This window comes from Numida meleagris, chromosome 1 (assembly GCF_002078875.1).
Source record: "Numida meleagris isolate 19003 breed g44 Domestic line chromosome 1, NumMel1.0, whole genome shotgun sequence".
NCBI classification, from domain to species: domain Eukaryota; kingdom Metazoa; phylum Chordata; class Aves; order Galliformes; family Numididae; genus Numida; species Numida meleagris.
Window position 1 is genome coordinate 126,897,083 of NC_034409.1, and position 143,449 is coordinate 127,040,531.

Here is a 143,449-nt window from a genome sequence, read left to right on the forward strand (position 1 = left end):
TCCTAGAGGTGTTCAAGAAACATGTAGATGAACTAAGGGAAGTGGCTTAGTTGGGAAACAGTGGTGGTAGGTGGACGTTTGGACTGGATGATCTTGGAGGTTTTTTCCAACCTTGGTGATTCTCTGATTCTATGATTTTATGATTCCAATATGAGATCTGGATGACACGGTTACTTGATTGCCTCTGTGGCAGTAATTTTACTGAGAAGATATGGATATATATGAGCTCCTGTTCTGTTTGTCTTTATTGTTGAGTTTGTTTTTTATTGTTTAACAATTTAACCTCTGAATGTGCTTGAACTTTTTTGTATATAATAATGAATGCATAAATAAACAAACCATGAAAAGGACATGATTTAAGATGTGTTTTCACCTATCATGTGCAAGTTATTTCCCTGCTTAGGACAGAACATGGAGATCAAGTTATTAAATAAAATGAATGGTTTTCCATTGCTGTTGTGCCTTTTTTTTTACGTATCTATAACTTTTTAAGTTTCTAACTTTTCCAAGCATTCTGAAGACTGATTTTTTTTTCTTTTCTCTGTATACCTGTTCATTTATTCTTCTACAAAAAAGCTTATATATAAATACTAGAAGCTGGCAATGGGATGCTCACTTCCCATGGCTAAATCTGAAAAGCAGCAATACTAGAATATGGAAAAGTTGGCCAACTTGGAATTCTTCTCCTTACCCAGTAATTGCACCAAAAACATATATATCCTATTTTCAAGGCATTTATCCAGGGGGCCAGAAGGGCAGGTCCTGTCACACCACCCCAACCATGGAGAAGGCAACTGAGGGGGTTGGTTGCAGCCCCAGCCCTTTTGCTGGGGAGGGGGATGGGAGGAAGCTGGGCCAGAACGTTGGCTGCAGCCCAGCCTGGCTGAGTTGTGGCCATGGCTGGGCAGAGCTGTGGGAGCTGGAGCCCAGCTCTGCTGCGGTCTCACTGGGGCAGCGGCTGGTGGCCCTGGGTCTCATGTGCAGCCTTGAGCCTTGGTGAGGGAGACCAGAGACTGCTACTGGGCCCTGCTCCTGGGTAGGGTGGGTCAGGCCGATATGATCAAGCTGTGGGGATGCTCAGGAAATGGCACCTTGATATAAACCTTCCCCGGACTGTGCTCCATCTGGAGTTCAATGTCTGTTTGGTTGCGTCTATGCTGTTAAATGAAAGAGGAACAGAGATTGTCCTAAACTCTGTTAGTAATTTTTTTACCTGTTTTCTCAGTTCAAGGTATGTGAAATAAGATGAGGCCTACCTTGCTGCCCACCAAATTGGTGATTCTATAGAGTTACATTTAAGGTGTATGTGCTACATGCCCAAATGTATGTGTGAAAGCATGAATGCCTGAGGGTGAAATTCAGTGTTGGTAAGCATGAAGTGATGCATACGGGTAAAGCCAGTCACAGCTTTGCATACAAAGTAATGTGCCTAGCAGGGACGACTTCATATCACACTAGGTAATTTGAAGCATTAGCTCAGTGAAAATGGAAAGCAAGCAAGTCAAAAATCACAAATTATTAGGAGTTGGGAAAACAATCTAAAAAAGCTATTATGCTTGCCAGATAGCTGAAAGAGTGGGCAAAAATCTTTAGACACTGCTTTTAAGTGCCCAGAATGAAAAATTCTAATATACAGTGAATCTCACAAGAGTAATGAGGATATAAGCCTTGGTTATTGTACTCTAGTAATTAAATCCATCCTGAAAAAAATGAATAACTCATTATGGAAATAAATCTTGTACTATCTTTCCTCAATTATGATGAAGTTCATAGTCTTAAAAGGAGTTGCTGAGAGCAAGATTTCAATCATGCTACTCATACGTGATATATTCTTCTGGATTACAATCATTTTTGATTACATCTTTGTGCATAAGTGTTACCTTGTCAAACTCATAATTATGGAGAACATAATAGAGTAGAGGATAACACTAAGCAGAAATATCTTTTTAAAAGCCTTCTGATGTCATTTGACAAAAAAATCTGTCTGAAGTCTGGACTTCTACTGAACTCTCAGTCTTTCATTATTTGCTTGTAAGGTGTATGATTTTTAATATTTTCCTTTAAGTCTAAACAGCTGGAGATATGTTAACAGATGATGAGACTCTCAGGACTCTTTAAAGAAGTTTGAAGATGTCAACTAGGATACCTTTCTAGATTTTAGCACAAATAAAATGTCTCCTATTTGACTATCTTGACTCATTACAATGTCCTGCAGACGGTCTTTCAAGATGCTTTTTCTTCTGTAGAATTTTCAGCCATGAGACTGTGGTGGTTCTCTTTCCCCAGCTCCTGCATCAGTGTCCACATAACCTGGCTCTGTCATACCAGAACTGTTCTGGAAAATCTGCACATTATCCTTCAAGGGAGCTGCCAAGGCTAATTCTCCCTTGAAGCTTTTCCCAGTATCTTCCACATCCTCAACTGTTGTTGCTGGAATACAGGTGAGGTACTAGAAAAATGGGAAAGTGTTTGATTGAGTGCTTCAAATTCAAAGAAACTCAAAGGTTTGACTCCTCTGCTGTATATCTTAAAGGCCTTGTCAAAGGAGAAAAGGCAGTAGGCTTTGAGGACGTATAAACAGATTCAAGTAAGAGATGGGAGAGGGGCTGAAGAAGTAACCTCTGTGGAAGCTGAGGGAAGTAATACCATAAGTGAGAGTCTGGAAAAAGATGCAGGAAGTTTGTTTCCAATGGAAACCATCCTCAGTTTGAGAATGTCTGTAAATAATTTTCTTCATAAACAGCCAATTTTGTATTAATAACATGGAGCCCTTTTAGTATTAAAGCTGGAAGCAGCAGCAACTCACCATATTCTTACTGCAAGGAAAGGAATGTAATTAACAGATAAATAAACCACTACCTAGATACAGAGCAAACACCTTGCACAGGAACTCAGATATCTGGAAATGTGGGCTTGCCAGGCACAAAAGGCACAGTTCATCTGATCAGAAGTAGATATTAAGTGCTGCTCTGAGTGTCTTAGTGCATGGCAGTATTCAGCTTGACTGCCTGCTCTGTTTCTGGAATCTACATGATAGCTGTATTTGCTGTTGGTTGTATTCAGACATCCAGATGTTAATAAACTTTCACATTACCATGGAGCCATGCCACAAAAGCAATGTTACTATGCTGGGCCTGTTATTTTCTGCTTCTTGACAGCTTTCTTGTAATTCTGCCATCTTCACGCTTCTAACAGGAGCTTGCTCATCTGATGGAAATCCATGTAGGCTCATGAGCTGGGAAAAAATATTCTTGGGGACCTCAGCAAATGCATAAATAGACTGCAAGTCTCTCTCGCTTCCTCAAACCTTTATGTCTCCACAAAATTCAAGACAAATATATCCTGTTGGATGACTGGAAGCCTCATCCCACTGTTTTCTTCTGTAAAGACTCTGCACAAACTTCTCACTTTGTAACTCTCCAGGGATGTGCAATGAATTTTTCTTCTTCAAAAGGATTCAGCAGTGCAACACTAATGGTACTATTTTCCCAGCTCCTGCTTACTGACCACAGGCTGACATTTTTCCTTTCCCTATATCACATTGCTTTCCATAGTCCGTGCAGAATGCATCAGCGTCTCACCACATTGTGATGAATAATGCAAATCACTCTGTACACTTCTACCTAAAATGTCAATGTATTTGTAGCAAGACAACTATTTCCACATATTGCTGCTAAAACCAAGCCTTTAAAGTGGTAAAAAATAAGATACAGTAGTGCAGATAACTTTTCTTTAATTGATAAATCTGACCAGATCAAGAAGGTAGAAGACAAAAATAAACTCAGTAAACTATTTACTCTAGGTTTTGTTATAATACACTTGAATTTTCTTATTCAATAAAGGTATTTGAGTCCCCATTACTGCTGTCATGCAGTCATGCAAATGTGTCCGTGGGGCCTTAAATCCTGTTACAAACGGGGTATCTTTATGATGTCTCTTTATAGTTCCCATCTCGTTTATACATTAACTTTCAAGACTATCTGACATTAACTTTAGTTCTGAGTATCCCTATATGCACACACACACACACACACACAACTATATTAGTAATCCTTAGCTAAGTCTACCAGATGGCACTTCGAGTGTTTGCGGTGTTGGGTTTTTGTCCTTACCAGTTACAGCTGTGCATATCTATGTAAATATAGTACCAGAGCAAAGCCATAGAAAAATGATGGAATGTACTGCCCTCATGTGGAGATTGGCATACTAAACATATTAAGAACAAAAAACTTTCTTAAACTTGGGGACTCAGTTAAGAAATCATTTTCTAGAAGAGCTGAAATTTCAGTTGAAACAAACAAAAATATTTCCTGCATTTTATCTTCATTTTTTTCTGCCTTGTCAGCATTGTCTTTCCAGTACTTTCCATCATTACACTATACAAACAGAAGAGAAGGAAGACCTAAGAGAAATAACCTATTTGTTTGTCGTACTTAGACAAATGTAGATTTGTATGTTATGATATATATGTGTATGTGTTTTACATAAATACACTAACATATATAGTGTGCACATTTTGTATATAATACAGACATTATATACACATACATTTTCTGAAAACACTTTATTAGCTTGTTTGTATGTCTTTTTGAATATAAACAGTCCAGAGAGAGTGGTCTTCACAGTCTGATATTTATTTTTCTCTGGAGCCTATGTAAGCATTAACAGGAATGAGACAGGGGCTGCACTGAGATTAGATGTGGAACCACCAGTGCAGCACAAGCAGGCCATGTGCTTTAAGAGAGACCGAGGAACTGGAAATAGCCCACTGCCCTACAAGCACACAAAAAACTAGGAGTGTTGTCAGCAAGCTCTTACCCCTCTGTCTCAGTGTCTGTAGGGTTATTCATCACTGCCCCATCTTCTCCTCTGAGGCCATTTGTTGGCCTCAAGACATCAGCAGAGAGAAAGTAAGCTGCAGTTCAGAGAAGTTGCACTCACTGGCAGATGTCGGGCTGTGGCAACAGCTGGGAAACAGCACTGCTTCTGTATCATGTAAACTGGCGCATGTTGTTGTCAGGTGGAAATGAGCTGGAAGAAAACACTCCTTTTGTACTTCCACACTGTGCTGCTGCTGTGGACCTGGCAGTTCATCCTCTCGGACAGTGAAGGGACACAGCTTGTCATTCTGTGTTCCCTTCATTGGGGTGTAGCTGTGTTCCCAGTGGGACTTTTTCAAGGCTCTAGATTTTTCCACCTTGCAACACTTCTGTGGCAGAGGCACAGCAGTTAGTTTGAAGCACTGGCATCCCTTTTTTAATTCTTGAAGGAATTTCCTTACACTATCTAAGTATTCTAGTCAAAGATGCTTCACCAAGGCTTGGATGACAATTTCTGTGTTAAAAGGTGCCTTGTGAGTGGCAACATGGTCCCCTGGGCACTGCTACATCCGTGTTTGATTTGGCGATACTTGTCCCATGAGATGTGCATAGAGCTGCCAGAGAGATGGGTTGATGTTTCTTTGGTACAAGATAGATTGCACTCCCTCAGATGTGAAGTTTCTTCATAGGTAAGGTGTAATATTATTTGATAACTATGTGGGATAAACATCATCAAATGATGTATATGTAAAAACATCTACAGGGACATTGTATAATACACAGACTCCGTATTTAACTGAAAATAATCCTTAATGACTTCCTGTGGTCTCCCCGAAATCTCCATATGTGCTTGTAAAACTGCTTAAGATTAGGATCCCCTTAAGAAGGGAATTATGTGAAGTGACTGTGCAGGCACACTGAGCTATTGCAGGCCTTCAAAGTTTTATAGAAGAGAACAAAGTCTTTAGACTTGAGCTGAAGAAATTATGTACTGCTTCATGAATTGTGTAGACACACTGGACTACACCAAGAATTTCAGTGCCAGAAAGAGGCTCCTGACAAATGCACATCTGCACTTTCAGAATGAATGAAACTGTCTTAAAAGTCAAACTGTTTTGTGGAAGATTAAATGTTTCATTCCCTTCATAGCAACATCTGTAGGATTCTCTACCTTCTGTGCAATGGAAATGTATTGCTCCCTAGAAAAGTTGATCTGCTGGTACAGATGACTCAGCTAAATAATGCATTCATGTTGAAATACAAACACTTTCAGGGATATATAAAAATGCTGGCACAAGAATTTGATTAACAGTGTTCTTTAGTTCTTTACACGCAGCAAGTTATTACTGTGATGGCCATAGTGTAAATGCATAGGCAAAGAAGCGTAGAAGTTCACAAGAAAATTATCGAGGAAAGGTCTTTACAGTTCAGAGCTCTGTCACTTTGCTTTTGTTCAAAACACACCAGGTATTTGAAAAAGTCAACAGTTTCATAACCAACCTTGGACAAGCTAATCTTTGACTAGTACAGTCAGCCAAGGCAGAAACTTTTCTGATAACTGCTGGTGTCATCAGTTTTCACCTTGGCCAACTCACTGCAGCCTCACACTTGCTTTGTCCAGCTCTTGCAAGGCTACTGTAGAGAAATTACTTATAAAATCTCTCTAAACTGTGGTATCTTACTTGATGATGTTTAGCACACTCAAAAAGGGTTTTTTAAACTTTACTGCATTTAGACAAGCGTAAGTAACACGCATGCAAATGAATGCAAGTATTTTAACAGCTCCATTTGCCTTTTAAATAAACTAGTTCACTCCTTCTCATGTAAGCTTGCCAGAATGACAAATGTAATCATAGCCATTCTTTAAAGTAATTATCCAAAAGTCACGTCTAATTGTTTTCACACTTAAAGAAATTATTGTAGCCACCTCCATTTTTGGACATTATCTGAACTTTCTTGGAAAGGACTCTATAGAAACTTCTCATGTTTCCTTTTATTTACTTATTTATTTGAACTTTCGAAGTTTCTTTGTGCAACTCAGAGAAGCAGAGAAGAATTTAAGTAGAATTCAGCCAAAAGAGGCAAGCCGTAGCTGACTTACACTTGAGTTAATGGGGCTCCACGAGTAGCAGAGATCATAGAATGGCTGGGATTAGAAGGGACCTCAATGCCCAGCCAGCCCCAGCCCCGTGCCGCGGACAGAGCTGCCCCTCACCCGCTCGGCCTGCCCAAGGCCCAACCCCTCCCGGAGGGAGACGCGTCCACACCGCACAGCCAGCTAACCGTGCCGCGCCGCGGCCTGCTGGCACTGCCCGGCGCCGGCCCCGCCCCGCCGCCCTCATAAGGCCTCCCCTCCTCCCCCCCCAAGGCTGCGCCGAGCGGGAGGCCGGAGTGTTGTGGCCGCGGCCATGGTGCTGAGCCCGGTGCTGGGGAAGCTGGTCAGCAAGCGGGTGGTGCTGGCCAGCGCCTCGCCGCGCCGCCAGGAGATCCTCACCAACGTGGTGAGTGCTGCCGGGCCGCTTCCCTCGGCGGGGCCGGCGCGGGAGGAGGCCCGGCACGGCCCGTGGGTCGGAAGCGCGGGGCGGGCGGAGGCCGGCGCTCCTGAGGCAGCTGCCCGTGTTCTGTCCCTGGGGTGAGCGCGGCGGGCGGCTGTCTGCTTGTCTGAGCGGCCTGGAGAGCGCCCTGCGGGCGGCTGGGTCGGCCTGCTCGGCGTGCTTCTGGTCTCAGAGCTGTCAGCTCGTTACACGTGTATGCATGAGATAACATGGCCTTCTCGATCCCGGTTCTCTTCTGTCTTAGGTTTTCTCTAGTCAAGCGTATTTGTCTTAAGTGTTCTTGGGTGATGAGTGTATTAAAGTACTCTGCTGAAAGGGAGCACCATTAATTCTGTCTCGTTAAAGAAAAGCTCAGAAAACATTGGCACTGGCTGGAGTAATTGAAAGGGTCATCTGTTGCCTGGTCTTTATGGGATGGGTGTTACCCCGTGTGGTGTTGTGGGGGGGGTAAGGTAGTTACCCTTCTTCTTCTTGCAAAGTACAAAGGAAGCTTTAATCCTTCTAGAGCATTTGGTCTCTGGAGGCACGTGCAAGCTGAGACAGTGATCTGGCTGTAGGAAGTGTTTTAATGAATATTATACCTTACTAGCGGAGCTGTACCTCAAGTACTGTACTCAGTTTTGGGCCCCTCACTACGAGGAAGACATTGAGGCCCTGGGGCATGTTCAGAGAAGGGCAATGAAGCTGGCGAGGGGTCTGTAACACCGTTCTTATGGGGAATGGCTGAGGAAACGAGTCATTCAGTTAGGAGAAGAGGAAGCTCAGGGGAGATGTGGTTCCCTACAGTGACCTGAAGGGAGGCTGTGATGATGTGGGGCTTGGCTTCTTCTCCCAGGTAACTGCGATAGAACTAAAGGGTACGGCCTCAGGTTGTGCCAGGGGAGGTTCATGTTGGATATTAAGAAAATTTTTTCACCAAAAAAATGGTGAGACACTGGAATGGGCTGCCTAGGGAGGTGGTGGAGTCACTGTCTGTCGAGATGTTCAAGAAATCTGGCACTGAGGGACATGGTTAGTGGGCGTGGTGGTGATGGGTTGATGCTTGGACGAGGTGATCTTAGTGGTCTTTTCCAACCTTTATGATTCAGTGATTACAAAATGTCTAAAGTAGTTACACAGAGTTCTTCACAGGAAAAGTCAGAAGTTAAAGAAAATACATGGAGATTCAGAGAAGCATAGATGTTCACATGTGCTGAATTAATAGAAATGTCTGCTGGGTATAGTAAATTTACATGTGTCATCTGGAGGTGGAAGTAACTACAGTGTTTTTTTATGAAACCATTGATGCTGGCTCTTAATTTCTACTTATTACATTTTTAATAGCACATAACTACAGGCGGTAAAGCTCTTGTAAGAACATGCAGTACTGCAGCACAAGTGCTGTGGATGGATTCAGTAAAAACTCCAGTTATGGGAATAGTTTAGTCCCAAGGTACATAAATTTGATACTGAAGAGAACCCTATAATATTAGAAGCATATTTCCCCCCTATAAGTGTAAAGGTAGGATGTTTTAAAGTGGGTAGAGCAGAAATTGAATTTGTCACTTACCTGATGTATCTTGGAGCAACCTCTAATAATGTGATTACACTGACTGTGTTGCTTTCCTTCCTTTGTTACAGGGCCTACGGTTTGAGGTAGTTCCATCCTGGTTTAAAGAGACACTTGAAAAGTCATCTTTTGCAGCCCCTTATGAATATGCCATAGAAACAGCAAAACAGAAAGCTCTTGAAGTAGCAAATAGAATGCACGTGGTAAGTGTGGAATGCATGTGGTAAAGGAGGGCAATGAGAAAGAAGGGGACAGACTCTTCAGCAGGGTCTGTTGGGATAGGATAAGGGGAACAGGTTTCAAACTACAAGAGGGGAAATTTAGGTTGGATATAAGTTAACTTGTTTATGAAAAGAGTGGTAAAACCCTGGAACAAGTTGCCCAGAGAGGGGGTGGGTACCCCATCCCTGGAGACTTTCAAGGTTGGGCTGAACCAGGCTCTGAGCAACCTGATGTAGTGTTGGTGTCCCTGTTCATTGCAGAGGGGTTTGAATGGATGACCTTTGAAGGCCCCTTCCAATGCAAACGATTCTATGATTTGAAGTTGCCAGCTATTTCAGCAATGAGAATTTTGTCTTTAAATTTTGTGTGTTAGGGTAACCTAACTTGCATGTACTTCTTAAGTGGTCTGTGAATGCATCTTCCTTGTTAAAAGGAAATGAATATTTTGTCCTTTGTGATAGATAGCATCCTAAAATTTAGTCCTATAAACAGAAGAAGGCCTAATGCCTTCAAATAAAGCTTTTTTTCAGGTAGACATGTCTTGCATCATTTGTCAGCAGTGCACCTGTTCTAGCTTGGGATGAATAACTGGTAGTTCCTTATAGCGTCAGGTTTGTGTCTAGCTCTTTTCCTGACAGTTGCTCACTCCAGGAATTTGTTGACTGTGAATCCAGTGTTTTGCTGTAGCTTTCATTAAAAAATAATTTAATTGAACAGTTGTGACAAGAGAATTCAGAATTCATAAGAATGAAGATGCTTGGAAAGCAGAAAAAGGAGACAGTCTGCTCTAAAACACTGTGGAGAAAGAGGCTGACACACTCTTAAGAGTGAGAATCTAACACAGTTTCATGTTTGTGATTCTAAAACATTATAAAATCTGTGATCAAATATGCAGTGTCAGTTGGATTTTTGCCCTCGTCTGCAGCTGTTGTTTGAGTGCATAAGGCTGTTCTTTACCAGAACCTATTCAGGAGTCTGGCAGATGAGATCCTGCAAAGTATATTATAATAATGTCTTATTACAACTTTGAAAGGGGAGTATTTTTGTTCAGCCTATAATGATGTCAGAAAAGGAATCTTAAACATGGTAAACCAGCGGTGTTGCCAGATGTTAACATTCTTCAAAGCAATTATTGCATGATGTAAATTGTTATCCAAGTTTCTGTCAACTTTTTTTAGAGAATAGTGTGACACTAGGCAAGTATATTTTAAACCCAGATTTGCAAACTGCCTTACACTGGGCTTTCATTGTAAAGCAGTATCCTGGTGATAATGTTAATTCAGTGGATTGCTAAATGTGTCTTTACAAAGGATTCTTTTTTAGTGTCGATGGAACTAATTCCAGCTATTTAAAGCACATCAAGAACATTTCTGTAGAAGAATCTCCTCCCTACAAACTTTTTTTGTGTAATGGTCAGACAGATTTCCTCTCTTGCGTTAAACAGTAGCTATGTACCTCATGAACATGCAAGTAAATAAAAATAAATAAATAAAAATTTATCTGTAAGGACAGGTTACAGCTTAAAACCAAGGAAGAAAGGGCTATAAGGATTCTCTATATACCTCTTCTCAGTTTTCCAAAATACTCTGCATGTGTTCCCTTGAGAGAAAGAATTGTAGCTAAAGAGAAATTATTCAGCATACTTGACTATAAAAGGTGGTTCTAGAAAGCTTCAGCTCTGTACTCCTCTCCCCACTGCATAGGGTGCTTCCTGTAAAGGAATTCTGCCTGCCCTTTGAAGATCAAATTGACCTCTGGGAGTGCAGGCAGTTTTCTCCTGGATGCATTTGTTTATCAGTAATGTATTTGGGCCAGGTTGTAACCTGAGAAGAGTCTGCTCAGGTCTCCTGTTTTGTTCACTTTCCTAGTGTTATAAATGATAGCTATTTTATGATACTCTCTCCTTTTGCACTGCTTATGTTTCTCAGTTCCCTGTAAAGCCCTACCTGTAAACTGGTGAACTAAAGTTTTCTTCCCTCAGTTGTTTTTTTTTTAAAGCATTTTATTCTTTCTACATTTTTTTTAACTTATATTCTTTCTTTATGCCTTTGCAGAAACACCTGAGAACACCTGATATTGTTATAGGAGCAGACACTATTGTGGTAAGAGGTCCTATGTGCTTTAACATTGTTTTAAACCATGACAAGTGTAGAAAATACAAGCATTTTTTGGCTTAAATTTGAGGTTGGAAAATGACTTTTCATTGACAAGTTACACCTGAGAAGAGATGTGTTTTGAGGATTTGTACATGTGGTTTTAAGTCTTTTCTGCCACACAAGGCAATTTTTGCTATCTTGAGTGCTAGAAGCCTCAGTACTATTCTTCCAGAGATAATAGTATCTGTATCCCTGCTTCTTGCTCTGCTCAGTAGTCTCATTTTGAAGATGTTGCTGAAAAATTACTTTAAATCCTTATTTTAAATCCTCAGTTTCAGGAAAACTAAGAACACAGCTCATTATCTCTATCTTTCCGCTTTAGTCTGTGGATGAGCAGATCTTGGAGAAACCAGTTGATAAGCAAGATGCATATAGGATGTTATCAAGGTTTGTAATTCTACATAAGATTCAAAATGCATACATCTAAGTTGTTTTAATGGGAGCTGTATAGATGTATATCAAGAAATCTGTGGCCACATTTTTTCTGACATTTTTAAATATCGTAAGCCAGTTTTGTCACTGAAAGTTAGACCTGCTTTTCTGTTAGCCAAAGCTGCTTGTTCTTGCCCTTTCGCTGCAGGGAGATGAGGGACTTAACAAACCAGTTTGTTTTCACTTTTATTTCTGGAGTGAATTGTTGCAAGACTTTCTGTATGCTTCTGTTAGTACTGGAGGGGAAGACAGGGAGAGAATTATGTTGGGGAAGAGGACGGAAGTAGTTTGAGGCTTGAAATTTAATGAAGATAATTGCATATATGAGAGAGCGATGCTTGCTCACTGACAACTGCTTTAAATTCCTTCTGTTTCCTTTCAAAGGAAATGTCCAATGTCTTCAGTTAAATTTAGTATTAGATAAACATTTTTCTAATTTACTTTTTAGTAAGTAAGATCTAATACGGTCAGTAGTGAAATTGACTGGTTGAGTGATTGAAGCTGGAATGAACGTCTGGTAGGTCATCTTCTCCAGCCTGTCTGCTCAAGTAGGCACATGTTGAAATTATAAGAAAATGTGTTAGTGTCTTGAACTGAGGTTACGCTTGCAGTTTTGCTCCAACCCAGATTCTGCTTTATGGATTTATAGTTTAATGGAGGAAAACCTTTTTTCTTTCATCGTTGCTATCATTGGTTAGGCTGTCAGACTTCTAGGCTTCTGCTTTTTTTTTTCGTGATGGGTACCTTTCCTTTCAAATTTAATGGGTTTTTTTTTTGTTCATTATTTTTTAAAGAAATATTAACTGAATAAAATAAAACCAATTGCCTCCTTTCTCAGGGATGAGATGTGATGAGTCTGCTAGTCAGTCAGTCTTGTGTTGTATGGGAAGGGAAACGAGGCGTGCACTACTTGATTCAGCAGTTTACATTCTAACTCAGGAGTCTGCGAGACAGAGAATACAAGGGGCTTGGCTGGGTTTGCAGTTTAGCTGAAGGTCTAACCTTATGTCTGTATTTTTTAAAGTCTATTTTAGATTATTTTTTTTGCACTGATGAGTTAAGCTGAGTTTTTAATCCTTTGGGGCATGTTGCTAATTTAATAGTAGTAGGGGTTTTTGTTTTCGTTCTTTACTGTGTGACAGTGGCATATGTTACTAGTAGGAGATTCCCAAAGGAGTCTGGCAAGGGATTTCTTACTACTTTTTTTGCTTAAAATCATACCAAGCTTGGTTTAATAAAAAAAGTCCTATTATGTACTGATGTTAATTGTGTTCTGAATGAACTGGGCAAAAAAATAGACAAGATAAGTCCTCATATCCACAGTATCAGACTAAAACTTTTCACTCAAGGTTTCATTCTGCAATTAATCACACTGAATCCCGTATGAGATTTTAAGTGAGATACTTCCGATCACATCACGTGGTAGCCTGGCTAATCTCTAGTCTCTTCAAAAATCGAACTTTTCATGATACTTAGTATACTTCAATTGCTTAGGTATTGCACAAACTTAATGCCTTTACAATTATTCAGCCACAGTGTGGCACTCTGGAGCCACTACAAGAGTGGCTACCACCTCAGGCTTTCCATGCCAGCAGCCTGCTGAGCTGGCAGTTCTGTGCATGTGTTTGAGGAAGAGTGAGTGTAAACTGTCTTCTTGTACACTCTGCTTCTGTTACTGTAGCTTGCTGCGGGATCGCTGGAGCTCAGTTGTTTTGATGAAATGCAGACAAGCTGCAGTTACCTGTCACTTGTTTGTGATAAGTTATGACCTAACTACTTACTGGCAGTTTTGAGTGAAGGTACCTGTAATGGTGGTGTCAGTATCGATTGGTTTTTTCTTATGCTTTTGAAACAGTTGCTTCTCCTGTATGGTGAATAGTCTGACACCACTAATTGCTTTCCCAAATTGTGAACATTGGTATTAGTGAGATTTTAGAGACTTAACAAAAAAATGTTAAGATTTATTTAGGTTTTGTTAATATCTTTTTCACTTATATTGAACTAAGAAAGAATATGTTTGTTTATGACGTTTATATGATGTTGCTGTTTTTCTATGATGATCAGTTTCAGAGTGTGGCAATATAATTATGAAGAATACTTTTGCTTGTGACAGGTTTCATAAAACCATTGCTTAATACATGATTTTTCCCTGATAGGTTGAGTGGGAAGGAGCACAGTGTTTTCACAGGAGTGGTTATTATACACTGCAGCAGTAAAGGTAAATCAGGTTTTTTTTCCTCAGTGTTTTCACGAGCAATTATTTGCATAAGGACTTTGCCTTCTACAGGCAAATAAATAGGGTGGAATTCCTCATACATGGTCTGAATTGGCTTCTAACTCAACATGGAAATTACCTAATCAATATTTAAACTAAAAAATCCTCACAAAAGCTACCCTTCTTACTGCATTCTTTCGTCATAAAGGAAGGAAGATGACAAAATACCCTGGTCATACTTTGGTCTATAAAAGTGCTCTCCTGAGAGCTATGGGACAAACTAAAAGGTCAGTGTAAACTGGTGGAAATATTATAAGTGAAATTCAGGTAAGGTATGGCAAACAATATTAACTATTTTTGTGCTCTGTTCACACTAGCTGGTGAATACAAGAAGTGTTCTATCCGTAGCCACTTAGCTTTTCAGTAAATAAGGGAAATGAAATTTAAAGCGAATTTTTAGGACTGAAGTCAAATATTAATGCTTCAGCCTTTTATTGAGCTGTAGGGAGCAATACATCTGTGTTATTTATCAGACAATTTTTTTCAGTATACAGTTGTTTTTTGAACACTCTAATGTCAAAACTTGCATGTTTAAGGGATTTGCTCTGATAGTTATGTCAATACTTCATTAGTGGAACTTGTATCAGGATCCTTTCTCTGAAATTTTAGTGAATATAGGTTTATGTAGACAAATTCTTTACAGCTTTACATTTTTATTGGAATGGTTGTTCTTAAGTCTTGTAACAGAAATAAGGTCAGTGATCCACTACTCTTACTGATGGTTGTACAGTAGAAAGAGTAGCTGCTGGAAAAGAAAGGAAATGTTGTCAGATGGTCTGTGAGCAATTTAGGAAGAGTAATAATGCCTTTTGTTCTTAAAGAAGAAAACAAAATTGGATCCACTGTCAGTAGCGATGCTAATGACAGCTTGTCTCATCTGGATTTTAGAAGTTAAAGCCATGTTATATTCAGATGAAAAAAAATATCTGAAGTCAGCATATTCATCAAGTGATTCAATAGAAGAGGTTTTTTTTTTTTTTTTTTTAGAGTACATTTTTGTTTTAGTTGGTAATTACAATGTGTTGCTAAGTTCTGCATTTATGTTCCAGACAGAATTTTCAGCAACACATAGCACAGGAAGACTGATTACTGACACTTCTTAATTTCATCTGAATCACTGTGTTCTTCCAATGCTAACACCATTTGCAGTTAGTGTACTGCAGATCTTCCTTATACCTCCTGGAGAATTTCAGCTGCTGCAAGAATACAGACTAATAATTGACACAGCAGTAGCAGGAGATGCTGACTTCGATTTTATAGGAAAGAGTCAATAACATGTAATGTGCTAGTGCACGCTCATTCTTGGAAGGCTGCTTTCTTTTGAGTATATTTTGGGGCAGCCTTGCTCTGTAATTTTACCGGGTTCAGTGTACCCATGCATTATGCTGTTAGAGCCCACACCCAGGTGTGCAGTGCTTCATAGCACACTTTAGAGCACCTTTGGCATTCTTACAAACACTTCTATATAAAGAAGGCTGAAATGTTTCGCAAGAAATGAGAAGAGTTATGAAAGATGGCACTGATTGCAGATGGCACTGCTGGATGTCGGCAGTACAGATGCAGCTGCACATTCAGGCATATATAATAGCTATAATGTTAACTACGTTGTGTTATGGGTTGTTTGTCAACAGTCCTAAGTTAGAAGGATGTTTGCAACCTTCCTTATACTTGTTGCTGGATGTGTATTCTGGCAATTAATTAATTGTGCTAACTTGAGCATATTCTACACAGGGAGAGTAAGCTGTTAGCTTGAAGAGGGGAACACAGTGGTAGAAAACATAAGCTTTCACAGCTTTCAGCTTTTACTGAAGGTGATGAGTATGTGCAGAGGGAAATAAACAGAAGAGTTCGCTGCCTCTCAAGACTATTATTAGCTGCTTCATGATTTATGTATCATTATTTTTTTCCAAGTAAAAAAACGATATTAATATGAGGTGTAATTAAACAGATACTGCTCTCTGAACTATTTTTTTCATGTTACAATTTCTGTTTCTAATGAGATTTCCTCTCTGTAGATAATCAGCTAGAGACAGAAATCACTGATTTCTATGAAGAGACTAAAGTAAAATTCTCCGACCTTTCGGAAGAGCTCCTATGGGAGTACATTCATAGTGGAGAGCCCATGTAAGTAAGACCCTGAAGCTATCAGATGGTACTTCAGAAGAGATCTTGGGTTATGTTACTATCCTGCAGGATAAAATATTTTACCCTGGAAATTTTGTAATACAGTAAGAAGTCTTTTGGTGTTTGTTTTCTGTTGTTCCACCATCGCCACCCATACAGATTTTTTTAAACACTATTACAATTCAAGTAAATTTTTTTTTTAATGAAGACTTAGTCTTGTGTAATTTCTTAGAATTAAATAATGGCATGAGAAATTAAGAAATTGACTAATTTTTTGCTGTTGTGGATTGGATTGAGTCATCCTTCTTATCAAGAATATAAGTGGCATGTAGTATTTTAAAATTTGGTCACTGGTGACAGGCTAATCCTAAAAGTATATAGCTAGGTTAAAATAATGAGCGAGGAAGGAGAGAAAAGCACTGTCTCAAAGTGGACTGTGAGCCCAACATCCTTCTGATGGCTGCAGAAATTCAGCCATTCACTTTCTGTTTTATTTTCCTGTTCCTTTCTTCAACCAAGGATTTTTGTTTTCCAACTGAAAGATCTCTTCTTACTACTTATCTCTGTAGGAATAAGGCTGGTCTATAGTAATTCTAACTACCTTGTGGTTCTCTAATGAGTAGACTGGGTTTCTGTTAGCCTCTTTGAACCAGCGTTTTGTTTTGTAAGTTCCAAAACTTCAGAACTTGTTCTCATCACATCTAAGCTAAAATCAGCTATCCTGTAGCAGTGTTCTTTTGAAAGCAGTTAATAGATCTGAGACTGACTGACCTTTGGTTTCAAAGGCTGCTTACTTAGGCTTTCAGGTTCAGATGCTGGTAAGTATACTTCTAACTACCTTGTTCCTTAGGCGTGAACACTAAAAATGTTGGTTTACTGCACTTCATCTGGCTGTGTACATAACATTACACAGTGAAATTTACGTAATTAACTTAAAGACAAATTCCCAAGGTTACTTTCTGTGAAATACATATGTGTACTAGTATTACCGTGATGTCTAAGAGCACCTTGTTTTGTACAGCTCTACTTACATTTCCAAAAAATTACATAGAAATTAGATAGGGCTGAGTGAGATAGCCCTGGATTTTGTATTTGAATAGGACTTTGAAAAAGAGCAACTTCTCTTCCTGATCTTCATTTTAGATATTCCTCTGACTGAGAGCTGCAAGACACATACTGCAATGATTTGAGTTCTAAGATGTCCTCTTAAGTTTGAGCTCCTTTTCAAGCTAATGTATACCTAAAGGCCCTTCAGCTTCTAGTGGAATAGGGCTAGGGTCAAAATGTAACTGGGTGACTGAGTGGCAGTGTTGGTCTCAGGAACACTTGCTGTTACTATCCTTGCCAGACAGGAAATGGAGAAAGCTGAGTAACCTATGGTAGTGCAATTTGCCTGCAGTCAGATGATACACCTCCATCTAGGTGACTATGTCACTTGGACTGGCAGAAACTTAGGCTGGCAAGGATAGAAACTTAGAGTGGCAGAAACTTAGGAGCTTAGGCTACTCGCTCGTAGTAGAAATATTGATCCTTATATTTAGTTATGACTTAAAAATTGCAATTTTGAGCCTAACTGGAATCCAACTTGAGTAGACTAGTCTTTATTCCAGTCTCTGCAGTACTAGTGATTACATGTTCTGTGCTACCTTTACTCTCAACCACACTCTTAGCCTTAATTAGATAAGTCTCAGCTTTTATTTTCTCTCCCCCAGGGACAAGGCCGGTGGATATGGAATCCAGGCCCTTGGTGGAATGTTAGTTGAATATGTCCATGGAGACTTCTTGAATGTGGTGGGATTTCCTCTGAATCGCTTCTGCAAAAAACTAGCGGAGTTGTACTATCCGCCCCTTAAACATACTGTTCAGCATATAAAACATGACTCTATCCCTTCTGTGGACACTTTTGAGAGCCTAAGTGATGGAGAAAGTGAATCCTCAAGTTTCAAGGAACATAAAGGTGCTAATAATTTGGACAGCACTGGGATATGTTCCTCAGGAGTTATTTGCAACTCTGAAAACAGCTCTGGTGTCAGAACTGGTTCTGTGGTACCTTCGGAAAATCAGAATGGAGTGTCAGAAAGCGCAGCAAAAGTTCCAACTAAAATTCTAGACCTGATGGATGGTTTTAGAGCCTCAAAGGTAAGGCGTGGAAAAAGTAAAACTAATTACTTTGACTGATACAATTGCTTTGTTGGAGGTAATGTGAAGTACTTGAGCTGGGATAAAAGTAATAATTAGTATAAAAGAACACTGTGGAGTACCAGAGAATCTAAGATATCTGCATTGTGTCAGAAATTTCAGCTGTTTTTTTCTGTATGAATTTTATCTGCTCTCTGAAACTTTTACCACATAGATAGTTAAAGATCTTTCCTTTAATTTGAAAGCAAAGAAGTCTGCAGGACTTTATTTTTTTCCTTTTGCCCTTGTGTGTTGATTCTTGGGTATAAAAGGGCTAAACTGTGCTGCTAGGGTATCTGGAAACAGTACCTATCCCCTTACTTCCCGTATGTTTCTTTTGTTGTGTTGTCTAAATGCAGCTTATGGAAGATTAACTTATCTTTCATTAGCTTCATCAGTGATTCTGACTCTGGTGCATGTTGTAATTAGGAGACTCCAGAATAACAGTGATTTCAGAAATGTATCACGCATATCACGCAAAAATGCATTCCACAGTTAAAGCAGAATGTTACTGGGAATTCTCAAAATGCTTTTAAGTGTGAATTTATCAGTGCAGTTTTTTGTGCTAAGTGCAATCAGATAGAAAACTACCTTTATCTACACTGCAGAGAAGGCTTTTTATGTGGTTTAATTACCAAACCTATTTAAAATATATGCAGTGCTTGTCATGGTTTATTTCCTTTTGAGCTTGTAATGCTTAATATTAGAATTCTGTGGGAGATCTTAACTTTTTTTATTCCCTGTTAAGGAAGTAACTTTTTATACCCTGTTTCATGTGCCAGTTGTTTATCAGATATTGCCTGGAGATTATCAGCTGGAGAGATGTACACGTAACACAGGCTACAAACTGAAGGTCGCATGCTCTGTGGAGCAGCCAAGTGTAATGAGGAATGAGTAACTGGATGTTAGAAGTGCTACCAAGTTTTCTACTCGGAGCTCCAGTGTAGTGAAGAAGGTGAAGGAGAAATTAAACACTAGTCATTTTAAATGGATTACTGATACTAAGTTAGTGGTGTTTCAGGAAGAGATGGAAAAACTGCTCAAGTGGCAGTGAAATGACAAACTTAAAGGTATTTAAAAATAGTGGAGGAAAATATACAAAACAGTGAACAGTGGTTCTGTTGAAACAGCAGAAAGTCACAGTTAAGCCTGTAAATTGGTGGCTGCCTTTGTTGTAGTTCTGGGCACAATGCAGTTAAGTTATGAAGTGATAATTAATAAAATGAGGTGTTCTTATAAAGCTGGGCAGTAGCAGTAGGTTGTTCCAACAGTATAGCAAGGGCTAATGGTAGGCTCATCAAGCAAGTTGTATCTGCAGAGAGCAAGTTTGATGTACCTGAATGGATGAGACGAAGCTTAGCACATCTTCAAGTGCAAAATATGGGGAATCACCAGCATTTTGTAATTGCACATTATGTATACTGATTGCTGTGATCTGATGGCAAACTGAGTTTTGCACAATGAAAGTTGGTGGCAACTGTAAATAGAAACAGGAACTTTCCTAATAATTGGTGTGAAATGCTGAGTTTCACGTTGAGCTCGTGGGAATTTCTTTTCCTGAGGCCTGAAGATATTTGTAAAATTCACTCCTGGTTGTAGTGGATTCCTTCTGTAATTTGACGAATGTTACCTTCTCTCTTGGTACTTCTGGAATAGGGATAAGAGCACAAAAGCATTTAGCTTCGTAAAAGCTCTCAAGATCTATTTAATTTTGTTTCTTGAGTGTTGTTCCAAGGACTTCATAAAGCAGGCTGAAATCTCCTGCAGAGGAAGGAGACATTGCCACCTACTTTGCTCTGAACAGCTGCTGTTGCAGAGCAGGAGATCAGGTTTAAATCGTACGTTCTCCAATTCTCCAACATGTTCTGAAATTGCATATTCTAGTCTTCATTCACTGTTAGGATATTCGTTTGCTTTATCTGTTTTTGAACTGGGCATTACAAAATGATAGAATGATTTATATTGCTAAATTTTTTTTTTGCTCTTCATTTTCTCTTGTAATTTCTAGGTGACATTAATTAGTTCAAAGATTGGGCAGGTTTTGGAAGACAAATGGCTGTAGTATAGATGCAGTCGGATCAGTCCTGTGAAAGCCTTGGATTCTAATAAATCCCAACTGTATGGTCTTATTAGAACAGAGGAGGAAATTATAGAAAGGGGATGAAGAAGATAATGAAGTGCTAACACACTAGCATACCTTTCTGTCAAAGTTACTTTCTGTAGGTACAGGAATTTTAACATGCTTCTGAGCACTGAAACTGCACTGTTCTAATTTCTGTTCCATATGTACGTATCTTATTAAGGTGTGTGTGTGTAGTAGAGTTGTGCTTTGAAGTCTTATTCCTTTTTTTGCCCGTAGTTTTTACTAAACAAAGACCAATCTTTCTGTAACTGAAGCTCATACATTGCCGTAGTGGAAGTTTACAGTTCCTTGCATTTTGGGTAAATCAAATTTAAATTGATCTCTTATACATTTCTTAGGCATTAGTTCAGATGTTGCATTAAGCCAAATATGTTTAAACATACATATAGCTAGGTATATGCTAAATATTTGAAATAAAGAGTTCTTTACACAAACTCTGTAGGCTGCATGCCAGAATATTTTGTGTTCACTTCTCTCTCATATACCTCTGTCCCAATTAATGTTACTTAGTGAAGTTATTAAAACACTTAGAGGAAAAGAAACCTGTTTAACAGTTGTTACTATGTTGCGCTTAAATAACAGTAATTACATAGAATAATGCTTCTGGAATGTCTGTGGTAAAAGGTGTAGTTCCTTTGTTTCTTGATTACAGTCTTTTAAATGCAACTGTTTTTTTTTTTTTTTTCTCTACACATAGGCTCTGTTTGTAGCCTCTAAGCTGAAGTTGTTTGATCATTTGAAAAAGAAAAGTCCTCTGAAGGCTGTGGATGTTGCAAATGAGGTTGGAACTTCTGTGTGTGGAACTGAAAGACTCCTTGATGCCTGTGCTGCTCTTGGATTGCTGGAGAAAACACCACAAGGTGACTTCTCCCATCCCTCCCACCTCCTTTCTTCTTATTTTTTTTTTTTTTTTTTAAGGAGTGAGTGAGCAATCGAGGGTGAGAAGAATCAAAATTATTAAACTCTGTTTCTTAGTTTTTAGTTCGTGGAGAATGGTTCCACTCTATTCCTGTGCGCACCCCCCCCCACACACACAACTGCATATAGCACTGAAATCTGTACAGCACTGGAAGAGATGCTTTCACAGTTACAGGAACTGAGCTCATATTGTCAATAACTTGGATTTGAGGTGGGGAGATTGTTGCTCTTTTGCATTCATCATTAATAGCCACAATTTTTCTGTTCGGGAGCAGGCATTATTCAGGTATCCTTTGAGGAAACTTTAGATTGCTTTTCTTCTCTGAACACAACACCAATCATCTCCAAATTCTAATAACTTTCATGGATAAGTCCCAGGGAGCAGCGTAAAAGCTTTGATGTATCATCTAAAATAAGGACAACTCCGTTCTCCTCTGCAGCTATGCAGAGTCACAAACTTGAGTGGAGAACTGGGGTTTTAACGAGGAAGGCTCTGGAATGTGTCCTTCATAAGCACCAGCTTAAATGTTAGTGCACCTAACTTGCACTGTACTTAGAAGTATTGGAAGGTGACATTCAGTAATAGGATTAACTTTTTCAGTCTGCGCAACATAATTATAGATTTTCATATGCATCATTTACATGGTAATACTTGAGAAGGTTAAATGCCAAGAAAAAGAAATAAAGGATGCTTTCAACTCTGTTAAAGGACGAGATGAAGGAGAAAGCCCTAAAAGCAGAATATGCTGGGGAATGTTTGAATTTAAGGGAAAGAACAGGCATCATCTAAAACAGAAAAACGTGGTCAAGATTGAGGAACTTCTAATGGTCTTGCTTGAATGTCAGGTGCATAGTTGAGATTCTCTGGATTATAAATAAACAATGAAAAGCTTCTCTACATCCTTCAGGACCTACATTCATTTTAAAAAGAAAATCTCAAAGTGATTTTTCATTCTTGAAGAATGAGAAAACCTTTAGAAGTATTTCATAGAAATCTTCGTACAGTAAAATGCCTTTTGATGCCAAGAGCAGGATTTAGTGGCTCTTTAAGGGCAGTACAAGGTAATATGCCGTCAAATATTAGCTGACAACTCTGAAGTGCTGGAACAAAACTGCTTACAATTGTTCTCTTCCCTTAAGGTTATAGTAATACAGATTTGGCGAACACTTACCTGGCATCTGATGGTGAATATTCACTTCATGGCTACATTATCCACTGTAATGACCATCTTTGGCCTCTCTTTACACACCTGGAGTCTGCTGTTAAAGAAGGAAGCAGGCAGAACCATCGAGCCTTTGGAAAGAAAACGGAGGATTTATTTAATGTAATGTATTATTTGTTTTGAAACTTATGAGCCCAGAACTGATCTAGAGGGAAAAGGAAACTGGGCTGTTGAAGGGAGTTCATGAATCTTAAATGCTAGAAATACAGTATAACTTACTAGTCATAGATTTCTGTTCCCTTGAACTTTGACAGTGCATGCAGTCTTAAGGCTCTAGAAGTTCTGGGGCAATCACAGAATGTACTAGAAAACTTCAGTGCTGATAAAAATTCAGATGGAAGTTCTACCCATCCAGTTAAAATGCCCTAGAACAACCTCTCAATCTGTATAATTGGCTACAATGTGGCCTTTTTATTGTACCAGGCATATGTTATACATGCATTCCTTCAATTCTGGGTGCCAATTGCATGTTACTGATCTGCGTCTAGTGCAGTCTGTTGTGGCTGTATATTCAAAGTTGTTTCTGAAGTCTCATTGTGTTAATTCAGGAGAAGAGAGATCCAGTCTAAACAGGTCACGAGAAAAGTAATGCCTCCTATTTATTTCTATGGAAGCCACAACAGATACGAAGAGCACAATAACGCTGATAGAGCAAATTCTCAGCAACAAAGCACTATTTTTAAACTGTCACCATCGTTAGCTATGTATTTTTGCCAGTGATGAACAAAAGCCTGCATGCTACACTCATAACGGTTTGCATGGCTGCCTAGAACATGGCTTGTCTTTCACATCACTGTCATCACTGCTGAAATGCACTGCCTCACTGTGCTCATATCTGCTGCTTGGTCTCAATAAACATTCAGCAAGTGTTGATGATGCCGTTGGTGTCAAGATGCCATTTTGTCGGACTGCCTGTCTGCTGACATCTGTCACAGGGCAACAGCATTTAACAGAATATTGGTGGGAAAATTCAGCCTCTAGTACCTTACCACCAACATCCACCTCTGATGTCATGGGCCAACAGAATAAAGTAGGAGGTGTTACTTCTGGTGCAGGCCAGTAAAGTTTGTAGTTTTGTATATGTTTCAAGCTGGCATGTGCCATTAAGAATTGTAATCCTTTATCTATTTCCATCTTTATAGCATTCCTTTCCTAGCACTAGCTCAGGTGGGTCTCTTCTGACTGGGGTATCATTCAAGGTGATTCTAACTCATCAGCTATACACCTGGTGAAGCAGATTGCGGGCATAAATATTTGTGCCTGTTTAAGGAGAGTGTGGAAGAGAATATGTAAGGATTTCATCTTTGACTGTAGTACTTCAGGCTACATCTTGAGGTTCTTGATTTGTATTTAACTTACAAGTGTTGAGGAAGCCAGTTTTCTAAAGAAAATGTCTATACCCTTCCAGTATACTTAATGAATGAAGTAAGGGCCTTTGGAGATTTTAGGAAGTCCTTTTAGCCTAATATTGTGTCTAAATTACTGATGGACAGAAGCTCCTTTAGGAATCCTTTAGAGACTGTTCTAAAGGGAACGTAGATTCTTTGGGGTAACTGCTGTAGTAGATGTTTAAATCTGTGTGAATTACCTACTTTAGTGTAGGTGAACTGGATATCATTTTGTGTTAATCTGGATTATCAACTGCATGATGCTAGTGTCAGGAGTCACTACTAGTTCAGATCTGCACTTTCATATCTGCACAGTACTGTATGCATCCAGGCAGGATAGATGCACTGCTTGTGGTACTATATATACCATAGCCTGTAGATCCTTCCTCTTAATGGTAGCTTTAAAGCAACCTTATAACCAATGAGGTTAGTATGAAAGTGAGACACGCTTCATGCATCACTTCGAAGCTTGAGGCACAAGGTTCTAGTTCCTCATACTTTCTTAACTAATCTAAAACAAACAGTATGATCTTTAACATTGCTGTTTTAAATTGTGGCCCAATAATCTAATTATTTTCCATCACAGGAGAATAAATGTCAGAATTACATGAAATCAATTTGTGAGTATATCAGGAAGAAGGATAATAAATGAAAATTCAGTCTGTTCAAGCATTTTGAAGTTTGAAGACATACTGCTGTGGAGCAAATTCCTTTCATATATATCTAAAGCACAGAATTGCTGTAAAAAAAAAAAAAAACACTTCAGATGACCTCTTCCTCCTGCTATGCTGCCTCAGCTCAAATAGACAGATACAGGCATTGAATTTAATAGCCCTTGGGCTGACCAAGACTGGGTCCAAGCTAGCTAAGTCTGTGTTCCTTAAGACATACTACGAAAGATGTCTATATGACAGTTAGAGGGTGCAGAAATCTGCTTATCAATACACTGAAGCAGTTTGCAACCAGCAAAGAACTTGGATGAGCAACTAGGCAATGATAATTTGATCTATTTTAATTTCAGACTTCTCATATTAATATACTAGTGCACCAACTGCCTTGATTGGACATAATTTTAGTTATAATAATTGAAATTTGTTACTTGTTGTTTTTAATTTTTTTTTCCTTTTTAGGACTATTATCAGAGCCAGGAGGTGAAACAGCGTTTTATGGCTGCCATGCACAGTATTGCCCACCTTACAGCAAGAGACGTGGCTACAGCATTTGATCTCTCAGAGTTTAAGACTGCTTGTGATTTAGGAGGTATGGCCTGTAATTGAGCCTGTGTGCAAATTAAATGGAAAAAGCTTGCTTTCAGATCCTTATTACTTAAAACATGGGAATTTTTCCACTAGAATTGAGTAAAAATGGCTACTGTTACTTTTCTGGTGTTGAAATGTCAAAATAAATGGACTGAGTGCAGTTAACTGAAAGCACAGTTACTTAAATGGTAGTTGAGTGACTTCGTGGTACTTTAATAATTTGAAGTAAGTGAATGTCACAAGGAGTTACTTAGTGACGCACAGCTCAACACAGAAAACAGTTTGTGGCAAAGTTTGTAGATCATCCCTATTCTTCATTGTGCTGGAGAGTATCTGTCAAATTTCTGGTATTGGTGCTCTGTATATAGTAAATAATTTGTGGATGAAGAACACAAACTATAAGTCCACTGATGTTCCAAAAAAAGAAAAAGGCAAACACAAAAATAAGAAAGCAAATAAAAAGCCCTGAAGTGGTGCTATCAAAGGCTAGACTAACGAGTCTATGATAGAGAATAATAACTGCATTGCCAAAACTTTGAGGCGTTGTTCTATCCACTGGAAAGTGCTCTTGATCATACTAACTGTGGATATTAATACTGACATACTAACTAATGGCTACCTCTACTTCTGAATTGATGTTTATCTCTTAATGTTACATACAGCGTTGTCCTTAAAAATTTATGCAAATGCTGGGAGTGGAGATTTGAGTTTCTTTAAACTTCCAACAGGTTGTACTGGAGCTCTGGCTCATGAATTAATACAAACATACCCAAATATGAAGGTCACGGTGTTTGACCTTCCAGAAGTCATTGCAAACGCCTCTTACTTTCAACCTTCAGAACAATGCACAGCTCCAGTGACGTTTGTATCAGGTAAATGCAACATTACCATTTATCTTATATCTCTAATCCTTGAGCACAGAGCAGTCTCTTTTGCTGTAGGAATGGTGTACTGCCCTGCTCCAACCCCAAATCTGCCTTGGTACAACGCAGAATGGGCTTACCCATGCTAAACAGGGGCAGTGTACTTCTCAAGCCTGTAGGGTTAAAACCAAACAATGGTTGAAGAGTGGCGATAAATAAAGTGTGAATGGAAGTAGAAGCTTACTGTCCTTGTCTTTTGCTTTTCCTGTCTAGGCAATATCAATATGGTGATTACAAAAGACTTCAATCTCTTCTTGCTTGTTTTAGGCTTTCTCTCCATTTCCACATAGTACAGAATTCTTACCTGTGATCTGCTCTGCTCTTACACTATGCTTTCCTTAACTAGAAATCAGTGTATCACTACTCCTATGTATTCATGCTTCTTACTTTACCTCTGCTGAAGCTCCTTGTTCCAATCTTTTTATTTCCTTCTGTGGGACCGTACTAACTAAAATGAAACATACTAACTCTGCCTTTCAACAGGTGACTTCTTCAAGGATGACCTTCCAGAAGCAGATCTTTACATACTTTCACGTGTTCTTCATGACTGGCCTGATGAAAAGATTCATGTACTGTTAAACAAAATATCAACTGTTTGCAGACCAGGTAGGTTTTTAATCTCTTATGATTACAGGTGCATATTAATGCACAATCATAATCATAAGTTCATATTAAAAAATGCATATTTTTGTCTAATTATAGCAGCCTTGGCTTATATGCCTATGCTTGCATTATGGTAATACCTCCAAAAAAAAAAAAAAAAAAAAAAGCAAACCTATAATAAAATGCTATGAAATAAGTCCTTACTGTAGTTGCAGATTTTGCAAGCAACTACTTCATCTCCTCTGTCTCTACTATGTTTAGCCTTTCTTGCAAAGACCTGTCTCATCAAATACCAAAGCATGTGCTTCTACCTCTACATACAAGCAAGCCAGTTAAAGTTGCTGCAGGTTAATCAAGGAGAAGCAGTTCTTGCTATGTCAGTAGCGCCTACAGTAGTGGAGTTCAGCACTACTTTTCATTATGAAGAGATTTCTTGAGAAATATGTAGTGTTGTACTTTCAATTACATTTTGATTGTATAAATGATCAAAGGGGAAGCCCTTTGATCAAAAAGCAAGAGAAGAGCCTTCCTGCTTTACTCAACTGATTCCTTAATCCAAGAGGATTAACAGTAACTTTGAAGTTTGTTTCATAGAGAGCTTTCAAAATTAGATCTAGGCTACAAAGCATAATTCTGTTACACAGAATCATATGGGTTGGAAGGGACCTCTGGAGATCAAGTCTAGTCCCCCTGCTAAAGAAGGTTCCCTACAGTAAGTCACACAAAAAGGTGTCCAGATGGGTGTTGAAAATCTCTAGAGAAAGACTTCACAACCTCTCTGGGCAGCCTGTTTATAAACTACAAAAGAAAACTGGATGGCTGTCTTTCCTTATTCCAAGACTGAGATATGACAGGAGGGAGTTGCTTGGTTCAAACCGTAGCAAAACTGAGTTTAAAAATTGTGTTCAGGAAGTGGTCTGAACTTCACTGAAGTGGAAACAGTGCTCAGAGCTCCCCCTTCCCCCTATCAACTAACGGTTTCTTCCAGGAAGAGATGATTGAAAGTAAACTTTAGTTACTGATTACCAGTGAAGCCCATTAAAACACTGTTCTGATGGGGGACCTATATGTAAATGTCTCTGAACAAAACACTAAAAATGTGAAGCTAGAAATACTTTACTAAGTGAAGTGCTTCTGGTTGTTCTGGAAATGCAGGAAGTGCCTTGCTAGTGGCAGAAACTGTCCTTGATGAGCAGAAGACACACCCTCCTAGAGTAGTACTGCAGTCTCTGAGTATGACTGAAGGCAAGCAGAGAAGTGGCTCAGAATATAAGCAGCTGCTGGAGAAATATGGATTCACAAGTACACAAATTAAGGTCACAGGCAACTTATTAGATGCTGTTTTGTGCTTCAAGAAGAGTCAATCATGTTAGCGTGCACAGAAATAGCATGGGATGCTGTGTTGTTTTAATGTGTGCAATATACCTATCATTGCCCAGCATTGTCAGTTTAGGACCATTTTGACCCTTTACATGAAACATGGATGTTACAAGCTTTGAATAAAAAGTTGAACTCAATCCTGCACAAGCTGTAATCTTTGGGATGGTAGTCCTCTTTTTCACTTTTCTATGGGGTTTTACGTAGAAGCACTTCAAGGATGCCATTTTATGCTTTTTTAATTTGGTCCAAAGTAAGAAGACTAAGCTCTAACCAAGTTCCGAGAGTAGTTGTAATATCCTAGGAACTTCAGTAGCTTCTAATTTCCAGGCACAGTATATAACCACACTTGAGTTGTTTCCATTGGTTCCTGTCAGATTTGTTCTTTTTCTGAATATTTTTTGAGTATTGTTAAATGGCTATTTAAACTTTGCCTCATTTGAGATGAATTTAGATGAATTGTAGGTTTTATACATAAATTCTCAAAGAAACTTCTATTCATAGATCTTTATGTTCCAGCTTTTAATTAGAGAAATACACACTCCATCCCCTCTCCTCAAGTACTTTGTCGCTAATGTCACCACTCTTAATTGTTTTCTTTCTGATACTATATTAGTATTTACTATTTCTATTTCAAATGTCCTTTGTAGTAGAAGCATTCCTGGAGATTAAAGTTGTACTTTCAAACTAGCTTTCACTTCTATCAGTTATTACTGGAGCAGTAATCCTAAGGAGCCAACCTCAGCAAATAAAGAGTCTGAGCAAGGTCAGGAGTTGCATCTGCCTGCTAGACTCTGTCTTGTTATTTAATCAGAAGTTACTTTGCTCTTTGAACGCTGAGTAAAGCAAATGTACCACAGTGATTCATTGAGTTCATCTAAGAGACATATAGTACAGAGTATTTTAGCTGTAGAAAACTAGGGAAATGTCAGATTTCATCCAGAGAGGGTTTTGTAAGTCTTAGCAGAAGCTTTTTATGTATGAAATTTTGCTGATTTCATCTGTACAGATGTATGGAGAGATGAGATGTTGGACTTCTGAACTTATTTAAAACAAGTTTATTTTCTGTATTGATAAGAAGTTTGCCATTATGCTTAAAGGGTTTATATTTTAAAAGACTTATTCCGGCAATGAATTTTTGTTTCAGTTATTCATCGAGTTTATGCTGTGCTTCAGGCTGTTAGAAGCTGTTTGAGTCAGAACACTGCACTCCTAAAGCTGGCACGCTTATTACTGTGAGACTTAAATTTGTAGCTCTGAGTACTGTGTTCTTAACGACTATAAAACTTGACTAGCATATGTGGTTACCACATCACTTCAGTGTATTCTGTTATTTAAGTGCAGTGCTTTATACAAAATGAGACCTAGTTCCTTGAGCATGGTGCCTGTGGTAATGTACTAACACAGCTCTGTGTTCTTCATCATTTCTTTTTTCTGAAGTCAGTTTTAAGATATGAATGTGAAATAGTTTTTTTGTTTTAAAAAAACCCAACAAGTTATTACAATAAATTACTGCTGTGTGGTGGTGTTAGAAGGTTCGTGATCATTTTGCTAGCTACCCTTGTCTGCCTTACAAAGGAGGCTAGTACAAACTTACATGAATCTGCTTTGCTGAACAGCGGGTGCCTCCAGTCTATGCTCCTGGATGATCACAGACAGAATAGACTGCTCTCTTTTAGAAACTGCTCTTAGAGTGAGAGGAAAAAATGCAAGCTGCATTTTTACCTTCCCAAGTGGCTTGCATCATTCGGACCCTCAACTTTGACTGAAGTTGTGAGATTGTGGAGAGAGAAGATTGACCAAAATCATGACTCTCTAGAGAGAGGGAGGGAATTCAGGAGTAGCTGTTCTAAAAGTATTTAGGAGGAGGTGCCTGTGAGACCTTAATATTGAGCACGTCCAGTGGAAGCAACTAGGATGGCCCAGGTGCCACATTATGTGGCTTGCGGCTTTGATGGAAATGTGCTTCAGTCTAGAAGAGGTGGTTTTAGAGGAATCTTGCCTTTCACTGCCAAGGAAACAGGTACCAACAAGACAGAGCCAGGCTCTTTCCTATGATACACAGTCATGGAATGAGGGATGATGGACACAACTGGGAGACACCAGCTGGATAACAAGTTGGGGGAAAAATCATTTGTTAAGTATTGGAGCAGGTTGTCCAGAGAGGATGTGGAATCTCTGTCCTTGGAGGTTTTAAGATCTGAGGGCAACGCTCTGAACAAGCTGATGTGACTGTAGAGCCTGCTCCACTTCAAGCAGGAAGATGGAGTAGAGTTTGCCTGTTGTCCATTTCAACCTAAGTTATTCTATATTTGATATATTCCATTCATCTGAGCAATGGTGAACTCATCATTTCTCACTAATGTTCAAACATTAATGTTCCAGTTTTTCTGGAAAAGGCTGGTATTGTTTCTGACTGAAAGGGATAGATTTAATGGTGTTATACTGAAACGATTTCCTGAGCAGTGGGGATAACAGGAGAGTTTGGGCATAAGAATCAAGACATAAAGAATGTGGGGACAAGTTTTAGAATGCAAATGAATTTCTGCCAATAAAGCCTGTAGGTTTTTTGTTTCTGTTTGGGAAGTGACATTCAGCTATGCCTTCTTGAGGATGCTGTCTTACCCACATTCTGTGTTAACAAATAGTTCAGATGAAATCTGATGCACAGTAATCAGGTTTTTGAGGTGGAGAATCACAGGGATTAAAAGAATACTAGGTGAATGAGAAGAGATTCAGAAGTTGCTCACTGAGCAATGAGGTGAGCAAGAATCCTCGAGGAGGACAGAAGGTGTAAGCTCATAAAAGGAAAAGAGACAAAACTTGATTGACTGTCATAGTTCAGTCACTGTTATATTAAAATATTGACCATGTTACAGCTATTAACCAGTATTTGTGGCTGGAAAATGAATGACTAATCCTTTTTGTTTGTGAAGCACCTGTTCGCCGCAGGATACATGGCTTGAGCCTGCATTTACTGAGGTTCCTAATGATATGGCAGTGAAGCAGGATATTTATTAATAAGCTTTCAGAAGGATTTTTATGACACCTGATAGTAACACAGAGGTCTCAGCTAGCAATATGATCCTCAAGTCTTAATCTTTTCTCTAAGAAGCTGTAGTCTTACCACAGAATCACTGAACATCCTGAGTTGGAAGTGATTTGCAAGGCTCTTCCAAGTTCAACTTCTGGCTTCACATAGGACCACCCAAAATTCAAACTCTGTGTCTGAGAGTGTCCATACATTCCCTGAACTCTGGCACTTGGGGCAGTCTGTTCCATGCCCACCGCCATCTGGTGCAGAACCTTTCCCTAGGGAGCAGAGGGGCACCCCCAGCTGCCCCTCCCCTGACAGCTCCATGCCATTCCCCTGAGCCCTGTCGCTGTCCCAGAGAGCAGAGCTCAGTGCTGCCCCTCTGCTCCCTGTGAGGAGCTGCAGCCGCCATGAGGCCTCCTCTCAGCTCCTCTGCTCTGGGCTGAACACGCCAAGGGACCTCAGCCTTCCCTCATATATCTTGCCCCCTGGACCCTTCACATCTTTGTAGTCCTCCTTTGGATGCTCTCTGATAGTTTGAGGTCCTTGTATTGTGGTCCCCAAAATCACATACGGTGCTCGAGGTGAGGTTACGTTTAATTTTATTCTCTATTGTTTGCTAAATGTCTGATGCATACTAGTTGGAATGACAGAAGGGATTGTCGTCAGGGTCAGAACAAAGATACTAATGTTCTGCAGCACTTAGTAGTAAGATCAATGTAAAATGCTGCCATTTTGATCTGAGTTGGTCGTCTTTACCTCTACTGTGCAAAGAGAAGCTACTACCACATAAGATGCCAGTCTCAAAGACAGTGAGTAGAACAGTGCTTGTTTTGTCAGTAGCCCCCTTACTCATGTCTTCCTTGTCCCATTCATGGGTCTGAAGATGGAGGAAGAGGCTGTGCGTGAACAAACTATTCAAGTTCTGCCCTCAACCCTTGGTCACTCCCACCAGAAACACCAGTTTCTACAGAAACAGTGTAAAAAAACTGGCCGCTTTGTGGCTTGTGTGATGCTTGCCATCCACTGTTTTGTCCCCTTGCTGCAATTTAGCAGAAATTATCTCGTTGATAATGGATTGGTATTGTTATATGCATTTGTTTTTAAATTAGGCTGTGGGATTTTACTGGCTGAAATGGTATTGGATGATGAGAAGAAGAACAGGAGCACAGCTTTGCTTCAGTCTTTGAACATGCTTGTGCAGACAGAGGGAAAGGAAAGAAGTGGCTCTGAATATCAAGGCTTACTGGAACAACATGGATTCTCTAACGTCAAAATCAAACTGACAGGAAATTTGTTAGATGTTGTTCTCTGCATTAAGATTTAGAAAAAAAAGATTTAGTAGTAAAATCTGGATTATATTTGATGTTTTGTAATTATACAGATACATTCTGTTTCCCATTAATATAAGCAATAAATGCTTTGTTTTTTGAAGTTACATTTAAAAAGGGGAAGCAATTGATGGCATTTATTTTGAACTTGAGAATCTTTCAAAGTTCAAAATAACAATTCTTCTGGCATCATTTGATGGCACTGATATTTTAGTTGCACAATACCTGTAATACGCTCAGAAACAAACACTGTCAGCAGCCCCACACATTGAAATTGCTGAGAAATCACAGTTTTTCCATAGTGGATGCAGTTTGAATAGTCAAACTTTTAGATGAGCACTCGTCACTTTGTCCCTGTTTCATGAGGTTAATGCAGGTACAATTTCAATACTCCAACCACACCACACCCATTTTAATACCATTTTTATTTTACACTTTCTACTCTAAAAAAACAAACAAAAAAACATTACCTTTCTCCCTCTCCTACTTGCCTATAGCTTTGCATTTTGCTTTCTTTTATATTTTTTCTTTTTTATATACTTTGCATCTTTTTTTCTTTTTTCAGTGTATATCCTCTGCTATTCACTGTATCCCATTTCACAGTCTACATCTTGACAAAAAGGAAATATTTCAAATACAATTTGCAGTAGTTCCTCATTTTTTGCTCACCTCTTTTCCTTGTTGTCCCACAGCTGTCTCTGCTATTTACACAACTGGAAATGATCTGGGCTCAGCAGAATTTCAAACAGCTGGGCTTATTGCCTCTATAGAGACAAGGTTTAGCTTGAGATGGTAGAGGTGCCACCCCTCTGCCTACTATGAACTCTTCAGCCCTTTTACACATCTGTAATTATTTTCCAGACTTTCTTCTCTTGTCCTTTCTCCTTGATTGCAGTGCTCCTTGACTGTAGGGCCTTGACTGGCATCATATCTAATAGTGCTGAGAAGTATTCAGAATAGCCACAAGAACGCTGCACTGAAGCGGAACCCAGTTATTTTGTCTTCTCTGTTTTCACTTGCTTAGGTGTCTCTACTAAAGAGGCCGAAGAAGCCCTCTTGCTTTCAGTGACTTCCCTTGGCTTTTTGCTTCTGGGGGCCATGGATTATGTACAGATAATTTGTAGGCATAATTACCAAGGATATTTGGAATTATCTCAAAACATTTGTGCTAGAAGATGGGATCTTGCTCTAGTCCTGTCAGTTGCTATGTAACCAGTCAAATAGTCCAAAGTATCTGCACCAAATGATTCTTGTAATGCTAAATGTCACAGATAAGTTGTTTGAAGTTACCTGGGATGTATGTGACTGCTGCTTATCTCACTGCTATTCTATAGAACTCATTAGGCATGTACCTTGTTAGCATGTAAGCGTTAACTATTTAACAAAGTCAGGAAACAGCACTGTTGTGATGGTGAAGTCAAGCTTGGAAGAACTAAAGCAGAAGCTTCTCAAGAGCATCAGAAAAGACTCATTTGTGTTCTGTGGGGTTTCTGGAAAAGGTATTTATGTAAAAGCACAAGTTTCACCTGTTGTTTTTTTTTGGGAGGGAGTTCATCTAATCTATAATTGGAAGTGAGATATGGGGGTACTTTGTTTAGTTTAAGAACATCCTCCTCCTTCATGACAGCCAATTTGCGAACTCTAAAAAACGTAGATAGACCATAACGTCAGATAAAAAAACAGAAAAATGAAAGTAAAGCAGTGCAGAGGCAGGGGGAAATGAATGGTGCTAAGGAGAAAATGCGATCCACCCCAGTCAGATGCATCTGAGGTCCCAAGGTGAACAGGACAGCACAAGACAACTACTGACTGAATGGTTTCATATCAAATGCATTTTACTTTCATTTTGCAATCCAACACCACCCAAAGCACAAGGTTCTTTTTTAATCAATAGAAAGCTTCATAGGGAAGAAAGTCTCAGCCTAGAGAACTGCACACAGGGCGTCGTGCTATGAGAGAATTAACATTTACTTTGAGGTATTTTTTTCCTCAAAGAAAAAATAGCTTTTTTAAGCCACATGCGTCTCTGAGAACACGCACCATGGCCTTTCATTATGTATATCCAAACTATGGTCCTGTCACACAGCATGTGTGTGACCTTCTGTCGGTCAGCATGGGAGTCACTTCACTACCTCCCCATCCTGGGTCAGAACATAAAACAGCATACAATTACTTCCTATCTTTCAATGTGCAATAAAAGGTGTGGTGACGTGTGACAGCGTCTGTGAAGTGGAACTACACCAGGCACGTCCTGTTCTCGCAACACCCGGCCTGAGTTGCTCCTGCTGACCTCCTGCACAATGCACGTGTGTGTGAGCTGGTTTCTGACCTCCACTGCTGCACTCTGTGGTTCACCAGTCGAGCAGTCATCTGTTTAAAAGAAAGTCTGGCTTTATTTACAGTTGCAGGAAGCATCCATTAAAAGCGAAAGCAATTACATGAGGCTCATGGGAACTCACACCCTGCAGCTAGCACCATTTCAGACAGAAGCGTGGCTATGAAACATACAATTTTACTTTCAGTACACGGTAAAATTGGCAGAAATTGCCGGTGGACGGTGGGCCCGCAGGGCCGAGGCCGCGCTGACAGCTGTCAGCCCGCAGAAGGGCTTCGCACACAGCCTGAGGTCGAGCACTGAACCGAGAACAGCATGTTCCCATTCTCCGCGCCGGAAGGCACGGCTGAAGCTCTTTGACTTCAGGGAACGACAAACCCGGTGCGCGCGCCGGTCCCGCAGTGCCCCTCCCGAGGACGGCACCGTGCCGCTCCCCGGGCCGGGAGGAGGCGCGGCCTCTCGCCCTTCACAAAGGCTCCGGCGGCGCCTTCCGGCCACGGCTGCCGCGCGACGCGGGCGCTGCGACGCGGCGCTGCGGTACTGGTGCCGGAGGGGCACGGCTAGGGGCGGGAGCGCGGCAACGGCCGTAACCACCGCCCCGAGGCGGCTCGGCCCCGCCCTCGCGGCGGCGCGGCCAATAGGAAGCCGGGGGGCGGGGCCGGCGGGGCCCGGCATTTAGCTGTTGCGCGGCGGCGTGCCCTCCCTTTCTGCCCGAGCAGTGGCGGTGTCTCTTCCCCGGCGGCTGCGGCTTGAACATGGCGGACCAGGCCATCTCCTTCCTCAAGGACTTCCTGGCGGGCGGCGTCGCCGCCGCCATCAGCAAGACGGCGGTAGCGCCCATCGAGCGGGTCAAGCTCCTGCTGCAGGTGAGCGGCGCGGCCGGGCCCGGCGGCAGCGAGGGCGGCCGTGACCTTCCCCGACGGCGCCCGTCCTGAGGGCCTGAGGAGACGCGGAGGGTACGAGGAGGGGGACGGCGGGCGGCCGCCGCCCGCGAGAACAAAGGCCGCGCGCGAGGGGGCGGTTGGTGAGGTCACGTGGGCGGGGGGCGCGCGGCGCGGCAGGGAAGCCGGTTCCGCTATGCGGGGCGCGGCGGGGGCGGGGCGCGGCGGGGGGGCGGCTCCCGGTGTCACTTCCTCGCGCGGGGCGGGAGCGCGCCTGCGCGCCGCCATTTTGGTGACCTTCACGTGGAGCCGGTGGCAGGGCGGGGCCTGCGAGAGCGGCCCGGGCTGACCCCGCGCCCCAAGGTGACCTTCGCAGCGGGCCTGGTCCTGAGCTGCGGGAAAGCTGGGAAGGGATTTCGGGCCTTTCTCTGGTTCTTAGGGTTGCCTGGTTCTCTCTTGGCTGTAGATTCTGTATGTGTCCCCAGTTGTGTCTGCGTAAGAGAGGGTTTTAATTTCTGAGTTTGTTTCGCCTTTGGTCTTTACCAAACTATACACAAGCAACAATTCATAGTCTTAAGGCTCAGGCTGACCTCGAATATTGAGCTTTCTTGGAAGCTGGCTATTACAGCAGGCTTAGTGCTGCGACGGGCTTATCTCCGTAGGCCATCAGGCCTGTAGGCTGAGCAGCTCTCTGCGTTATGCTGTGAGCAGACTCAGGCCCAGCTGCAGTGCGGGCCAGCTGAGGCATAGAGCCAAAAACATATTGAGGAGCGATGCTGCCCGTTGCTGAGGGCTTGGAACCAGAGGATCTTTAAGATCATTTCTAACCCAAGCCATTCTGTGATTCTATGACATGGCATGTTTTTATTCGCAGGTGCAACATGCAAGTAAGCAAATTGCTGCTGACAAGCAGTACAAGGGTATCATTGATTGTGTAGTGCGTATCCCAAAGGAGCAAGGAGTGCTGTCCTTCTGGCGAGGAAATTTGGCGAATGTCATCAGATACTTCCCGACTCAAGCTCTCAACTTTGCCTTCAAGGATAAGTATAAGCAAGTGTTCTTAGGAGGAGTAGACAAGCACACTCAATTCTGGAGGTATTTTGCTGGCAACCTGGCCTCTGGTGGTGCAGCTGGAGCCACTTCCCTCTGCTTTGTCTACCCCTTGGATTTTGCAAGAACCCGTTTGGCAGCTGATGTCGGCAAAGCTGGTGCAGACAGAGAATTCTCTGGTCTTGGGGACTGTCTAGTCAAAATTACCAAGTCTGATGGTCTGCGTGGCTTGTATCAAGGGTTCAATGTCTCTGTCCAGGGCATCATCATCTATAGAGCTGCCTACTTTGGAATCTATGATACAGCAAAAGGTAAAGTTTCAGAAGGGGATTGATAAACCTGTTTGCAGAATTGTATTGCCCGCTTCTGCCTGTTTTTCTGTGTTGTTTTCTGTATGTCGCTTCTATAGCTTATCTAAGTGTGGTGGAAGAGGGGTGTCTGTGCTAACATCAGTGGCACTGCACCGAGAGTAACACTGTTCAAAGACAAAGCTTCAGCATGCCTTGACAGTGCAGGCTGCTTTAGAATTTTCCTGTTACGTTTGCCTTGAGAAGGCAGCTTTTCTTGCTAATGGAAGTAATGTGTTTTGGTAACAGTGTACAAATACTCATAAGTTTTTTTCTTACTGAGTATCTGTAGTTATGTTAGAACAATTCAAGTGTATTTAGCAGAATTTGAGCAGAACTTCTATAAAGCACTTGTTTGTTAAGCTTGACTTCTGGATGTAGAAGTAATTCATCTGTATAGCTTAATAAAATTTATAGGGGCTGATTTATTTTAGTGATGTTTACTTCTATAAACAAGAAGAGAATAATTAAATCACTTCCCATGCCTGTCTGAAAGGATCTTGATACCTGAATGTTACTTGTTTTGATTACTGACAAGGAAATGGTGTATGTTTCCTTATTTATTTCTCTGTTGCCTCCGTATGCTTAATGTGTTTCAAGTGTCTTGTTGCAGCTTAAAGCATTGCACTACAGTGCTTCACAGTAGTTTATTGTAGTAAAGAAGCTGTTGTGCTGTGAACTGGAGGAGGATTTGCAAGCCAAAAAGCTAATTAGCTTCTTTTTTGCAGGCATGCTGCCAGATCCCAGAAACACTCACATTGTTATCAGCTGGATGATTGCACAGACAGTGACTGCTGTGGCTGGTGTGGTTTCCTATCCTTTTGACACAGTGCGGCGTAGGATGATGATGCAGTCAGGACGCAAAGGAGGTAGGCTGTTACCGTGTTGTTATTTAAGCGGTGCTAACGGTGATCCCTCAGTCCTAACAATTTCTTGTTGCTCATAAATCAGTAATATGCGGCGATTCAGTAAGGCTTCTAACTTGTGGTGTCTGCAAGGAGTTACGGTGAGGTCTTTTCTTTATAGAATATAGATTGGCTAAATGGACTGATTGTTTGCAGTGACAAACTAAGTGAAAGCAAGTAGGTGACAGCATAATTGTTATAAGAGCAATTAACACTCTTATTTTGTGACATAACTTTCAATAGCTAGGCAAGCAGGCAGGAAGATTTTCTGTTGCCCGAACTGGTAGTGTGCTAAAGTGAGACATGGGGTATAAAGTAGCTGGAGAAGTGAAACAGCTATTTTTAGAGTCACCTGAAATATAGGAGTTAAAATCCCTCTTTGCTCTTTCTCTACAGCTGATATCATGTACTCTGGAACGATTGACTGCTGGCGGAAGATTGCAAGGGATGAGGGAGGAAAGGCGTTCTTCAAGGGTGCATGGTCTAATGTTCTCAGAGGCATGGGGGGTGCTTTCGTGCTCGTGCTGTATGATGAATTCAAGAAAGTCATTTAAACAGCTTAACTAAAATGGGAAATCAAGTTGAGCAGATCATGTAGAATAACTACCATTATGGACCATTGACCTTCAAGAAATTCCTGTGAGTTTTATTTATCGGAGCCAGCTGATACTTGTAGATGGGGCTGGAAACTGACGTAGAAGACTGATCCATTTCAGGGTAACCTGCATGAAGACACTGAATCTGGCAGTTCAGTGTGATGATTTTTTCAGAAGTGAAAAATCAGTGACAGTGGTTGCGGGTCCAAAGTGACTGGGTCCAATTTAGGCAGGAAAAAAAAAAAGTATGCCCATGGATCAGTCCTCAGTTTCAAGTCCTATCTTTTAGGACCATAAAATTGTATTTGAAAATACTTGCTAACAAATCATGTTCTTTTCCACTTGTACTGAAGCACTATGTACCATTTTGCACAGCTGAACATCTAGCAATTATGTTCTTAAATTGGGGCATTCTGCTGTAAAACAATAAACATACTTATTCTGTCTGTGTTGAAATTATTACATCAAAGCTTTGGGAAAGCGTCTCTTCTTTGCAAACTTGTTTCAGATAATGGTTCCTCTGATACACTTACACTGCATTGTAACAGGATGTTTGATTTTATTTTAGAATAATTGAATGTGAGAACTTTCAGGAAAAAAACGTGGGCTTTACTAATAGAAACCACTCCCCTTCTTTGTGCCTAATAGTGTACGATGGGCTGCTGCAAGTGGCTTTTTGCATGATTCTTAGAAATTGATTTGCAGCTTTTCATCTGATGTAAAATGAGGGTTTTTCTGTTGTAGTACTACAACCACCCAAAGTTCCAAGGGCAATCAAAAAGTAATGAACGCTTTTTGCTCTTGGCAAAAGTCTTTAAATGGGATATATTTTTTTAAATTAATAGAGGAAGCAACACATGATGTTCATGCAAAAAACCAGGAACCTGGTTTAAATGCTTTTAACCTTTGAATGACCTATCGTATTGTTGCTGCTATTTGCAAATGTTGATTACGCCACTTGAGCTTTTATCTCTAAAAGTGGCCAGTACCTCTGTGGGAAAAGAATAATCTAAAGTTCATTCTAAAAGGTGAAGTTGATATGGGTATGTAACAGGGAATATGTGTGATTCTGTGTAGCTGTAAAATAAAGGTAAAAGTAGGTCAGCCTTAATATTGACTGAATAATGTCTAATTCTGAGGATTGTCTGAAGACTGAAAACACCTCAAAAAGCAGTATGCAGAACTAAATCTGCTCTTTATATGTATATGATCTTAGCTTTGTACTTTGTAATCTGCAAAGATGTGATAGGGGGACCAGCAGATGAAAACAAGGTGTTCATCTCTCAGTATGTTCTTATAACTCACCCTGTATCTGTGAAAATGTCATTGTATGAGTCACTGGAGGCTGACTGAGCTATCTGAGGTTTTTGTGTGCCTTCTGAGGTTGCTACTCAAGATGAGGTATTTAAACTTACAACGTGGCTTTGGCTGGTGATTTTGCACCAATATGATGTTCCATGGCACAAGCACTGCTTTCAGCATCTTTCTGTGAATGTAAGTACATTACATAGCTACTTTGTACACAGGCTAATGGCAAACTTTATGTACCTACTGCAAGTGGTTTTTTTTTATCTTGTTCAGTAATGGTAGCTCTCTTGTGGTATGGGCAGGTCACTTGATGTTGACCTTTCCAATCAAGCTGCTGTTTCAATTGTAATTCCATTGATTTGAGGGGACCGAGGAAGAGTCTGTCTATATAAATATATTTTGTAGGTTTATTTTCTACATTGGTGGCTTAAAAGGTAGGTATAATGATAGAGCACCTCATATAACCTTCCTGTGCATGGTGGCCTAGCTTTGTGAAGAAGCAAGCATGGCAGTTAACTCAAGCAGCCCTTGAAAAGGGGATGAGATTTTTTTCACCACCCCCCTCCAGCAAAATTAGGTGTTAACCAGAAGAAGAAAGAAATCAATGCAAGTGTGGTGGGTTCTTTAAATGGAAACGCAACTTACCTCTGCTGTGCATTTCAGCATGTACTACGTGGTGTTTATTTTACTAGTATATTGCTTCCCTTAGTCATCCAGCAGCATTTTTCAATGTGATTATGCAGTGTGGGAACATAAGAGGCAAACAATAAATGAGACTTTTAAAAAAAGCATTTGCTTTCTGCCTTATTGAAGCACGTAGTTGGTGAAATGTGTTTCTGTTGGAAGATATTCCAGCAGGAAAAGATTTAGAATTTGTTTAATGAAAAAGAAGAACGATATTTTTTAAAAGCTTTGGAACCAGGACCTGCGCACTTGGAAGGAAATAGACTGGTGTGATGAACTATTTAAAATCTAGTTACTAAAGTTTATTGCAGAGTCGATTCCAAGTCTTGTTACGCTGGATTTATTTGACAACTTTACCTATGTCATTGAAATTCTTATTGCTATTGCAGAGATCCACATGGATGTGGAGGAAGTTCTAGGAGGAAGTTTTTCACACACAGGGTGGTGATGCACTGGCACAGGTTGCCCAAGGATGTTGTGGATGCCCCATCCCTGGAGGCATTCAAGGCCAGGCTGGACGTGCCTCTGGGCAGCCTGGTCTAGTGGCTGGCAACCCTGCACTCAGGGCTTTGAAACTGGATCATTTTTGAGGTCCTTTTCGACCCAGGCCACTCTATGATTCTATGATGCTGGAGATGCTGAGCTCATTAACGACTGACTGGCAGCCCACTCGGTTATTTTTAGCAAGATTTGTCCTTTTTTTTTCTTCTTTTTTTTTTTTTTTGTTTTGCTTAAGGTTCATTGAATATGTTAAAAGTTTAGTATTGGGGTTGCAAGTTGGAAGGGCAGTTTTAAGCTACCTTCTGCTCCAGAAAGTTCTTGGAGTATATAAAAGTGGTAAGTTGGGGAAATAGTGTTTTAATGATTTCCTGTAGCACTGCTCTTAATTTTCCAGTGATGAACAGAAGAAATTAGATCCCATTTCTGCTGTGTTGTCGAATGGCCTTGTCTTAGATGGTGAAGAGAATCTCAGCAACTTTTAAGCAGATCTTCACAACACATGTTTTTGGAGGAGCTTGGTTGCCAGGTGCTATTTCTGGACAAACAGAAAAGAACGGCCACTTTTCTTTGCAGGGTTTTTTTTTTTTTAGGGGTTTTTTAGGGGTGGGCAGGGGGGGTAGTTTCGTAAGTGATGCTCATTTCTAGTCCATGCAATAGAAATAACTGGAAATGATTAGGAGGATGTGTGATTTCGTGTGAATCCAAATCAGTTTTCTTTCTGGAATGTTAGGTTGTCTCTTCAACCATGGTTATTTCCTCAGTACAACTTCTTGGGGGTAGAAGCACGTTCTCTCTCTAAGGAGAAGGGGAAAAATATCCTTTAAGATACAATAAACTACAGGTTGACTGTTGGTGTTCACAGAAAACATTTAGAAATATTAAATACACAGTTCTAAAGGCACCTTGGTGTTGCTATTTTGATATCTAAGAAATGCTTGCAAAGCAAGGGATAGGCAAGATGGCAAAAAATTGAAGGATGAACGCTAAAATAAAGTGGAGGATTGTAGGAATACAAATTGTCTGGTGAACTGAGTTGGCTGGTAGGATCTGACCCAAACCTAAAAAGGAAAGCTGGCAGTACTTCAATAAAAACTTTAAAGAAGCAAGTGTGAACTCAGTACAGTGAGTTTAGGGTTATAAATCATGAGATCAGGGAAAAGTATTGAGAAACAGGACAAACAGTAAATGTGAAAGGTCATGAGAGCAAGTGGGAACAAGAGGATGAAATGCCAGCTTCAAGAAGCAGAATCAGCAAAGGGATGTGTATATTTCTGAACTATTTTGAAATATTAGATTTAAGTACTAGGAAGGGATAGTCCTGTTGTTCAGTGGAGAAACTCCTTAGATAACACATCTTTACTTGATCCATTTTGAAGAATTACAGCATTCAAGTATCTTTACTATTAATTGTGTCTGGGAAAGGAGATAGATAAAATTCATTTTAAAGAATAAACTAGGCAAAGAAGAGTCCAGAAGGCTAAGAGACCTGAAAATGATCTTCACAGCCTTGGTGTTTATGAAATTGAACTTCACTTGAACTCTGGCAGTCGCTTCTGATCAGCTGCTACCTGCGGCTGTGCCCATGCAACAGCTTGAGAAACATATCCACCTGCTTTGTGTAGTTCTGGTCATCCACCTACAGGAATTTGGAAGTCCCCCAAATGCAGCAAAAATGTGCAATCCAGAAGGTCTGCAGTTTTTTTAAGGACTGCTTGCTGCTTTAGTAGCAATTAATTAGTAAATAGCTACTTTACACCAAATTAAATAATAATTTGGTGACAAGTGCTTTCTCGCTTTGACTTTTTTGATCTATAAATGGCAACTTTGCAAAATCAGCATGTGCAAAAGTTACCAGTCTCAGTTAATTTTAACTCTGTAAAATATGGCTGCAAGTACATGCAAGACAATAATAATAATAGATAACAAGCTATACTCAGCAGTCACATAAGGCACAACAAACTTTGCACAGGAGCAAATCAGGTTTTAATGGACCTAATGTGGCTCTCATATTTACACAGCAGTTCTTCATGCCTGCAGCTTATGGTGGGTTATTGTTAACCGATTTGATTGAACAGATGAGCATACCTGGATATCTTCCTCAGCTGGCAAATCAAACTTGTCTCTTGGTTGTGGGATCGGAGGAAATATTCTTTTTAAACTGCAATACCTTGGGATAGAAAATGGGATTGTAAATAGAACACTAGTGAGGCAACACAACAAATTTTGTGTTGTACTCTAAGGGTGTTATTTATTGCCTTATAAGTCACTAAGCGAGAGGAAGGAAAATACTCTGAATGTTGACTGATGGGTAACTATTTTTACACTGATCCACTGGGTAACTAAGCTTATTTTGTGACTGAAGTTACAATAAATGATTTATTGAGCAAGACTTAAAATAACCCACTTGACGTAAATAGCTTCCACTGCTAAGCAACAAGTTTTATCAAAGTAAGGATGCATTCACCTGTCCCAATTCCCCATTGTCTGGCACTGCTTGGAGCCAGTGATTTTAAAATAATGTGAAATGCTTAGAAATAATGGAAAAAAATGTTTTTCTTCAGGATCTGTTGGGATGATTCTCTAACAATCTGTCCCCCATGGTGTACCACAGAGCCATCCAAAACAACACTGCTGATAATCCTGAATGACACTGATGATCAGATTCTTCAAGGTTGTGCAGGTAGGAGGAATGTTTCACAGAAATTCCTATGTTAAGAAGGTTGGTTTACCTCTTGCAAAGATAATAATGGAGCAGCGTCACTAGGATTGTTCCGAGTGCTATCAGAAGTAAAATCACAAAAATAAAGTAATCTTTCTCTTCGCCTGAAACATCCAAGAGAGAAATGTCAGCGGTCTGCCAGAAAGTGTTAACTCTGATTGCACCTGAACTTCTTGAGTCATCCAAAGGATTTCCACTTGGCATCTTACAGAACTTTTTTCAAAAGTTCTGGTGCATTTAACACACCTTGGAAAATTTTGAATGTTTAAAATGCAGAGAAAAATAAAAAAATCCAGACAAGGAGGAGAACCAGTCTCAGAATAAAGAGCGGGGACAAGAGGTGGGACCACTAAAGGAACATCAAGGAAACAGGGAGTAGGAAGATTCAGAAGGAAGAGGATGAATTCAAGGATTTAAGGGGACTTTCAGAACTTCTGACAGAAGACATTTTGGGTGCATCTCAGCTGCTTCCTGTGATCCTGCTGTCTGAGTCACAGCTGCTATCACAAGCACAGCTACTCATGGGCCGCCAGCATCTGTTGCTGTAGGATTTGAACACTTCCTCTACATCAATAATTTCTACTCTGCTCCTTCCATGTCCCTGAGTGAGAATTTAGATTTTATTCCTATTTGTGAGTGTGACAGAGAAAAGTTTGCAAACAGCAAACACATTAAAACCAAAAAAATCCCCAAACCCACCCTAGATTAAAAGAATATTCCACAGTCTTACCAAACTCTATAGGGTCACTCCATTCCCCCCAGTTTCTGCTCACAGAACATCTTCTTTTTCCACGTGCTCTGACTTTCAGAATGCTTTTTTTTTTTGGGTTGTAACTTTTGAATTCATATTTGTGTTCAGTTACCTAAATTCAGAGTTAGAAGGTGTATTTTACTCCATCAGCAACGATTAATAAAATTTGAGTTTTAATTTCCTGATACAAGTTCTGTAAATAAAAGTTATTTTTATAGCTTTGCAGATAAAGGGTTAAATGAACTTTTCCCCAGATTTTACAACCTGGTACCCATTAGTTCATCCTACCACTGACTCTGTTTTAGAGTTTAAAGATGGTTTTTGGAATTTGTTGGCTCTTAAACTTATTCTGTAAGGATATCTTGTTTTCTTTGTCACATACGTATCCTAAAAAATATAAAACAGGACAGAAAGCTGAAACTGGAGAAGCAGCCTCCAAGTTTGCAAATCATGCAAAGGCTTCCCTGGATGGTGCCTGTTTTTGTTAAATAGAATTGATGCCTTCAAGACAATTCAACACCAGGTATAGATCATCTGGCCTCGTGGTGCATTATACAAAGCCTGGTGGCTGTAAAGGATGCTTGCAAGGCCAAGAACTGCCTATCTGCAAGGGGAAAACTGATAGGTTGTGTTACAGTCCCAGTTTCACTGGTCTTGAAGATCTCGATCTTCCCTCCATCTCTCTTGTCTTGAACTACGGTGGCATTTGTCCACAAAAAGACACAATAAAAAGAATATTTCCAATTTCTATTAAAGAGAAAAAAAGCAACAGCTCTCTTAAAATCTGTTTGTGAAGTAAATGGAAAGCGTGACCCCTTGTGAAATGCAAGGAAAGTTCTCGCTATTCCCATCCAGAAGGGAAATATTAAGAAGCTTACACATGATGCTGCCACAGGAAAATATCTTCCTGAGTTCTTCAGTTCATGGAAAAGTTACAGTTCCAAGGACAAATATATTCTATGTCACAGTGACTTATGTGCTAAACAGAGCAAAAGTGCAAATTTGTTGGGATACGAATACCTACGATTACAGGAGGATCCCTTTTCTCTTTTGGGGTCTCATCCTGCAAAACAAAGACAAATCCAAATTGTTTTGGTTTTCTTGTCAAATAATCATATATCTCCCCCTCTATTTTTCTCCATTTCTCAATTTTCATAATTTTAAAGTGAAAATCTAAATGGATATTTGCCCCAGTAATATCCGAGAATATAGCACTTTATTCAGAGTTTTGTCTTCCTCTGTTTCATTTTAGAAAAGGAAGAAAACAAATTACGTCACTGGCTGTGAGCTGTATTTGCCTCTACATAATGCACATTCCCATCCAGCAGGAGTATATCTGAATTATTCAAGCAAGCAAATCATCCTCTAAAGTAGCAGTTCTGGAGGCTGTAACTTCACAATAGGTTGATAACACAAAGCACAAAACTGATGTGAGCAGTAAGTTTCTTCTCCTTCCAGTTGAACTCTGATGGACATAGAATCATCAAGATAGGAAAAGACCTCTGAGATAATCCAGTCCAACTGTCCACCTACCACCAATGTTTCCTCACTAAACCATGTCCCTTAGTACAACATCTAAGGCACATGAGGGATGAGCAGGTGATCTGAGACAGCCAGCATGGCTTTACCAAGGGAATGTCATGCCTAACCAATTGGGTAGCCTTCTATGATGGAACAATCCCATCAGTGGACAAAGGGAAGGTGACCACTGTCATCTATCTGGACTTGTGCAAGGCCTTTGACATGGTCCCCCACCACATCCTTATCCCTAAACTGGAGTGATTTGGAGGGTGGACTATTCAGTGGATAGGGAATTGGTTGGATGGCCACAGACAGAGCGCACTACATCCAAGTAGAGGCTGGTGACAAGCAGTGTCCCCCCAGGGGTCTGTCTTGGGACCAGCGCTCTTCAATGTTTTCATCAGTGACGGGCTTGAATGCAGCCTCAGCAAGTTTGCCAATGACACCAAGCTGAGTGGCGCTGTTGACAAGTTAGAAGGAAGGGATGCCATCCAGAGGGACCTTAACAAACTCAAAAGGTGGGCCCGTGTTAACCTAATGAGGTTCAATACAGCAAAGTGCAAAGTTTTGCACTTGGGTCAGAGTGAGCCCAGATATGCATACAGACTGGGAGAAGAACTCCTTGAGAGTAGCCCTGCAGAGAAGGACCTGGGGATCCTGGTGGATGAAAAACTGAACATGAGCCAGCAGCGTGCTCTTGCAGCTTGGAAAGCCAGTGGTATCCTGGGCTCCATCAGAAGAGAGGTGGTCAGCAGGACAGGGAGGTGATTGTCCCTCTCTATTCTGCACTCCTGAGGCCCCATCTGGAGTACTGCGTCCAGGTTTTGGGCCCCCAATACAAGAAAGATGTGGCACTGTTGGAGGGGGTCCAGAAGATGGCTGTGAAGATGATCCAAGGGCAGTAGAACCTCCCCTTGGAAGACAGGTTGAGGGAGCTGGGCTTGTTCATCCTGGAGAAGAGAGGGCTGTGAGGAGGTCTCCTCACAGCCTTCCGGTATTTAAAAAGGGGCTGTAAAAATGAGAGGAATCAACTTTTTATAAGGGTAGACAGTGATAGGACATGGGGGGAATGGTTTTAAGCTCAAGGAAGGAAGGTTTAGATTGGATGTCAGGGGGAAGTCCTTTACAGAGAGAGTGGTGATGTGCTGGAACAGGCTGCCCAGAGAGGTTGTGGATGCTCTGTCCCTGAAGGTGTTCAAGACCAGGTTGGATGGGCCCTGGGCAACCTGGTCTAGTACCAGATATGGAGGCTGGTGTCCCTGCCTGTGGCAGGGGGCTTGGAACTTGATTATCTCTGGGGTCCCTTCCAACCCAAGCCATTCTGTGATTCTATGATGAGAAGAAATTTTCCCTAATACCCAAACTGAACCTCCCCTGGTGCAAATTTAGGCCATTTCCTCTCATCCTATCACTAGTCACCTGGGAGAAGAGTCTGATCCCCACCTTGACATCAAAGCGATTCGCAGTCAAAATCACTGTGAATATTTACTTACACATTCAATGCAATCAAAATTTAATTAACAAGGAAAAAGCATTAACCTGTACCAAGGAACCTGAACATTTTGAAACATTTAAGACAAAAAGCATAGGTGTGAAAATTGCAAACAGTATCACCAGCAGTGGTTGTGGTAAGGATCCCAGAGAGCGTTGAAAAGATGCGATCCAGGAAACATATGTAATGTCAGCAGAACAGCTGGCATTATAGGAAAGTAAAAAAAGTTATTAGAAGGAATGTCTAATTTCAGAAGGTAAACTCATTGTGTATGATGTGTTAATAAAGATTAGTATTTCCCCATTATTCATTATCAGATGGGCTTTCTCAGCCTAGGATGGAAGTCATCAGCCTGCTGTGGACAAGGCAGGTGCTACTGAGCTGCCTTCACTTAGCCCTGTAGTGCCCCTTACAGCTGCTGTGTGGTATCCTGCCTGGCCTCAGATGGCCCCTCCAGAATGTGTGAGTCTTATCTGCTATCTCCATGTGGGTATCCCTGGTACCTCCACTCAACTCATGCCTGATTTAGCGGGTGGCAGCCCCGCTCACAGCAGGGAGGTTGGAATTAGGTCATCTTTGAGGTCCCTTCCAACCCAAACCATTCGATGAATTTGTGTTTCTATTATTCTATGATACATTAGTTTGAAATGAAGTCAGAAGCAGTGTAAGCTAGAACAGCAGGACTGGAGCAGGAGAACATGCCACAGCTTATCAGATAGAAGTCAGTAAACTCAGGAACTGATATTTTAGACATTGCTATTTAGATACATGTAGTTAGGTATGGTGCCAAATGCAAACCAATACACTGTTTTTACCTTCTTTTGTATGTTAATTTCATACTGAAAACAGTCTGCGTTTTCCACACGACTTAGAAGGGGTTGTTGCCATGTAATTATGCAACCTTCTGGATTGCTAGTACAGTTGGCAGTGACATTCAATGGAGGAGGGAGTCTTTCTGGAATGAGATGAAATCCACATAGACATGATCAGTAATGAACTGCAACTCACATGTTCATTGTTAAATGTATGTGAAGCTAAGGCAATTAATTCAGCTGTGTGCTGATGGTAGAAGCAAATGTTATCTGCTTGTAGTGATGGGAAAGACCAACGCAACGGAAAGGGCGTTACAAAAAGAGGTGGAAGGACCAGCACAGTAGCAAGGTGCAATAAGGGAAAGGAAGTAGATCACTCACCTGTATTACAAGATTCTAGGCTCACAGGGAAACGCCTGCTTCCACCAAGCAAGGATCTCCAGAAAAAGATCCTTCCTGAGGGCCAGTCAACCCTTAAATGAGGCCTAAGAGGGGGGGAGCCTGGCTCCACCCCTTCTGGTCACACAGTGAATTGCCTTCACCTGTGCTCCCAGGGCTGAGTCTTTCCTCCAGGTGCTCAATCAGTGGTTCAGGCTGTGACTCAGCAGTTCCCATACACTGCTAAACACAGGTAAAACACAGTAGGAAAGCTAGAGTCTATGATGCTACAACTGTTGAACATCTGGCCTACATCTACAGTCATTCTGGATGTCTGAGGGTGCCTCAAATGGAATCAGAGGCATGGTTTTAGGCAACTGGATCCTGCCCCAAATCTCTATCAGAGCTTAAACACATAGATCACTTGTGGGTACCCACTTATTTAGTTAATACAGTCTTAATTTGCCAGTTGAACCCTCCCTTTGGTTTTAGGACACAGTGCCCTTGCAGCACTCAGAGAGGTGTGGAATTACTGAAATGGAGAAATGAGCCCACAGGAAAGATGCCCTCAAAACCTTTTGACCACTGTTTCTCACCACTTGAATCCCAAGGAATTGCTCACACTGTTCGCTGAGCTGCTATTTCAGGCTTTCTGCCTTTGTTCATTTTAGTTAATTTCAGGAATTAGTTAATTTCAGGAATCAAGTTTGTACCTCTCTGTAGAATCATGTAATAGCTGTACACAGTTGTTTTATTCTCTTTTTTCCTTCAGAAAAAAAAATTCCTTTTTTTCTTTTGGTACAGCAATAATAGAAGTACCTACTTACCAATTGTATATAGTTTTGTGTAGTTATCAAAGAACTGGATCAGGAAGGCTTTGTGGGATCCATTCACCAGGAAATAAGTAGTTTTGTCTCTAATGGTCACATTTTGGAATTTACATCCCATGTTTCTGTCATTTTCATCTTTAATGTAAAGCTCACATTCTGTCTCATCATCATCTCTGTAGGTAACATAACAGATACATAACAAGGGGCTTTAGTTAAACGTAGGCAGTGTGATGTGTTAAATAAGAATTCAGATTACCCAAGACTCAAGAAGACTCACCTCGAGTTCTGCCAGTAGAGAAAATATTGGGTATCTCTTGGAGCATTCCTGCCTGCCTGCCAAGTGCAGTTCATGAAGGAGATGTTATAAATCACACAGGAGAAGTTCTCAATGGCTGACCCATTAATGCCTGCAAACACAGCAATGTCCATGATGAGGAAAAAATGTGTGGACTGCTCCAAGCTGGAGAATTATGGCAGCAGACATAATCTTTCTGGATTTCAGTAAGGCTTTTGGTACTGTCCCTCATGATGTCATTCTGGACCAGTTGTCCAACCGTGAGGTAAATAAGTTCATACTTCACTGGGAGATGAACTGGCTCAACAGCAGAGCTCAAATGGTTGTAGTGAACGGGGCTACATCTGGCTGGCAGCTGGTCCCTGGCTGTGTTCCCTCAATTCTAGGGACAGTTCTGCTCAACATTTTTATCAGTGATCTGGAAGCTGGAGTGGAATGCATCCCCAGCATGTTTGCTCATGATACTGAACTGGGAGGTGCTGCTGACTCCCTGGAGGACGAGAGGCCTTGCAAAAGGATCTAGATACACTGGAATGTTAGCCAATGATCAGTGGCATGAAGTTCAGCAAAGGTAAATGCTGGTGCTGCACCTAGGGCAGAGCAATGCTGGACACAGGCACAGGCTATGAGAAGAGTCGCTGGAGAGTAGCTGAGCAGTGAGGGACCTGGGAGTGCTGGTGACAGCAGCTCAGCATGAGCCAGCAGCGTACTCTGGCAGCCAAGAGGGCAAACTGCATTGTGGGGTGCATTAAACATTATGGCCAGTAGGTCAAAAGAAGTGATTCTCCCTCTGTATTTAGCACTGGTGTGGCCTCACTTCAAATTTTTGCATGATAACAAGGACTTTAAGATACTTGAAAGTGCCCAGAGGAGGGCACCAAAGCTGTTAAAAAGGCTGAAGGCATGTCCTGTGAGGAGAGACTGAGGGTTAGCTGTAAAGTACTCAGGCAGTGGGATTTGATTTTTGTAGGTCCCTTCCAATGAAACTATTCTATTCTATTCTATTCTATTCTATTCTATTCTATTCTATTCTATTCTATTCTATTCTATTCTATTATATTCTATCCTCTCCTGTTGGTTTTGTTCTCTTGGCATATCCTTACACCTCCAACTCCAGCCAGTTTTTGCTTGGGTTAGGAAGGACAGCCCAGATAAAACTGATCTCCCACTGCATTTTGCCTACCTCTGAACTTCAGAAGTAAGTTTAGAGCACTCACATAGCTAAATTAAGGCACAATGGCTTTTAAGACCATCCTTGGTGCTACAGAGAGCGGTTGTTCTCATTTTGTGACTAATGATCAGGAATCCTCTCCTGAAGTACTCTCTCATCAAACTGCCCACTGGCTAGAGCTTTCCACCCTGACAAGAATGAGAGCAGTTTCATCCCCTTCCTGGGGCAGGATCAGGTGGGGAACTTGTTTCTTTGTAAGCTCCCTTGTGGGCTGCGCAGTTGTGCTCAGCCTCATTCTTCCTTCTCCTTCAGCCAATTCTCTGCGTGTTTCTGTGGTGTGCCTCAACTTCAGCCACCCAAGTGGTTTCTACACTTCTGCCTATTTCAGTACCCCATGTTGAAGGCATCTGAGGAACATAGGAGTCCCCTTGGGAAACCTGCGTGCCTGGACCTGTGGTCCAGGTGGGGAAGAGCATTTAAAAGGCAGTGCCCTGGCTTGCATTTTGTAGGGCACTGTGAGAAAGTCTCCTTTGTGGAGTCCCCAGGAAAAAACAAGCGAACTACTTAATCTTATCACTTTTGCCAAGTCTGAAATACCCCAGATAATGCAGCTGCAGAAGCACTGGTGACTTTAGTGGTGAAAACCAAGTTCAGAAGAAATTGGGAAAGACGCGAACATTTTAAGTTGTAACACCCCAAACAATTACTTGAATCACCCTGAAACCGCCATAATTTAGTGGTATTTTGGAGCCCTAGCAAGAAAAGGAATAACGCTATTATTGATACATTTTTTGTAACACCTCTGTTGCAGAATTGCAGAACAGTCTCTGGAGAACAAATAGCTTAAACAGATTTGCAAAAAGACAAGCATTTTAAATAGAAAATAATATTTAACTACTGTTTAAGGAACTGTTTCCTATGGTAATATTTACATTTAAAAGGCTGTAAAAGGAGAAAACCTTACCCAGACCATGACCATTACCTTCAGGGATAAAGGGGCAAATTTTTGAGATGTTTGTCTTTGGTACTGTAATGGTAACGACTGCTCCTCTGTACAGAGGCATGCCATCTTCCACTTCAAACCTGCACGATCTGCTCTTTGGCTGAAAAATAACATGCATATTTTACTTCTCTGATTTTCCTCTGCAATGTTAGATGGTGCTGGAACTGAAAGGGCCTGTCATCAATCATAGAATAATTAAGATTGGAAAGACTTCTCAGATCATCAAGTCCAACCCCAACCCATCCCCACCATGCCCACTGACCATGTCCCTCAGAGCCACATCCACACAGTTCTTGAACACCTCCAGGGACAGTGACTGCACCACCTCCCTGGGCAGCCTGTGCCAGTGCTCATATGCCTATGGATGTTTTATGCTCAAGAACTAGCTTTCTTCTTTACAAACTGAGAATAATCTAGAATGAAACTGAGTAATTGGAAGCACAACTACAAAAAAAGATTTCTATACCAGCATATGACTATTAAAGAAAGCTAATATTAGCCCAGTGGCATAAGAGAAGATGCTGAATCAACAGGAGAACCAAAATGGAATTAAATCAGACGATCCCAGTTAAACAAAGCCTTCATCTGATCTCCATAGGGGTTAAGAAAGATGTTAATGGCATTACATTTAAAATCTTCAGTGAAAGTGTGGTGTGTTACTGAACTACATGTTTCCAATTGAGCCTCTGCTTTGCTGTTCTAAATAAGCTGTCTCTCTTTCTCTCTTCCCCTCTCCCCCCCAGTCTCCTCAACTTTTCTGCTAGGATAGTACGGGCTTATAACATAACATGTTCTAGAGCCTTGTTCCAGTTTACCGAGAAACAGGTGAAGAACTTGAGACACAGAAAATCCATTACATCATTTGGAATATTCACTTTTTGGCTGAAGGATCTATGTCCCTCTAAATTCTCCAGGTGGCTCTCTTAGTGTCATATTCCTTTTTTTCAGCAGCTTCATTCTCATTCGTGCTTCAGCATGGCTGCAGTTCAGATTATCACCTTTTCTCTTTGGTGACAGAACCTCATTTCTGTGTTTCTTTCGGGAAGCTTCTTTCACAACAAATACACCCTGGCATTGGCAGTGGCTTTCCATGGCCTTTGACATATCAAGTTGTAGACTGCAAGCTGCCACTTGCAGATTTTAAAGCCAAACGATTCGTTTTTTTTTTGTTTTTTTTTTTTTTTTCCCCAAGGTAAATGAAATCTATAAGAGGTAAACAAAAAAGTGCAGTGAATTATCTCGATGAACAGCATGTTTACCTTCATCTCTCTGTGTCCAAAGTTTGTGGTCATGATACAGGTGTAACTGGAGAAGTTCTTGCTGCTTTGCCAGGACAGCTCCATTCTTCTTCGATTCAGTGTCAAGTCTGAGATAGGTGATTCTTGTGTCCCTGCTGAAATGTTTACAGAATAAGTGCAAGTTAGGATATGGTGTTGTTACTGTTAAATAGAGAGTGTAGAATATTTCAGGCCTAAATTCACTATTGCCAGATTAATTTCAAATAACTCTGATAAGTGAGAAATTAAACACTGTTCCTCAGACTACGTAAAAATATACTTACATCCCATACACTGGAGGTCAGCATGCGAAGGACAAAATAGCATCATACACCAACAAATCATGCACGTGAGTCCAAGAGCATCAAACATCTTTTCTTCTCTGTAAAGATACAGTGAAGCCTTCAGGGGCAAAAAGAAAATAAAAATTTTAACAAAAAAAAATTATATTGAAGTGCACTTTTGTGCTCCAAATCTTCATTTTCTTCATGACAAAAGCAAAAAAAAAAAAAAAAAAGCTATTTAATTCACCCCTAGAACATATTCTTCAGAAAAGATGAGCAAAGGCTGTGCTTCAGGATTTCTGATATGCATCTATTCTGAGTAAGCTCACTATTATCTACTGCAAGACAGTGGTTTGAGATGAAGAGGCCACTAACTTTTGTTACTACACATCCACTCGTTGTCAGTGCAGGGACCATGACTTAGGATTACTGTTCTCTGAAATATTTGCCCTAACCATCAAAAAACTGAGTGTTTTTGCTTTCTGGTCCTGTGAACAACCCTGCCAATTTTACTTTAGAATCATAGAATCATAGAGTCACAGAATCATTAAGGTTGTAAAAGACCTCTAAGATCATCCTGACCAACCTTCAGCCCATCCCCACCATGCCCACTGACCATGTCCCTCAGAGCCACATCTACACGGTTCTTGAACACCTCTAGGGATGGTGACTGCACCACCTCCCTGGGCAGCCTGTGCCACTGCCTCACCACTATGCAGTGCTCCAGCTTCTGCTGCAGAATGACCATCTAGATTGGCTTTCAACTCTTTGGTGAGGGCATCTTTTGGGAAGTGGGTAATTTGGTTTTTGACTATGTCAGGCTGTGGATGACTCACTTCTCCTTGCTCTGTTCAATCTAGCATCAGCACCAAGGCAAGTTCAAAGCCTGTTCCTCCTCCTGTTAGTATCTTCTGAGATATGACTTGTCCACACATATCAGGAAGAGAAAGGTCTCAATATCTGCCAGGTCTTAGCAGGGATTAAATGCTGACCTACTTTTCGTAACTCTGGAAAATCTACAGTTTTGCTTGAAAAGCATTTGAGGCTGATTTCAAATGTTCATGTAGTAAAACATTAATAGTGTTTAACGCAGAGTTGCCCAACCCACAGCCCATGGGCCACATGCATCCCTGGGCAGCTAGTAGCATGGCCCCACAAAATTAAAAACTGTACTGTTATTATGTGATTTTTACCAACATTTTTCATGAATTCATTGAGCGTAACTGAAGTGCCAACTGTGTAGGCAACAACGGAATGCAGTGGAGAGATGTGTGCAGTGCAGTGCTAGTTCCACCTCTTGTGCCCACCACACAGCTGAATTGATGTCTGTGTGTATTATACTGTACATGCGCTTGTGTTGCTTGGTGAGTAAAATGCAATGATTGCCAATAATATTACAACCTACCTACACGTATGTATGTCTGTGGACATGGTTTTTTTTGTTGTTGTCATTAAGCAGATATGTAAATTTTCTTATTTCTTATTAAAAATGGACTTGTGTTTCTTCATAACCTAACTCATTCACTGAGGAAGAAATATCCAACTTCTCGAAAAGCTCACAAAAAATATAAATTAATTTGAGATATGTTTTTAATCAGTTTTGCGATATGTATTTCATTTGTGTTTCACAAAATCAAGGTCAATTATTGCATTACTTGTATTTTTTTGTTGCCCTACTTTTTGTGTTTTAATTATATATATATATACATATATATATTAACTATATTATATATTTTATATGCGGACCAAGGCAAACCAAAAGGTCGGACAACCATGGCTTAAGAGCAATTCCCTAAATAATTTCTCATTCTTTTTCTTAGAGGCAAAGTGGTTGTCACCATTCCTGAAGATGTTCAAGAAATGTTTAGACATTGTACTAAGGGACATAGTTTAGTAGGGAAATATTGGTGATAGCTGAACTGTTGGACTGGATGATCTTGGAAGTTTTTTCCAACCTTAATTCTATGGCAGATTCTATCATTCTGTCAGTTCCAGTGTTATTTACTATCAACTTTTCATCTCTTCTTTCCTGACCACATACTAGCTAAGGAAAGCTTTCCATTCAGAAAAGTGCCCTAGATGCTGGAATTTTGATGAGCCTTACCACAGACCATTTGGCTATTGATAACCTTAGATTCAGCTGCTTTTTTTTTGTCATGGGTATCCCAAATAGAAGCATTCATCATAAACTTTATATTTCTGTCAGTTCCTGACTAACCTGAATTAAATTCATTTTTTTTAATGTGATTCCTCACTTTTCACCCCTTTTCATAGAAAACTGAGTGTACTAAAGAATCCCATTTCTTAGGTGCAGTTTCCTACATCCCACTATTAAACATGATATGTTTTTCCTATGTTTTATTTGTTCCTTAATTCTTTTGGATCCAGAACTTGTTGAACTTTACTGTGGAAATAAAGCTTGAGAATGTATTCTTTGTAATAAAAATTTAATGCTACCTTACAGGACCATGTCCATAACAATTTTAAACTAACAAGTATACTGATCCACAATTGCATTTTGACTATGAAATACACTTAAGAAGTAGAGGAAAGTGCTAAATTTGCTTCACTGATACCTAATTCAAAATTAGAAGACAAATATTTGTCTGAGTTAAAAGCTCATGCTTTTGGGATATGACTATTACATCAAGCTTTTTGTAATTCATATGTTTTAAGAGATTTTCCCAACTTTTTTTCTGATCATTTATGGATATGCTTACAAATTTCTCATAGATGACAGAGATATGTGACTCCTGGTTTGAGAATGTGTTTATTTTTCAATCAGATTTGCTTATCAATGTAATTAAAGTCTATTTTTTGTAATAATTTAATGCGGTGTTCCTGTGTTGAATTCAGCTGCTTATCACCCCTTGGCTTATACTCCCCTTATGGCTATTTTTGACAATGTGACTCTATGTCTTAATGTACAACTTATTTGATTTAATAATTACATATTAATAAACAGTATACAGCTGAATTCTTAGCCTTTCTGATCCTCTGAACCTATAAGTTTCTTTCCATAAGCTGTAAACATCTTCCAGAACCTAATTCTGTCTTTGTGTGTTACTCAGACTAAATTTTCTTGGAGAGGTAGTATATTCTAATGATCCTTTTTGAAGAGGAATTTTGCAGAACACATGAGATATCCTTCCCCGCTTGACATGGCTCCATTATGCCTAGATAACATTCCAACTAACATTCCTGAGGACATCCCGTGTGGGGTGTACTGTGATATTAAGACACATACAAGTAGATCTTTATGTACACATAATTGTTTCAGCTTGCATTACAGGCCTTTTTTTTTTTCTGGTTGAATTCTGTTCACTGCTCCTAGTACACTTAAATAATTTCTCAGCGCTAGTTTTAAAGCCTGTAATTACTGCTGATAGAAATCTTTTTAAGCTTGTTGGTATTTTACTATTTATTTATTTTTGCATGTCTGATTTTCTGTTTTCCTTTGCCAAGTCCCCTTGATTTGGAATACTTTTTCCTTAAAAACCCAACAACAAAAACAACACAACAACAAAAGATTACCTTCTACATTACCTTCCTTTTTTTTTTGATCTTTACCTGTTGACTATCATAAATGACTCTCTACTTTTCAAACAAGTTTAACCTCCCCACTCTGTTCTTAGAAGTTTATATCCCTAATCATAGAATCATAGAATCATAGAATCATAGAATCATAGAATCATAGAATCATAGAATCATAGAATCATAGAATCATAGAATCATAGAATCATANAGAATCATAGAATCATAGAATCATAGAATCATAGAATCATAGAATCATAGAATCATAGAATGGCTTGGGTTGAAAAGGACCTCAAAGATCATTGAGTCTCAACCCCCCTGCCAAGTGCAGGGTCGCCAACCACTAGACCAGGCTGCCCAGAGCCACATCCAGCCTGGCCTTGAATGCATCCAGGGACGGGGCATCCACAACCTCCTTGGGCAACCTGTTCCAGTGTGTCACCACCCTCTGCGTGAAAAACTTCCTTCTAATATCTAACCTAAATCTCCCCTGTCTCAGCTTAAAACCATTCCCCCTTGTCCTTTCACTATCCACCCTCACAAACAATCGATCCCCCTCCTGTTTATAAGCTCCCTTCAAGTATTGGAAGGCCACAGTGAGGTCTCCCTGGAGCCTTCTCTTCTCCAAACTAAACAAGCCCAGTTCCCTCAATCTTTCCTCATAGGAGAGGTGCTCCAGCCCTCTCATCATCTTGGTCGCCCTCCTCTGCACTCATTCCAAGAGCTCCACGTCCTTCTTGTGCTGGGGGCCCCAGGCCTGGACACAGTACTCCAGATGGGGCTTCACAAGAGCCGAGTAGAGGGGGACCACCACCTCCCTCTCCCTGCTGACCACTCCTCTTTTAATGCAGCCCAGAACATAGTTGGCCTTCCGGGCTGCCAGCGCACACTGCTGGCTCATGTCCAGCTTCTCGTCCACCAGGACCCCCAAGTCCCTCTCCGCAGGGCTGCTTTCAAGTACTTACTCCCAGAATTGTCTACACTTGTTTTACACTTGTTGCAAAGTCAGAACCAGAGAAGTCAGATATTACAGAGCATTGTAGGGAATTTAAATTAATGAATGTGTACCTGCAAAGAATGACTCTACATTCATTCATGGAGTGTAAAGGTCTGAGCAGAGCTAGTCCAACACTGGCATCTGCTCTTGTCAAATGTGTTTGCATCCTAGGAACTATTCTTTTTTTCTCAGAGAAAGTTAAAACTCTATGGAAGAGACTTCCCTGTTCCTAATAGTTGGTTCTCTGTTCCTTTTTATGTGAAGAAGCAACACCAATTAGTGGAATTTTTGGTTTTGGTATTTCCTATTAGTGCAATTTTCTAGTAGACATTTTCTTGATTGCAGGTATTTCTAGGGCTAATTCTAGGACTATTTAGTAAATACTTATGAACACAGGAAAAAAAGAAACTTGCTAATAGTTTGTTAATTGTCTGTTTTATCTATATTAATTGTTATGGACATTTCAGAAGAACAGATTAAGACTGTCTCCATTTGTTGTTTAAACAAAAATCCAGACTGATTCAAGCAAGCTGGAGTTTTGAATGTGTCTGAGGGTCACCTCACACTTCATGGAAATGGCTCAACATGACCCATCCATTAGAGTCTTCAAAAATAGAAACAGGACAGGACGCTGTACTGGTGCGTCAGCAGATAGAGTCTTCATGGTGGCCTGACACTTTCCTGCTTGTCTCTTCAGCATCAGTCTTTTATAAGTCATTCTGCAACAGTGAGGATGTGGCCACAGCTGCTGGGAAGTGATACTGAAGAATCTTAAGTACAAGCAGTATAGAGGACTGGTACTGAAATGCTCTATGAGATATTGGTCTCAATAGTTATTTCACTTTCCCATGCTCTCAGTGATCTCTGCAGGAATGCACACAGGAACATCAAGACCTCCTGTTATTCTCTACTTCTTTTCATACAACCATATTTTTCTGCATTTTACATCTTGTGTTCAGTCACTTAGTTTTTCTTGTTCTTTTCCTCATTCTACCTCGACTTTCAGGTGTTTGTTTTCCTACACTCTCTAAAATGTCTGCTCACTTTTCCCTTATTGTCTTTGCTTCGTTCTTGTCATCTCCTGCTGTTTGCTCTCATGATTCCTCTGCTTTCCTAGGAATTATAGGCCCCATACTGCTAATTCTCTGTGTTTTCTTGTGGAAATGCTCATCTGGAGCACCGCCAAACGAGTTGTCGACAGCCCTGCCTGCTCAGAGGAGAGCATGCTGGCACCGTTGTGTCCAGGCTCTGGGCATGTCATTGGGCTTGTGGTAGGAATAGCAGGAGCTGCAAGTGTTCACTTTCTTCAGAAGAAATGATCTTTTTCATTGACCAGAGCACTGAAAGACTTCGCTTCCCAATGCGTTTGTGTTTCACAGTTGACTGACTTTTAAAATAAATTACACAAGAAATCTGTGTAGGGTAATTACTATTTTTTTTTTCCCATTGCCCTAACTGAATGTACCAACAAATACCCAAGTCTCCTGGATTTTCTCTGGGCTGCATTCATGGAGAGGGATAGAGGAACTGCAGCAGGACTTAATCCTTCTGTCTGGCAGCCAAACAAATGGCTCCAGCACCACATCTGAAGGAGCTTTGTACCCCTAGGACCTTCACCCTCTCCCAGACTGATCTTTTGCAGACAGATGTGGTTAAACTCTCTCTGAACAGCCCTCAGTACTGAAGGTGTCAGAAAGAAGGCATAGTTATGCCAAACCAGTTTGGAGTGTTATCTGGAGGATCACACTAACAGAAACAAGAACACACTTCCATAAGTAGTGTTTCCTCATGTTTTTCCCTTTTCTTTTCTTTTTTTCCTCTCCTGGCCAGCCTCACAAGTACCTTGGCCTCTCAGCATGTACTTACAGTGCTACATGGAGGAGAGAGACAGGGAACTCAAGAACATGATGTCCACACTCCTCAGTTTCCAGTTTACTCTCTAGTTCTCTCCAAGGCAGATTTGCTCTTAAATTAATCTATCCACTCGAGCTAAGCAGACATGAACTAGCGAGTGCTACTTGACCTCGGAGCCATGAAGAGTCTATCTTTCTTTTATTTAGTGGTATGAACATAGAATCTATGTCTAATTTTTCACTAGAAAAATCTTATCAAGGAAAACATCTACATTACTGCTAAGCTTATTATCTAATGCTACCAGATGTATGATGTGTCTTACTCAGCAACAGTGATCATATCCCTGGAAGACAGACACTTTCATTGTATGACAGGGAATGTGAGTATGTTTGATTTTTTGTAGCCAGGCATGGGCAAACTCAGTATGCTCTGGAGTGATTTTGGTATCGATTTTCCAGAAGGAAAATATGGTCACATTTAAAAGTTATGGCATATCTATAGCAGTTTTTACAGAAGGCATCAATTAAGTACTGACTTAAACACTTTCTTTTCTTATCCTCTATGTCTGCACATTCTTTTTGCTCAAGCTGTGAGTGTAGGATGTTACCAGTAAAAGCCACCTGAGACCAAGATTTCTTGGTTCTAACTCCTAACTTTGCCAGTGGCTTTCTTTTCTTGATTAGCTCTGGGAAAGTTACTCCTGCCCATGACACCCTTCCATAAATGAAAATATGAATTTTACTCATAGGCTGATGTAGACATAAACTGATGTTTATACATTGCAGTCAAACCAATGCTTGTACATCACGAGCATATGGAGTTCACCATTAAGCATACCAGGAGGCATAGAAATAAGCATAGGAAAAATCTGGCAATATCTAACAGGCAATTAAGTATTTAGCTCATACTGATGCCTAAATGTAGCCTTCCAAGAATCAATTCAACCTCTAGATCAGTATTTTCATTCTTGTATATGATACAAAACTGGGAGAAGTGGTTGCTGTATCACTATTCTGTTTTGCCTCAGAGGGACCTGGATAAGCTTGAGAAATGGGCTGACTAGGATCTCATGAAGTCAAAGGGAAATGTGCCCCTGGGGTTCTTGCTCATGGGGAGAAATAATCCCATGTATTAACACAGACTGAAGATGACCTGCTGGAAAGCAGTCATGCAGAGAGGCTCCTTGCAGTCCTGGTAGGCATCAAGCTGAACATGAGTCAGTGATGTGCCCTTGCCACAAAGTAGACTAATCACAAATTGAGATGCATTAGGCAAAGCATTGCCAGCACACTGAGAAAGATCATCTTTCCCCTCTACTCAGCACTGGTGAGGCCACTCCTGGAGTCCTGTGTCCAGTTTTGGGCTTTCCAGTACAAGAGAGACACAGACACACTAGAGTGAGTCAAGCGAAGGATCAAAAATACAGTTAAGGGAGTAAAACAACTTTCATAAAAAGGAGAGGTGGAGAGAGTTGGAACTGTTCAGCTTGGAGAGAGGAAGTCTCAAAGAAAGCTTATCCATGAGCATAACACAACTAGGGGGAATAAGGAAGATGGAGCCAGACTTTTCTCAGTGATGCCCAGTAACTGGACAAGAGGCAGTGGGCACAAACTGAAAGAAAGGACATTCTGTTAAAAGATAAGGAAACAATTTTTACTTTGAAGGTGGACACACACTATCGCAACTACTAAGAGAGGTTGTGGAGTCTTCAGTCTTGGAGATACTCAACACTTGACAGGACACAGCCCTGGGCAACCTGCTGTAGCTGACTGTTCTGGGCAGGGAGTAGGACTCACCAGCCTTCATAGATGCCTTCCAGCCTTGTCTATGCCATGATCGTGTGATTAACTTTTTTTCAAGAAATAAAAGTCTCCATATCCCCAAGGATACAGAAAATATATATTTTTTTCAGTTATTGCAAAATAAATGTCATATAACAAATGTCAAATAGAGCAACAGATATCATAGGCATTTCATAGACTTTCAATCTTGTAGAAAGCATCAGTATTTTGCCTAGGCTTTCTAAAGCAGGAAGCTAGTCCAGGTTTTGTAGATGTTCTAGTATAAGTGGATCTAGTTTAATCCTTAGCAAAGGTTTGTATTCTGCACAGGTTTTTTTTTGTGGCAAAAGAAAAAGGCAATAGATGACACAAAGACACATACCTCCTCGTGGAAAAACCCTCCTCCTCTATTTTGTTTGATTTTGGATCAGAGCAGCAAAGGCACTTAAGCTTGCACGTGTTTAGATCTGTCAGTTTTTAAACAGTACACCACTACTTTACAGCAAATTCTGCAAGCCAGAAAGTCAGATTATCATTTCCCCTACAGCTTTTGAACTTCCTCAAATTTCCTAATTTGCAGATGCTAATGATTTCACATGAACTGATCACGCAACTAACTCTTCCTTCCTGCTATGCTATATAAACTGAACATTCACAGTCACACTATGCAAAATGATAGTAAAATAATGCATAAACACACAGTGGTCCTGAACATATTCATAGAAATACCCCTCTTACAAATAAAGACATTTTCATAAACAATATGTTTTGGAAATATGTAATTGCAGTGATGTTATACTAATTTCAATTTCATACAACTAGTCAATGCTTAAAGTTCATGGCCATTTAATTTTATCAAGACCCAACTGGCTGTATAGAATGTCAAGTTTGTAAAAGGCTTTGCAATCATATAAATATGAAAAACTAAACCATGATGTTTGCTTTAGCTGTACGCAACTTCAGCTGTGGCTTTGGGTCATGCTTAGTATTAGCCACTTCCTAGTTTGTTTTACATGATATTTGATATACATAGAAGAAGATAGCTGTTCTTCAGGCAAGACTTGTTATTTCTTGTTTTCAAGTACTCACAGCCAGAATGATTTGAATTACTCTTTACTTTTCACCACTAACACAGGCAGAACAACAGAAAAGAGAATTCCCTGGGCTTCTTAGGACTGGGACAGGGTCCTTAGCAGTTAGTCTGCTACAGGAAGAATTATTCCCAATCTCGCTTTCCTTCAACCAAAATCTCTCACTTTATTGTTATTATTTTCTTGTGTATGTGATGAGATCCACCAATAGAGAATTACTTCACAGATAATTTCAACTTTTAAATGTGTCGGTTTTTCAGTCCATATTGCTCTGTCCTGCCCAACATCAGCCAAGGATAGTTATCAAAAGGGCATGATAATGATATTTTCCACTTTAAAATGTTGATTTTATGATTGAAAAAACGTATGTGAAGATAAAGTGAGTAATAGTGGGAACAGAGTGTATGTAAGGCAGTGCTTCAGCTAAATAAACTGGTCTCTCGAGCAACATTCCTAGTGTTGACTCAGTCCTTGCCAGCTTTTCAGCACCTTGGGAAGAGGATTGGCATGTTCCAAGTCTTCTACTCAGTAAAAGATACATATTTTTTAATGTAGGCTAAGAAGTATGTAGCTAGTGCATGTGTCAGTTGTTGTCTACGACAGCATAATAAGGCTAAGGCTTCCCTTCCGTCCGCACCTCAGCGTGTGGGGCATACGGGACGCACACACAGTGTATAACGCCGAATGCCAATTTAATGCTGCGCAACAAAGCTATTTATACCCGTACGCGCGACCGCCCTGGATACTTGTGACCCTAGACCCCTCCCCGGGTGCACGCAGGCACTGCCCATTTTTTCCCACAGTCAGTGTAGTCTGGAATTGCCTATTTGTCAACTATGCCATACTTGAGTACTACCAGCCAACTGTTTGAGCTTGGGGTTGGATCAGATGACCTCCAAAGGTCCTTTACAACTTGTGATATGGTGATTCTGTCAATTCAAATACCCTTGCCACAGGTATTTGTGATGAAAATTGGATGTCATATGCCTACCCAATAGGAGGAACTGGGGAAAGAGAAAAGCTGATGAGAAGATAGCAGCACAACTCACAGTCTTTTCACACTTTTTTGAACTTTTCATTTAGCTTAGCTAACACCCTTACCTCTTTTCAACAGCAGGAAATAAGGATATGGCAGCCATTGTAGGGCTCGTTACAACAGGAGATAGTCACTCTGGATAAGAAAGTTTGCAAAGATGGCAAGAAAAGATCTGTCTTCAGCAAGATTCCTCTAAACTAATTCCTCAAAACACTAAGGCAAAACACTACTAGACTGAGAAAGGACCATACTCACAAAGTTTAAAACAAATCTGAAAATAGAGCACAGTGGAAGAAAGAGAAAAACTGTCTTGTGCTATTGGTATTTTTTTAGACCTCCACTGTGAAAGGACATATCGCTTTTCCGTTGTAACAATAACCTTTGATAGAATATTTTCCATCGTCATAGAGTGTATTTCTACTGTAAGTGGATCCTATATATGGTCAGTTACTTTGATATCTATGTGGTTCTAGGTCATAATATCATAAATAATACCTAAAATACTCTAGGTATGCTTTCAAAACTAACTAAAGAGGGTGCAAAGCCTCCTTACCAAGGAAGACCCTTAGAAAATAACCCAATATATCAGCATTTTGAACAAACAAAAAATCTTAAATGTTCTTGTCTTCTCTTATTTGATACTGACATGATATAGGAGGATACAGCTCAATCAGAGGTAATATCTGACTTACATGTTCAGTTTGTCTCTTAACAAACATAACCTAGGAACAACCTGAATATCTATTTTGTGCTGCTACAGCTAAAAGCAACATGTAATAATAATGTTACCATCCTCTCTGGAGTGGCTTCTCATCCTGTCTTGTGTTTATTCCAACACTGGGAGCTGAAATAGATAGGTACTGTTCCATTTCTTTCTTTCCAAGACATGTTCAGGACAAGTATTGCTCACTCTTTTCTACTGGTTGAGAACCAGCCTTGTGAGAGCTACCAGGGAGGATTTGGGCCTGGACCTGCTCTCAGAGGATGGCTTTCACCTAGGAGCAGGAGAGGGGAAAGAAGCAGTGGAAAGGATTGAGGAAGGTCTGAAGGACAGGACCTAAGAGAGTAACAAGACAAGTAATTCCAGATGAAGAAAATAGATAAATGACCAATTAAGAATTCAGAGACAATTTTGAATGCTTTTTCACCTGTGTGCTTTCCTGGAAAGGTAACTAATTTTGTTAAAAGGATTTGCATCCTGTTGTGGCATGTTTGGTCAAGTTGTGAATAACATGAGCTTTGTCTAACAGTCTCAGCTGATTAGTATTTTCAGACTATTCAAAGAGTACCTACATTAGTCTTGACTAATGTGTTTCAAAACTCTAGCCTGGATGAATTCAGTGGGGCTCCATGTGCACTACTCTGCCCTCCCCTTAGGGTGTGGCTGTTTGTGCTTGCTCACTGGCTGCTCTGGGATAGCTCTGGCTTGAGAGGGCATGGCCTGATGGCTCTATGGCTGTCCTCAGGTTCTGGGTCCCTCCCAGGGGTTCAAATGGCCCTCATGGTGCCTTAGTTTATCTGTGTGGACAAGACCATGACTCTGACTCTATCAGTGACCAGCTTCCTTCAAGGACATCTGATCTCTTTTGTGTCCCCCTCCAACATGCCCCACCTTCTCTTGGGAACCGCCAGATCAACCGTTTCTGAACGGACACACTGCTTATCTTGGTGTTTATGATAAACCAGAAATGGTTTTGGTATTGTGTAATGTGCTATTCTGTGCTTTGTCAATGTGAGCAGCTGAGACTCTCTCTGGAGCAGTGAGGCATGGGCCAAGACCTCTCCAGCTCCCCCAAGACAATCCCTTCCAGAACTAGAACTCTTGGTGCACAGGTGGTCTGCTGGACTCTTGCACGTGGTGCTCCGCAGTGTTGCTCTAGATGTTAGTAGCTGATTCATGAGTAATTTGCCATAAATAAAAGAGAGAGAAATTCACTCTACGTGGTCTGGAAGATCCATTACAATAGTATCTTGGCTTAGCATTAGCATTTGATGAGAAAAAAAAAAAACAAAACCAACACTAAGCTGATAAAAGCTTCAGAAGTGTTACTAGCCTTTTATTAAAAAAGGATTAGTTCACAGATGGAACAATTATTTCCATATAATTCAGTAAGTTGCTCAATGTTGTATGAAACTCTTTTGTAACAAACTAACAATGACTAGTGTAATTCATAGAGTTTTAAAAAATGCTCAGGAAATTTTTTTCACAACACTTACTTTGAAAAAGATAATATTACTTTTTCTTTTTTTTAGGAAAAAAACACTAATTTTCCTTTTCTAGACAACTTAAATTAAAAGTCATTAATGGATGGACTCAGATTTTGTTTGATTGTTTTTCACCTTTTCTTCAGCCTGTATGGCTGCTGTTTTGAGCAAATGAATTGGTCACCACTCAGTATGTCAGTCTGTTGTCAATTCCATTCTCAGTTTTCTAGTTGTCTCTATGTATATTAAGAAATCTGAGGAAACATCAAGTACGTATAGGCACATTCTTGTCTAGAACAATGGCACTTGGACACCAGAAATCTCAAAAAACAATCTACTAATGTAATATACTCACTCTTATTATTTTTAATATGATTTAAAAAAAAGATATTATTTTTCCTTAAACAAATTGAAATGTAACTGAAACTTCTTGACTGAAATATTTAAATCGTCTTCACAGAATGGAAGATACCCAATAAGAGAAGTTACCCAAAAAGCTAAAATAAGATGAAATTAAAAGAAAATACAAAGGCATTTCAAAAACTTGGACATAAATAATCTTATCTCTTGGATCCACTACTTATGTATTTTAATCCCTGACTTGCTGCAGAGCTGAGCTGCCTGAACTGAAAAGTACACTTTCACGTTCCTCATTTGTTTTTACAATTTTACTACTTCAGTAACTACTGCAATCCGTTCGGTTTCGGATGTTATTGACTGCATTTTGCACTCCAACAACTGAAAGGAAAATTAAAACTTCTGTTAGTTTTATATGCACATGGCTAAGTTAACCTTAACTTACTTATGTGTAATTCTGAGAATATTTCAACTTATGTTGCGTATTTTATGGAAATATTTCACTTCTTTTTTTTTCTTATCTGATAAGCTTTCCTTAGAAAGAGAAAATATTGAAATTTCAACACCTCTGTAATGCTGACACATGATTTTCAGCCTGGCTAGAAAGTGAGCAGGGAGAAAGCGTGCTTTTCTTCAACACACTGATCACAGATAATTTCAAAAGAATTATAACAAAAGGATTAACTTTATTAAGGTATGTAACTAGGTGAGTACACATTGGCCTGAAGCTTAGCTAATGGAACAGGCCTTGAGTGGCGGTGTGCGCACGTCCCACTGACAAAATTCGTCCTGCCTAGAAGGAGAGAAGTGGCCAGACCAGGCTCTCTGTGGCTCTGCTTATGGGACCAGTGTTGATGACAGTGTGATTCTGGTAAAGTTATCCATGCTGCTCTGCGTGACTGGCTGTATCAGTGTCCTCTCTGCATGTTGGTGCACGTGTGTGCCTTGTATTGGACCTACCAATGGAAGCATTAACCCCTGTGCCTATTAGGCTGGAACAGGAGAAACTCCCTGGGTGTAGAAGAGTACTGCATTTGAGTTCCCTTAACAAATTCTCTGCTGATTTTCTTTTGTAGTTCCTCAATATATGGCAAAGGGAAGAGTTATTCTTTCTTTTAAGTTCCTCATCATTTAAACATTACCTTTAACCCTGCAGTAGAGCCTTAGTTCACATTTCACGCATTTAATATAAAATGGAAAGAAAGTCTACCTCTGGATTTATATCAGGTTGTCCATGAAATGGATTTTTTGGCTTTGGGACTTGTGGAAATGCTGCTCTCCAATAACCAGTCCTGGAGTTCAAAAGGGACAGAGTAAAAAATAAAAATTAAGTATCCAGCATGTGTCAAAACCATTGCACCCTTGAACCAGCTCTTATCTTCCTCCTTCAGGGTGGAAGAGAAATGAAAATTGTACATCATCAAAGCACATAATGAATACATATGAGAAAAACACTAAGAATTTGGATGGTAATAATAATTTTCTTTTTGGTTGGATTCAGAATATTTATTTTCTTCTTTGAAAGAAGAAGGAACTCACTATTGTGCTCCTCTTTAAGTCACTGCAACCAGTGTAAAGTGAACATAAAAATTTAAACAAGTGGGAAGATAGTCTTCTCTGAATTACTGTATATTTCTATACAAAGTGCATGATAAGGCAGACTATCCTTTTTCTCTTCATTTCCCTTGCATAGTTTATTTCAGGAAGAAATTTGCTTAGCTTATTCATTCTGAGATTAATTTAACTTGCTAGGACAGTTCTAATGAATATTACAAGATCTATACTGTTAAGTACAATCAGCCTGTGTGTTTGCAATAAGTACATTCCAAGAAATCAAACCATTTGGCAGACAGTCTACGTGTTGGTTAGCATGGCTTTAAAAAGCTGATATGAGGAGAGGCTGAGGAAACTTGGGTTGTCTAAATTGCAGAGAAGGCTAAGAAGTGACCTCACTGTTCCCTGCAGCACCCCGAGGAGGGGAAGGAGAGGGAGGCGATGGACTCTGCTCCTGAGAACCGATTGTTGCGGACCTTGAATGAGATCACAGGACATGTATGGGACAACCAGGGGATCAGACCCAGCCAGCATGGGTTCATGAAAGGCGCGTCTTGCTTGACCAACGTGATCTGCTTCTATGACTGAGTGACCTGCCTGGTGGACGAGGGAAAGCCTGTTGACGTGGTCTACTTTGACTTCAGCAAAGCCTTTGACACTTGCTTGGACAGGTACATGCTTCATTGGGTAAAGAACTGGCTGAAGGGCCGGGCACAGAGAGTGATGGTGAATGGACTTAAATCGATGTGGCATCCAGTCATGAGTGGTGTTCCCTGGGGGTTGGACTGGTTGTTACTGGGGCCTGTTCTGTTCAATATCTTTATTGATGACCTGGATGAGGGGATTGAATGTACCCTCAGTAAGTTTGCAGATGACACCAAGTTGGGATGAAGTGTTGATCTGCCCTACAGAGTGATCTGGACAGGCTGGATCTCTGGGCTGAAGCCATTGGAATGAGGTTGAACAAGACCAAGTGTCAGGTCCTGCACTTTGGCCACAAAAATCCCAGGCAATGCTACAGGCTTGGGGCAGAGTGGCTGAAAGATTGTGTGGAGGATATGGTCCTGGGGGTATTGGTCAATGCTCAGCTGAGCATGAGCCAGCAGTGTGCCCAGGTGGCCAAGAAGGCCAATGGCATCCTGGCTTGTATCAGAAATAGTGCTGCCAGTAAGAGTAGGGAAGTCATTGTCCCTCTGTACTCAAGTACAGCTGCACCTTAAGTACTGTGTCCAGTTTTGGGCCCCTCACTGCAAGAAAGACACTGAGGCCCCGGAGCATGCCCAGAGAGGGGTGATGAAGCTGGTGAGGGGTCTGGAGCACAGGCCTTATGAGGAGTGGCTAAGGGAGCTGGGATTGTTCAGTCTGGAGAAGAGGAGGCTCAGAGAAGACCTTATCACTCCCTACAGTGACCTGAAGGGAAGTTGTGGCGAGGTGGAGGTTGGCCTCTTCTCCCATTTAACTAACGACAGGACTAAAGGAAATGTCATCAAGCTGAGTGAGGGGAAGTTGGATATTAGGTTTCTTTTCCAAAAGAGTGGTGAGGTGCTGGAATGGGCTGCCCAGGGAGGTGGTTGAGTCACGGTCCTTGGAAATGTTCAAGAAACGTGTAGATGTGGTACTAAGGTACTTGGTTTAGTGGAGAAATATTGGTGGTAGGTGGACAGTTGGACTCGATGACCTTAGAGGTCTTTTCCAACCTTAATGATTCTATGATTCTGTAATAAGTGATTGGACATAATTACCCTTGTTGCCATGTTAACAGTAGAGGCTCTTGAAAAAACGTTTGTGAGTCATCCAAAGAGAGACTAGATATCACAATTATAGTGTCTGCCTTGAGAACTCCTTTTTGGTTTGGCTTCCATTAGACTGTGAGTGAAAATGTGTTTCAGAGACACCTCTGCATTATTTATTTGTTTAAGAACAGCAGATGATTCACACATCCACACAAAATAAAATAAAAGAATAAATTATGTATACCTTTTGCAGAAGAAAAGTGTAAAGATAGCTATTGAGAGCGTTGCAACTGCCAGTACAGGTAAAATCCATTCTGAAGAAGTTTCTTCATTTCCTGAAAGAGCAACAGTCATGAATAATTATTGTTAACAAATAGCAATAGATGCACGGCTGTGTCAAACACATACTCTGACTGGTGAATGTCAGTCCAAAAGGTTTCTCCTGGAATAAAATGCAACTCTTTTATTTGGCATTCTAGCTCTACATTTTTCCAGGAGAAATTAACACTGAACCTGTTTGTTAGTCCTCAGCACTAAGCAGGTATGATGCACAACATTTTCAAATGTACAACTCTTTAACAGACTTTTTCCAGTGTTAGAGTGTTAAGAGATGAACTAATTCTCTCTCTCCTTCTCAGTAATGTGGAATGAAACAAAATGTTTACATATACCTTTTATTTTTCTTTGTCTGTATGTGCACAGGTATGTGTGAGGTAGATAGGGCATAGCTGGGGGAAGGATAAGCCAAGGTAAAGATTTTTTATTCTTACCAAACTCAACAGCTGCACTCCACTCCCCCCACTCTTCGTTCACTTGACACATATGGCCAGCTGCTCTTATTTTCACTAGGTTCTTCTTTTTCATGTTGGGATTTTGAGCTGTGTAGCTCACTTTCTAAGCAAACAGACAAAATCACAATTATACTGAGCTTTTTGTTGCTGAGTGTCTAGATGTTGACAGTGTGCAACCTGCATTTACCAGGGAGATTTTTCAAGTTATGGGAGAATTGCCTGCTGCTATGAAAAAAAAAAAAAAAAAAAAAAAAAAAAAAAAAAAAACAAAAACAAAAACAAACAAACAAAAAAGCATAGTAGGTATGTATCTATGTGTGTGTTCTTTCAAATATAGCCTATCACTCCATAAATTTTGCTCTGCAGAACTTTCAACTTTTCAACTTTTTCATGTTAGCCTGTAATTTCTTAGGAAATTACATTATCAGTAAGTTTGATTTATTTACAGTTTCCCTTGCAACACTGACAGAAGTGGAAAAACATCTTGAATTGTCTTGTATTAACACTGCTAAAATTCTATAACGCAAAGAATAAACCATCTGCATGTAGCTCATGTTTCTGTCTCAATAATAGGATTGCTTAGGATAAACAAAATTCCAATTCAACCTTGTAAAATAAGAAGATTGCAGAACTTAGTTTTACTAGAACTCCCCAAAACATACTCTTGGCTACTTTCAGAATAGGGGTGGGATGTGCAGGCTACACTGAGTAGAAGAAGGTGCAGCATGCCTGAAGATAAGGCCTCATTCCAAGAGGCTTTTTTTGGTCTTTGTGTTTTCGTAAGTCAAATTAAATTCCTAGGAGGAGATTTCTCAGTGCCTGCTTTCCCTTCTGTCACTAATGTGTATCTTCAAATTCTGATCCAAACATTTGAGAGGAAGAAGGAATAGCATAATATAAAATAGAAGGTTTTACAAAATAGTTACAGAACAGTAACCTTGAACGGAATATCACACATTTCTTTGAATATGTGATAAGTGGCACAAATATCATAATTATTTAGCAGTTAGACACATTTAAGAAACTCATAAATAAGAATATCGTAAAGCATAGAACTAATGCTAAAGGCATTTACGTGCTGCTTACTTTTCACAGTTGACTATGAAACTAACATACATTGCCGATAAATAAAAAAAAGCACACTTACTTCTGTAAAACTTCGTTTGGTCCACTCTGCAGAGTTAGCCTGTAAATCAAGAGAAAACTTTTATTTTTATGATTGCTTTTTCTTTTTTTAAGATAGTCATTTTAATCAACTATCTATCACCTTTCTCTGCATTACTATCTTATCTAATTGACAGTTTGTTTTTAAGAACTAGTAATTTACCTAATACTTAATTTCTGATATGTGATTCAACTGCAATGCCAAGTTATGTAGTAACTAATTGTTCTGTGGAAAAGTATTTGTGTTCCTTATCACTAGAGCTGAGAAATAAATTTTATTTCAGATTGGTGATTGAACTGAAACACGAACAAAACAAACTAGGTCTGAATGCAAACAGTAACTTTATTCCTACACACAGAAGAAAAAGCTTTTAAGATTATAGAATCATAGAATGTTTTGGATTGGAAGGGACCTTTAAAGTCATCTCATTACAACTCCTCTGCTATAAGCTGGGACACCTCCCATGAGACCACGTTTCTCAAAGCCACATCCAGACTGGCCTTGAATTCTTCCAGGGAGGGGGCATTCACAACAGAATCACAGAATTGTAGGGGTTGGATGGGACCTCTCGAGATCATTGAGTCCAACCGCCTGCCAAAACAGGCTCGCTACAGCAGGTTGCACAGGTAGGCATCCAGGCGGGTCTTGAATATCTCCAGAGAAGGAGACTCCACAACTTCCCTGGGCAGCCTGTTCCAGCGCTCCATCACCCTCACTGTGAAGAAATTCGTTAGCATATTGGTGCGGAACTTCCTATGCTCAAGTTTATGACTGTTTCCCCTTGTCCTGTCCCCACAGACCACTGAAAAGAGGTTGGCAATGTCCCTTTGACTCCCACAATTAAAGTATTTATAAGTATTAATAAGATCCCCTCTGAGTCTTCTTTTCTCAAGGCTGAACAGACCCAGGTTGCTTAGCCTTTCCTCATAGAGCAGATGCTCCAGGCCCATTATCATCTTTGTGGCCCTCCACTGGACTCTTTCCAGGAGGTCCCTGTCTTTTGCATACTGAACTGGGTACAGTACTCCAGGTGAGGATTGACCAGGGCAGAGTAGAGGGGGAGGATCACCTCTCTTTACCTGCTGGCCACGCTCCTTTTTAATGCACCCCAAGATCCCATTGGCCTTCTTGGCCACCAGGGCACACTGCTGGCTCATGGCCAACCTGTCATCCATCAGGATCCCCAGGTCCTTCTCCACAGAGCTCCTCTCCAGCAGGTGATGTCCCAACCTGTACTGATACTTGCGGTTATTTGTTCCCAGGTGCAAGACTCTACACTTGCCTCTGATAAATCTCATCTGGTTTCTTACTGCTCAGCTCTCCAGTCTGTCCAAGTCTTGCTGAATGGCAGCACAGACTTCTGGTGTGTCAGCCACTCCTCCCAGCCTTGTATCATCGGCATACTTGCTGAGGGTGGACACTACCCCCTCATCAAGGTCGTTGATGAAGATATTGAACAAGACCAGACCCAGTACTGACCGCTGGGGAACACCGCTAGTCACAGGTCTCCAACCAGACTCTGCACCACCGATTGCCACCCTCTGAGCTCGGTTAGTCAGCCAGTTCTCAACCCACCTTGCTGTCCACTCATCTATCCCACACTTTCTCAGCTTCATTATCAGGATGTTGTGGGAGACAGTATCAAAAGCTTTGCTGAAGTCAAGGTAGATAGCATCCACTGCTCTCCCCCCATTTACCCAGCTGGTGATGCCATCATGGAAGGCTACGAGGTTGGTCAAGCATGATTTTCCCTTGGTGAATCCATGTTGACTATTCCAATTACCTTCTTCTCTTCCAGTTGCTTGGAGATGGCATCTAGAACAAGCTGTTCCATCACCTTTCCAGGGACAGAGGTGAGGCTGACTGGCCTGTAGTTTCTTCGAAACCTCACTGGGCAACCTGTTCCAGTGTCTCACTGCCCCCACAGTAAATAATTTCTTTCTTACATCTAGTCTAAACCTAGACTAAATCTCTGCCAGTTTAAAACCATTTCCCCTCATCCTATTGCTACCTGCCCTTCCAAAAAGTCCCTCCCCAGCTTTCCTGTAGGCCCCCCTTCAGGTACTGGAAGGCCACTATAAGGCCTCCTCAGAGCCTTCTCTTCTCCAGGCTGAAAAGCCCCAACTCTCTCAGCCTGTCCCCACAAGGGCTCCAGCCCTCTTGATACCTTTGTGGCCTCTTCTGGACCTGCTCCAGCAGCTCCATGTCCTTCTTGTATTGTGGGCCCCAGAACTGGACGCAGTACTCCAGGTGGGGTCTCACGAGAGCAGAGTAGAGGGGCAGAATCACCTCCCTGGACCTACTGGTCACATTTCTCTTGATGCAACCCAGGGTACAGTGACTGCAAGCGCACACTGCTGGCTCATGTTGAATTTTTTATCAACCAACACCCCCAAATACTTCTCAAGCCATTCTCTGCTCAACCTGTATCTGTGTTCGAGATTGCCCTGACTCAGGTGCAGGACCTTGCACTTGACCTTGTTGAACTTCCTGAGATAAGCTTTTCTTTTTAAAATCTATTGTTTATATCTTAAAAAAAAAAAAAAAGCAAAAAAAACCCAACACTATGCTTAATTGTAAATGCTAAGCGAATGCTGTTCCTTTTCCCTCAGATGAAATCATTCAGAACTGACTTGCATTCACAAATGTTTCAGGGTTCCCTCCATCTACATTTCTGATAAAAAAAAAATCCCGCATCTCTTCTGGGTAGGTATAATACTACTATGTAGCATAATGACCACACACAACTAATGACTGGCAGGCTATATCAACATCTCCATTAGCCTGTGGGTTTGGGGTTTTGGGTTTGTTTTTGTTTTTAATTAATTTGAGTCTTGCTTTTCTCCATTGTAAAGCAAAATGAAATTAATTCAAATATTTCTTTAGAAAATAATTGTATGCATGCTGTACACACATGCTCATGTGGCACCTGAGTATGTGTTGCAAAGCATGCTGCTATACAAGAGAGCAGGTCCTTGAATCCCTGAAGCAGCTGGCTTGAGCAGAGAGGGAAAATGGAATCATATAATCTCCCTTCAGTGCTCATACTAATGTCACGTATGAGAAAGAAAGTCATCACAGAATTAAAGAACCATAGGCAATGGAAGGGACCTCTGGAGGTCATCCAGTTCAACTCCCCTGCTAAACAGGTTCCCTACAGCAGGTCACACAGGTACATATCCAGGTGGGTTTTGAATATCTCCACAGGAGGAGACTCCACAACTCCTGTGGGCAGCCTGTTTATGGTCATTGTGTTATCCTTTTTGTTTTCTCTCAATGCAAGTAATTTCTGGATGTAAAAATAAAGCTTAAAAGTTGACTGTAACACAAATATATGTTGGTTGCAGTATATTATCAATGCAATATTTCACTATAAAACAATATAAGTAAAATCTTGCTCTCACTTTATACCTCACAATTGGAAAGCAATACATTTTGCAATGCAGTAATTGCTGGACTTTGACGAAATTAGTAATGTGAAAACTGCTGATAATTACCTATGGAAATACTAGGCAATTCATACAGCATATAAATTGAATATTCTTTATAACCTGATATTAATCATGTTAAGAAAATAAAGAATTCTGTATTGCTTTACTGTGATTTCTCTTTATGTCAAAATCACACAGAGCTCAGTATAAAGATCTCTTTGCTACAACAGCAAAGGGATTTGAAGAAGCAATAAAGTTTTATAGCAGCTATCTGGGATCATCTGTGAATTAGCAAACCACATCCAGACCAAGTTCTGAACAGTAACTCCTGAGAAGGGCAGCACCAGCCAACCAGTGGCCGCTTGGCTGCAGTCACTATCAGCCACCTCTTGGTCGCTGGCCACAGTTCTGCCACAGGTACAGTGCACCTCCTTCCAGAGGGACACCTCACTCCTTCCTCACTCCTTTTTGCTCCCAAAGTCTTGTCAAGTCTTTCTGCTTTCTCTCTCATTTATTTTCTTTTACTTAACATTATACATCTTCAGCTGCTAGATCAACATGTGTATTGCTTCTGTATGATATCTGGTAAGCTAGTTATATTTTGAATGTACAGTAATTTCAGCCTCTTCCATCAATTCATATTGCTTAACCAAATCACCATTTCTGCACCCTGTATTTGGAGCCCAGCTCTGCCTTATCACAGGGGTACAGTTACCACTGGAAAAAAAAAAAAAAACAGTCCAGGCCTCAGCAAAAGAAAGTACTTAGTTTTTGAGTTTTGCCAAAGCTGTAATATGTTCAAGCTGTGATTAACCATCCTTCTCCTCTTAGTGCCACGTACTCATAGCACCGACTGTATAATCTTCAGCAGTATGTTACTCAGGAGAAGAGGGATAAAATGGGGCAGTACAGTTTTACAAGGTGCAAGAAAGACACAACGACAATAAAAAACAATGCTACATATGAGGAAGTCTACACGATATAAGAGAGATTTTCTTTTCACCTATGCATACTCGAAAATGTAAAAATGTGTATCAATGTTTAATATAGGTCTAGAAATTCCTCTTACCTTGGATGTTATTTCGACTTCATATTTAAAACACTTGTCTTTGTTATTGTGATTTATTTGGGGTCGTTGCCACTGAATAGTGCAAGAATCTGCAGTTTTGTTACAACTGACAGTGACATCTGATGGAGGCATGAGTTTTTCTGAAATGATAAATTCAAGAATTCAAACAGTTAAAATCAAGTAATAGTTTTTGATTTGATTAAAAAAAAAAAAAAGAGCAATTGCAGGTAACATTTCTGTGAAGAAATATACCTGTTTACATTTATTTTTCTTGGTCGCTCTGTTAGAAGACAAGAGTTCTCTATATCCTGTCTCCAGGAAACAAAAGAGGGACAAAGCCAGGGAACATGGTTCAGAGAGAGCAATCCGATGTTAATCCTAATGTAAGAACTCTGAAGATTATTTCTTTCTTTAAACTTCCTCACTTGACTCTTCTGTGACATGACCTTATGGCTTGCTTGGTGTTATGAACCATGCAGCTTATTTCTCCTCCAAAAATAACCATACAGGTTTAAGAATGGCAATTCAGTTTTCAGAATCTAGAACTTCAGACATCTCCCCTACTTTCACAAATGTGGACAAAAGTATGGATGCTTTTGTATTTTGATCATACCCAAGGACTTAATATCTACTGTAACAGCAAAAGACAAGCAGACACAGATGACTAAACGAATGATAAAATGACAATACAGGGAATAGTTTCAGTTAGACTACCCTGCATTAGTCTTTATAGACAGGACTGTTTTTTTTGTGATGGGCTGTTTGGTCAAGAAGCAGTCTTATTTCATCTCTCTGAGTAATCGTACAGCTTACCTCTGTTTCTTTGTAGAATGAAGCTTTGTTCGGTTTTGGTGGCAATACCAAAACAGTGGAGCTCCACCAATAGTAAAAATAATTGCACCGGATATTCCCAAGTAGATCACCATATGTGAAAGTGCATATGAAAGCGTGGGGTGTTTTGTACACATATTCATTTCTTTAGTTAAGGGTATGTTTTCCATGTATGATATCCCCACTAGCAAAGAGGAAGAGTAATTGCTCAAATAGGCTTATCCCAGAGGATCTCTTTAGTTGAAATATCTTTGGCCATCACTGAAAAGATAGCAGTGTGAAACACCATCTCCTAAATTCTATCAATGTATATGTAATTAAAGTAGATTGCTAAAAAAGCTGAGACAGGCTACAGCTGTGGAGCTTCCTTGATTATTTTCTTCATGGTTCTTTCACTTGGGTAACTGATTTTCTTGAAAAAGCCACAGTCTCTTACTTTTGACACTAGGAACATAGGTGAGAGAGTATACTTTACTTTTACAGATGATAAAGGAAGTGACCTTGAGTGGAAGAACTGCTGATGCATACCATGTACTTCTCCCAGCTCAATGTTAATGTTGTACGGTACATGTCAAGTAATGGAGTTATTCCATATAAGAAAGGATGGGAAAACAGTGGCTACAGAGAAAACCTTGGTAAAAAGCAATAACGTTTTGAGAAGTTAAACAAGGAGGAAATCTGAAGGTCATCGAAAGAAAGACTAATTAAATAAAAGTTATGATATGATATTTTTCAAAAGATTGGGGAGCTAGAAGCACCAGCCAGGATAAATGATTCAGAGCAATTAGAAAAGGACTGCGCCTTTTGTCATTGCAAGGATAATGTGTGAAAAGAGACTTCAGGTCTTGCCTGTATGGATACCACTCTTAAGGAAAAAACATTATGCCCAATGATGCTGGTAAATGAGTGATCTGAACTGAGATGTAGGAAGTCCATAAAATAAAAATGGTTACAGATTTTATGGGGAAGTAAACTGAAGTTAAATTCTGCAGCCAGACACTAATCCCAGAGATAAGATAATTTTTAACACCTTTAAATATAATAGAAAATAGTGTGGAGTTTCTTAGAGAAAGCATTTACAAAGTCAGTGTTCACCATCTTTAGGATAATAATCAGCTAAATGAGTTGACAGACTGGCCAACATATTTCACCATGGCTGCGCAAGTGAAGATAGAACTAGAGATTTCAGTGAGAATTTTGGAACTCTGGTACCAACATCCAATGGATTTGAATGCTTGCATGGTTTTTAGGTAAATGACACACAAGCCGGAAAATCTCCACTCTCAACGTAAGAATTGTTAGGATGGTCAGACTTTTCTTAACAATTATTTCAGAATGTCACTACTTCCTCTTGCGGTCCATTTTTGAACTATATTTTTGCCAACATTGAGGATAAGACCAAATCTTTTCAGAAAACAGGAAAGACTGTCATGTGGGGAGACAGTTCTGTCTGAGTGCAGACTCTGTCTCAGGGATAAGTGCTCTATTACCCTTATGTGATAACAGAAATAAAACAAAGATAAATTATTTACTCACCAATCTTATACAGCTCAATGTACTTGTCGTAGAACTGGATCAGGGAGTTTTTGCTAGATCCATTCACCAAAAAGTAAGATTTCTCTATCTTCACGTTTTTGAATCTACATCCCACATGTCTACCATTTTCATCTTTAATGTAAAGCTCACATTCCATCACGTCATCACCTCTACTGATAACATAAAATATATATAACAAGGGGTTTTAGTTAAACGTAGGCAGTGTGATGCGTTAAATGAGAATTCAGACTACCCAAGACTCAAGAAGACTCACCTCGAGTTCTGCCAGTAGAGAAAATATTGGGTATCTCTTGGAGCATTCCTGCCTGCCTGCCAAGTGCAGTTCATGAGGGAGATGTTATAAATCACACAGGAGAAGTTCTCAATGGCTGACCCATTAATGCCTGCAAACACAGCAATGTCCATGATGAGGAAAAAATGTGTGGACTGCTCCAAGCTGGAGGGTCTTGGCACATGCTTAGATACAGCAGATACCTGCAACTCCAGACAATTATTGTTTGAATTAGGAATGATAAACTTAATTTTATGTAGCTGCATTGGAAGATATTTGGACTGACAGATCTTATGAAGAATCTGATGTAGCTATGTCCTCCAAAGATATAAGATTAAAGTTGCATCTGGTAGGATTAGGCTCCATGAAGACTATGCTGCCATAATGCAGGCTGACACCTGAAGTGGACCCCTCTGTGTCTTGAATTATTCTGACTTCTGAGATTAACATCACTTCACCAGATCACAAACAGTACAAACCACTCTTTAACTCTCAGCCCCAACAAAGGCTAATAAGGAGAACAGACACGTCTTTTTAAAAGAAAAGATGACTTAGCCGTCCTTTTATAAGGAAACAGCAATTTCTTTGAGCTTGATGAGACAGGAAGTAGCGTCATTTTGTATATTCCAATTCCATGTTACTTAAATGAACAAATCTTGTACCTCATTCTCTTAACACTCTCATATCTCTTATCCCTCTCATATAAAAAATGGTAAATTCTGTCAGACCTTTTGTTATCATAGATTGGACACTACAAAGTGTTAGGCATGGCACCATGAGTTACGCTGTTACAAAATTCAAGGTGTCACACACTTCTTGAGGAAGAATTTAAAAACTGCAGCCACAAACCTGTTTAAATTTGACTTTGAATAATACAGGAAAATGAAGTTAATAAAACATTCAGAAGAGAATTTGCAGTTAAGAAAATGTCACCAAGCAAGATAGTAATCAAGGGCAAAAAAATTTACTGAGTTTCCTACAAGTTGTAGGAAAATACTTTATTTGTCCAATAAACATTGTCATAAGGATGTGATCAAGAAGCTATCCATTCACATCAAATAGAAGAATTAAGGAAGGAACCATTTCATGTTTTTGTTTTTTTTTTTTATGCTCAGGCCATTAGAAGTATGCAAATCCTTTCCCAAAGTCTAGTGTATTACCTTGAGGAATATACTTGCATGTGCTTGAGTATGTACTGTTGGTCCGCTCTGCTATAACTGAAAAGTTTGCCCCGTTGTGCAGAGGAAGTGCTATTGTTCTATCAAAGATGCAATTTGTGTTCTCTACCTGAAAAATGACATTCAGATGGTTATTTTTTCCACTTTTTCAACTAATGTTTTATGTAATACTCCCTGTAGAAAGCTTCTGCTTTCTTTGTAATAGTGGGTCCACTACTAGAGTGAAGTAGGTACTGATATCTCCCTGAGACAAAGAGCTCCCTTCCTAGAAATTTTGGATAATGAACCTTTATCAGTGCAAGGTGAAGACTTTGATGCTTTCCTTCAGAAAATCTCATGACAGATTAATGTGAAGAATAGGAACTCCTCCTTTCTTTCCGTCCGTAGCATACAAAATCTTTTGAACCTCCTCAAAAGGAAGCATATGTTCTTTCATAAAAATCAACAGATGGCTTTAATGTACTTTATTCTCCTTTCAAAGAGAAAAGGAGATAGGCCACAAATGACTGCTTGGGTATGGAGATGGCTTGAGGTTAATCTTCAGTAATATTAGATTTCTTAATGCTAGCAGCCAGTTTGAACAAGTCATATAAGTGACTTGCCTATTTAGTGGTAAAGGACACAGATGTTTGCATCTAAGATTCATGCGATACATTTTCTCCAGGCAGAACATGTACCTCTCTCCTGGCTCCTATCAGAGTTTCGAAGACTATGGTTTCCATGCTTACATAGTTGAAACTAGGGTGACATGACTCTATTCTAATCTGTGATCAGTGATGCAGATGCTAGAACTACATGGAGTATTAAAGGAGTCCCCAGAAGTTAGGCTTCTGGAAACTGCTTACAGAAACAGTGAATGTGGTATATATTTTGCATATTGACACAGCAGCATAGCATAAAATGCTTATGCTTTATTTGTGCAAATAAGGGTGTCAAAACCAATATTCTCTGTTACGGTTCCTGTTCCTGAACTGTTCCTGGAAAGTTACCTTTCCATAGAATCAGAACACTGTCCAAGTAATCCATTCTGAGTTCTGTGTCTCCTGCCAGCTATCAAAGTGTTGGATTCGTATTTAAAAAATAATAATCTTATTTCTCTTTTTTAGCCATGCATATAGGTTTCTTGTTCTCTTGGGCTAAGATGAGCATCTGGAACATTATGTCCTGCAGAGTGATGTAGAGTGAATGCCTTCCGAGAATGTCTAGTTGTAGAGATGCTGGCTGCTCAGGCCCATATTTTTTTCAGGTCTTGGTTCAGTTTGTCTATTCAAATGTGCCTGCTATGTTTGAAATACACACAGATAACCTGCTTGGATCCCAGGAACCACTCCAGAAACACGGTTCCTTCACAAAATTCTATGTCACGAGTCCCAGTTCTGAGCTACTCTACAGCTCCAATGGCACTGAACACTTATTAAGGCAAGTCAGTCAGGGCACATGTATATAACTCAGTTTCTCCTCTGTACTTGAAAATTCTCATCTGTACAGCATGAGATGCCTCTCACTGAAGTTCCTTTGAAACCAGGAAAAAGAGGCAGTCTTACACTTCAGACAAACTACCAGCTCTGGCCGCTACATTGCAACACTGACTAAGCTGAAGGCCTGTTCCCACAATAGTCTTCACAGGGCAAGAATTTCACAAGAATTTTCAGAAGGCAGACACATGTCAGTATCAAGATGTGCCTCAATAAAAACTAAAAAGAATGGCTAAAACACAGACTATCTTATTCTTACTAGGAATATCTTTTTCAGTTATGTAAGAATATGGAGGGAAAAGAATAAAGTGTAGTGATTTATCTCCGTTAATACTTTACATAGAAAATTTACCAGTATAGAGATCGTACAATTGTCTGCTGTCATGAAACAGTTGTATTGAGTGAAATTCATGGTGCTGATCCAACTCAGTTCTCTTTTCCACCAATTCAGCATCAAATTTTGGATGGGTGAATCTGACATCTCCCCTGAAATTATCACATAATAGGATCAGTTAAGTGCAGATTTTTGGGGCACAGAGGTTACTACTTACCAGGTCTAAGACAAAAGGCAACTGGAGGACAAATATGTCTAAAGAGAAGCATGTTACACTTCACCTAAGAGGATATCTGCAGGAAGTGTTCTACTCACAGTTTGCGCACTGCCAATCACCATACATCTGGGCAACCAGCAGCATCCACTGTGTCATGAAGATGAGTCCAAGAAAAGCAAGCATCTTTTCTCCCTTGGAGACAGAAAGCAGCAAAAATTGTCCAGTGTGAAAGATGTCAGAGCAAAAGTGCTCTCCTCTGAATTGGTCTGGTCTGATCTGCTCATTTTACCTGCTTCCAAACTATCTGCCCATCTCAACTCTTGAGCAAGAAAAGATTATATGGACCTCTCAAGCAGCCAGAGAATCTTTAAAATGGATGATAACAAGATTAAAAAAGTTGTTCTTTCCTGCAACAAAATAATTTGTGTGATGATTTATAAAGCTGTTGATTTGGGAACCACTCTAGAAATTCTAAATACATTCACCTGATGAGTGCTGTCTTAAGGTCTAAAGATTATTAAAGATTAAAGTTGTATAGAAAGATTAGGATGAGTAGACCTCAAGCATGTGGGTAAACCATTGCAAACAGAAAATGTCAGAATTTGTCACAGCAAAATCAATCACTTCTAGATACTCAGTATGTTAAGTTTGGTGAGGGTGTTAGCTCAGTTAGTGTATTTCGAAGTGTATTTTTTTGTATACATGCATAAAAGTGGATCTAGGAGCAGCGTCTAAGTTTATTACAAATTCAGTGCCAAAATCTGAAAGAAAATTAAAAAATGTGGCTAAGGAACTTTCTTAGCAGGCAGTAGATATCTCGCTTGCAAAGATCTTTATTCAACTCAGCTCCATGTATTTCTCTGGTAGCTTCTGAAATTCTGCCTGGGACATCATCCCTCCAGCCCCTGGATTCTGTATCTATCTTAGAGCATTACCAAATACCTCCATAAACAAAATAGAAAGACAACAGTAGGCCTACCTTGTATTTGAAAACTTCTTTGTCTCATTTATCTTTGTATCATAGTCTTGGGGGTCAGAGAAGATGGAAAGAGTTACAGTGGCAATAGTTATACAGCTGCAAATAGAGCTGTCTCCTTGTCTCTTAAGTTTTAGGGAACACTCATATCATCGGAAGTGTTGCAAGATGTGATGCTCATCACTTCCCTCCTGATTGTTACGAAATCAAGATTCTTGAAAATTTTAAAACCCACATTTCATGCACTGTGAACAAGAAGTCAGCTGGTTAAATTGTCTTTTCTGTTGTATAGAATCTGCTAATATTTGGGAATCCAATGAGTACGTAAAAGCATTTTCTTTTACAGATATTTCTCTCTGGCTGTAAATAATCCTTAGTAGTACAAAGCATAACTCAATAAAAAGCATATCCTTCCATGGGCTGTGTGCTGCCCCTGGTGCTCAAGGACAGGCCCTGGAAGCCAGGTCTATCCAACAGCACTACCAGGAGTAGGCAGCCAGGGGCATGGGGGCAATTGCATTTGCCTGGACAAGAGGCACGATGGTGGGACCAGCTGGGCAGGGGCCCTGTAAGGGCCAGGCAGGGCTGTGGGGAGCTGGAGCTCAGATATTCTGCAGTCTCGCTGTGGCAGGGGGTGGTGGCTCTGGGGTGATATTTTAAGGAGAATGGAGAGGGGGAAGTGCCTGGGGTAATAAAATTAGAGCCGTAGCAAATGCCAGGGAGAATCTAATGGGGTTTTGAAAACTGAAGGAAGACAGAGTTTCTGTGCATCTACCTTCCTCTCTCCTTTCTCCATGAGGGAGAACTTTTCTCTTCCAATAGCATAGTTCCCAGATTGTTAAGCAGTCTCCCACACCATTCCTTCAGCAGGCAGTTCCAAACTGGGAGCTATCCTCCCCTTCTGGCACCTCACACTGCAGGAGAAGAGAAGGAAAGGTGCTGAGGTGAGCCCAGAGGTTAGGCTGGAAAGAAAGAAGTCTGGAATCAATTCCACCAAAGGTGCATTTGTTGATCCTGCACCACATTAGGGATGGTGTTTAAGGTCAGCTGTTGCTCTGAGGGGTCTGTGTCTCCACATGCCTACAAACATTTCCAGGCAGAAGCAGTGGGAATGCAAGCCCATAGATGGCTGTGGCTGGATGGCTATGCAGTGCCTGCATCTGACTCAGCCATTCATCACACTGGTGCAGACATGGTGGGATGATGAAAAGTTGCATTTTCTATGTGCCTAAATGTGGTTCTGGGAAGTGCTGTCAACTTCCAGGTTTTGGCTCCTCCTTATTACATGTCTTACAATGGGTGAACAAAGAGAAACACTACCATGAAATGCTGGGTTCTTTTTCCCCAGTCCAGCTCCACTACATGGTTACTTGAGCCTCATGCTCCCACTTCAAAGAGCTCCCAAGCCTATAGTAAACAGTAGCAGAGCAGCACTCTCTGGTACTTTCTGAGAATATGCATCTATGCAACACATTGAGGAAGTAGGGGTTTTGAGGTTTTGGGGTGCAAATACTTTTTTTTTTTTTTTTTAACTAGAATATATTGTAGCAGAACAAGCCAAACAGCCCACAAAGACAGTGTTGTTTCCACCACAAAGGAACTCTGTTGCCCAGGGGATTTCTTTGCTTATCTATATTTAGGGCAAATCCTTCCTGAGATTTTAAAAAATGTAAACAAGTTTTAAAAAATAAAAAAACACTAAGCAAAACTGTTGCAGATGATGATATTATCAAAGCCTTGGAGTCTAAGAAACCTGTGTGGTGTGGCTGTAACCCAGGAGATGAAGAAGAATAGGCTCTTTCCAGAAGTAATGACGGGCAGGGATAATGAGAGTGTATTCAGCTTTTCAGTTCTTTGAGTTCTATGAGGATCCTGCCAGTGCCAGATCAGAATTAACACAACCTTCCTAGAAAATCCTAAAGCTTGAATAATATTTCATTCATCTAGCAGCAATAGGAGTGCTCTCAAGAATTGCCTAAACATTTTTTTTTTCTGTGGTAATATATTACAGATTTTGTATAGATTGCAGCACTGGAAACAGGAGTTGACTCTCTTTTTGGTACTTGCACTACTTCCCTTTTTCAGAAAATGATGTTTTCCACAGAACAAAGGAATAGCAGCAGAAGACCAGCATACAAGTCTTCTGTTTGTGTGAACATCTGAATTACGGAAGTTAGAAGGTTACATAGCCTGATCACCCTTTTCCAGTGATCATTATATTGGGCCTTTGCCCAGGAACAGGAAAGGGATGACTTAACCCCACCTACTGCCACATCCACTGTCTCATGGATAGGACTTCTGTTGTTCTCACCAGGTCATTAGAAGTGAATTCCAGGTTTCTGAGGGTGCTTTGCATCCTCAGCAGCTTCCCTATTGAAAGTAAAGGGGGTGAAAATAGTTCACTAATTGTCATGATTGTGAAACAGGATAGAGAAGATCCAGTAGACCTTATATATTTTGATTTCCATAGTTAGTTTTGGTTTTAGTTGGACATTTGTGATGCAGAAGTTCTTATTGTTAGTAAATTGTAATTTAAAGAGTATGCTCCTTCTCAACTTCTATTTTTAAGATATGCAAAAGAAATTGTTCATAAAAACTTATTTAGAAACACAGAATCAGAAATATCTGGCTTCAAAGGAAACCTCTTGTCTACTAGGATGGGATTTCAGCTGCCTGAAATGACTTTAGACCTGAGACCTGCTGGAAGGGCAACATGGCAGAGCATGGAGAATTAGAGAGATCATCAGGAATCATATTTTGATACAGATGCTGGACAAACCCAAATATAGGAGGTATTCAGTTGGATTTATAACTCATCAAAAAAGGATGTGACAGTCAGTAGCAGTCCTGACTGCAAGGACCATGATGTGGTAGACTTCAAGATCCTGAGAGAAAAGAGGAAGGCAAATAGCATAATATATATGTGGGGTGTCATGAGAGTGGTGTTTAGCTTGCTCAGGGCAGGATAGGGTCTCAGATCCAAAGCTCTCACACCTTAACTGTGAAACTAACAGTAATTCAGAGGCTCCCACTCAAGTGTCCTGCCAGCAGCCTAGATTTATCTTCCAGATATATCCTTCCTCTTCTTACTGTGTTTTGGATACCATGACACAGACTACAGCTCCTCCCTTTGAGTTCCAGGTAACCTCTCTAAACAGTTCTTGACATCTGCTACCTTTGCCCTGCACAAAATCTTCTACACCAGAGCCATCTTCTTGTAACTCATGGGCTCAGATCTCTGGTCTGAGAGCCTCTGAAGCCCCACCTGCTTCATTCTGACACTGGCGATTTCCTACGCTGCAGGAGCTCTCTGGGTGCCTGTCTGATGGACCTGGTTTGTATTGCTGTGTGGCTCAAGGTACGTTTCTTTCCAGCCAGGGCTATGCTCTGGGCAGAAGTGAAGTTCTATTTGGAAGCTCCAGTTTAATGAAGACAAATAACTCATGCTTCTTCAGGTAAAGGTAACCATATTATTATTTTTTTAATCTGGCATATTTTTTTCTTAACCTCATCGACACCTCTCCTGTTTTGCAAGGATACAATTTGACTGAACATGCAAATCACTTGAGACATTCGCTCTCTATAACTACCTGAAGGGAGGTTGTAGTGAGCTGGGGGTCAGCCTCTTCTCTCTTCTAACTGGTGACAGGATGAGGGGGAATGGCCTCAAGTTGTGCCAGGGGAGATTTAGGCTGGACATTAGAAAACACTACTTTTCTGAAAGAGTGGTCAGGTGCTGGAATAGGCTGCCCAGGGAGGTGGTTGAGTCACCGTCCCTGGAGGTGTTCAAGAAACATTTAGATGTAGCGTTGAGAGACATGGTTTAGTGGGGTTATTGGTGGTAGGTGGATGGTTGGACTGGATGATCTTGTAGGTCTTTTCCAACCTAGCTAATTCTATGATTCTATGATTCCAGTGTGCAAGGGTTTGTTTTATGGTTGTGTTTTTGTTTGTTTGTTTGTATGGTTGCTTGCTTTTTCTTTTTCCTGGTAGAAACACAGAAAAAAAAGTATCAAATTAATTTTAGAAGTAGTTGTTCTAGAAAATTCAGATAAGGTTTTGGAAAAGCCAGTCAGGAACAGAATTGCTTAGTAGGCATAGAAGATGTTTAGTATTTATTTTGGAGAGATGCACTTCAAGTAATGCTGAGATGAGGAAAAACAGATCATTTATAACAGAAGTGTAAGTAGCTCAGCTCTTGTAAACGCGTAGCTCACTAATATAGTATTTCCATTACTAGTAACAGGTTATTGAGCAGGTGTCTGTAGCTTATTTGATTTACATTTATCTTTGTGTGCTACCATCAAGGTACCATTGCAGTATAAGCTTGGATGACTGCCAAAGTTTTTGGAAGGGAAGACACAGGATATGGCAGTGAGGTATACAGGCATGAGGGACATAAGATGGGACATAGGCAAGGCACTGGCCGCCCCATGGTTATAAACGACATCTAACTTGTGGTTTTCCCAACCTAAATGATTCATCTACTGAAGTGCAATGTGTGATTAGACTCTGTATTAATGACTCTGACATCTCCTTTCTAGTTAGAGTATTGCAGTAGTTGGTGTATCTAACTCAAATATTTATAGAAAATATTTATTATTTGCAAGCAAATAATACAAAATTTTTTAACAACAAGCTACAGAAGACTTGTCTGCTCAGGCAATGCTGCTTACAAGAGGGAGGATATGAAAAACCTGTAAGTTACTGCCAACAAGATATATAATAATTTGCATGATAAAAGAAAACTCTTCTCTTGCATGCCATTATGCCGCTTCTTCAATAATTGTTATTATTTCTTCAGTTTCATGCTTTATTAATTGATTCTCGGTCTATTAAAAGAAAAATAAAATATTTCATTAACATTTCATGCATGAGATTAGTCACTAGTTTATAATTTTGAATCTTCTATTATTCAAGCTATTATTTATTATATAGAAGGTATAGTGGGACTCTACAGTGAGAGGACTGAAGTAGATGAGTATATATCTTTCCTTCATGATGAGTGCCTCAGAAAGGACCAAAGGACTTTTACACTCAAAAGCCACTGTGGGTCTAACATGGGAAAGTTCATGTGACTAAGGAAATGAAAGCAGAATTTATAGAGGCTTCCAGTATGTCCTTGTAGGCATGTTCTTGCTTCCAGACTTGTTCACTGCCAACTTAAATACTATCTGAATTGTAGCTAATTTTGCATAATGCTCTCCAGATTGGCAGTTTTCCCTTTTTTATTTGTAATATTTTCCTTGTTCTCATGAGTCTCTCAAGCTCCCTGAGTAGACCGGAACCTCTCAGCTTCCGCTCTCCTCTCGACGCCTTCCTTCTGGGCTTGATGGCTCTGCTGTACTTTCTTGCTTACCATATGCTAGAAAATTCTCCTCTTTCAGCAGCATTGCTGAATACTAAGGTGATCTCAACCTCTGCTATGACAAAAGTATTTTTGACCAGAACTAGATTTCTCTGTCTCTCTCTCCCCATAGCTACCAGCAGTCTGGATCTACATTATTGTTGTGCTGAGAACCTTAGGCTATGGAGAGCTGGGTGAAATTGTTTATTTATCCAATATCAAATATCTTTGAATGGAAAAGGAGAACCAGAATTATTTGTATATGGAGCTCCTCTTTTAATACCCCAACAGAAGAAAAAGAAAGAAAAATATTCTGTGCTTATATACATTTCTCTGACAGGTAGATCATACATTTGAGACTGCAATGGATCCTCTTTTACAAAAAAAAAATCAGACAAATGGAAGGAAAAAATACCTGGAAATTCACTGGAGAGATATCATGGAATAGGTCTTTTGGTTGTAGTACAGTAGCAGGTACTGTTTTCAAATAAATGGTTCTACGGGGATAAAAAAAAGGTGGAGAATAAATGACTCAGTATGCAAACTCATCAAAATGTACTCCATTATTATAACACTGAGGCCTTTCTTTCTCTGAGACAGAAGTAATGAAAAAGTAACTAAAAATTACATGGGTCAAAGACATTGGCATCAGTTCATTGTTCAGAATTAGGATCTTAGCAATTTATTTTATGACTTGTTAAAGAGTCATAGGAATTTGCTTTTCTTCACCCTTTAAAACAGAAATGTCCTTAAAACAAGGAAATGAGTTTACTTGCTGCCCATCTACACTGCAGTGCCTAAGGGCAGGAACCAAAGGGGAATTGATCTGAGACCTTATACCACTGTCGGAAGGAGTTGTGCTGTATTGATCAATCAGGTAAAAAATGTAGGGAATCAGAAATATAGAGCCCATGTGAAGCTCTATGGCGAGGAGGTCATGATACCTGTTATAATTCAGTATCACCTTTCCCCCTGTTTCTTCTGCTTAAAAGATATCAGAACATTTCAGCTGGGGAAAAAAGGAGTTATTTCACAGGCAGAATACAAGTTTTGCACAAGAAATAAGACTTACACAATGCAGAGGAAAAGTACAAGACTTGCTGCTACCACTGATATCAGAAGTAATGTATATGATGAAATAGATGTAAGTTGTTCTCTTCCTGAAAGACAATAATCATCAAAATGTTTAGTATCACAAAATAGGAAAGAGTGCACAACTATGTGAAGCATCTTCTCTTTTGCATGATGGTGTTTCACAGCATCATGCCATCGCTTCTTCCTTGGCCTAGCTTCTCATTGTATATGTGTAATATGTGAAGGAATGGAATGGCAGGCAGTATGTCTTCAGCAACTACAGTTTACCAAGCATTTTGTGAAGAACAGAGGTCTACATATTATTTCAAAGTCCAAGGTGACAGAGAACAACAGGGGAAATGAGAAGTCTGTAAAAACAGAAGGAAAATGGCTGGCAACAGAGACTTGAAAAAGATGTGCTTTATCCGCTATCTTCTTGCAAGAAGCACTGTCACAGCAGAATGGTTGGAGGCCTCCCTCATATTGAGAGATGTGCCAGTTCTTTGCTCTTTTTCATCCTAGCAAATTGAAGAGATGTGCAAGTATAAAAGTGTTTCTACCTGTGAAGTAATAAGTGAGGCACACAAATAATAATTGACATAAAATTATGTCAAGAAAATGATTTTCTTTCTTACCAAACTCTACGGGTGTACTCCACTCCCCCCAGTTTTCGCTCACTGAACAGTGATTGTTAGTAGCTCTGAGTTTGACGCTGTACCTTTTTTTTGCACTGAAGCTGTCAAATATATAGGAATTTCCTGTGATGTTCCTTTCCTAAATATAAAACAGCTAGACTGAGAGCTTTATCTTCACTAGATATACAGCTGTTAACATATGTATCTGCTTCATTTAGTAATGTAAAGAGTTACAGTAGAAAAATTTTTACATAGTCCTGTGGACAGATTAATGATATTTTTCTTCCTCCTTTATGCTGACTTAATCTTTCAGGTGGTATTTTCCTGTTTCCTTCATCTTAACCCTATCCTGAGACCATTAATGAAGTAAAATTCTTCATAATTATCTAAATTTTGTGTCTCCAAACATAATGTGAAATTATGATCCATATTTATACATATGCATGAATTTGCTAGGAAGTACAATGAGCTGTAAGAAGGAGGATGTGTGACTTGCATAGAAATAAGTTCCATGTATGTAGGTATTGTTTGTACCATGTTTCATAACAATTTAAAACTGTATTGAGGAAATTTGTCAATAGTAAGCATACATACTATATAGACACTGGTAGACTGAAGCCAAAGCAATGTGATTGCAGGATGTTCTTATATAGGTGGCTTTTCAACCCAGCATAAAGTTTAGATTAACGTAGTAACAAAGACTTACCATTTTAGATGTGGTTTTGATTCCTTCCTCAGGATCTGCCTAGCAGCAACAAAGAACTTCAATTTTTATGATTGTTACTTTTCTTACTATATAACAAGATGTCCTGCTTTATAAATGGTTGATTTTTTAGGAAGAAAAAGAGTACATTTCATATTTTAAATGCTTTTCTTTATACACCATGAAGTTAAGCTGTTCTCCCACTGAAACATTTTTCCTCATCACCAGTGCTCTGAAATAATGAACCCTTTAAATGTGATTGCAGAACTGAGAATCAAAGAACTGAAAAACAATAACAAAAGAAGCTCCTTTCACATGCCCTATGTGTGAAAGATGTATGTCTTACTTGTACTAAAAAAATATCTTGAAAAATACTGGTAAACTGTGACAATTTTTTTTTTCCCATCAAAACTGTCTGTGTAACTTTTGCATTCTTAATCATTTAATTCAGCTACATTATGTCTCCTTCTTTATTTATTTATTTGCTCTTGGAACAAAGAACTCATGAATATTTCCACAAATACTTCAGACAATATTCTTGATGGATATCATACTACTGTCCTTTTTCATCCAAATCTTCAAAGTAGTTGCAGTTAATTAAACGTAAAATAACAATAATTTCAAGTTAAGATCTGGAAAACCTGGTTATTTCTGTTCCAGTAACATGATAGAATATTTCTGGCTATTTCCGCTTGACATTGAAAGGAAAGGACAATGAACTTAAAGAAAACAAAGACAAAAACACACACATTTAAAAGAACAACACAGAGAACTGATGCGTATTGCTACCCATTGACACATGTTTGTGACATCTACAGTGCAATTCACAACAATCCTGACTGTATATAAGGTGCAGACTTACTTTATCTAGACCTTGGAATTGGATGAGATACAAACTTCAAGGTCAGTCAAGCGGTTAGTGCAATCTGGCAGAGATGTTTGTTTATACAAAAACTGCCTCCAAAAGAATTACACAGCTCCAGTAAACAGCAAAGCTAGAAACAGAGAACAAAGAAACAAACAACAAAAAACTAGGGAGTACTTTGCACAGGCAGTACCATGAGTGTCCTAAGTGATGCTGTCAGCATTATCTGTGTAAGCCATGCACTTTTCTTTACATCACACTTTTTTCCTCTGGTGCTCTGCAAATGAGTTTAATCTCGTACATTTCCAGTCCTTAAACCTGCTAGCTACATTGAAATTTAACCTTCTGGCAGTTTTGAGCATTCACAACAATCCAAGAATTCCAGTTACACACTGAATTTGCTATCTAATTCATGTTATTGCCCAACTTTATCCTTTAACAGAAGTACTTTCACTGTTATTCATTCAGTCAAATTCCATACGTAAGCAAACTCAAGAAGGCCAAACTAGTGTGTCATTTGGAGGAGTGGACAGTGGTGGTGAGGAAGGTCATGTTCTATGTTTATGCTAGAAGAACTGTTCACCCTTGGTATGGAGGATCCTTGACTAGTTCCTTTAATGATCAGCCATACATTGGACTGAAAGTATTCCTGCAAATGGCTGTATCTGTCTGTGAGTAGCAGCTGTTCTCAGCTCACATGCAAGGGTACTTCATAGAAAATCAGAGAGGCAACTCAAGAAGAGAAGGAGAGAACAGGACATTCGTTGTACGATAGTGCGGGTTGAGACTCAGGCATGCAAAATAATGTTAAGAGTGATAATCAATTCTCCTTACCTTCTTTTCTATGACAATTTCATATTTGAAACAAGTGTCACCTATGTGCACACGACTTGTACGAGGTGGTTGCCACTGAATTTCACAACTGTGAGAAACTCCTGTACAGTTCACAGTGACATTTAATGGAGGGGTGAGCTTCTCTGAAATAATTCAATTAGAAATAAAATTATTATACATTTAGGAATACAATGTCTCTTTACTCTGTCTTGTTAAAAAACTGCATCTTTATGAGAATTACCAGATTCACCCCATATTCAGAAGCAGGACTTCCTGATTTAGCACTTCAGTTGAGGAGTCTGGAGTATCAGAAGTAATGGTAGGCTAAACTAAAACAAAACAAAACAAACTCATTGCTATATTTTACTGAATTCAGAAATATAATCTGTGCATTTGTTTTGTTTTGTTACAGTTTTTGCTCCCTGTTTTAAGGCACTTGGTTCTTTTGTGGATCTTTTATTTCTGTGGATCAACAGAATTCAGAATTATGAGATAATGACATAAACCCAACATCTAGATATTCCCACTCAGGCATCCATAGCAACTTAATCCCAAAAGATAACTTTGTTCTTCCATACAATGTATAAGTGATGACAGTGTTCAAAATTCTCCAATCTATGATTTCAGGTTGTCTCTGCATTCATTTTTTTCCTAGGGTTGAATACCTCATTCTATTGACACAGTGCTGGAAATAAAATAAAAAAAAAAATAATAGTCCTTACCAATTTCGTACAGATAAATTGTCTTTCTGTAGGGCAAAATATTTTGTCCGTTTCTAGACTCATTCACCAGGAAATAAGCTTTGCTACTGCCTTCTATCGTCACATTTTGGAATCTACATCCTGTGTGCCTTCCACAATTATCTTTGATGTAATTCTGGCAGCTGAGGAAATCTTCTTTCCTTTATATGACAAATTTCTTCAGTTTAATATTGACAATGTTGCGTGTCAGACCAGAATTCAAATTTTCCAAGCCAAGAAGACCTACTTACCTTGAGGTCTTCCAGTACAAGAAATACTGGGTATCTCCTGAAGCGTTCCTGTCCACATGCCAAGTGCAGTTCATGAAGGAAATATTATATATCACACAGAAAAAATTTTCAATGGCCGTGACATTCATGCCTGCAAACATAGGAAGAATATCACATGTTCCCCCTGTGGAAAGACTGTAACTTCTTAAATCATGTAGAACTCTGCATGCTCCTTTAGTGATTTCTAGGCACCTGATTAGCAAACACAACTGCATACTGTTTGGGTCTTTCAATTGCACATTCGCTTCAATACAGCAATGATTTTATCTGTGTTGAGTCTGAGGACTGTTTACCATTGTTACAGATGCTGAAGATATGACTATGATGTAATCAGTTCAGGCACAATGACATAGTGGAGACTACTAACAAAGTCAGTCACTGATGTGACTCCCACTTCCCTTTAGATATCTATAAACGTTGAATCTGATAAATGTTTATAAATATCTAAAGGGAGGTGGGAGTCAAATGGATGAGGCCAGGCTCTTCTTGGTGGTGTGTAGCAATAGAACAAGGAATAATGGCCTAAACTTGAACAGAGGAAGTTCTGTACTAACATGCGGAAGGACTTCTGTATGGTGAGGGTGACGGAGCAGGCTGCCCAGAGAGGTTGTGGAATCTCCTTCTATGGAAATATTGAAGACCCAGCTGGATGTCTACCTGTGTGACCTATTGTAGGGTGCCTGCTTTAGCAGGAGGGTTGGATTTGATGATCTCTTGAGGTCTCTTCCAACCTCTGCAATTCTCTGATTCTGTGATTCTGTGATGTGTCCTTTGCTTAGATCCTCAGTTTATCAAAGGTCTACAGAGGAATATAAATTCTGCAACTATGATGCAGGGAAGTTTTCTCTCCTGAATTTGTGTTAAGTGCTCTGAACTTATGAGGGTGCACTTACAAAGGACTAAGAATTTATGATAAGCTGTCCACTACTTTTTTTTTTTTTTCTGTGTTAAAACTAGGTGAATACAACCTAACCCTAAGTCTGTTTTCTGAAGCTAGGCCCTACAGAATTGTCATGATTTTGAGGAGAGAATAGCATATTTTGGATCTTTAATTTAGAGCCATTGCTAACCTATTCAAGATTGATACACTTTGGATTCAAGTGCATGTGGAATTTTGTTTGCACATAACTTGATAATACCCACGTTATTAATGCAGAAAGATGTATCTTCCTTCTGAATCCTTTTCTCTCCTCAACAGTAATGTATGAAAAAATAATTCTTCTCCAGAAAAAAAGGAGTTTAAATGCACTCTTGTACCTAATTTTTTTTTTTTGGTAGCTCCAGCTGTATGAAGGTATTTGGAACTTCATTACAGAAAGTTTATTTCATTTGAATATACTAGGAGCATAGGAACTTAATAAATGTGACCTGACTCAAAGTTTTCAGAGGCAAAGACTTATATCTAGGAGAACTAATACAATGTTATGTGCCTTACCTACAAATACATCTTCTCCAAAAGAGTGGTCAGCTGCTGGAATGGGCTGCCCAGGGAGGTGGTGGAGTCACCAACCCTGGAGGTGTTCAAGGAATGTTTAGACGTTGTGTTGAGGGACATGGTTTAGTGAGAACTATTGGTGATAGGTGGGCGGTTGGACTGGGTCATCTTGTAGGTCTTTTCCAACCTTGGTGATTCTATGATCTAGATGAATAATTTCCCGTCACTCGCGACACCTCGAGGGAAACATCCTTTTCACACTCAGCACACTGGTAATCAGGATGCACTTGGGGAAATGTTAGGTGTTTCAGTGGAGTCCCAAGAGTAGCAACTATCAGATTTATAAGCGTCTGAAAATAAAGAGGAATAATTCAAGAGACAAAAAAATTGTCCAAATGCTCCTGGATTTCACAATGTGTTGAGCGGAAGAAATAATCACCAAAAGCACCAATACTCTCCCACCCCATAAGTTTTTATTTCATCTTGTTTTTTTCCATCTAGCTTTGCATCCCTTACCACTAGCAATGGTACCAGCTCACCTGAGATGACAGTAGGTTAGCAACAAAGATCCAGAGAAGAGCTAAGCTACTTCTACTACTACAATAAATGTTGACGTTACCTAGTTGCTAGAGGCATGTAAGGATTCAGTATTGAGTTTCTTATACCTGACTTATATATGTGTTTATATAAGCTTATAACAGTCCGCTCTTTAGAGTCCAGTGAGTATGCTACAGTACTAAGATGACTAAGAGCATTACTCATTTCTCTGTTATTTCACAGATTCACCTGATGACCCAGGGTCAATCAATCTATCCAATTCATTTCCCCATTTACAAAAGGGAAATACTTCTGGATTGGAAATAGGGAAGTGTTCTTCCCATCAAAAAGTGCAGCAGTCTTAATTATGATCTGTGCTGTGCAAGATCTGATCTTGCACTGTGCAAGAATCTTAGAGGTTTAGGGTTTGTAAAGCCTTCAGTGATGCTGCAAATCAAAAGGAAAAAGGGTTATTCTGATGTCAAATCCAAAAACAACCTGGTTCAGGTTTGGCCTTACAAACAGTTGACGGGGGGCATAAGAAATAGCGTAAAGGGAACTCCTAAGATGGCATTGTGGTATGGTGGTCAAAGAAAAGGCAAATGAAACCAGTTCCTTTCCCTCTTCAGTTGTAACTTCAGCTTTTTATAACTAAGAGAAGGATACAGAAACACCCAAATGTTCTTTAAACTTATGATCCTGTGTTTTGCAGCCACGATGTTACTACACCTACAAACAGCCATGATCAGCTGCAAAATTATTTGTGAGACACTTTATTCCCTTTGTGGATAGGATTTTCATTCCAAATTCTGTGGGAATTTATTTTAAATTTCTTCTTTATTCACCTTTCCATGGTGCGTAAAATTTTCACTACCTTTCCTTTAGGGAGCTGTTTATTTTGGAGTCTATCCTATTCACTACAGTGTTACAGTTTTGCCTTCATTTCTAATAACAGCTAGGTCTTACTGAGATATTTCTCCCACTATCTTCCATTATTTCAATGAGATTTTTCTCCCTCCAGTTTATGCTTGAGAGCTTTCCAAATTGTCTTACTGGTTTCTTGCTCTACAATTCCTCTTTTAATAACCCTTTATTCATCATTTCTTTATCATTATTTCGTTAAAGCCATGATGCCATGATTCTTTCCTGTGAGCTGTACTAAAAAAAAAAAAAAAAAAAAAAAAAAAAAAAAAAAAAAAAAAGTTTTATCTGCAAAAAATATCAGAGAAAATAAAATTTGGTTCTGCATTCTTTGTGGTAATCAGGATTACTAGCAAGGAAGGACTGGATCTCACCACTGGGCCAAGACCAATTTTACATTTTATTCAGTAGTTCTTGAATAGGAAATGTATAAACTACTTTCAGCTCTTGGACACAGTAGATCAGATAATTTGTGATGTATTTTAGAATTAAAAGAACATGATTTGTTTTTGGAAATGAATAAAAATAAATTACTTTAAACTTTTAACATAACTCTGAAGATGGCATCAGTTGTGGGGTGCAATTTGTCTTAACTGCATACAGGTGCTGTATGGATGTGCGCTCAAGGGAGGCAGTAATTCCGTGTTGCCTTTATAGTGGCTGGAAAGAAACAGTACTTAAGACACAGTTTATTCAGCCTAGTCTAGGATGAGATAAATGAAGTCTTCACTATGTTTCCTGCCTGAAAAGGTAAGTCAGGGTGATCAGCCCAGATGTATGGCTATATAGCAAATTTTTCTGCCCTGAATACAGGAGATTTAATTCATTCTGCCTCTTACATTGTCTGGAACATACATGTAACTAATGAACAGAAATGCTTCCTATCTTTTTCTGTGAAAATTGCGAATTTGTTTTTGAAATTATCTTTTCCTCCTCTTTCTTATACCTATGGTCTTATATGTTTCTTCTCTTTAGAAAAACAATTACAGTAGAAGAACAGTACTTTTTCTCCTCAGAGGTGGGAAAAGCTTTCTTTTACATCTCACACAATTGCTGTGCAGATTATTGGCCAAAACCTTACGGAAACATAAAGTATTTCCATGCAAAGCTGTTTCCATTCTGCACCCATTCTGCACTGTTGTTTAGAAACTTTCTGTGAAAATTGTCTACAGGTAAGCTTCCTGTTGCAGAACAAGCCACCTTCCATTTCTTCTCTGAAAATGCTCAGCCCTGTCATGTCTACAGGAGATGTTCATTTTAGAAATTTGGAAATATCAGCTAGGTTGAAATTCTGCTACATTGTCTATTCTCATCCAGACTGATTAGATGAGAAAAAAGCTGTCCAATATCCTCCTGTTTATAAGTAACATATGACCATGTAGCTTATCATAACTTATCTTGTTGGATACTACAATGACTTTTATAAGCAAAGGAAAGGAAGATTTGTTATTGAAAAAAAGTAAAAGCTTTTTCTTTTGTCTTTTTTTTTTCTTTTTAATTTTAAACTTTATACCTTGCTATGCCTTTTAGGCATATTCAATTTATGCCTGTGTTCTTTTGACATTTTCAGAGATCTCTGTACATATGGAATCTTCAATATTACCACTGGAATAAGAGAAAAAAAGACTTAAATAGTTCAGTTTAACTGGTGCTTAAATGCAGTATTCCTAAAAGGAATTCACTCTGTTACAGTGATTTTGCTCTGTGAATGTAAAAGTCTGAACATTTCCTGTCAGACCGGGCTTTCTTCAAGAGCGTACTTGGATGAGCCCAGTAATACTGGAAATATGGTTACACTTCATTTTTAAATATTTTTATATAATACATAAACTGTAGAAAAAAATATGCTAATATGCCATCAAAATTTTGGCTACATCTGTCTTTGGAGAGAAAAGCATGCATTTTGCAGATCGTACCCATCCATCCCTCAAATAGCTATTTTAAAAACATTAAAATAAACACAAAGGACAAAAAAGCAGTATTTCTTTGCCTACCTTCTTTGTGGTAAAACTATACAACAGATAAAGTCAAAAGCAAACATACCTTCTCCTCACAAACCTGTTTCCCTGTGGCGGTTATAGCAATGGGGCACAGAATAAACAGAAGCCGTGAATACAACTCGGTGGCATATTTTTGTGTGCTTTGTCAGTATTGTTTCATTACTAAGTTCTTCTAAACCTCATGTAAGAGGGTGTAAAAATCCCGCCTCCATCTATGTCTTACTCATTTCCCTTACACCGCACTTCCGTAAGGCAATGGGCAAAAGCAGCCACTGTACTGCTCTAGGGAGGCAAAAATAAAAACGGTGTGACAGCTTCTTCACCACTTCATTCACATAATTTTCTTCTTTTTCCTGTTATATGAGCTTCATCTGGGCTTCTGTATAGAGCACAGCCTCAGAGGCAGATGCAGATGTGAGATAGATTTCTGGGTCAGGTAGAGGTCAGCACCATTGTTTCAAGCCACACGACTATTTTCTGCTTATTGCTGAGGGTCACCTCTGCAATATGCCTGATGCTGTGGACTTTGTAACAGCAGTTTCCAGCTCTGCACTATTCAACCTCAAAGGCAGTTCCTACAGAAGCATAGCAAACCAATGGTTTCAGCTTCCATAACTTCTACTTTTCAATCTTCCATGTGACAAAGGTAATGTCCTTCATGTGTACGCACTTTTTTCTGGGTACATTCAATGGACAGTCAAGGTAAAGTTTCTTCTGGCATGTAAAAGCCCTGAGTGTATGAAAGCAACACTATGGCACCTGTCTGTCTTAGTGCACTGGTCCTGGGAGGTGTGAGCACCGCTTGCCTGAACTGCAATGTCCTCATTCTAAATGCATGCAGTAATGTGAGCACAAACCTGAGCTGTCACACACTGTCCACGTATGGAGATAAGAAACTGCCCGGGTTAGTAGGCTCTGAAATGAGTAGCATAAGACTTTTTGCAATTTTGACTGATTTTGAGACTGAAGAATGTGCCTGGGTCCTGGAAGACATTTATCCAGAAAAGCAGCTTTCTGTGAACTAAGAAACGTAGCATCTGCCTTCCTATGTACTGTGTAGTACCTGAAAGGCACATTTTTGACTGTGTAGGGCACTTGTGCTTTGGATTTCATGGGAAAATGTCCCTAGAGGTACAAGAAAAATGAGAGCTGGGAGATTTTTAAAGACTTTTTAATTTGGGCATAAGAGCTCTCAACCCTGACATGCAAAAAGCCAGGCAAATGAACCAGAGAGAAAGCTTGGCTAAGTAAGTCAAGACCTCTTAGCCTAACTAAGGCACAAAAACAAAAGGCATAGGCAGTGGAGGCAGGGATACAAATTCTGGAAAGATTAGAGGGATGTGGTCCAGGGGATCATCAAGGCAAAGTTGGGCCTGAGCTTTGCTAGAGATGAAAAAAAAATAACAAGAAGGACTTATGAAAACACATAGAACAACAAAGGAAGATAAAAGAAGCTGTACTGTCCCTGTTGAGTGAATTGGAAAATATTCTAGTCACACTGTCCAATTCACAGAATCCAAAGGACTGGGAGAATGAAGAACTTCCCACTGCCAGAGAAGATCATGTTTGAGACTATTTGAGGAAACTATTGTGCACATGACCCAATGAGATCCATCATATATGGATGTCTGCCAGTCTTGTGAAGTTCCCTGTGGCTGGAAAAGAAGAAACACAACGTACATTTTTAAAGGGAAAAGATCTACATTTAAAAGAGATAAAAAGGTCTGGAGAACTACAGGCCTGTCAGTCTCCCCTCTGTGCCTGGTAAGATCACTGAACAGATCCTCCTGGAAACTATGTTTAGACATGGAAAACTGAGAGGGGATGGGTGACAACAATCATGGATTCACTAAAGGCGAATTGCGCCTGACAAATTTGGTGGAATTCTGCAGTGGGGTTACAGTGTTCATGAACAGGGGAAGAAAGACTGATGTTATCTTCCAGGACTTGTGTAGAGCATTTGATGCTGTCCCACTCAACATCTTTGTCTCAAAATTGGAGAGATCTGGATTTGATGGATGGACCATTAATGATGGATAAGGAATTGGCTGGATAGTTGCACTGAAAGTGTTGCGCAAGTAACAGTAAACTGCGCAATATCCAGGTGGATACTAGCAATGGATCATGTCTTTCAGAAGTCTGTATAGGGACTGATGCTATTTAACATCTTTGTCAGTGATGTGGACAGTGGAACTGAGTGCACCCTCAGCAAGTCTGTGGACTACATCAAGCTGAGTGGTGTGAGTGACAAGTGCTAGAGGGACTCTGGCAGGTTTGAGAGGTGGCCTATGTGAACCACATGCATTTTGACAAGGCAAGGTACAACGTCCTGCGCCTGGGCTGGGGCAATCCCAAACACGAATGCAGACTGGATGATGAGTGGATTGAGAAAATCCCTGTAGAAAAGGACTTAGGGGTACTGGTGGATGAAAAACTGAATATGAGATGACAATGTATACTTGCAGCCCAGAAAGGCAATTGTGACCTGAGCTGCATGAAAAGTACAGTGGATAGCTGGATGAGGATGGCAATTCGCCCTTCTTGTGAGACCCCAACCAGAAAAATGCATTCAGTCCTGAGGCCCCTAGCACAAGAAAGAAAAGGATTTGTTAGAGCAGGTCCAGAGAAAGGCCACAGAGTAAGTAGGGCTGGAGTACCTATCCTATGAAGAGAGGCCAAGTGTTGGGGTTGTTTAGCCTAGAAAAGAGAAGGTTCTGAGAAGACCTTACAGCAGCTTTCCAGTATCTAAGGGAGCTTAAAGGAAAGATAGAGAGAGACTTTATCAGAGAGTGATACAGGACAAAGGGTGATCTCTTTAAGCTTAATTAGGGTAGATTTAGATTAGATACTAGGAAGAGATTATTTGTTATGAGGGTGGTGATGCACAGAAACAGGCTGCCCAGAGAAGCCGTGGTGCCCCATCCCTGGAGGCGCTCAAGGCCAGGTTGGGTGGGGCCCTGGGCAGCCTGAGCTGGTGGGGGGAGCCCTGCCCCTGGCAAGGGGTTGGAATTACATGGGCTTTAAGGTCCCTTCCAACCCAAACCATTCTATGATTTTATGATTCTATGACTCTGTGTTTACAGATCTCTCTACCTTTCTCATCATTTAATTACTTGAACATGAAGTTATTAAACAGCACTCATGACTTACAATGTTCAGTGAGTGTACCAGACTTGCTACATATCTGTTATCTTTCACTGAAGGGTTTGCAAATAATTTCAGATTTGTCCTGATTCTTTTTGCTTGTATACTGAACAGCTTCTCTCCTATCAGCCTTCTTTCTTGCTTTTTCTTTTTTTCTTTTTTCTCCTGATCAGAGGAGGAATTGGGAGTTTCTCAAGAAGATGTTTAATCTTCCTGAGGTTTCAGTTCCCCAGTTTTATTCATAGATCAGAGAGCAGACAGTAGGTTGTTGCCTGCTATGACACTTCATTTCAGGAGCTGCAGAAGTAAGGCCTTCTGTTCTCTTTCTCACTTTCTACTGTACACACATTTTAAAACTGGAGTGTGTATGGTTTCAGGATCAATTTTTATCAGCAAACCTGAAATCTCATTTTCAATAAGGCATGTATGACCTGTCCCGATTGATGATAACAGTGCTGGGAAGGTTGGAAGGTACACAACTGACAATTCATATTCATCTGCAAATTTTACAGCGTGAACCAATTCTTCTGTTGAAAGGTTGTGATTAGTGTAATGAAAGACTGTATCACAACAAATAGGTACACATTCTAAAAGAAATAGGGTTGTATAAACAAATATAAAGGAGAATGGATAATCTTCCTATACTTCCATGTCATTTATTTAAATTGCATTTTCTAAAATATTTACAATTCTTCTATGCTATGACATGGTTAATGGACAGTTTATTTTGTGATATGGGAAACTACTGTAATTCTTTAGTTCATAACTGTATGTGTGATTTCTTAAAGGGAAGATTTGTGTAACCTTTGAGATATGGACATGTCTGCTCATGTACACGATGCTTCCACTTCATATAATCATTTAGGATGACACTGGACCACATAGATTTTCTTTGTTAAGATAATGCTGAGAAATGTATTGGCATAAGTGTAAGGAGTTTACTCACCCTTAATCTCCTTGCAGTGATTCAGGTGTATTTTCAGGTGAGAAAGAATCACAGCTGGACATCTGACCAAATGACTTTTGACATTTGAGATCCTGTGAAAATGTAAAGGATTTGGGACTTATATGGACAGCGAGATCTGATGAAACTACACTTATCTCAGCCACCTAAGGCTGCTCATACTATGAGTGCAAATTTTTTTGAATATGAGGGCTGTTTTTTTCTAGGATTTACTGACTTCACACAAAAGCAAAATAAAAGAATAGACAAATGAGAACTCCTTAGTCCTCCTCTAGTACTTGATCAGGCATAGGAAAATGTGCCTATCATGAAGCCCTAGTTTTTATGTCTCCAACAGCAATGCACAATCAATGACAGGAGTAGACATGAAATGAAAATACAACAGAAGTTCCACAAACTTGTAAGATTTCATCTAATAACAAGTTACTAAAGCTCAAAAGCTTTTTTTTTTTTAATATTTGTTTCACATTTATTTCGTAGGTCTATTCTTTCCTGTGCAGAGAGTATTTTGAGTGGTAAGCCTTAAAATCAAACCTTTACACTGCAATGCCTGTGCAAGAAAGCAGATGGGAACTCATTGTGCAAGAGTTACAGTTTGCTGAGAAGGGTGATTTCATGGCCACACTCAGCACCAGCCAGTCTGCACGTACCAGCCTAGTTGTAGGCTGTCAGAGGCTAACTTCTCCTCCATTAATACTGAAGAGTGCTCAGAATTGGATGAAAGTTTTTTTATATTTTTACAGACCTCCATTTTTTTTTCTGATTCTGTATGAATATTATTATGTCTTGTGAAACAGAAATTAAAATATAATGGTCAATAAAACCATGGATGACATATGCAAAATGATAAAATATTTTTATTTTTAAATTCTCCATTTTGATCTCCCTTTCTTTCAAAATACAAACAATGTATTAGATTTGAGTAGAATTTATGAATTTATTTAGTATGATGATCTGCCAAGTTTTGGTCCAAAACAGTATTTTATGCTGAACAAATTACATGCCTGAAAGTTTTCAAGCAGATCCACTTCAAAGGTTGTATAGTTGATTAAGAACTGCATAAATTCAGCCCAGAAATGGATTTTCCATATTTTCATGTAATTATTTCTTCTGATTGAGATTACATCAGATTGGATTTCAAGCTCCATTTATAGAATCATAGAATCATAGAATGATTTGGGTTGGAAGGGACCTTTAAGATCACCTAGTTCCAACCCCCTGCAGGCAGGGACAGCTCGCTCTAGACCAGGTTGCTCAAAGACCCATCCAGCCTGGCCCTGAATGCTTCCAGGGAGAGGGCACTCACAGTCTCACTGGGCAACCTGTTCCAGTGTCTCACTGGAAAAGAATTCCTTCCCAATATGTAGTCTAAATCTACCCTCTTCCAGTTTAAAACCATTTCCCCTCATCCTGTCTTTACCTGACCTCATAAAAAGTCCCTCACCAGCTTTCCTGTCGGCCCCCTTCAAGTACTGGCAGGCCGCTATAACGTCTCCTCAGAGCCTTCTCTTCTTCAGGCTGAAAAGCCCCTGTTCTCTCAGCCTGCCCTTGTTGGGGAGGTGCTCCAGCCCACTGATCATCTTCATGGCCCTCCTCTGCACCTGGTCCAACAGCTCCACATCCTTCTTGTGTTGGGCGCAGTACTCCAGGTGGGGTCCCACGAGAGCAGAGTAGAGGGACAGAATTACCTCCCTCGACCTGCTGGTCACAATTCTCTTGATGCAACCCAGGATATGGTTGGCCTTCTGGGCTGCAAGCGCACATTGCCAGCTCAAGGACCACTTCTTCCAAGCTCTAGATCAGAGCATCCCAACAGGTAGGAAGTCAAGAAAGGCAACCAGGAGGCCTTCATGGTTAAACAGGGAACTGCTGGGCAAAGTCAAGTGGAAGAAGAGAGTCTACAGATCATGGAAGGAGGGGCTGCCCAATTGGGAAGAATATAAGACTGTTGTCAGAGGATGTGGGGAGACAACTAGGAAAGCTAAGACCTCCTTAGAATTAAACCTTGCTAGAGGGGTCAAGGACAACAGAAAGGGCTTCTTCAAATACACTGCAGATAAAACTAACACTAGAGGCAATGTAGGCCTGCTGATGAGTGAGGTAGGTGCCCTGATTACAGAAAATACAGAGAAGGTGGAGTTACTAAATGCCTTTTTTGTCTATACTGCTGGAGGCTGTCCTGAGGTGCCTCATACCCCTGAGACCCCAGAGGAAGTCAGGATCAAGGAGGAGTTTGCCTTGGTTGATGTGGAAAGAAATGTGGATGAGGAAGTGTGGTCTGGACGATCAGGTAGTGAGGTGGACAGTGAACTGGCTGAAGGAAAGAAGCCACAGAGTTGTGGTCAGCAGGACAGAATCTAGTTGGAGGCCTGTATCTAGTGGAGTCCCTCAAGGGTCAGTACTGGGACCAGTGCTTTTCAATATATTCATCAGCAACTTGGATGAAGGAATAGAGCGCACTGTCAGCATGTTTGCTGATGACACAAAACTAGGAGGAGTGGCTGACACACCAGGAGGCTGTGCTGCTGTCCAGCGAGACCTAGGCAGGCTGGAGAGCTGGGTGGGGAGAAATCTAATGAAATATAACAAGAGCAAGTGTAGAGTCTTGTATCTCGGCAAGAACACCCCAGCTACCAGTATAGGTTGGGTACTGACCTGTTGGAGAGCAGTGTAGGGGAAAGGGACCTGGGGGTCCTGGTGGACAGCGGGATGACCATGAGCCAGCACTGTGCCCTTGTGGCCAAGAAGGCCAATGGCATCCTGGTATGTATTAGAAGGAGTGTGGTTAGTAGGTCGAGAGAGGTTCTCCTCCCCCTCTACTATGCTCTGGTGAGACCGCATCTGGAATATTATATCCGATTCTGGGACCCTCAGTTCAAGGACAGGGAACTGCTTGAGAGAGTCCAGTGCAGAGCCTCAAAGATGACTGAGGGAGTGGAGTATCTCCCTTACACAGAAAGGTTGAGGGAGCTGGGTCTCTTTAGCTTGGAGAAAAGGAGTCTGAGAGGTGTCTTCATTAATGTTTATAAATATGTAAAGGGTGAGTGTCAGGAGGATGGAGCCAGGCTCTTCCCAGTGACATCCAATGATAGGACAAGGGGCAATGGGTGCAAGCTGGAACATAGGAGGTTTCACATAAATATGAGAAAAAAAATTCTTCAGAGTAAGGGTAACAGAACACGGGAACAGGCTGCCCAGAGAGGTTGTGGGTTCTCCTTCTCTGGAAACATTCAAAACCTGCCTGGACGCGTTCCTGTGTGACCTAATTTAGGTGTTCCTGCTCCAGCAGGGGGATTGGACTAGATGATCTTTCGAGGTCCCTTCCAATCCCTCACATTCTGTGATTCTGTGATTCTGTAAGGCTATTTTCTTATCTCAGAAAAGAACCGGTTTTCAAGCTCCATCTAGGTTAGCAATTATTTCCACATGCAATAGTGGAATTCTTTCCTCAGCACACTTCCAAGGAGTGAAAATGTTTTAAAACATACTTTTCTGTTGTCCATTGATTGTAAATTTGCTCTTGCTGGAGTAATTTCACTGCAATAATGAATAGTAAAAAGGTGAAAAATCATTATAAAGTTGCACTGTATAGAAGCTACTTGGTTGACTAATCAAATCACAAAGTTTAGAATAGAAAGAGAGATATAACAATATGGAGTAAATTGTATAATCAGTGGCTATTGTAATGCAGTCACAGTGGAATTAAAAAATTGACTTATATTGTAATACTTTTCCTTTTTTTTTCTGGTTAGCTTCCTGTACATCAGACAGAAAATTCAGATAGCTGAATGGTGATTATGCATGTGCTGTGGTTAACAGAAGTTGAAATAATGCATCATGGATGAGGGAAGTAATTAGTTTCTTCTTACCTATGAGAAAGTGCTGTTGTATTTTGTTTACCCCTTTCCTTTTGACACGCTCCTTAGAGTGCAAGAGCTCTCCATTCCCCAGCAAAAGAAATTGAGCAGAGGAGGCGGGTGACCGGCATGGCTGAGCAAGGACCTGCAGCTTAAACTGAGGGAAAAGAGAGAAATGTATGTGAAGTGGAAGCAGGGTTGTGTAGCCTGGGAGGAATATAGGGCTGTTGTCCGCATGTGTAGAGATAGGATCAGGAAAGCCAAGGCACAGGTAGAGCTAAACTTAGCTAGGGATGTGAAAAACAACAAGAAGGGGTTCTACAGGTACATAGGCAAGAGAAGACAAGTCAAGGAGAGTGTTCCCCCTCTGATAAATGAGGATGGAGAAGTGGCTTCCTCAGACATGGAAAAAGCTGAGGTGCTCAATAAGTGCTTTGCCTCGGTCTTCACTAGTGGTCAGGCTCCCCGTGTCTGCCAGGACCCTGAACCTCGAGGTGTGGGTGAGAGGAGTGGATTCTGTCCCACTGTAACAGTGGAACAAGTTCGAGACCTCCTCATGAAACTGAATGTGTGGAAGTCGATGGGGCTGGATGATATCCATCCTAGGGTTCTGAGAGAGACGGCTGATGTGGTTGCCGAGCTGCTCTTCATCATATTTGAAAAATCATGGCTGTCCGGTGAAGTCCCTGGTGACTGGAGAAAGGGAAACATTACTCCCATTTTTAAGAAAGGGAGAAAGGATGACCCGGAGAACTACAAGCCTGTGAGCCTCACCTCTGTGCCTGGGAAGATCATGGAGCAGATCCTCCTAGAAGACGTGTTAAGGCACATACGTGACAAGGAGGTGATCCGAGACAGCCAGCATGGCTTCACCAAGGGTAGGTCTTGCCTGACCAATCTGGTGGCCTTCTACGATGAAGTGACAGCATCGGTGGATGGGAGGAGGGTGATGGATGTCATCTACCTGGACTTCTCCAAAGCCTTTGACAGGGTCCCTCATCACATCCTTCTCACTACATTAGAGAGGTATGGATTTGAAGGATGGACTGTTCGGTGGGTTAAGAACTGGTTGGCTGGTCGCAGCCAAAGGGTTGTGATAAATGGTTCTGTGTCAGGGTGGAGGCCGGTCATGAGTGGTGTCCCCCAAGGCTCTGTCCTGGGACCGGTGCTCTTCAATGTCTTTATCAGTGACATAGACGATGGCATCGAGTGCACCCTCAGCAAGTTTGCAGAGGACACCAAGCTGAGTGGTGCAGTTAATACACTGGAGGGAAGGGAAGCCATCTAGATGGACCTGGACAGGCTGGAGAAGTGGGCCCACGAGAACCTAATGAGGTTCAACAAGGCCAAGTGCAGGGTGCTGCACTTGGGCCAGGGCAATCCCAGGTATTTATACAACCTGGGGGAAGAAGTACTTGAAAGCAGCCCTGCAGAGAGGGATTTGGGGGTCCTGGTGGACGAGAAGCTGGACATGAGCCAGCAGTGTGCGCTGGCAGCCCGGAAGGCCAACTATGTTCCGGGCTGCATTAAAAGAGGAGTGGTCAGCAGGGAGAGGGAGGTGGTGGTCCCCCTCTACTCGGCTCTTGTGAGGCCCCATCTGGAGTACTGTGTCCAGGCCTGGGGCCCCCAGCACAAGAAGGACGTGGAGCTCTTGGAATGAGTGCAGAGGAGGGCAACCAAGATGATGAGAGGGCTGGAGCACCTCTCCTATGAGGAAAGGTTGAGGGAACTGGGCTTGTTTAGTTTGGAGAAGAGAAGGCTCCGGGGAGACCTCACTGTGGCCTTCCAATACTTGAAGGGAGCGTATAAACAGGAGGGGGATCGATTGTGAGGGTAGATAGCGATAGGACAAGGGGGAATGGTTTTAAGCTGAGACAGGGGAGATTTAGGTTAGATATTAGAAGGAAGTTTTTCATACAGAGGGTGGTGATGCACTGGAACAGGTTGCCCAAAGAGGTTGTGGATGCCCCATCCCTGCAGGAATTCAAGGCCAGGCTGGACGTGGCTCTGGGCAGCCTGGTCTAGTGGTTGGCAACCCGGCACTTAGCAGGGGGGTTGAGACTCGATGATCTTTGAGGTCCTTTTAAACCCAGGCCATTCTATGATTCCTTCTAAAGAATTTGTTTATACTGATAAATAAATATTTCTGCAAGGGCCTTTTTAATTGGAGGATTGTGGGAATAGATGAGAAAAGATATGAAGAATTACTGTGAAACAACAACAACAACAAAAAATAGAAACAAAAAGAATCCCAAAACAAAGGAAACGAATGCTCTACCACTCTTCCATAGGTGTGAAGAACTGCAGAATAGCAGTTCTGACCATTATCAGGTTTCCCCTGAAAAACAATTGCTATATTACCAGTGGTGAGTTTGGTATGGGGAGGTGGGAATTTTGTGGTTTAGGCTTTGTTTCTTCTTCTCTGATGATTGCATGAAACATTTTACATGGAGATAAACACAAATAAGGATAATGTTGTGATTTCACAGAGAAATCAAAATAACTTCTTTGAACCTGATAGAGTGAGCAAACTGCACTGGTCATGATAAGGAAGCCAAGAATTGTGAGCAAGAACACACAGAATTTGCTTATTCTTCCCAACCTGATGATGCTTATTGCCAAAGTCTTCTCAGCAAGGGAAACATCTTCCCGAAGCAGTGAGGGAGTGAAGCACACACATGCCAGAGAATGGGGAACAGTGAGTGGTGCTGAACTGAGAGGGGCTAACCTGTGCAGATACTTAGAGTTCTCACATGAATATTTGCATCAGGCATGTCCATAAACATATGCTAGGTATAAGGCTGCAATTATACCAAAGGTTTGTTTTGAAAAATTTTGCTACAGAAATGTATGTGAGGTTGGGAGTTCTTGTGAATTACAGGCCAGCACATTTATTCAGTACTACTACTCGAATCATAGAATCATAGAATCATAGAATCATAGAATCATAGAATCATAGAATCATAGAATCATAGAATCATAGAATCATAGAATCATAGAATCATAGAATCATAGAATGGCCTGGGTTGAAAAGGACCTCAGGATCATCAAGTTTCAACCCCCCCTGCTGAGTGCAGGGTCACCAACCGCTAGACAGGCTGCCCAGAGCCACATCCATCCTGGCCTTGAATTCCTGCAGGGATGGGGTATCCACAACCTCCTTGGGCAACCTGTTCCAGTGCATCACCACCCTCTGCATGAAAAACATCCTCCAAATATCTAACCTATATCTCCCCTGACTCAGTTTAAAATCATTCCCCCTTGTCCCTCTTATGAAAAAGGAAATGAGAGAGCAAAAATCTAACAATAGCTGATCTGCTCAGAACTGAGTTGTTCTGATTGCTGCTTTGTAGAGGAACCGAAAGACTCCTACTACAGGATAAAGACTGTCATGTGACTCTTATGTCTACTCAGCTTCTGTAATTCTTGAAACTGGGCCCCACAGGCTGTCAGGAACAGGGTTACTCTCAGAAGTACAAGTTCCTGCACTGGGGAAGTTGGGTCATGATGTAACAGTCACAGCAAATTAGGATGCAAGACATGGGGCTGGTACAAAAGCCTTAATTTATTGTCATGTCAATATCTTTAGTTGTGAAAAACAGCGATTATTGATTAGAAAAGTTTAAACCCTCATTAGTTATATAGAGTAAGCAACACACTATCAATGTCAGCGTAGGCATTTAAAGTAGATAGTGAGAAAGTATAACTTGACAGAAAGACACAAAATGCGCAAAGTCAACTCTGTAGAGTGTTTGAAACCCAGTTCTGTCATTGGCAGTCTCATTGTCAGTGTTTGAGCTGGACATGGATGTTTTTGCTCTATCAGTTAACTTGAAGAAGGACTTCCCCTTGGCTGCTGTGTCAGCCTGGAGAATGATTTGGTTTGTTTATGGAAGGGAGGGGAGCTGCATACCAGAGTAGTGTATAGGCATCCCTTACTAGGCCTGCAGGTTATACCACAGACTCCTTGGGGTCAGTCTGTATTCTTTTCAAAACCAGAGCCATTGCACAGGCTTCACATGACTAACTTTGACCATTAATTTAAAGCATAACAATTTAATTTAAAGAATTGTGTATATAAGAAAAAGCATTGCTGCTATTGTCAGGAAGAAGTTGATGATCAAAAGGCAGTCATTCTGGTATGTTTTCTTTTTTCTTTTTTTTCTTTCTGAATGTATTTTAATTTTTCCACCTTTAATTGGAGGTCCAAAAAATGGAAAGAAAACAATATTAGAAATTTGGGTATGGTTTAGAACTTGAACTTGATTTTCTTTTTTTACTTTTTTACTTTTTAATTATTACTCAGTTTCATAAACAAATGCAGATGTCTGTGCAGAAGAATTCCCCAATCTCCAGCCTGGCTTCAGGGCCACTGAAATTTGCTGCTGAGAACAAATTGGCTTTATCTTTTTACACAAACTAGCTAAGATTGAAATCTTAAAAGCTTAAAAGTTCATACCTTTTGATAAATGTTAAATTATGACCTGAATTCAGCTCAAATATGCAGATACTGCTAGGTGTCCCCAGTCTACAAAGGGGATTCTGTCCAAAAAAAAGCCTTAATTTCCCTTTATTTCATACATACAGCCAAAGTTATTTCTACGGTGAGCAAGATACTGAAGGTGCAGCAAAGGGTCTTGTTTAAACTTTTCATTCCTGCTTTGTACTTTAAAAGAGGAAATTGCAGTCGACTGCAGCTGATGGTATGCTGACCTCATGTGTAAGGGAAGTGCAAGGACTGGGGATAAATTTGTAACGGTACAGTTATCTAGATGTAAGGCTGTCCACTAGGTACACTAGAGTGGAAATTACACTACTTGGAAGCCAAAATAGAGCTTAAATTCTCCCCATGTGGCAGCGACAGGTTCTGAAGTTTTCTTTGATTTCTGTTTACAATAAATTTTTCACCCTCTTCCCTTTCCTTGTGGCAGCAACAGTTGATGCTTGCGTGTCTCTGATGCTAGGCTACCATCATGTGGCCACTTGGAGAATCTTCCCAAGTAACAGAAACGAAAGGCTGATGACTCAGCCTGCAAAGCATCAAGGCACTACCTGTGCGCAAAATCGAGTCCGCAGGTGGCTTTCTGAGGGCTTAATTTTGCTTCTTAATTGCAACCCATTATTTCTTAGCCACTCTGCCCACTGGTTCGTGTATGTTTTATTCTGATCTAATTCACCTCTCACCAAACACTAACAGATCATGCCTTCGTTTCAGAAGGAAAAGGTGCAATTTATAATAGGAACAGAGATCTTCAGGTGCAGTGCAAGCCTATATTTTGGACCAGAACCTTGTCTCAAATAAAGGCTGTTTTACTGGACTAATGCTTATTCACATTACAGTGCAATTAATATTTAAAAAATATATATTCTCAATATATTTATTGCAGAATTGTCCAGGATCCTTTGCTGAATCTCTTCATTGGGAAATAACCCAAACTGAATGTTTAATGTGGTGTTAATTTACCTTATCTCTTTTTACCCATACACACCAAATTGCTTAAAAAGTGGAAAACTGGATATATTTTAGACAAAGATTTTTAGCTACAGACATTGCTGACTTCTGGTCTTTGATATTTTTTATTTGATATTACTTATTTTAATTTATATTATATTTTATATAATTTTATTTTTAGCAAAATTAGAGCTTTTAAACAAAAATATATCAAAATAAAAGTTCTGCTAACAGATTTTATATACTGCTGACGGGCAGACTTATGCTGCATTTGCAGGTAGGCTCACTGACGAGAGAACCATGCTTTTGCTTACTGTCATTTTGCACTTCATTCATACAGTATACATAAAAAGGATGACGGAAAAGGGATTCATTTCTGAATTATAGATTAAAGCTGCATATTGTTGTCATCTACATCTTAGTTACACCACTGGATTATTTCAGGATGAAAACGAACCAGGTGAGGGGAAAGTTCTCTGGCAGGAGTATAGATTTTTCATTGGCAATAACGATAGCTGGACCTGATTTGTGAAGATATGTAAATGAAAAAAAACCTCGTCATTTAAAAATTAATTTGTCATTGATGTTGCAGTGACAGTTATATGAATATTACCTGCAAGTCTACAAGCACCAGCCTGATATTGTGGTAACACAGCAGTAATGTAAAGATTTTCATTTATTTCCTGTGCACTGACACCTGTGCTCTGACTCATAGAGCATTGTGCTCAGGTTCCTTGATCATCTCCAGTCTTGGATACCCTGACTACTTAAAATAGCAAAGAAGTAAACTGATGACATCCTTCCGCTGCCTTTCTGAGTTTCTTAGTAAATTGGGCTTATTGTGTTCTAATCATTACTTTCTACTGAGGTTTTCATTACAGCAGATTTGTTCACATATTCATTTGTTGTTCTGTTGCTAAGGTTCATGAAATCTACTATCCAAGCCAGTCCTGCTTTCTTTCTTCTGTCAAGAATTTTTCACCACTACTTACCCTCTTGTTTTCAACATGGTGTAGTTTTCACCAGCAATATTCAGAAAAGATACACCTCTTTTTAATCTCTAAACATCAAATAATCATTAGGAGCCTTTCCACCAATATAGAGGCAGTCTCTCAGCAACTCTGGTCTTACCTGTAAAGCACCACACATTGACCTGTTGATCCTGTGAGATGTGAGAGTGCCCCTCTAATATGCACTTTACTGTATCAGCAATGAGATGCTATTTCAAGGAGACAGAAATGGGTGCAAGGCAGGTAATGAGTACTTGAAGGAGATCTTGTTTGTTTCCATGGAAGTTCAACTTGGGGACCTACTGAGACCTCTTTTTGTAGCGTAATATATAATCATCTCTAAGATTACACATGTTGATGATGCTATAACTGGTAGTGCCTGGGTACCTCTTGTGCTCCTTGGGAGGTAATTGCTTGTGACTCTCCTGTGCTTCCAGCTCTGACATTCCTCTTACCATACAGATGCGTTGTGGTGATAAAACTTATTAAGCTCAAATCACATTCAAAGACCAACTGAAACAGTCTAGATTGTCTTTCTCAAATCTAGCCATCCTGGCCTCTGTTGGAAATGGTCACTACAGAAGGTGTGTCTGAATATAATACTTGTACAACAGAGCTGAAAGTTACTGGTTACCATTATGGACAAAAGAGACTCAACTATGGGAAAATTAACTTACAGACAATTAAAATACTTGTGGGTAGTGAGAAGCAAAAGGCAAACATTGGAACACCTTTCCTCTCCCTACTCACAGACTCAGGCATAAGAATCTTAGATAAACACCTAATTAATGGCAGATTAATCTACTCCTGATGTCTAGATGCATCTCAGCACAGTGCCACAAATGTCTCCTCATTTGACACCAGTACTGGTGGTTTCAGTGGTGAAGTTACCTGCTACAAGTACTATCTAACTCAATCTTATTTGCACAGTGTTTACTACATCTCCTCTATTTTTTTATTTTTTTTTCCAGATATTGGAACACTTGCTGTGATTCCTCGGAGGTAAACTTCTGTCAAAATAATGAACAACTGCTTAAAAGGAAAAAAAATGCTTAGCCACGTACTTCTTCCCAATAAAGCAAAATGGAAATGGCTAATGAGTATGACTCAGCTGAAAGCAGGGAGCTGTTTAAGAGTGAAGACATCCTTGAGTCATCTGGGTTTTCTTGAGTCAAGAGAGTTGGTACTGCTTGCATGATCAAGTGCAATAGAAAGAGCTGAAAAAGGAAGTAGCGTCTGGTTCTGAACAGGGATCTGATTCTGTTTTAAGAGTTAGCTTACCTGGTGACACACAGAGAAGTGAACAAACTGATCTACAGCGAGAGGGAAAGCAACACTGGGCTGAGCGCAGGAAACAGTTTGCAAATAAGGAAGTACTGGATGAGATATTCCTGGGAAAATGTCTATAGGGACAAAGGAATGGAGCAGAGCTGGCAGCTCTCAAGGACACCTTTCTGAGAGCACAAGAGCTCTCCATCCCCCAGCAGAAGAAATCAAGCAGAGGAGGCAGGAAACTGACTGAGCAAGGACCTGCTGCTCTAACTGAGGGAAAAGAGAGACATGTACAGGCAGTGGTAGTCCCTTCCAGCCCAAGCCATTCTATGATTCTATGATTCTGTGATTCTATGATTCTATGATTCTATGATGCTATGATGCTATGATTCTATGATAGTGGAAGTTACAGCCTTACCAAATCTCTAGAAGCTGCAGAAAGAGAAGCATGTCTCATTGGGAATCTCCAGCATACACTAAATGGGGAATTACCAAAGCTTGGAAATAGCACTGTAGAAAGCCATATATTTTGTTCTCTCCGTCAGAAACTTGTGTGTTCTCATTGTCAGGCTGAATGAGTGAATTGTGCGTGGATTGCAACAGCTGTGAAGATCTGCCAAAGGTAAGGGCTAACATTACTTTTCAAAACTTCAGGCAAGGATCATTGCTCTCTTTCAAATTCTTCCTGGAAGCCAAAGCTTTCATCTCCCCCTCTCTCAAGGAGGTCAGAACTGTGCTAGAGCAGCCTTCCTCCAACAGATCTTAATCTAAGTTTTCCTTCCAACCATATTTTTTTTTTATCCAGTAACACCTGAGTAAAAAACCTTAATGTTTAATCTGGGAAATAAAATGTGCAAGTATTCTCCAAGGGAAACTGCAGAATTCTCTCTCCCCGACTCAAAACAAATCCCTACAACAAAATAAACATCCAAACAAATCATGATTGTTTTCAAAGCAGATGTGTAGAACTTAGAAGGCTCTTCTTACAGAATCTTCAAAAATTTAGAATAAATCTGTTTGTTGAAAATCTAACATATCAAGTTTTATCAGGAATATTCTTCCTTTTTTTTTTTTTTTTTGACCTGTGACAAATAACAGTGCCCATAGGTCACTCTTCTGATTGAGAATAGAATTGCTTCAAAGAGCACATGGAATGGTAAATCCAAACCTATGCTTGGTTGCTTCAAAGCATCTGAAGTGTTATGACTGACAAATACAGCTTGCTGACTTTCAGTGTGATTTCTCTGCTTCTTGTACTCTCACTCAAAGGAGATTGAAAGTCCACAAGAATTTAAAGTAATATCTATTTTGTTGATGAGCTCCAGATGATTAATAAGGAATTAAGAATTTGAAGAAGCAGAATATCAATATTATCAATATTGAACAGTATATAAGAGTAAAAACAGGTGATCTAGAAACCTATCTTTCTCTAACACAGAATTAGTTTTTAAAAATCTGCTGAGGTGAAGTTAATGCCAATGATTTTGTCAGTCTGTACAACTGCAAAGAAGTTGACTGTTTTGGAAATGGGATAAGCAAAAGCTGTCTCACCAACAAATAACTTATCTACTTTTGATTGGTGGATTGGTGGCTTGGTGAATATCATCAGCTTTCTTGACAACAAGTTGGCTTTCTTTCAAGTGAGTGATAAAAGCTACTCTTCGGTATTTTGATCTTGGGCAGGCAGGGTTTGGTGGGGAAGGATGCCATGACGATGAGAAAGTCCTTCCAAAAATGATGATTCCCTTTTAAATGTTCTGGACTGCATAGAAAATTTCAACATATTGATCAGAATCTGATGTCTCTTTACACATACGATTTCTCTCTGGGATGATGGTCAGATCAGTGATGAATCACAGTAGTTGTGGTGACTAGCAGCATGTGAGACTAAGGCTTGAAATAGATATATTTCAGTGTGAAAACAGTAGATATACATCTTGAATATTTCTAGGAAGAAAGGCTGCTGAGATAAGCTATTTTTCATAACCATTATTCATCTTTCAAGGAAACCAGAGAAAATTCCTAGATTCTTGAGTTTATTACCTATTCCTTATAAACTGGCATGTGATTACTAATTTCTGTAGCTATTCCTGAACAGATATTCAAGCATTGAATTGTACTATATATACACTAAATATCTATATATTAACATCTTTATATACTATATACATATATATTAATAGCTATAAACTTGTGGAATCAAATAAGATAGAGATTAATCTCACCTTATGGTAAATTCATACAGTCTATCAGGTGACTCATACTTTGATTTGACTAGATCACTGCTAATTATCATTGCATTTCAAACCCCTACAGTTACTACACTTCCAATCCCTGCTCCTCTTGTTGAGATAAACCTTTTAAAAACTGACAGATTTAGAAAAAACAGTAGATTCTAGATAAAGAACATTTTGTTTAATTCCTTTAATGAAGCACTCTTAATATTTCTCCATGCTTCTTTACACAATTAGTTTAAGAATGCCCTTTGCAATGTTTCATTCTATTTTCCTTTCCAGTCAGCATGCAGAAAATACTTCAGATGCTCAAAAACAATCTTTTTCCTTATAATATTTTCAGACTTCAAGTCTTAAGACTTCGAATGGTCTCTGGCATAGCTTCAATTGATTTGCAAATCATTGTTAAAAGACTGTTTCCTATTTGGATTCTGGAAAATTTTGTAAAGTGAAGGCTCCTGTGTCCTTCAACTAATTCTTTTAACTCAGAAACCAGTTTTCAGTAAGGAGTAATCTAGTGCTACTCTGTGGCTCTCTTTGCCCAGCCAACAAAGACAGCGGGTGTGTGCAGGTGACAATCTCTATGAAGACAATAATATTAGTATATTTTATGCAGCCAAATGTGAATGGGAAATAAACCCTCAATCCTCACTCAGAAAAGATAGGAGCTATTTTTTTTTTCCATTTTTCTCTCTGTTACCTGTCTCCATTCTAAGTTGTGAATATTCTATTGTAGGTACAAAGTGGGTCTAATTTATTCTAATGCATCTATAATGACAATACTGTCAATACTATCACTGCTGTCTTCTAATTCAAATCTTCCATTGATTCTTTGTAATTAGCTAAGAACAGGGATGTCTATACAACACTGCACTGTTTTTAAAGGTCTCTTTCCCACCTCAATGCAAAGTCACTTTATCCTGGATTGTTCCCCAAACTTGCACATTGGTCTCTGATAAACCTTTACATGTAGGTCTTGACTGTAATTTATATTAACTTTTACAGATTTAGAAAAACAGAGAAACAAAAGCATGCCAAAGTGAACTTTCATGGTTAACTAATGGCTATTTTCTATATCTGACAATTTTTGGAAAGAAAAGAAAAACAAAAAGCATTTCTTCAAGAAATGACTTTCTCTGGCTAAACTTATTTTGCTGTATGTATATGTGCATATATCCAATTTGAAAAGCATTAGCAAAGTTATCCATAACAAAATAAATGTTACATTTTGAGATCATAGATTCAGAGTAGAAGGCCATATGGACAGCTACCATCCCTATTATGTGAAACAAAAACATAAGTTAAGCTTCAAAACAGAATCAAAAGACCAACATAGTGGTAGATGAGTCACTGCAGAAGAAAACTGTGATGCCAGAATTCCTTTCTGCTAACAAGAACATGATTTCAGGTCACTCCCTTTACCTTACTGTTGCCCTTTCATTTTGCCTCACTATTCCTCTGCAGTGAAAAGTCTCATTTTCAGTGGCCCAGATCTTTGAAATACCATTTTTACTTCATTGTGAAGCAAAAAATGAGATTTTCTCTTCTTCCTCTCTTGATGTAAAAAGAGGTGGAATTAAAGAGCAACCCAAATGCCACCACCACATGGTTACAAGCACTTGTTGCTCTAGCTCAACACAAAACAATTCAGGGGAATGAGAGAAGGGAAAATCCATGTCATGTAATCACACGCATGAGCCTTCACTGGAACTGTATTTTAGCACAGTGCTTAGATGACTACAAAACAAATGATTCCTAACTACTGAATTTTGCATAGAGCACTGGCTTTGTGGAAAGTTATCAGCCATTCCTTTTCACAGGCAGCTAAACTCCGGGTGAAGTAATGCTAAGTGCATTGGTTTTATGGATATTTTTAATTATAAAACATGCTATTTTCATCAGCCCAAATCCATATGCAGTTCCAATGAAGAACCACTGCTTAGCTTGGTGTAAAAGTCTACTTACAATGGAAAGAAGTGTTAGACTCCTGTCATTCTTACTTTTCTGAATACGGTTAAAAATATGTGAGTATTAAAAAAAGAAAATTCTCGCAGTGTAGTCTTCTCCTATTTCATCTTTAATTTCCTTAAATTATAAGAAAACTCCAGAAAACATACTACTAGGTAATGAATGGATTTTCTCTGAAGTCAGCAATGGTAGTATTTTCTTAATGTAGGAACAAAAGTGCTGCAATTGCTAAGATGCATTCATCAGTTCAGTCTACAAACAACATTTAAACCAGATAAAATGTTTTGCTAGTAAGCAGAAGACATATGAAAATAAGTTTTGTATATATTAAAAATAAATACTGAGCCTGTGGCCAGGTTTGCTAATACTACCACTGGATTTGAGATCTTAAGTTGCATTCTTCTTACTTAAATGGAACATACCTCTAAACTTAGTTGAAGTTGTTAAGAATCACCTCCCTTTGTCTAAGCCATTGCTAGACAGGTAAGATTTTCTGTATACACTCACTTTTAAGCTCAAGTCTGATAAACATCAAAATAAGTGAGCAGTGAATGGTAAAAATGTTCTTCTGGCCTTATGTTGCATAACTACATTATCTGGTGTTAGTAAAATTACATGTGGACGTAAAAACATTCTTTTCTAATCTAAAACAAAGATTAAATTATTGAATCTATGAATCAGAGAAATATGGGTATAAAGTATTCACATAAATCACAGCAGAAATAAACAACACCCATATTATTTAAAGAATGAGATATATTGTACATAACCAAGGTACAAACCAGTAGTTTTGGAGGCTTCAGCAGTAAGAATTTGGAACACTTTATTGAGCTTTTGTATGACATTTCTTTTAGATGTTTGCTTGTATTAATTTTATTTTAACTTCTGTATTTTTAACATAGATTATAAAGAACAATAAATGTTTCCATACTTGCCCTTTACAACCTCTGCGTGGGACTGAATTGAAGTTTTTCTATTAAAGCAAGGACGGGAATGAAATCTTTCCTCTGTTAGCATCTGTCTACTGTGTCTGGTAGTTGAAGATGAGGAAAAGTGAAGTAGAAGAGTCAGTTTCTATGCTCTGGAGTGGAGTACAGCATTGTATACATAGCATACAACAGGAAACAGATTATTTGATTTGTTCAACTGTTTGTAGCGCTGCATGTAAAATGAGACTCTTAAGATAAAGAGCTTGACCAATTTGGAAATTTTTTAAAAGGCAGTTAATAATACATTCTTGACACCTTAGACTCATTTCAAGTCTTTGCACCAAAATCTGGAAAATTTCAAATGCTCAACAAATAACATTTTCACTGGAACAAAGAGGCATGTCAGTTCCAAACCGTATTCCCATAGAGACAGGAACGAATTATCCGTAATTCTCCCATCAAATTCAGCTCCAGGTGGAAAGCTGTAATACAAAATATCAGCTTGTATGAATAGAATGATATGTTAATAATAAATCCATGAATTAGATGCTAAGTTGGGAAAAGCTTCTGGGAGTAAAATGGATAACAATGCCTGTTCAAAGGGTAGGAGTTCTGTTCTTTTTCCTCCATGAGATTTTTTATGCCTAGTATCCTGTCACTGTAGTTGTTATTAAGTAATTAATTTATTTTGATTTGTTGCACCATGAAGCATGTATATTAATCACCAGAAAACCAGGAGAACAGTGGCTAGGATGGTATGATCTTTCTCAGATTTTAATTTCATAGCCATCACTTGCACTACATAGTTTACTTTATTCTGAAATATGACTTCTTCTTGAAAGACAAAAACTCATTGCAATATGTAAAATGTTTGGAAATCTTTCTTCTCTGTATGAAAAGAGAAAAGGTAGTAATATGATGTCCACTGGGTTAGTCATTAAGGTGTGTCTCTTTCAAGATGCTCTGAAGAATTTGACTAATTCTCCAGCTGATGTTCATGGTGTGTTTTCCTCCCATAGGAGGAAGTGACAGCAGCAGTGGGCTTTCCTGAGATGGTATCTTGAGAAAAAGGGAAGTCTCCTGAATCATTTCACGCTAGAGTGTTTGAGGCATTCTTCCGTGCTTATCCCTACAGCTTCTCAGCCCAAATGATGCTGCATGCAATTAACATGCACTAAAAAGAAGGTAAGGTTTGAAAAAACAAATGTGAATAGTCTGCTATTTTAACTATATGCATTTAAAATGTATTTATTTAACCTGTATTTTTTATTTCATTAATCCTTAGTCAGTACCAACATTGTGTACTATCACATATGGGTACTCCAGAAAATATGAATCTGTAGCCTTAAATTATGTATAAGTTTTAGATATTTCTTCATGATTCAACCAGTTCTCATGACGCTTTTTAATTTGCATTTGAGCTTAAAAACGAAAATTTTATTTCTTAATGATTGAATTTGTCCTCTAAATTATGCACAGTGTACTTTTCAGGAACACCTGAAAATGCCTTTTTTGATGATTTAACAATTTTTATAAAAGAAAATATATAAAGAAGTTCTTCCTTAGATGTTATCTTTTGTATTTAGAAACAGTCAACCAATCAGACCCACAAATGTTTCAAAAATTTCTTTCTTCAGATGCATGGCCAGTGCATCTTTACTTCAGGAAACCTCTTTACTTCAGGAAATTCTCAATTCTCTTGAACATTTAAAATTAAACAGTTATTTTTCCACACATCCATAGTAGCTGGTCTAAGTTTTGCTCAGACGGGTTTTGCTACTTTCATTTTCTTGTTCTAACTGTCTACTTCTCAGATTCACCAGGTGTGTTTTGTACATTCCGTACAGTCTCTGCAGCTGTTCTGGTGCATGGCAGGCAGATTGCCATGCGTTACTTCCCCTGTACATTACTCCAGCAACTCACTACTGAAGAACAAAGACATTGCTGGGCAGCAACCATCTGGCATTGGTTATAGCTAGAACTAAACAATAAAAACAAGGAGATAAGCAAAAGACAACAACAACAAAAGATGCTAATTTTAAGAATAGTACTTTAAAAAAATATTATGAATACTTTCATAATAGAAGAGGTTTGTTGTGGGATTTTTTGACAGGTTATTGTTTGGAAAACAATCTGATTTTCTTGATTTTTGTTATTTTTTATATAATCGACATTATTCACATAGCTTCTATCCTATTAAAGTAGCTGAACTGTCTGTAATTATATTTGACTAGAATCTATTTCACCAGAGTGAGCCTTTAAAAACAAAAAAGTCAAGCTGTGAATTTTATTTTGCATCCCATAGACTGAATTTTGGCACCATATGCCAACATAAAGCAGTTTGTAATTAAAGCAACACTGTAAGGACACTGTTCTCTCTGCTCGTTTGAGAATATATGTTCTGTGACCCTGCTCATCTGTATGGACATTAATGAAAATATGCTTGCTTTGACAAGTAGTGGATCTAAAAACCTTTTACGTATGGGTGGTTTTTCATTCCCTACTGATCACCTGTAGTGTCTTCCCTTTACTGTATTCTGGGGACCTATCCATAGACTATTTCATGAGAATTAATGTGTACAAGCCTATGGGGCCAGGCAACATGAATCACAGGGTCATGAAGGAACTGGCTGATATGGTTGCCAAGCTACTCTTCATCATATTTGAAAAATCGTGGCTGTCAGGTGAAGTTCCTGGTGACTGGAGAAAAGGAAATATCAATCCCATATTAAAATAAGGGAGAAAGGGAACTACAGGCCTGAGAGCCTCACTTCTGTGCCCAGGAAGATTATGGAGCCAATTCTCCTCGAAGAGATATTAAGGCACATGTGATATGTGGAGGTGATCCAAGACAGCTAGTATGGCTTCACCAAGGGTAGATTGTGCCAGATCAATCTGCTGTCCTTCTATGATGGAGTAACGGTATCAGTGGACAAAGGAAAGGCAACTGATGTCATCTACCTGGACTTGTGCAAGGCCTTTGACATGGTCTTGCACCACGTCCATATCTCTAAATTGGAGACACATGAATTTGAAGGCTGGACTATTAGGTAGATAAAGAATTGGTTAGATGGTCACAGCCAGAAGGTTGTGGTCAATGGCACTATGTTCAGGTGGAGGCCAGTCATGAGCGGTGTCCTCTAGGGGTTCATCTTTGGACCAGTGCTCTTCAACATCTTTATCAACAACATAGACAGTGGGATTGAGTGCAGCCTCAGCAAGTTTTCTGACGACACCAAACTGAGTGGTGCAGTTGACACAATAGAAGGAAGGGATGCTGTCCAGAGGGACCTGTACACGCTTATAAAGTGGGCACACAAGAACCTAATGAGGTTTAATAAGGCCAACTGCAAGGTGTTGCACTTGGGTTGAGGCAGTCACAGATATGAGTACAGACTGGGGGAAGAACTCATTGAGAGCAGCCCTGTGGAGAAAGACCTGGGAGTCTTGGTGGACAAAAAGCTGGACATGAGACAGTAGTGTGTGCTTGCATCCTGGAAGACAAACAGTATCCTGGGCTGCATCAAAAGAAGAGAGGCCAGCAGGGTGAGGGAGGTGATTGTACCCCTCTATTCTGCCCTTATAAGGCCCCATCTGGGAGTACTGCGTCCAGGCCTGGGGGCCGCCAGTACAGGAAGGATGTGGAGCTGTTGAAGCAGGTTCCAGAGGAGGGCCATGAAGAGATGATCAAAGGGCTGGAGCACCTCTTTTATGAAGAAAGGCTGAGGGAACTGGGCTTGTTTAGCCTGGAGAAGGCTCCCGAGAGACCTCATTGTGGCCTTCCAGTACATGAAGATAGCTTACAAGTCAGGGGGACTGACTTTTTACACAGTCTGATAGTGACAAAACAAGGAGGAATGGTTTTAAACTAAGAGAGGGGAAATTTAAGTTAGATGTTAGGAAGAAATTTTTTGCTCAGAGAGTGGTGAGGGACTGGAACAGGCTGCTCAGAGAGGTTGTGGATGCCACATCTCTGGAGGCATTCAAGGCTAAGTTGGTTGAGGTCCTGCACAGCTTCATCTGGTGGTTGGCAACCCTGTCCATGGCAGGGGGTCGGAGCTTGATGATCTTTTAGGTCCACTCCAACCTAAGCCATTCTATGATACTTTGGTTGTGTATAAACATAAGACATGACCTGTGGGGTCATCTCAGCAGCACATCTGCTATTGGTCTGCAGCAATGGCAATAGGAGGTACCACTTTGACATAATAATCTACAACTTTGGCCAACTCCTGCACCCACAGTTGCTGAATTAGAGATGTTATAGCATATCTTCCTATCCAACTTTTTAGTGCCTTTCCACAGACCTGCTCTCCACAAGTTTACTTCGCCCTGTTCTCAGCCTGCTGTTATTGTCCGCCATGACCCCTCCCATGGCAGAAGATCACTGGAGTTCACTGTGCTTTGAGTAGAGGATTGCTTTCAATGCCTTCAGTGCTGTACAGAAGGTACTCCTAGGAGCAAGTTGCCTCTGGGAAACATCAGTGCTTTTTCCGGAAATGACCTTTTTTTTTTTTACTCAAACTGGTGGTTGTGTTTTAATAAAACCATTCAAGACTTAGAAACCTTCCTTCTCTACCACTGTTTCCTCTCTCCCTCTGAATTCAGTCAGTTATATTGCCTCACAGATTGTTTCTATTTTAGTTCCTAACACTGACAACATTTCCTTCTTGAAGATTTATTTTGTTCCTTTTCCTATTTTAAGTCTTTTCACTTACATTTTCCACAAATGTCATGGTACTAACAGCTACAAATATTTCATATTTAACTTTTCAGAGTTTTTCACCCTGTTTTTCTCTTTCTACTGATTTAAGTAAAGTATATACATGTTCCCAGGACTACTTTTGATTGCTTTATCATGGGATTGGATGTAAACAAAACTGAGAACCTGAGAACTATACAATTCATTAAAGTACCTCTTGTTTACTGCAGCGTACCAAAATAGTATTATAAATGTACCCATATGTGCATGTGTATGTGTATATGTATATGTATGCATTTCCAGGCAACTTCATTGTGTAAACATGTAAACTTCTTTGGGGTGTGCTAAACATTCACACATTTTCCTCTACACAGCCTGTGTCTCTTGTTAGTCAATTTATCAAGAATATTGTGATAGACAGTGGCTCCAAGGGTCCTTTTCTTGTTTCCCAGATGAAATATGTAGAGTATGAGTGTGTATGGTTTTAGTACTGAAAAAATTCAAAGTCAAGATAGATGAGTTAGTTGGTGAATGAAAGATCCAGAACACAGAGACTTATTAATTCTGTGGAGAACTGTCTGAGAAGTCATCTTACATCAAGAGATGTGCCTTTGAAAAAATATTTAGCTGTCTGAGCAATTTATATATCTTTCTAAAACCAACTTTAACCAGTGCACAATCGGTTTGCTTATTGTATCCCAGAGTTAGCAAATGTGGTACAATCTTCCTGATACTCACTTTTACGAATGCCATGGTTAATTTCTCCTCTCCTCAGATAGTTACAGTTCATATTATCCTAAAACATACACTTAGAACAGATAATGTGAATTACACCTCAGAAGTGACAGTTGGCCTGCTGCTGTTAGAGGCTAGGTCACTCACACAAATAGAGCTGCTGGTTTTGTATCTATCCAAAGTTATGTCAGGTGATTCCCACTCAAACTGTCTGCTATCGGGCACAATCAGTATTGCAGTTTCTGAGGTCTTACCATACAATCAATGCAATACCCCCATTCAAAACCAGCTCAGTATGACACACATCCCCTTTGGCACACAAAGTACAGGTTTAAATACAAACATCCTGGTAATAGAAGGCACTGACCAGTGAGACTCATTAACCACGTGTCATTTCATGTTACTTCCTAGACTTCTGACATAACTTCAGTGGTTAAGTGACTGTTTCATATTATTTCACAGGTGCAAAATGAAAACATCACGTTCTAAGTGAGCCAAACTTGGAAATTCCCAGTTTCTACAATTCTGTGACCCTAAGCACTTAATATGACACATATTACATATGTTCATGTTGTGCTGATGCTAAGCTTTTTCCAACATAAGACATTGTTTTCCACTGGTTTGGCAAGAAGACAACCAGATGTAGTGGGTAAGTAAAAAATTAAGTAATGTTTCATCCCATGCTAGCCATCCCAGTTGTCTGATCAGAACTTCTTGTCAAGTCTCTTTCTACAGCCAATAGGAAAATTTTCCAAGGCAGGTAAAAGTGAATCACTTAACATTTCAGGAGATGTAGATGGGTAAACATGAATCTCACTATTAAAGTCACTCATATTTTTGAATGTGACCACCTACTCTACATGAGAACAGAGCTCCCAGGATGTGCTGATGAGTGTGCAAGCCTTACTGGGAAACAAATCCTCTGTGTATATGGTGGGGGATCACTTTTCCTCTCTGTAATGTTATTATAATTGCAGATGAACTTCGGCTACATAATGATCTACAGGTTATCAAGAGAGAGTCACAAGTTATTCTGTACTGGAACAACAACCTGACAAAAGAAGAGACAGAGAAGTACAGTGTGAAGTATATTCTGAGTTACACATTCTTTGATACATCTCAGGAAAGGAAAGTAAGCTGTTCAATGGTTACATGTAGTTTAAAGTGAAATCATACATTAGTTCATTTGTTAGACAAATTTGCATAATTTGCCTTCCAGTCATTACTACTGTCTGTCTTCATGTAATTCCTTCTTCCTCTTTTTAGGAAAGACTACAGGAAAAGAAAAAAAGAATACGTCTTGAGCTACATACTGGTTTTAAAGCTAAAGTTAAAACACAAGTTTTTATGAAAGAAACAGAAGACCTAATTAAGGAGAGCGGCTGGACAGAATGTACATACAGGTCCCCTCCAGGTCAGCTATTTCCTGCATGTAATTAAGACATATCAGCATTCACTGTAATGTTCTGTCTTACTGGGAGTGAAAACACACTCACCGCCTATTACAACACTGGGAGACATATAGTTTCTAATTATCTTATGCCTTTTTTTTTTTTTTTTGTATTCACTGTTGAGAATGCCATACAGCATCTTGGAATATTGCTAATTATTTAAGACATGCTCAGATTCAGCTCAGCTGAGTGAGATGTCAGAACAATATTCCAAATCTCCATCTTCCCTAACTCTGTGTTGAAGATTTTGTATTATCTGGTTTCAGGAAATCTTAGAACAGTAGAGTTCTTCAGCTAGTATTCCAGACATTTTTTTCTCTTTAACTGTTAGTAAGGCTTTTGATTGTAGCATCAGAAGTGCTTCTCAATTATCATTGCCTCAAAAGTCCATTTGTTCTCACCCAGTACTTACCCATCCCTCTAGAAATAAGCATACAAGACCTGTTTTAAAGGCATCCATTGTGTTCCTAGACAAGCTATGTAACATAAAAATCACACTTTCTTTTTTTCCCCTTTCTTTGTTGCAGTATATATTCAAAATCTTTCATGCATCATATATAATATTTCTTTTCTCAATTGCACCTGGCATATTAAAGCAGAAGATCCTGCAGATGTCCAGTATTATTTTTCATACAGGTAAGGATATTGTGCAAAATTAGTAAATTAGTATGAAACTATTGTTTGTTTGTTTGTTTTTAAATACTAAATCCATTAAACCTTGTCTAAAATCTATTATGCCTTGACCTGAAAGAGTCGTATTTCCTTCCAACAGACACACTGAAAAACATTTTGAATGCCAGCAATATATTAAAAATGCAAGGAATAAAAATATTGGATGCCACATGAAAGAAATATCTTTCCAACCACTAAAGAAAATAATTTTAAACATATCTGTAATAGATCTAAGAAATAATTCAAGAAGAATGTCTTATTATAAAGGTTTTACACCTCAGAAAATAGGTAAGTATTGACTATTACTGCCTATTATAAAAAACTTATTTATTGGTTATTTCACTGATCTGGAAGCAAGGAAACAAAAGTGAGAAGTGTGACAAAGTCAGAATATTATTTCCAACTTGCTATACATTTATATCCCTGGGAACTTTACACCAAGATTAAAAAAAAGAGATTGTGACTTAAAGGCATTTAGTTTTATTCTTTGAAGTAATATCATTGTTTATCTATAATTGCCCTTTAGAAAATAATAGGATATTGTGAGAAAATGTTTTAAAGATTTCATTCCATGTAAAAGCATGATACTATTCTTTCCTCCAGTTTTTCTCTCTGGTATCATTTTTTTCTCTTACTGTCCTGAAGAAAACAAGTTAAAGCAGAGTATAAACATACATCTATCATAAATAACATATCATAAATAACTGTATTTGAGAATATGAGTGTTCTGAAACATTAATAACATCTCTATTTATTTATGAAGCCATTTTTAGTTAAAAACACGTTGATAGTGATTTTTAACTACTGACAGTCAAATGATCGGATACGTTTATTTTTCCTTACTTGTCTGTGATGTTTGAATTAATCTCATTAGTAAGAAATTCTCCTGAGCTTTAGCACAGATTGCAGACTCCAATACATTTTAAATTATGAATGTATTGATCATATTCCAGACTTGTAACACAGGAATGAGGATAACTCCAGTGAAAGCAAAAACTCAGTCAAATTTATCAAAATCTCTTCTGAGCTAGATTTGATTTACTGTGTTTTCATACATTAGAATTATTGGCTTTACCTGAGTATTTACACTGCAGGCAGAAGCAGTTAAAAGCAAGGTGTTCTGTTTTAGCAAAATAAAATATCTTCAAGAAAAATTTTTTTCTGAAAAAAAAAAAAATTGAGGGTGGTAGAACTAATCTGCAGGAACACTGTACTAGGTGTTCCATAGCTAATCTGGAGGAGCTCACTGTCCAGCTGGCTGCTGAATCCCATCTCATGCCAGGCCTTCCAGCAGAGAGCTGCCATGGTGCATCTGCTTGCAGCTTCACATGCTTCCTTGCTCTCTCTTCCCTCCTGTTCACAGCTGTCACCACCTCCTCTTCACTAAGACCACGCCACGAGAATTTCCTCCCTGCCCTTCCTGCTCTTTCCATTAAGCCACTGACACAGCCAAATGCCAACCACAGCAGCTTCCCCTCTTGCCCCAGTGCCATGCAGGAACCCATCTTACTCCTAAAATACATTGCAAAAGTTTCATGGCATGCAGCAAACTTACCCGCAGCTTGCAGGGCAGCTGAGAGCAATTTGGTCCTAGCTGTCTACATGACTGAATCGTATAATGTTTAAGGTTGGAAAAGAGCACTAAGATCATCTTCTCCAACCCTCAGTATGCTCACAACAGGGTGATTATTCCTCTAGGAATAATGTCTCAGAGGTGAAAAATATGTCTTTACCACTTTACCACAAGGGATGTGTTCAGCCTCTGACCTGGATGAGGGCATTGAGAGCACCCTCAGTAAGTTTGCAGACGACACCAAGCTGGCAGGAAGTGTCGATCTGCCTGGGGGGAGCAAGGCCCTACAGAGAGATCTGGACAGGCTGGATCTCTGGGCTGAAGCCAATGGGATGAGGTTCAACAAGACCAAGTGCCGGGTCCTGCACTTTGGCCACAACAACCCCAGGCAACGCTACAGGCTTGGGGCAGAGTGGCTGGATGGTTGTGTGGAGAAAATGGACTTGGGGGTATTGGTCGACGCTCGGCTGAGCATGAGCCAGCAGTGTGCCCAGGTGGCCAAGAAGGCCAGTGGCATCCTGGCTTGTATCAGAAATAGTGTTGCCAGTAGGAGTAGGGAAGTCATTGTCCCTCTGTATTCAGCACTGGTGAGGCCGCACCTCGAGTACTGTGTCCAGTTTTGGGCCCCCCACTGCAAGAAAGACATGGAGGCCCTGGAGAGTGTTCAGAGGAGAGCGATGAAGCTGGTGAGGGGTCTGGAGCACAGGCCTTATGAGGTGTGGCTGAGGGAGCTGGGATTGTTCAGTCTGGAGAAGAGGAGGCTCAGGGGAGACCTTATCGCTCTCTATAACTACCTGAAGGGAGGTTGTAGTGAGCTGGGGGTCAGCCTCTTCTCTCTTCTAACTAGTGACAGGATGAGGGGGAATGGCCTCAAGTTGCGCCAGGGGAGATTTAGGCTGGACATTAGGAAATACTACTTTTCTGAAAGAGTGGTCAGGCACTGGAATGGGCTGCCCAGGGAGGTGGTTGAGTCACCGTCCCTGGAGGTGTTCAAGAAACATTTAGATATAGCGTTGAGAGACATGGTTTAGTGGGGTTATTGGTGGTAGGTGGATGGTTGGATCTTATAGGTCTTTTCCAACCTAGCTAATTCTATGATTCTATGATTCTAAGATGTTGCTTACCTTCCTCACCTTTCATGGGTTGTGGTGCACCTGAACCCATAGGGTGAGCTCTGGTCACTGCCAATAGGGTCAGGTTTGGGGGTAGGCAGAATAAAATAACTTTACGAGCCTGAGGTTGGGACAGATGCTTTTGCTGACTTTGTGGAGCCTGCCAAGGGCTCATTGCTCAAAGATGAGACTCCTCAAGACGAGAAAGGCAAAATAAAAGCTAAAAAGGGAATCTCAGCACGACATACTTTCCTGTAGAGCAAGACAGGGCCATGTAGCTACAGCTGCAGGAAAACACTCAGCACCACACTGCAGCCATGCAGCCAGTCCAGCCCCTCAGCTTTGTGGTGAACACGCCTCTGCTGCCAGGGCTGATTAGAGAACTGCAACTGTGGTTCCTCCGTTTGTGGCAAAGCAACATCAGCTCGGGAGGGCTCCTGCTGCCTGAGTACTCTCCAAACACCTGTACCCAGATCAGTGCCCCACTGAACTCCATGCTAGAAAGTCGTTGTGGACTTGCTTATCTACACCAAATGCTAAAACTCTCGGAACAAAAATGTCCCTTGCTTCCAAGCCAGTTCACCTTCCCTCCCTGAAAAAAAAAAAACAAAAACACGTGACCGCTGCACACCTTGCACTTCGTGACAGGGACTCAGTGGTGATGGTGTTGGAACTGTTTGAGTAGGAAGGGACTCTTAAAGGTCACCTAGTCCAAATCCACTGCATTGAACAGGGACACACCTACAGGTCGATCAGGGTGCCCAGAGCCCTGTCCAGCCTAATCTTGGATGTCCCCAGGGATGAGGCTTCCACCACCTCTCTGGGCAACCTGTGCCAGTGCCTCACCATCCTCACTGTAAAAACTTCTTCCTTATATCCAGTATAATTCTCTCCTCTTTTAGTTAGACATCATTTCCCCTTGTCCTGTCACAACACAGCCTGATAAAGAGTCTGTCCCCTTCTTTCTCATAGCTCCCCTTCAGGTACTGAAAGGCCGCTCTCAGGTCTGCCTGGAGCCTTCTCTTGTCCAAGCTGAACAGCCCCAGCTCCCTCAGCCTGTCCTCATAAGGGAAATGTTCCATCCCTTGGATCATTTTTGTGGTCCTCCTCTGGACACATTCCAAGAGGTCCATGTCCCTTTTTCATCTTCTAAGCTTGCATTACTCCAAAAGAAAAACATTCCTCTATAGCAAGTTTTCTTCTGCTCATTTGCAAGAAGAAATAGATGTTATAAGCACGTGTAACAAATGTAACAGAACGTGAATAAGATCTGCCAGTAGTTGCCACCCCTTCAGTATCCCATCAGTGAGAGCTGAAACTCCATTCTTTTCAAAATTATATCACTGGGCTCACAGACGAACTTGGGGTATCCCACAAAACACAGTGGAAATACTGAGAAGAAAAAATCTTTCCCTTTATTTTGAGGCAGAAATGAATGTCATTCAGTGGGTGACACTTTTAAAGAAAATGTCTCATTCACTGAGTGTTTTCTTTGAAAGTGGTAACTCCAGAATAGTCAATTGTCTGTTTCAAGGGCTGATGCACATAAATATGAGAAACAACACAAAGTGCAGAAACCTTTCTGTACTTATTTTCAGAGAAACTGAACCCACCGATCAACGTCTCTGTTTCCCTTGAAAACAGAAGTATTAAAATTCACTGGAAACCCCCGCCTACCATTGGTTCAAGAGAAAAAAACTGCTTTAAGTATCAAGTGAAAATAACAAACAGTAAGGTAATCATATTTTTGGCAATACACTTATTGCACATAGCATAATTTATACAAAAATAGGCATCCCTTGTGTTTAAAGGAATTAAAATTCAAACAAACTTTGAAGAAATCCCAAGGTCTTTCATAAATAATCCAAAATTTTTTGTCTTTCTCAACAAAAAGAGAAAAACAACATATTTTATGAGTTTTTCAGATTTATGTTTGCATTCAAGTGGGCTTTTTTGTTTGTTGTCTTTTTCATTAATTTGACTGTTACATTGACATCACTTAGATTTGTGACTTTTTATTATTGATAAAAGATGCTAACTTGTGAATACTGAGAAACCGAAGTAATGGTAGGAACCTGTCTTTCAGAGAGGTAATTTTCAACCAGGATAATGTTATTAAAAAGTGTTAAAGTTCATTCTTCTGCATTTTTTCTGTCCAAAGATAGGACTTTAATGTTTAATTTTTTTTTCCTTAAGAAAAAACTGGATTGTGACTGTTGCACTGTAAAGATACCATACGTTTTGCCAGAAAGATGCTGGCCAATATGTATTGGGCAGATTCCAGCTTACTGTGTTTGATCTGGAATTGAAGTTATCTTCTTTTCTACAGAAATAATATAGATTTATTTACCCTTTTCCTTGTATAAATATGCTCAGCTATTTTGAGAGTTTTTCTGATGAAGTTAAAGATTTTAAGATGTTATTATACCTGTAGTATTTGTTTGATGAAGAGTTATTCCAACTAGAGAATGTATTTCTTTTGTTAAATATTTGCTGAGATGATTCTAGTGAAACAAGTAAAAATTTTTAAATCTAAAGTATGTACTGATTAAAACCAAAAGTCATTAGAAGTAAAAAGAGAAAAACATTTACTTGAATTAAAGATGGTGATTAGGGATGGATTGGAGCACCTTTCTTATGAGGAAACAACTGAGAGAGGTGTAACTTTTCATCCTGGAGATGAGGAGGCTCAGGGAAGTCTCATCAGTGTGTATAAATACCTGAAGGGAGGATGCAAAAAGGACACAGCGAGGCTCTTCTCAGTGGAGCCCAGTGCCAGGACAGGAGGCCATGGGCACAAACTGGAGCACAGGAGCTCCCTCTGAACGCCAGGAGCACTCCTGTGCTGTGCGGGTGACGGAGCAGTGGCACAGGCTGCCCAGAGGCTGTGGGGTCTCCTCCTTGGGGATTGCCAGCAGCCGCCTGGACATGGCCCTGGGCACCCTCCTCTGGGTGGCCCTGCTGGAGCAGAGAGGGACCCAGAGGGCCCTGCCAGCCTCAGCCATCCTGTGACTCTTTGAAATTACACTTTTTTTTTTTTTTTGAGCTGAATGTAAATATAATTCTATTGTGCACAGAGCATTTTGAATCTATTTTTGCCTAGATAGCATCTCTTCCTTCTTGACGTCCCACGTGAATTTTGAAATAACATGTAAAAGCATCTTGTTAGAAAAATGCTTGTAGATATATTAAAGCATTCTCTTTTCCAGACAGAAACTTAAAAAAGGCTTGATTTGAAATGTAGCTGCATAACCCTGCATTTTAGCAGGAAATTAATTAACTGTAGAAAGACAGTATTGATTAAAGCATGTGATTTTCTGCCATAGAAATAGAACTATGTCAGCTCTCAATGTACTCCTCAAAACTAAAATATATTTGCTAATTTAGATTGCAATATAAATTTGTTCCTGAAATTTGTAATCAGGCTTCAGCCTTGCAAAGATTTTCTCTCATACTTAATTCATGTCTTATTCAGTGAATAATTCATGTGAAATACATGTGAATCCTTGCAGGATTGTGCTCACAATTTACATGTCAATATTGTTATTTCTACATACAGAACTAAAATAATTATTCCTGTTATTTGCATATATTATATATAATTAATAATCTCTCATAGTGTATCAGCATCTTCTTTTAGTTTTAACAGTAAAAAATAGAACAGTGTTGTAGCTTAGCTTACGCAGCATGGTGGAAGTATGACAGCAGTACCAGCTGGCAGTTTAAAATTACCAAGTAGTTAGAGTTGAATTGTTTTCACACAGCTTCTTATTTACACTCCCAAAGAGTAGAAAGCCAAGCACTTACCTGAACATATGATACTGAGAAGTTCAGGTGTGTATTTGAATGTGAGTTTTCTGAAACTTCAGTGTTTTTCTTCAAGCTCTCTTTTAAGCTGTTTTTCCTGAAACACCCATATCTTTGCTAACATAGAATCATAGAAAGGCCTGGGTTCAAAAGGACCATAATGACCATCGAGTTTCAACGCCCCTTCTCTGTGCAGGGTCGCATCAGCTGTTCTCATATTCCCCCATTGCAGCACTTGGAAAAAGAGCTTATGTGGGTATGCCAAGGCTCCTCAGTCCTCCTTTTTTTTTTTTTTTTTTTTTTCCAGAAGACAGGTAGTTCCCTTCCAGGCCACCTCTGCATATAGGTATCTTCTTAACCAGTCATAAGTCTAACACTTCAAAATCTGTGATGGATACATCCAAAGGCTTAAACTGCCCAGCATCTTTACTGACATGGAGTAAACCTCTTCTGTTTTTCTTCTCTTACACAGCTGCTCCTTTGTTTTGTACACAGCTGCAGGATATATATGTAGGAAAGGAAATCTTTGAGGCATAGAAGTGATTTTTTCTCAGATGGGATGGTTGGGGGAGATGGGGAAAAGTCAACTATCAATTCAAAAAAGATGTGAGGGCTCTTGCTAAGTGAGGGGGGCTTAAGATAAGTTTGAGGACAATCAGCATCAAAGCTAGTAATTATTAAAAGAGTAGTTATGTATCCAAGGAGTACAAAATGAGGAGACAAAGGTAAGGGAAAAAAAAAAACAGCAATGTTACGGGAGGAACAGGTGGGAGGAGAATGGAGCATGACTGAGGTTCTGTGTTAATTGTTATTAGGGTATCCACAAGCAGAGTTATAGATATTTGTTGATGGATGCTTAAGAGGATAATGATTAAAACATGCAAGTCTAGATTTATTTATTCTGAATACCAAAGGAGATGACTTCATGAATACTTTTGTGTACAGATAATAATACTGTAATACAAACAGATAAAGCTTTAAGTGAAGTCTATTAATGTCTGAAAGCTAGGAAGGGTTAGCAAGTAGTACCAAAAAAAAGATTTGTATTAGAAATGATTAAATCTGAAATCAACAAGTCAGCAATAAGGAAAATCCTATTATTAGGAAGCATAGGTCAAATATGCAAAAATGAGGAATTAAGGCGTAGGCAGAAATGCAGAAGCAAAAAGGTCTGTGGACTACAGTGAGCCACAAACTGAGTGAGTAATTCCATGCTATTGCGTAAAGGTCAAAAGTTGTTCAACTGCGTATGGCAGGTGTGTCATATGTAAGATGTAGATTGTGACTAATTCACTCTTCTAGGTCTTAAGTTTGGCTCCTGTTTTTGCAGGTTTTTGTAGATGGTCTGAACTGTCTGTATGAATGCATCTTGTGTATTTATTTTTTATCTTTTGAAGTGACATACTTTCATTTTACACAATTAAAGATGTTTAAAGATAGTCACTAAAGTAATGGACAATCCTCAACATTAGACAGCTGAAAACTGCATTTTTTTTCTGCCAGAAAACCAAAGGCAACACATTACCCACACAAGCCTTGGAACTTATGGTTTCATCATTATTGTATTCACCATACACTTGGCATGAGAAAAAAATGAAAGGGGATTCAGTGCTTTCAGATTCTTACCATTTGACCAAAGCTGATACATCATTCCGTCTTATCACTTTCAGCCTCTTCTTGATTTTCTGAGTTTTAATACATGCTATCAAAAAGACAGATTGTGTCTGAATATAAACATTTTTTCTGAAAATCTTTTTCTACTAGATTTGAGATATAAATAATAGTATTTGACATCCCTAGACTTGTATCTGTTTTGACTGCAATATGAAATCACACAAATAACCCCCTACAATTATCTTAATAGATTGTAAATGTCACTGAAGAGAAATATGAGTATCCACTTAGGCCAGCAAAAAAATGTTCAGCACAAGTGAGGGCCAAGAAAGAGGTTTGCATAACAAACAAGATTTGGAGTGACTGGAGTGAACCGGTGATTATTTGTGATGGTAAGTTATCACATATTTACCATTTGTAACTCTTATCACTATATACATTAGTATCACTCAACATATTTACTTTCTGTTCTCCTCTTTGCCGCACCACTGTACTGTAGCAGTACACAGAGATCCATGCCATCCACCAGGTCTTACAGCTCTATGTGCTGTGAGGAAACAGCGTCCTCGATTTAATGGGTTGTATTTCCTTGCTCCTCAGTTTAGCACAGGGCTGTTCTCTTAAGGTGATTTGTGACAGCCTTTAGAAGGCAAAAATGGCGCACAACACCTCCCTGCCTTTTCTGCAATGGACATTTTTACAAATGATTTCAGCTGGAGTTGGTAAGACAAGAAACTCATGAATGTCATAATATTCATTAAATCACAGTCCTTAGGAACTAAATCTAACATTTCTATTACTATATCAAGTGAATAATTTCTCATATGACAGAGATAAGAAGTGGTTAAGCTCTAAGTCAAGTACATGTGCTCTGACTCCCACCGTTTGCTTTAGTACAAATTAAACAAAAACCATGTTTCTTCCTTCAACTCCTATGACTAGATTTTAACATTTGTATTCTAACAAGGGAAGCTGGTGCTTTCCATGATTAGAAGAATGCCTCCACATGCAGTAGCTTCATGATTTCAGGTTGGGTAAAAGGGAAGTAGCAGAGTGGGATGGATAACGCTCAATATTTAGGTAGAGAAAGTGGTGCATAGACTTGTCCCTGAACAATGACATGTAAAAATGTTCAATATTATTGTTAATAAAATAATAAAATATAAATATTTAATGCAACAGACTATGTATTTTGGAATATGCCTTTTTGATCTGTTAAGATTCAGGTACATGCTTATCTGAAGAGACAGGAAATACAAGCTATTTTGGCAATGGATTGAATGTAAATTCAGTTATAGAGTTTATAGAATATTGTCTGCCTGCTTTGTCAGATGCCTCACCACATCCCACTGTTCTGTTGGCACCTCACAGCTACCATCTCTGTTGGTCTAGATTCTCTCACTTCATTTCAGAAGCACTTCACTTCCGAAATGCTTGGAGAGCTCCATCTGCTCACTGTGGTGAAGGAGAGGACAAACTTCCGCCCATCAGAGACTTGAATTGTCCATCAGAAATTCTTATTTCTTCTTGTTGAAGAGAAAATGAGCCTTTCTTTATCAGTAGCGTGGCCAGCAGAGAGGTCTGCCTGGTGCCTTATGTCAGGCTGGGTGCATTTGTACTGATGTGTAGACAATGGAGGGAGGGGAAATTTGAAGGGCTTTTCCTAGTCGAAGATTTAGATTTACCCATTCCCAGCCAGCCCCTCATCAGACGAAGGAAATGGATTTGGGCATTCACTCATCCTAATTCCACCTTACAAAACCTTGCTTTCAGCAGCTGCAAATGTCCTTCAACTGTTTTCAACACCACTGCTTTCCCAACTTCCTCAACAGCTGTTGTTGGGGTTAACAATCACAACTTGTTTTCTCTACTTCAGAAAAGATCGTGGTAGACAGGACTGCCATTGCATATAATATGTCATATGTCCATGTGTTTGGTGCAGCAAGTTGATTTACCTCTGGAGCATGTAACTCTGCACAAGTTCATGTAATACAGCAATTTCCCTTCTTCCTTCCGGTATTTGGAGAGGATCAGTGGCTTTTGTAATATGACTCTATGGAGTATGTTACACTGAGGGATCACAAGCTCAGGCAACCTCTTTAAACAACTCCTTTGATGCTTAGAGAGGGTTTTCTGTCTGTTTTATTTTGTATTCAGCTGAAATGATTTTGGCTGTTTTTAACTGGGAAAATATATAATAAGTGGATGTTATGAAATGCATTATAATACTGCCTAGACTTTTTTTAAAGACTATCATTAGTAGTATAATTCATGGTAATTTCATGGAAGCCCCATACCTAATTTTATAGACACAGTGATTTTAAAAGATTGAGACATTCTGTGGAGTAAATTGAAAGGAAAAAAAAACATCCATTCGGTATTTTTATTTTAGAATGTGTCAGTTTTTTTTGCTGAAAGTCTTGAAGCAACATGGACTGCTCTGCTTTTTTTTTTTTTTTTTTTCCTGATTTCACGTGACATTCCAGTGTTTCATCTAAAAAAATACATTTCTTTAAGAATGCATTTTTCAGAGGCATTTCATTCTCCATTTAAAAAAGCTGATACATCAAAATGAAATAACATAATTCAAAACATAACTAAAATATTTGTTCTGAAATGTTCCTTTGACATGAAAAGAATTTGTTAATTTTCTCATGGGAACCATATTCATTTTCCACCAGAATTAGCATATGCCCTTGAAAAATAAGACAATTTAAACTGAACTGTTCAGTATATAAACTTTCCGCTAAAAGAGAAATGTTTGATCAGCTTTATTCATATATAGAAACTTGAAATAATTGGTCTAATTTTTGGAGCTTCTGAGCATTCATAGATCACTTTGAAGTTAATAGCAATTCAGAGGTGTTCTGAATTTTGCAGACCAAGCCAATTGTTTTGGTTCAATTTACTGTTGTATGTGACTGAGTTTAAGCATTTGCATCTGAAACAAGCAAACAAACAAAAACAAAAAAACCCAACCCAAAACAAAACAAAGCCCCAAAGCATAAAATAACCTAACTAAAAAACACGTGCTTTTTTTCTTCCACCTTTCTGAAACACACGAGGTAAGAAAGCAAGAGGACAAAACCTCTTTGTGGTTTGGCTGACTTAAAGACCGCTGCTTCCTCTTGTCTTGAGCGTATACGTGATACAGGATTACCAGCAGAAGGATACAGAACAATCACCTCAAAATGAAGAATTTATACTGCATGGTCCAGAAATTATTCAGAACATATTTTCTGAGCACTCAACCTGAAAGACAAGAGAAAAACTTCCTTTTCAGCTTAAAGTGAATGGAGAATAGCGTTGTATTTTAGTAGAACATATAGGTTTTTCTGCTCAGAGGTCTGAGCGCTTTTTTTGTTTTCATATTAATTTTGTAGAATTTCATATTTTTCTTTAAACTAAAAATGGGTTCAAACCATTTTGTTCTTTGAATTTTATCTAGATTAGCCATAAAACCATTCTCACCAGGACTACAAACATTTTAAGAGCTGTTCCTGCCTGTTTTTCTTCAAAGTACTCAGTTCAAAGCCATGGTCCTGAAACCAGGTATTAAACAAAAACACAATTTGATAAAAAATACATTTTTGACTGAGTTATTTTGGAGGAAGGAATACGAGGTACAAAACAGTAATATTTTCTGAACAGTATGAGTATGTATTTCAGAATGTTTGCTTGCATTTCTTCAGATAAGTCTAATGAAAAAAATATGTTGCTTCTTGATTCAAAGAGATTTCTTTTCTACAAAAAGATTTCTTTTTCATTTTGCCTTAAACCAGTTACAGCTGTGAAAGGGTGAGCAGGCAGCAGCAGAGGGCTGGTGGTGTGTGGAGATGAGAGGTGGCAACAGCAGGAATCCAGAAGCAGCTTGGGCAGCAGCAGGAGCGTCAGCAACAGACAGACAGAAGAGCCTGATATGCAGGCTGACAGGATAGTGAAAGGACAGGCCATGCCCAGCATGGGAGAGCAAAAATCCAGGGAAAGGAGCTAATGGAATCCATTGGTGCAGAGGAAGATGGCGAAAGTGTGGGATCAAGGTAGCAGCAAGACTGAGAGCGAAAAGGAGAAAGAAAGAACAGTGCTGAAGCCAGAAGCCCCAGTTTCCCCTAAAAAGCTTGGTGAAAAGATTCTTTAAATCTGTAGCAGCTCAGGAATTGTGAAATATTTATGAGTCATTAATATATAATTCATCAATTTATGAACTACCCTTTCCCATATCATTAACATTATCATTTCTTCTTTTTAAGAAAAAACTGTGGACAGCGTGCTGCTAAGCCTCACATTGTTCTGCCTTGTGATTTTCCTTGGAAGTTTGCTGATATGTGCGTGTAGAAGGTAATACATGTCTCGGAAAGATAGTATAAATTTGTGGTGTAAGAGAGGTCAGGAAAGAAGAAAGATGGCTGTGAGGATCAACAAACCATACAATGGATTAAAGTCAAATACCAATCTTTTCCATTGAATTATTATTTACAAAAAGCAATTAATTGTGTAATAACCATTGCTTTGTCAGAGGTGTGCTAGATGTAAGACACAGTTACTGAGCACCTCACAGATCCTATCACTGTCCCTGGAGCTCCAGTCTCATAAGATGCTCTCAGCTGTATCTCTGCCACTAGCTTGACTGCTGCCTCTCAGTGTGACTTTGCCCCATGGTTTTGTGGATTCTGCATTCAGAGCTACCAACACTAATCACACCAAAGATGAATTGCATTTCCCGTGTTGCCCAACTTCATTTCATAATTCATGGGTATTGCCTAGAGCATTCTTTTCCTCTAAGTCAGACAGCTTACAAGAAATAAGTAAAAAAAATGAAAGTCAGGCTGACAGAAGGAATTTGCTTTGCTGTACCATTAGTGTGCCTACACCCACCACAAATTAATGCAGCCAAATGACTCCACACCATTACTCTTCTGTTCAGCTACTTATCTTTCCTATTGACATAGCAGAGAAGGCTTTCTTGAACTGGAAAAAGAATAAATCAGGATAAGCTGATAACTCAAGATGCCTTAGTATTTGGAAGGTGAGATATGAAATGGAAGCAGTGTTAGAAATGAATGAATTAATTAATTAATTGAAAACTAAATAGAAGTCCCAGTTAGGATAAAAGAAGTTACCATACACATTGTTTTCTTTTGGCAAACACGAACTCAAGGAACTCTGGATATGAAACTGTTAAAATACAGTATAAAATGCTTCCCCTGGCACAAGGAAAGCAATTAAAAGCCACCTGCATCTAAACATAAAACAATGTTCTGGTCAAATAATAAGGAATGCCTCTGGTTTCAAGAGATTAGTTCAGCTGGTTGATTTCTTCTCTGGTAAATTTACATAGTTCTGAAAACCAACATATAACCCTCTGTGATAATGCAAAATGTTTTCAAGGTTCTATGTAGATCTCAGTCTCACTCAACTTGAATTGTGCTAGACTTCAGTAAAGGAATTAAAAGACGTTTCTGACACTATGCCTGCCCCTGTCCTCTATGTTTCTTCCTTTGATTATCACATTTCATAGGTAGTACTTTTACTTACAAAAACAGGAGTATTTTTCCAACTATAAGCATGGTAGCATGCCACAGGCTCTTGTTTTTGTTGGAATTCAAAGGCATGTGCATATCCATACAATCCTTTAAAAACTCTAGCAAGTTAAAACTGGTGAGGTGGAAGAAGAGATGGGAAAATGTTGAGCGAAATGTCTGTAATGAAACAAAAAAGGGTAGAATAGCTTTAGAAATGGAAGATGTCTGTCTAATGCAAACACCTAACTCGTTATTTTTTTGGCACCTACATAGACCATCTCCACTAAAGTGTCAAAAATGCCTTTCTTGTCAGAGGAAAGAGCTCAGTATCACTGGAGGCTATTAGGCAGCTCCTGGCCACCTAAATTTAGTTGTGTTTGTTGCATTCACACAGCATCTTTCACTCAGACCATAGACTGTGCTCCATTTGAGTGGTTATTTCCTCCCTATATTTAAGTTTCTTACTCAGTTAAATTGTTTGCTGATGTCTGTTTCAGATGAATCTATTGCAAAGTATTATTGAATAATTTGTTCCTGCAGATATTCTAGAGTTGTGTGTCTGTATCGCTCTCTTGTAGGTATAGACTCCTGGAAGCTATAGCCATGCCCTTTCCGGGTCCTACAGATAAAGTTGCAACTTGGTTAGCTACAGATGAGACTCACCACCAGGTAGAGTGTCTTTTTTCTCTCACTACAACGATATGCATAATATTACCTGCAATCAGAGCGGCATAACATTGCATTTGAAACAGTGGATCAGTTTTAAGAAGAACTGGGAAAAGGGTACGCAGAGTGTTTGTAGTGAAGCCAAAAGACAACAGAGTGTTTTGTGGAGATTAGGGGACAATGATTTTCTTAGAGAGCATAGAGATAATCCTCAAGAGATTATTACTTTAAGTGTGTCTCAGAGAGAAAACATTACAGCATTTTCACACTCAATGGACCACTCTTTTAAGGACCAATAATGACTCCCTCCAGAATAATCTGTTCTATGGTCTTACAGGTATAAGCATGTGGGAAAGTTATGAAAGGGAAGTTCTTTGTGGAGAATTGCAGGTCACTGGCTATTATGTAGTAAGCGTGCACATGCTTAGAGCAAATAAGAGGAAGCTCAGTAACACATGAAATGTAAGCTGCCACAACAGTGCACCTGCTGCAAGATAAAATCATTTACAGAAATTTTATTTTGGAAAATATGATATGTGACAGGAAATTCAGATTCTGACTTAGCTACTAGCAAGTTACAACTCTTCAATTGACTGAGCAAAACAGAAAATGAATATTTCCAATATTTGTGTGACTTTACTTAATAGAGCTCCATGGCTAACATATTCAATGGTTCTTATTGCTGCATTTGATTGTGTGAACTGGAGGAAAAAATGCTCTGGTCAGGCAGTAGTCTAGATCCTTCAGTGAAGGAGATATGGGTCCTCCAGTGAAGCTACACAATGAACTGCACTTCAGAAGACACAGCAAGATTTTCTCTTACCTGGTTCTCCTACAGCACATGATGGAATGATGAAGATGTGCCCAATCAGTGTTTTTTGGGGAGACATAATTTGGACTATAAATGTTATGAGGATTTATGGAGAAACTGGTGTGTATATGCTACATACTGATATCACAAAATGATGAAATTGCTGGCATGTGTTTTGAACTTTCACCTGGAGTTCATTCTATGAGCCTTGGGCTTGCTCCCAGGAATGTTCTGTGCTCCTCTTACTTTATAGTCATCTTCTCAGAAAAGAAGATCCCTAGAGAGCTCCAGAACTGTACTGCAGTTATCTTCTGTTCTCAAGATTTGGTCATTTCTATGACACTTCTGGCCAAAAATATCTCACTGAATTTGACCGAAAGGTGCCATATTTGCTCTTCTATACAAAAATCCTTTGGCACCCTTTTCACCAGTAACTAACTGATTATTACCCTTGTGGCTTTTGAATATATACTACTGGAACGTAAAAACAAAATTATTATCAATCATATACTTTGTATCTCCCAGCAACCCAGAACTGCATTCACTACTATTCAGGTGTCCATTTTTATTCACTATATAAATCAAAAATTGCAGCAATCAATGACAACTAAAAATATATTTAAATCTCACTAACAGAGGAAGAAGACGGTTCTGTTCCCTATTACAAAAGAACACACATACCTTTGACAGGAAAACCTCAGTGTAACTGTAATTATTGTCTAGATGATTACTACAAGTGACTCAGATGACTGTTGATGGCACTTCGAGGAAAGGGAAACTGAATAAAACATATAGAATAGATTAGTATCTCTAATACTGCTGACACCTGAAATAGCAGAGATTTAGGCTTTGGACATACTATAAGAGTTAAGAAGATTGGGAAGAATGGTGCTGAAATAATCTGTTTTATCCAGCACATAAATATAACCTTTGAAAGCTAGATTATTACTTTGACATAAACTCTAGGTCAATATCCTGCAAGGCAACAAGACAAAACACAGGGTTCAGAACAATGAAGTGAATGTGCTTATGAGCACCTTTTAGAGGGAGAGAGTAACTAACGTGATCTCTGTATTGCAGTTATCATTATGGAGGAAGAAATCAGTACTAATCCCAGATACATCAAAGAGATAGCAGGCTTTTAATAAAATTCAGACAGAATTTGTAATACCATTGGATGTAGATGTACATAATGCAATGTTTTTTTTCAAACAGAAGCAAAATTCAATGCAGTTGGAGATGCACTCAGAGATCATTCTGATAATATCAGAAGATAATGGAGATGAGGACATTCAGCGACATAGACATTTGAAAGAATCTGAAGACCTGTAGGAGTGTTATGCTTTTTTCTTTATTTTTTTATCTGCATGTAAGAGCTAACTTTCTGTTAACTGGATTCCCTGTGATCCAAGAAAGGCTGATACTGGAGTTTGTCTGATCCAAATACTTTGAAATATTTTGAGTTCTGACATTGTGCAACTCTTAA

General features: G+C 39.8%; 6 protein-coding genes across 9 annotated transcripts in view; 3 read left to right on the forward strand and 3 right to left on the reverse strand.

Moving 5' to 3' along the window:
• ASMTL (acetylserotonin O-methyltransferase like) lies at window positions 7,126-32,627 on the forward strand. 2 transcript variants are annotated; one of them, XM_021411704.1, is made up of 13 exons: window positions 7,126-7,321; window positions 8,996-9,127; window positions 11,201-11,248; window positions 11,625-11,689; window positions 13,891-13,952; window positions 16,025-16,133; window positions 17,846-18,272; window positions 21,152-21,314; window positions 22,513-22,697; window positions 25,114-25,243; window positions 25,971-26,114; window positions 26,649-26,771; window positions 32,292-32,627. In XM_021411704.1, the coding sequence occupies exons 1-13, from the start codon at window positions 7,229-7,231 to the stop codon at window positions 32,504-32,506; spliced, it is 1,896 nt and encodes a 631-aa protein (XP_021267379.1). In that variant the 5' UTR covers window positions 7,126-7,228; the 3' UTR covers window positions 32,507-32,627. The 2 variants fall into 2 exon arrangements, with proteins under 2 accessions (XP_021267379.1, XP_021267373.1); XM_021411698.1 differs by lacking the exon at window positions 32,292-32,627 and adding an exon at window positions 27,924-29,676 and having other exon boundaries at window positions 7,128-7,321.
• On the forward strand, window positions 35,531-39,093 carry SLC25A6 (solute carrier family 25 member 6). The gene is made up of 4 exons (XM_021411746.1): window positions 35,531-35,711; window positions 36,601-37,087; window positions 37,852-37,992; window positions 38,425-39,093. The coding sequence occupies exons 1-4, from the start codon at window positions 35,601-35,603 to the stop codon at window positions 38,580-38,582; spliced, it is 897 nt and encodes a 298-aa protein (XP_021267421.1). The 5' UTR covers window positions 35,531-35,600; the 3' UTR covers window positions 38,583-39,093.
• LOC110405891 (granulocyte-macrophage colony-stimulating factor receptor subunit alpha-like) lies at window positions 40,941-63,233 on the reverse strand. Its single transcript, XM_021411717.1, has 12 exons — window positions 62,199-63,233; window positions 53,651-53,768; window positions 53,349-53,482; window positions 52,069-52,189; window positions 49,898-50,027; window positions 49,618-49,793; window positions 48,416-48,555; window positions 45,612-45,650; window positions 44,567-44,699; window positions 43,847-43,940; window positions 43,203-43,284; window positions 40,941-41,912 (listed from the first exon to the last, which is right to left on the reverse strand). The coding sequence occupies exons 2-12, from the start codon at window positions 53,736-53,738 to the stop codon at window positions 41,844-41,846; spliced, it is 1,206 nt and encodes a 401-aa protein (XP_021267392.1). The 5' UTR covers window positions 53,739-53,768; window positions 62,199-63,233; the 3' UTR covers window positions 40,941-41,843.
• Window positions 65,973-83,239, reverse strand: LOC110405900 (granulocyte-macrophage colony-stimulating factor receptor subunit alpha-like). Of its 2 annotated transcripts, none has more exons than XM_021411739.1 (12): window positions 83,091-83,239; window positions 82,210-82,303; window positions 81,913-82,046; window positions 80,068-80,194; window positions 78,890-79,019; window positions 78,616-78,785; window positions 76,249-76,388; window positions 71,731-71,769; window positions 70,563-70,686; window positions 70,037-70,127; window positions 67,716-67,797; window positions 65,973-66,886 (listed from the first exon to the last, which is right to left on the reverse strand). In XM_021411739.1, exons 2-12 carry the CDS (start codon window positions 82,292-82,294, stop codon window positions 66,809-66,811), a joined length of 1,200 nt encoding a protein of 399 aa, XP_021267414.1. In that variant the 5' UTR covers window positions 82,295-82,303; window positions 83,091-83,239; the 3' UTR covers window positions 65,973-66,808. The 2 variants fall into 2 exon arrangements, with proteins under 2 accessions (XP_021267414.1, XP_021267405.1); XM_021411730.1 differs by having other exon boundaries at window positions 78,616-78,788.
• On the reverse strand, window positions 87,670-98,661 carry LOC110405920 (granulocyte-macrophage colony-stimulating factor receptor subunit alpha-like). 2 transcript variants are annotated; one of them, XM_021411758.1, is made up of 9 exons: window positions 98,512-98,661; window positions 93,537-93,666; window positions 93,268-93,446; window positions 92,546-92,688; window positions 90,850-90,888; window positions 90,144-90,282; window positions 89,507-89,594; window positions 88,850-88,931; window positions 87,670-87,919 (listed from the first exon to the last, which is right to left on the reverse strand). In XM_021411758.1, exons 2-9 carry the CDS (start codon window positions 93,662-93,664, stop codon window positions 87,854-87,856), a joined length of 864 nt encoding a protein of 287 aa, XP_021267433.1. In that variant the 5' UTR covers window positions 93,665-93,666; window positions 98,512-98,661; the 3' UTR covers window positions 87,670-87,853. The 2 variants fall into 2 exon arrangements, with proteins under 2 accessions (XP_021267433.1, XP_021267441.1); XM_021411766.1 differs by lacking the exon at window positions 98,512-98,661 and adding an exon at window positions 95,011-95,047.
• Window positions 120,385-143,449, forward strand: part of LOC110405931 (interleukin-5 receptor subunit alpha-like) — a 24,628-nt gene continuing 1,563 nt past the window's right edge. Inside the window, exons 1-11 of the mRNA XM_021411779.1 lie at window positions 120,385-120,483; window positions 125,198-125,384; window positions 125,713-125,867; window positions 126,002-126,149; window positions 126,714-126,822; window positions 126,959-127,146; window positions 131,142-131,278; window positions 135,215-135,356; window positions 139,215-139,302; window positions 141,065-141,155; window positions 143,179-143,449. The exon at window positions 143,179-143,449 is cut by the window's right edge and continues 1,563 nt beyond it. Of these exons, the coding sequence (XP_021267454.1) occupies window positions 125,282-125,384; window positions 125,713-125,867; window positions 126,002-126,149; window positions 126,714-126,822; window positions 126,959-127,146; window positions 131,142-131,278; window positions 135,215-135,356; window positions 139,215-139,302; window positions 141,065-141,155; window positions 143,179-143,295 (1,278 nt within the window). The 5' untranslated portion in view covers window positions 120,385-120,483; window positions 125,198-125,281 and the 3' untranslated portion in view covers window positions 143,296-143,449. The remainder of the gene's footprint in view (window positions 120,484-125,197; window positions 125,385-125,712; window positions 125,868-126,001; window positions 126,150-126,713; window positions 126,823-126,958; window positions 127,147-131,141; window positions 131,279-135,214; window positions 135,357-139,214; window positions 139,303-141,064; window positions 141,156-143,178) is intronic.

Coding starts and splice junctions, on each gene's coding strand:
- LOC110405891 (XM_021411717.1), bottom strand. CDS start 53,738: ATGTTTGATGCTCTTGGACTCACGTGCATGATTTGTTGGTGTATGATG. Junction 45,651..48,415: donor AAATTAACATACAAAAGAAG/GTAAAAACAGTG, acceptor TTTGTTTTGCAG/GATGAGACCCCAAAAGAGAA. Junction 43,285..43,846: donor CATTATTATCTTTGCAAGAG/GTAAACCAACCT, acceptor TTCTATCCCAAG/GTATTGCAGTTTAAAAAGAA.
- SLC25A6 (XM_021411746.1), top strand. CDS start 35,601: ATGGCGGACCAGGCCATCTCCTTCCTCAAGGACTTCCTGGCGGGCGGC. Junction 37,088..37,851: donor AATCTATGATACAGCAAAAG/GTAAAGTTTCAG, acceptor TCTTTTTTGCAG/GCATGCTGCCAGATCCCAGA. Junction 37,993..38,424: donor GCAGTCAGGACGCAAAGGAG/GTAGGCTGTTAC, acceptor CTTTCTCTACAG/CTGATATCATGTACTCTGGA.
- LOC110405900 (XM_021411730.1), bottom strand. CDS start 82,294: ATGCTTGCTTTTCTTGGACTCATCTTCATGACACAGTGGATGCTGCTG. Junction 80,195..81,912: donor ATTGTACGATCTCTATACTG/GTAAATTTTCTA, acceptor GTCATTTTTCAG/GTAGAGAACACAAATTGCAT. Junction 78,789..78,889: donor CTCTACTGGCAGAACTCGAG/GTGAGTCTTCTT, acceptor TTATGTTATCAG/TAGAGGTGATGACGTGATGG.
- LOC110405920 (XM_021411758.1), bottom strand. CDS start 93,664: ATGAATGTCACGGCCATTGAAAATTTTTTCTGTGTGATATATAATATT. Junction 93,447..93,536: donor TTGTACTGGAAGACCTCAAG/GTAAGTAGGTCT, acceptor TGTCATATAAAG/GAAAGAAGATTTCCTCAGCT. Junction 87,920..88,849: donor TCTCTCCAGTGAATTTCCAG/GTATTTTTTCCT, acceptor TTCTTTTAATAG/ACCGAGAATCAATTAATAAA.
- ASMTL (XM_021411698.1), top strand. CDS start 7,229: ATGGTGCTGAGCCCGGTGCTGGGGAAGCTGGTCAGCAAGCGGGTGGTG. Junction 11,690..13,890: donor GCATATAGGATGTTATCAAG/GTTTGTAATTCT, acceptor TTTCCCTGATAG/GTTGAGTGGGAAGGAGCACA. Junction 21,315..22,512: donor GCTGGAGAAAACACCACAAG/GTGACTTCTCCC, acceptor TCTTCCCTTAAG/GTTATAGTAATACAGATTTG.